At 44.4% G+C, this 142538-nt stretch overlaps 8 protein-coding genes and 2 long non-coding RNA genes across 13 annotated transcripts; 5 read left to right on the plus strand and 5 right to left on the minus strand.

The window, feature by feature from the left end:
• Positions 1-11996: 11996 nt before the first annotated feature.
• Positions 11997-14319, plus strand: LOC109778506 (uncharacterized). The gene is made up of 3 exons (XM_045232701.1): positions 11997-13104; positions 13920-13961; positions 14069-14319. The coding sequence occupies exons 1-3, from the start codon at positions 11997-11999 to the stop codon at positions 14212-14214; spliced, it is 1296 nt and encodes a 431-aa protein (XP_045088636.1). The 3' UTR covers positions 14215-14319.
• LOC123493385 (uncharacterized) lies at positions 14315-15730 on the plus strand. Its single transcript, XM_045232702.1, has one exon. The coding sequence runs from the start codon at positions 14315-14317 to the stop codon at positions 15728-15730; it is 1416 nt and encodes a 471-aa protein (XP_045088637.1).
• Positions 15731-35172: 19442 nt separating this feature from the next.
• On the plus strand, positions 35173-41031 carry LOC109778529 (mitochondrial ATP-independent inner membrane protease subunit 2). Its single transcript, XM_020337093.4, has 5 exons — positions 35173-35532; positions 35755-35930; positions 39786-39969; positions 40524-40630; positions 40736-41031. Exons 1-5 carry the CDS (start codon positions 35461-35463, stop codon positions 40815-40817), a joined length of 621 nt encoding a protein of 206 aa, XP_020192682.1. The 5' UTR covers positions 35173-35460; the 3' UTR covers positions 40818-41031.
• Positions 41032-43884: 2853 nt separating this feature from the next.
• On the minus strand, positions 43885-46294 carry LOC109778507 (L-type lectin-domain containing receptor kinase IX.1-like). Its single transcript, XM_020337072.3, has 2 exons — positions 44836-46294; positions 43885-44723 (listed from the first exon to the last, which is right to left on the minus strand). Exons 1-2 carry the CDS (start codon positions 46218-46220, stop codon positions 44132-44134), a joined length of 1977 nt encoding a protein of 658 aa, XP_020192661.1. The 5' UTR covers positions 46221-46294; the 3' UTR covers positions 43885-44131.
• A 121-nt stretch (positions 46295-46415) lies between these two features.
• LOC109778530 (phosphoglycerate mutase-like protein 1) lies at positions 46416-51614 on the minus strand. 3 transcript variants are annotated; one of them, XM_020337094.4, is made up of 10 exons: positions 51418-51614; positions 50752-50813; positions 50516-50623; positions 49359-49438; positions 49101-49263; positions 48650-48724; positions 48470-48558; positions 47147-47266; positions 46894-46938; positions 46416-46802 (listed from the first exon to the last, which is right to left on the minus strand). In XM_020337094.4, the coding sequence occupies exons 2-10, from the start codon at positions 50809-50811 to the stop codon at positions 46688-46690; spliced, it is 855 nt and encodes a 284-aa protein (XP_020192683.1). In that variant the 5' UTR covers positions 50812-50813; positions 51418-51614; the 3' UTR covers positions 46416-46687. The 3 variants fall into 3 exon arrangements, with proteins under 3 accessions (XP_020192683.1, XP_040257317.1, XP_020192685.1); XM_040401383.3 differs by lacking the exon at positions 51418-51614 and adding an exon at positions 51086-51313; XM_020337096.4 differs by lacking the exons at positions 50516-50623; positions 50752-50813 and having other exon boundaries at positions 51418-51570.
• A 965-nt stretch (positions 51615-52579) lies between these two features.
• LOC109778531 (phosphoglycerate mutase-like protein 1) lies at positions 52580-59605 on the minus strand. 2 transcript variants are annotated; one of them, XM_073507725.1, is made up of 10 exons: positions 59232-59605; positions 57858-57919; positions 57661-57768; positions 56614-56693; positions 55639-55801; positions 55316-55390; positions 55135-55223; positions 54440-54559; positions 52989-53033; positions 52580-52899 (listed from the first exon to the last, which is right to left on the minus strand). In XM_073507725.1, the coding sequence occupies exons 1-10, from the start codon at positions 59428-59430 to the stop codon at positions 52785-52787; spliced, it is 1056 nt and encodes a 351-aa protein (XP_073363826.1). In that variant the 5' UTR covers positions 59431-59605; the 3' UTR covers positions 52580-52784. The 2 variants fall into 2 exon arrangements, with proteins under 2 accessions (XP_073363826.1, XP_073363825.1); XM_073507724.1 differs by having other exon boundaries at positions 57858-57940; positions 59232-59481.
• Positions 59606-61833: 2228 nt separating this feature from the next.
• Positions 61834-63016, plus strand: LOC120974857 (uncharacterized). Its single transcript, XR_006669148.2, has 3 exons — positions 61834-61946; positions 62055-62115; positions 62902-63016. It is a non-coding gene; the product is annotated as an uncharacterized lncRNA (long non-coding RNA).
• Positions 63017-68558: 5542 nt separating this feature from the next.
• On the minus strand, positions 68559-72456 carry LOC109778532 (phosphoglycerate mutase-like protein 1). Its single transcript, XM_020337099.4, has 10 exons — positions 72172-72456; positions 70995-71056; positions 70799-70906; positions 70601-70680; positions 70339-70501; positions 70162-70236; positions 69981-70069; positions 69302-69421; positions 69123-69167; positions 68559-69040 (listed from the first exon to the last, which is right to left on the minus strand). Exons 1-10 carry the CDS (start codon positions 72413-72415, stop codon positions 68860-68862), a joined length of 1167 nt encoding a protein of 388 aa, XP_020192688.1. The 5' UTR covers positions 72416-72456; the 3' UTR covers positions 68559-68859.
• An 18979-nt stretch (positions 72457-91435) lies between these two features.
• LOC109778533 (phosphoglycerate mutase-like protein 1) lies at positions 91436-96373 on the minus strand. The gene is made up of 7 exons (XM_073506736.1): positions 96314-96373; positions 96118-96225; positions 94597-94676; positions 94103-94268; positions 93551-93639; positions 92908-93027; positions 91436-92536 (listed from the first exon to the last, which is right to left on the minus strand). Exons 1-7 carry the CDS (start codon positions 96371-96373, stop codon positions 92467-92469), a joined length of 693 nt encoding a protein of 230 aa, XP_073362837.1. The 3' UTR covers positions 91436-92466.
• Positions 96374-127630: 31257 nt separating this feature from the next.
• Positions 127631-128762, plus strand: LOC109778535 (uncharacterized). Its single transcript, XR_012203699.1, has 3 exons — positions 127631-128058; positions 128170-128360; positions 128446-128762. It is a non-coding gene; the product is annotated as an uncharacterized lncRNA (long non-coding RNA).
• Positions 128763-142538: the final 13776 nt, after the last annotated feature.

Consider the following 142538-nt stretch of genomic DNA (forward strand, 5'->3'; position numbering starts at 1 on the left):
ACAAAAGAGAATGGGCACAAGAGAGAAACACTCACCCAAAATGGTAAGGAAATAAAATATGACTTTTGAGTTGATGCTTTCTAAGAAACTTGTACAAGTCTTTCTCCACGTCTTCGGGGTGATTTTGTAACACATGTTCATTAACGATATGTGGGTCAATGAACCCAACATCATGGATGTTTCTTATTTTGCATTCCCAAATCTTCAATCTGCATAATAGCGTACGCAACAATATAGTTAGGACTATATATATATATATATATATATATATATATATATATATATATATATATATATATATATATATAGTGCAGGCAATGAAGAACGAGATGAGGTAGAAATAAATCACTTACAGAACGTAGCAACTCAGCATAGATTTGTCGAGGTCGCGCAGATTGAACAGCTGGAACAATTCACTCATATGAACTTGTACAGAGTACCGTTTGGTGTGATGCTCCTCTGTAACATCTGCATAAACATATTCTTTGTCGGCCCATGTTATGAATTGCTTGTACCAACGTAGCTGATTTCGCATTTGTGGTGGTAGACTCTTTTCCCGCGCAGGCTCGACGAGAGGCCCATTCCGCACATATTGTAATGCTATCTCACATACTGGCGCATCCTGGCGCATCCTCAAGGCCTAAGAAGGCACGAAGAGTCAAACCCATTTCGGACGCTTGTTTCATGGCACTCGCTACAGTCAATCCAAGTGCTGCCGCAGCTGCTATGATCTCGGGGTCCTCTTCCGGACCGGCTTTCACTATGAGCGGGGGGATCGATTGTTTATTCTGCATCCCGAGCTGGTCAACTTGTTTCCCGCTTTTTTTACTTTCTTCTTTCTCCTCCTTCAATATTTTTGCTTGCCTACGAAGTTCATGTCCATAGTCGTCAGGCATATTCAGCTCGGCTTGGGATGGTGTCGTCAAAAAATCCTTAGTCCACTTCTTTTGCTTCTCAGTGAATACTTGCTTGGGCTCAGGCTCTTTTATCGCCTTCATATCCGCCTTCCATTTCTCATAATGAGCAGACGCGGCCAATTTGGTTTCAGCTTCACTAAGTTCCCAAGGCCTTGGGAGGAGAGGCTTCAGTGATGGCTCCGGTACCCTTGTGGTCTTAGGTACATAAGGGTCCGGGTTAATAGTCCAGGAGCGGGTTTTCTTGCTGTCCGCCTGCTTCTGCTTCTTCGCCGGAGGTGGATTGGGGGGCGTCGTACCCGCCGGAGGAGGATTGGGGGGCGTCGTACCTGCCGGAGGTTGTGGATCGGGGGACGGCGTCGAATGGCGTGAAGGAGGTGTAGGTGAACCACCACGACCACCGCCACCGCCGCCACCACCACCACCACCACCATCGGAGGGGGGTGGACTTGTTAGCCTTGGCGCCTCGCCTGGAAACACTATGTACTTCTTTTTCCATAGAATGATCTGGCGCTTGACATCTCCAAGTCTTCTCTCCCCTTCGGGTGTAGCTTTGTCAATCTCCAGGTCCTCAAACCCTTGGACTATGTCTTCCACCGTGACACGAGCATAGCCATATGCAATGGGGTTGTTGTGGTGGAGTGCTCCAGGTGTACAGGGTAAAGCACTGCCGCTAGCTACCTTCGTGGAAACGTTCCCCACGAGATAATGCAGATCACATTCTTTCATCTCCTTTACATCATCCACGGGGTAGTGAGGCTCCGGTGCACGAATCTCGATCATCGGTGCACTAGCACCAGGCGGGGCATCCGTGGAAGCCACGCTGCTTCTCCGCTGCTGGCTTCCGCGATCCGCTTCATGATCTTCATGCGGCCCTGCAGCCGATTTTTCTTTTACTAGTTCATGCACGGTCTGCTTCAACTCATGGAGTTCCGATGCAAACTTCGCCATAAGATCTGCATCCCGGTCCGTCTTTCTCTTACGGCTTCTGTAACAGTACGGGTCATTGTCCTGGGAAAACCCTACTTTCCACGGAACTTTGCCTTTGCCTCGTACACGTCCTCCGTGTTCATCATTCCCGAAGGCTGTTGTCAGTGCGTCTTTCTCTCTGTTGAACTTGATCAAGCCCTCTTGAGCTTGGGTCATTGCGTCAATAAGGGCTTGGGTGGGAGCAAACTTTTTCTTCCGGTGAACACACACCCCTGTCTCCGGGTCTAGCGATCCCCCATGCCCGTACCACCAGCTTTTGGCCCTTGGGTCCCATCCCTCTGTACCTAGAGGGATTCCTCGCACCCTCAGGTCCTCCTCCATCTTCTGCCACTTAGGCTCCGAAAGGCGGTATCCTCCTGGCCCCATAATATGATGGAACTTTTTCTTACTCGCATTATCCTTATTTTTTTCGATATTTCCTTGAAATGCTCCGATTGCTTTTGCCTCACAAATTCTGGCCAATCATCTTTCAGTTTCTCATGTTGTCCATTGAAATCCGGAGTCTTGCCCTTGTTGACATAGTCACGGGTTAAATTTTTCTTGAAGTTCCGGAATGCTTCGCCCATCTTCTGAAGAGCGAACTCTTTAACTAGCCTCCTCCTCTCACGTCCACCCGGAACCTCGTTACCGAATTCATCGACTTTGTTGTATTCCGGAGGTAGAATGAAATGTTCCATAAGCTTTCTCCAGCAATCCTTTTTCGTTCTCTTGTCGACAAAAGTGAAACCAAGACGTGCCTTCTTTGGCTCCTTCCATTCCTGTACGGTGATCGGGACGTTGTCTCTAACAACGACTCCGCATTGGTTGATAAACTTTGAGGTGTGCTGTAGGGGCTTGCCGGTTTCACTAACAAACTCAATGGCATATGTTTCTCCTGTTTTCATCGCATTGGATTTGCCACGCTTTGTCGTACTCGATCCGGCCGAGGGCTAAAAAAAGAAAGAGAGTCGCGCGCGTTAATACATATGTATTCACATTTCAGTAAGTTTGTATCACGAGAGGCTCAATGTATATATATACCTCGCCGGAGGTGGTTGCTACTTGCAATTCGAGATCGTCGTTTGTTGACGGTTGACCTCCGTCGACAATGTCCGTTCCTTCACCTTCTTGATCATCTCCACCGTCAAGGTCCAGAAAAGAAGAGACTACATCCTCTTCTTGCTCATATTCTGAGCCCGGCACATAAGGAATCTCGTTGTTGATGATGCCCATTAAATAACGTTCAGCCTCCGGATCCCTAAGCGGCTCGGCTCTATCGTCCGCCATATGTCACTCCTGCATGTAGTAAAAATTCTTTAAGTATAAAGGAATTGAAAAATAAGATTAAGGGGACATAGAGGAGGAGGAATTAAAAAATAAGATTATTGAGCACTAATTTGCATAGAAGTTTTTGTTTAGCACTGCCAAGTATTTTGTTTTTCCTTTTCTTTTTTCTTTTCTTTTTCCTTTTCTTATTTTGTTTTTCCTTTTCTTCTTCCTTTTCTTTTTCCTTTTCTTCTTCCTTTTCTTTTTCCTTTTCTTCTTCCTTTTCTTCTTCCTTTTCTTATTTTGTTTTTCCTTTTCTTCTTCCTTTTCTTCTTCCTTTTCTTTTTTCCTTTTCTAATTTTGTTTTTCCTTTTCTTCTTCCTTTTCTTCTTCCTTTTCTTTTTCCTTTTCTTCTTCCTTTTCTTTTTCCTTTTCTTTTTCCTTTTCTTATTTTGTTTTTCCTTTTCTTTTTCCATTTCTTCTTCCTTTTCTTTTTCCTTTTCTTCTTCCTTTTCTTCTTCCTTTTCTTATTTTGTTTTTCCTTTTCTTCTTCCTTTTCTTCTTCCTTTTCTTTTTCCTTTTCTTATTTTCTTTTTCCTTTTCTTATTCTATTTTTCCTTTTCTTATTTTCTTTTTCCTTTTCTTATTTTCTTTTTCCTTTTCTTATTCTGTTTTTCCTTTTCTTATTTTCTTTTTCCTTTTCTTATTTTCTTTTTCGTTTTCTTCTTCCTTTTGTTCTTCCTTTTCTTTGTTTGAGGAGGACGGCGGCGGGCGGGCGGCGGGAGGCAGGCGGCGGCAGGGGCAGGGGCAGCGGCGGAAGGCAGGCGGCGGCGGCGGCAGGGCCGGGGGCAGCGGCGGGCGTTGGCGACGGCGAGGAGGAGCGGGCGGCGACGGGGCAGGGCACGGCAACGGCGACAGTGCAGGGCGTCGGAGCTCACTGGGGGCAGGGCGAGGTCGGGGAGGCGTTGACGACGGCGAGGTCGGGGAGGCGTTGGCGACGGCGGGGAGGAGCGGCCGGCGACGGGGCAGGGCGCGGCAACGGCGACAACGACGAGGAGCAGCCTGGCGGCGTCGAAGCGCAGGGGCGTTGGCGTCGGGAGAATGTGGAAAAATCGTAAGTGCCACTTATATAGGAAAAGCATTAGTCCTGGTTGGGGAGACCAACCGCGACTAAAGGTACCCTTTAGTCCCGGTTGGGGACACCAACCGCGACTAAAGGTACTTTCGCGCCGCTTTCGTTCCCGCGCGGAAAGAGCCTTTAGTCGCGGTTCGTGTCACGAACCGCGACTAAAGGTCCTTTTTCATATAAAATAAAACTAATTCATTTTAAGATCTTAAAAATACAAATAATATGTCAAAAAAATCAGAAAAATAAAACTAATTCATTTTAAAATCTTAAAAATACAATTATATATCAATAAAATCAGAAAAATAAAACTAATTCATTTTAAAATCTTAAAAATACAAATAATATATCAAAAAAATCAGAAAAATAAAACTAATTCATTTTAAAATCTTAAAACTACAAATAATATATCAAAAAAATCAGAAAAATAAAACTAATTCATTTTAAAATCTTAAAAATACAAATAATATATCAAAAAATCAGAAAAATAAAACTAATTCATTTTAAAATCTTAAAAATACAAATAATATATAAAAAATTTAGAAAAATAAAACTAATTCATTTTAAAATCTTAAAAATACAAATAATATATCAAAAAAATCAGAAAAATAAAACTAATTCATTTTAAAATCTTGAAAATACAAATAATATATCAAAAAAATCAGAAAAATAAAACTAATTCATTTTAAAATCTTAAAAATACAATTATATATCAAAAAAATCAGAAAAATAAAACTAATTTATTTTAAAATCTTAAAAATACAAATAATATATCAAAAAAATCAGAAAAATAAAACTAATTCATTTTAAAATCTTAAAAATACAAATAATATATCAAAATTTCAGTTCATCGATCCTTTGAAGGTTTGATACATCATTCAGTTCATCGACCAAATACAAATCATCCGGATTCGCCATCGTACGTTTTAATTCACATGATCCATTTAACAAAGTTTGGTACAATAAATTATTACACATCAATTCTTCCCTTGTGTCCCTGCTTGCTTACGGTTGTGCCGTATCCATGGACATTCCTCATCATTTAACTTAATGCTTGGGTCAGTGTTCACTTTGAAGGGCGGAATTTCACCAAACATATTATAATCTTCTGACATGTCTGTCTTGTCCTCCACTCCCACGATGTTTCTTTTCCCTGAAAGAACAATGTGGCGCTTTGGATCATCGCATGATGTACTGATCGTTTTCTTATCTTTCCGTTTCCTCGGTTTGCTACTCATGTCCTTCAAATAAAAAACCTGAGCGACATCTTTGGCAAGGACGAATGGTTCGTCAAGGTAACCAAGATTGTTGAAATCCACCATTGTCATTCCATATTGCTCGTCCACCTTTACCCCACCTCCTGTTAGCTTGAACCATTTGCACCGGAACAAAGGGACCTTAAAGGAGGGTCCATAGTCAAGTTCCCATATCTCCTCTATGTAACCATAATATGTGACCTTTTGCCCATTCTCGGTTGCTGCATCAAAGCGGACACCACTGTTTTGGTTGGTGCTCTTTTTATCTTGGGCGATGGTGTAAAATGTATTCCCATTTATCTCGTACCCTTGGAAAATCGTTATAGTCGAAGATGGTTTCTTGGCCAACATGTACAGCTGATCTCCAACATCATTGTCATTCATTAAATGTTTTCGCAACCAGCTGCCGAAAGTCTCCATGTGGGCCTTTCTAATCCAGGATTCAGGCTTCCCCGGGTTGTCCGAGCATAAAATATTCTTGTGTTGCTCGAAGAACGGAGCCACCAAGCTGGAATTTTGCAGAACTGTGTGGTGTGCTTCAGTCATAGAATGACCGTCCATACATATCGTTGATTTCCTTCCGATCCTGCCTTTTCCACTTAGTCTCCCCTCGTGCCGCGATTGAGGAATACCAATCGGCTTAAGGTCAGGAACATAGTCAATACAGAACTCAATTACCTCCTCATTTCCATAGCCCTTGACGATGCTTCCTTCTGGCCTAGCACGGTTACGAACATATTTCTTTAATACTCCCATGAACCTCTCAAAGGGGAACATATTGTGTAGAAATACAGGACCGAGAATGGAAATCTCTTCGACTAGGTGGAGCAGGAGGTGCGTCATAATATCGAAGAAGGATGGTGGGAACACCAACTCGAAACTGACAAGGCATTGGACCACATCGTTCTGTAACCGTGGTAGATCTTCTGGATTGATTACCTTCTGAGAGATTGCATGGAGGAATGCACATAGCTTCATAATGGCTACTCGAACATTTTCCGGTAGGAGCCCCCTCAAAGCAATCGGAAGCAATTGCGTCATAATCACGTGGCAGTCGTGAGACTTTAGGTTTTGGAACTTTTTCTCCGCCATGTTTATTATTTCCTTTATATTCGACGAGAAGCCAGACGGGACCTTCATACTGCTCAGGCATTCAAAAAAAATGACCTTCTCTTCTTTGGTAAGAGCGTAGCTGGCACGACCTTGAAACCATTCCGGATGCCGGTCATCTGGGTCTTTCAAAAGTTGCTGGTCCTGCCGTGCTTCCTTTGTATCATTTGTCTTCCCATACACGCCCAAGAAGCTTACCAGGTTCACGCAAATATTCTTCGTAACATGCATCACGTCGATTGCAGAGCGGACATCTAGGACTTTCCAATATTCTAGCTCCCAAAATATAGATTTCTTCTTCCACATGGGTGCGTGCCCGTCAACTCCCCGCGGAACTGATTGTCCGCCAGGACCCTTTCCAAAGATGACTTTCAAATCCTTGACCATATCAAATATCTCAGCACCAGTACGTTCCGCAGGCTTCGGCCGATGATCTGCCTTGCCGTTGAAATGCTTGCCTTTCTTTCTTACGTTATGATTTCGGGGAAGAAATCGACGATGACCCAGGTACACGTTCTTCTTACAATTAACCAAACGTACACTTTCAGTCTCATGTAAGCAGTGCGTGCATGCATTGTATCCCTTATTTGTCTGTCCCGAAAGGTTACTGAGAGCAGGCCAATCGTTGATGGTTACAAAAAGCAACGCTCGTAGGTCAAATTCCTCTCCTTTGTGCTCATCCCAGACACGTACACCAGGTCTGCCCCGCAACTGTAAAAGTTCATCAACTAATGGCCTTGGGTACACATCGATGTCGTTCCCGGGTTGCTTTGGACCTTGGATGAGCACTGGCATCATAATGAACTTCCGCTTCATGCACAACCAAGGAGGAAGGTTGTAGATGCATAGAGTCACGGGCCAGGTGCTATGGCTGGAGCTCTGCTCGCCAAAAGGATTCATGCCATCAGTACTTAGACCAAATCTTATGTTCCTTGCGTCAGCTGCAAAATCTCTGAACACTCTGTCAATCTTTCTCCATTGCGTTCCATCAGCGGTGTGTCTCAACTCCCCGTCGGACTTACGGTCCTCTTTGTGCCATCGCAACGACTTGGCATGCTTTTTGTTCCTGAACAGACGTTTCAACCGTGGTATTATAGGAGCATACCACATCACCTTGGCGGGAACCCTCTTCCTGGGTTTCTCGCCCTCAACATCGTCACCAGGGTCATCGCCTCTGATCTTATAACGCAATGCAGTGCATACAGGGCATTCATTCAAATTCTCGTATTCACCGCGGTAGAGGATGCAGTCGTTAATGCATGCATGTATCTTCAGAACCTCTAAACCTAGAGGGAAGACAACCTTCTTTGCTTCGTACGTACTGGCGGGCAACTCGTTATTCTTCGGAAACATATTCTTCAACATTTTCAGCAAATTTTCAAATGATGAGTCACCTACACCTTCCTGTGCCTTCCATTTTAGCAAATCCAGTGTGCAGCCCAGCTTTTTCAGACTATTATCGCATCCTGGATACAACGACTTTTTGTGATCCTCTAACATGCGATACAAATTCTCCCTCTCCTTGTCAGTTTCGCAGCGTCTCCGTGCATCAGCAATGGTCCGACCAAGATCATCAGCGGGCTCATCATGTGCCTCTTCTTCACCTTCACCTAACCCTTCCCCACCTTCAGCATCATCCTCCATGAAAGTATCACCGAAATGATCATGATAGTTGTCATCGATATCATCCCCTTCTTCATCTTCTTCCATCCTAACCCCTCTTTCTCCATGCTTGGTCCAACAATTATAGCTTCGCATGAAACCGTGCCGAAGCAGGTGCATGTGAACGTCTCTTGAGGAGGAGTAACCCTTCTGATTCTTACAGACAGCACATGGACAGATAATAAAACCTTGCTGCTTGTTCGCATTTGCCACTACGAGGAAATCTTTCAAACCCGTAGTGAACTCGCCGGAGAGTCGGGGACCGTACATCCATTGCCGATTCATCTGCATTATTATTATATAAAGTATATAATTAACCATCATGCATTTGTTAAACTAACTAGCTAGAAATAATACAAATTAAACAATGAACTACACACATGCATATTTTATCAATGACACATGAAAGGTTCAAGTTGCTAACCGCGATCGCGGAGGAAAAATAAATGAGAAAGCTCAAGTGTGGCTCGGACACTTCATATCATGTTTGTTGCAGGCTCTCGGGCATTTCATCAAACACCTTGTGTGCATAGGAGGAACCAAAAGCAAACCCACCACCCCCTTCTGAATATTGTGAAGTGAGCTGAGTGAAGTGAAGTGAGCTGAGTCCTATATATAGGGATGGGCCTTTAGTCCCGGTTGGCCTGGCCAACCGCGACTAAACGCCTTCGGGGACCTTTAGTCCCGGTTGGCCAGGCCAACCGGGACTGAAGCCCCTCCCGTCCGCCAGCTGTCGACCGAGCGCGCTAGGCCCAGATAGTTGGTCGCGGGTCTCCTCCCGAACCGCGACTAAAGACCCCTTTTGTCGCGGTTCGATTATTTTGGGGACTAATGGGGGCGTATGGAAGCCTCTTTTTCTACTAGTGAGACAAGATTATTTGGCCTGTGAACTGAAATCCAGGCAGGCTTACAGAGTTAACACGAACGCATATTAACAAGACCCAATATAAACAAGCTTCCAAGATAAGTTCAGACGGGAAAATTCTGAAGCCAAGAAAATGTTACGCTGGGATGGAGAAGACTTACCATACATAGTTTATTTTTGGCCTGGAAGTGCGAACATTTATTGAAGAGTTTGAAGATTTTCTTTAAAATGCAAACATTTATTAAAATTTCCATCAACATTTTTGAACATTTTTCTGAATGAAAACAAATTTTGAAAAAATCAACCTTTTTGAAAATTCTGATTCTTGAAAAAACCTGAACTTATTTGAGAATTCCTAAGATTTTCTAAAAATTTATAGAAATTTCAAACATTATCTGAAAATTATAAAAAAATAAAAATTTAAATAAAGTGGACATTTTTTAATATTTTTTAGAATGTAGAAAAAAAAGTAAAGGAAACAACCAAAGAAATGAAACAAGCCAGACTGAAACCTTCTAGAAGGTTCCCAAAACCGGGCCAAGAAACTACCAGATTGTTGAAAATATGGCCTAGGGAGAATAACATTTGTATTATTTATTTCCAAGCTTGTAGTTAATGTTTATATTCCATGTTATCAATGATATGGTTCTTGAATATGCGATTCAGAAGAAAACTCATTTGCACTAGTGTATAAACGGTAAAAACATATTTCTAGTCTTGCCTCTAGGACTAACTCAAGTGTTTATTTGATGATTCTGTTTTCCTGACCATGGGCATATGCCAGTAACATTTGAGAGCACGATGTTGGTAGAACACTCACGTTGAATTGACCCAAGTTGTTTGTTATACTTAGAGATTATATTGTCTGAAGTTTATAGTTCATATGATGATATGACACAAGAGTTAGCATATGTTTGATTCCTTAGACCATGAGAGTATCGAGTCACTCCATACCGGACGTTGCACTTTGGGGTTATTCCAACGTCATCTATAACTGTAACAGGGTGGTTCTCGGCCCGCGGGGCAGCTGCGTGAGGTCAGCGGATGACATAGTGCGCGTTCATGTGGTTCGGGCACGGTATCAAGAATGTAGATGTTGCGACTTTGTTCGGTAGATAGGAGGCTTTGGGTTTTTTATGTATTCATGTTCTCAGACTCTGTTAAATAATAATAAAGATAGCTGCGTGCATCGGTTGATGCAGAGGCCGGGGGTAATCCTCCTTTTCGAAAAAAATATCGAACAATTGATAGTTTAGAGGAGATGTGGATCATTCAAATGACAATTCATTATACATGAGATAAAAGTTGAGATTCATTATACATCACCGATACTGAGCCAAACATTTAACATTTGTCTCAGAAGTCTTAGTAACAAAGAGAAACAACCACTTGCTGGATAGATCATTACTTCATGTGAGAATGCCCACTCTCTCCTCTAATCATTTTAGCATTTTAGTCATGTAAATAGTTGTTGGAAATACCCTTATTTTTTTACTACAAAATAAAATACTACCAGGTACCAACTCATCGATTTATAATTACCTGACAATCGAATAAAAATTCCCAGCACAAGAGATAATGAAGAATATGTCTAATAATTTAGTAGATGAGTGAGGATGATAGTGCATGACAATATACTCAGACAGCAATGAAGCAATAGTAGGTAGACACACGTGACTTCACATTATAATTAGTAAAACTTCACCCAACTGACTAGATGCTATAAGCCTCTTGTACTATCATGGCATAACACTTGAGACATTGAGAAACCCCCGAGTACAGCGTATGAACATCGCCTCTTGTTGAATGGATATTCCTATCCTCCGTTGTGAGATGCATCAAACGTTAAACCTAGAGTTTGATCCTTGGTGGCCTACGATACAGTTATCCTCCTAGCCATCCAACCACACTTTTTTTTGACCAAAATGCAGCATTGCTGCTTTACATAGCGATTAGGAGGAGTGAAGGTTACAAACTTACAATTGAGGAGAAAGAGGGATGGGAAAAATAAAAAATAAATAAAAATACAACTGTGGGTCTTAGTCTGGCTCAAGAGGCTGGTTTTCAAGTAATGGTGCGATTCCAATTGTTATTACCCGTCACTTAATAAAGAGCCCTAGTCCATGAGACTTGCCAAATTGCATCTCATTAATTGCATACTCCAATAATGCAACATGGAGTAATAACCATTTAATAAGTACATTAGATGGTGCATGACCTTGGCCTTTTGCTGAACAGGATATTTTTTCGATAAATGCTGAACAGGATATTGATTGTGATGCTTATTTCTCTTTGCTTTGAACTGCCGTATTCCATTATCTTTGATAATGCAACCCGGAAGTCAGCGTGCTTCGTATGGAAAGCAAAAATGCTAGCGTCTACTAGCTAACAAGCTGACGGAACCACCCGTTGGAGAGATCATTACCTTGCATGAGCTTGGACAACCTTTCTCCTTCTGAAGAAACTTAAGTAAATTTTGTGACGCTCTTATCATCACAAATTTAAATGACTACCGGCCGGCTCATTGATTTATCATTTCCAGGACATGCTACTTGCCAACTTGCATCTCATCAGTTGCCTAATCCAACAAGCCAACCTTGAGTCCTTATAGTCTATCTTAAAGAAGTAGTGTAATCTTAAAGTATAGGTGCATGACTCCGGGCACTGCAGTCTTTAGTCAATCTCAAAGTACTAATCATGCATCATTGTGTAAAATACATATATGTGTATAAAATGGCCAAGTCTTGTGGTCTGGTCACAAAAACAAACTAGCTAGAAGCAATTAAGTTGTTCCAAAGTTGACATTTACATGTATATAACCCAATGCTATGCGACGCAAGGAGCTCCCAGCTAGCAAGATGACAGATATCCCCACCTCCACCTTCACACCGCCACCGCCAAATGAACTGGCGACGTCCAACGACGTAGCTGAAGACCCAGAGCTACTGTACGAGCTGAAAGAGCAGCTTCTGCTGCTGACCACTCTGGTGGCGACGGTGACGTACGTCACCGGGCTCAACCTGCCCGGGGGAGCCTGGCAGACGCAGCAGGCGGACGGGCACGGCCCCCTCGCCGGCGACCCGATCCTCCGGGACATCCACTACCGCCGGTACCTCGCCTTCTACTACTGCAACGGCACCGCGCTCGCCTCGTCGGTCGTGGTCTGCCTCATCCTCGTCATGCTGCAGAAGAAGAGATCCGTCTGGACGATGGTGCTGCGGGTGGTCATGGTGCTCGACCTACTTGGCCTCATGGGTTCCTACGCAGCCGGGACCTGCCATGACACCTTCGCCACCATCTGGGCCGTGGCGCTGGCTTGCCCCGTCTTGGCCTATATCACGTTTGCCTTCGTCACCAGCCGCCGCCTCAGCGGCGACACCACCCCCAGAGCTGCCAGAGACCCAGGGCAGAAAGAGAAGGAGAAAATCGAGGTGCTGATGCTGCTGGCGACCTTCGCCGTCACCATCTCATACGCCGCCGGGCTGAACCCGCCTGGCGGCTTCTGGACCAGCACCCTGCAGCAGAAGGATGGCCGCCTTCTTCACCTCGCCGGCGACCCGATCATGGAAGATAGCGCGCTCCGGAGGTACCGGGCCTTCTTCGTCTGCAACACGACGGCGTTCGTCGCCTCCTTGTTCATCATCCCGCTCCTCCTGGACGAGAAGTTGAGCAGCAAAATCTCAGCGCGGTTTCGGGCGGTCTACGGCTTCATCGCCGTCGCCCTTTTAGGCCTGATGGGGGCCTATGCTGCTGGGAGCTGCAGGAAAACTGACAGTACCGTCAAGGTCATCTTCCTGGCCGCTGCGGTTCCGGCTTGCGTGGGCCTTCAGCTGGCACTTAGTTATGCTGCTCTCCATTTGAAACCAATCAAGGTCATGCGTGCTTCGTTCTCTGAATGGTTCGACCACGTAAGAGGCACTGGTCCTGCGGCTGCAGGTATACAAACTCTACATGTTTATGTGTTGATTTTTTTGTTATTTCAAAATATAGTGCATATGGATTTTGTGCTATATAACTCAAATTTGAAAACTAACTTATAGAAAACAGTTTTGCTAATTCTAAGTTGATTAGAATTTTCTTAAATTGCAATCTATTAAAAAAAGTGGTTAAAAAGTGCAAGTTGCTCATCACAGTCAACCTGGACACAGACAGAACCTATCAGCATCTACAACACCAAATTAATACCATTAGATCCATCGTAAAAATATATTGCAATACTGTATTTATTAGGTACAATAGATATTGATCTCTCTTTTGTCGAACTTTACAAAATTTTAATCGACAAATGCACAGTAGGTCCTTGACTTTTCAGGGGTGTCACACAAGTCCTCTAACTATGAAAATCATCATACAGGTCCTAAAAGTACAATAAATGTGTCATGCTAAGCAAAATATAGGTCCTTGAACTACTTTAGTGTTGAACTGATTTCGGACTGGATGACACACTTACTGCACTTCAAGGATTTGGATGATGATTTGCATAGCTAGGGGAGCTACGTGACGCCCCCGAAATAGTCCAGGGACCTATATGCACTCCACTCTAAAAATGTATATGCTCTATATTCTGAAAAAAGAGAACGGGTATTTCGAAGTCAAATCATTGGGGTTTATGCAACAAGTGCAAAACGATGACGATATCTTAATTGAACGGTTGACTTAGAAATAGCAATTTCTTTGTAGACTGAGCCATAATCACTTTGCTCTTAAGATCTGATTTTGCTAACTCTAAGTCACATGAGACTATTGTGCAGGTGATGAGGAATTGGGGATAAGATGCTTATCTTTATGTCATGGTACGCGCAGTTGATAGAAAAATACAATACATCTAATTAATTATAAATAGGGGTAGGCCAACAATAAAACAATACTTGATTGAATGATTGCCCGATTGATTATGCAGATGCCAGTGCACTCGAGGACCCAGACCTGAAAAACACTCGCTATTTTGTTATGGTACTTGCTAGCTTTGCCGTGAGCATCACTTACCAAGTAGGACGTACTGGATCCACCAGGCGGCCTCTGGCAAGACAAGCTGAATGGCCATAAGATCGGCCAACCAGTGCTACGAACGACGCACCCTACTCGTTACCAGGTGTTCTTCTACAGCAACTCAGCAGCTTTCGTGACATCTCTGGTGGTTGTCATGATGGTCCAGAGCAAGTTTCTGCTCAAGCGCCGCACGTTGGTGGCAGCCATGGTGCTGGACCTGCTTGGCCTCGTCATCGCCTATGCTGCCGGGTGCACCAGGGATACCAGCACATCCATCTATGTCGTTGCGGTGGCTTGCCTTGTCCTCTCCTATGCTGTCGTCCATATCGCGTTAGGAGGAGAGAAGGAGAACATGGTCACTAGACCTGTTCATGACCTTGATCCTGCTACGGTTGATCCTGCTCCTTCTACTCCTGTTACTGCTACTGCTACCGCTACCACTGCTCCTGCTCCTGCTCTTCTTGTAGGAGGAGAAGGAGGACAACGTCAGCAGCGGCGACCACCACGAAGCAAGGAGCAGCTAGATGACAAGCGTCAGGTGTTGCTGCTAATCGCCATCTTAGCCGGGGCACTTACCTACCAAGCCGGGCTGACCCCGCCTGGGGGCTTCTGGCAAGCGGACGATGATAAGCTTGGACACCGCGCGGGCTACCCAGTCCTCCTCGACAACTACCCGCGTCGCTACAAGGCCTTCTTCTACTGCAACGCGGCGAGCTTCATGTCGTCGGTGGCTCTCATCCTCCTCCTCGTGAACCGCAAGTTGTACAGGTTGGGTATTCGGTGCTACGCGCTCCACGTGTGCATGGCCGTGGGCATGTTGGCGCTCATGGGTGCCTACGCTTCAGGGAGCTCCCGCCATCTCAAGACCTCCATCTACGTGCTGACGCTGGTGGTGGTGGTGTCAGCCTCCATACCCCTGCAGGTAGCCATCTTCTGGTACTTCCGCAACCACGCGGACAACCGTCAAGATTCATTAAGAATAAGACGACGACGAGCACGTGGACAAGAAGGCCCTGATAAAGAGAAAGACGAGGAACTTGAGTACCTGATGCTGCTAGCGGTCCTGGCTGCGAGCGTGACGTACCAGAGCGGCCTGAGGCCAGCGGGCGGCATGTGGCAGGAGGACAGTGCCGCCTACTCCGCCGGCAACCCCATCCTACGCGACATCAACAAGCGCCGGTACGACATCTTCCTGTATAGCAACTCCACTTCGTTCATGGCGTCCGTCGTTGCCATCGTCATGCTACTGCCATTGACGCTGAGCGACGACGTCAAATGGCTACAACGCTGCTTGCCATTCCACAAGGTGGACCTCAAGTGGTCGCTCTGGCCGGTCCACACGGCCATTTTGCTGGACATGCTCGGCCTACTTGTGGCCTATGCGGCAGGAAGTACCAAGAAGTGGGAGTCGTCCAGAAATGTGATATTACTCGTCCTCCCCGTCCTAGCCTACATTGCGCTCTACGCAATGGCGGCGGCGATATACATATACATCCGCCGTGGATCCTCCCAGTCACAGTCACCGAGCAGGCAAGCAGGCCAACAAGCAACCAGCGTCGAGTCTTCCTCTTAGATATCTTATTATGTATTACCCATTCCATTTCAGTTTAAAGTTCTAGGTTTATCCTAAGTCAAACTTCTTTAGGTTCGATCGAGTCTATAGGGAAATGTACCGACATCTACAACATCGAATTAGTTTTATTAAATTCATCATAAAGTATATTTTTGTATTATATATATTTGATATTGTGGATATTAGTAAAAAATTCTACATACTCAGTCAAACTTAAGAAAGTTTGACCAAATTTTGACCTAGGATAAATCACTTTCAATATTTTGGAACCGAGGTAGTATTTGCCTAAAATACTTGCATATGACCATGTGGTGGAGCTTTTGTAGTCTTGTTGTGGTCTGCTTCCGTTACTGTCTTTTCTTCTTTTCCATTCCTATATGTAGAGCTAGGTCAGCACTGTTCGTGTTGGCAAACCAAAGTGAAAAAAAAACATCCGTATCATCGTCACCCTATACATGCACGCTTAATTGCCAAATGGATTGAATCCAGACCGGCTTACTGAGTTAACAAGAACCAAACTGTAACCCAATATAAGCATGTTTTTCAAGATAATCCAGGTGGCAAAGGGCATTTTTACACATGCATTTCTACAAATTCTCAAGTCAAGAAATGTTTCTCTCGGATGGAAAAGACTTATTGTACATGGCATGATCATTTGTCACTAAACTGTCTTAACGTGCGTGTAGGCACTTCTCCTTAATAAGCTCCCAATAAGGCAATAACCAACTCATGAAAATGACCAAAACGGTGATTTGACGTTGCAGCATGATCTTTAGATTTCGTTCTCAGAGGACTATGCACACGGAAAAAAAACACTAGAATGATGAGGATGGCGTGGCCTGATATGAATGCATGTGATCATGGCCTTGTGACCATGATATTTCAAAAACCATCCAAATCATGTCCTGTGTAGCAGCATATGAAAACAACCAAAATGGCTAGATTTCATAATTTGCCAAAAGCAGACCATTACTATGAATTGTGGCTCGCATCGACGACAAAAATGTCAGAGATTCCCAAAACCCAATGGTAAAAAAGCCCCGAACAAAAGAATTTTTTATCAATTATCATAGTAGGCTCGTCAACATGACCCATCCACCTAGGAGTATTCCCTACAAAAACATTATGGGGTCCCTAAAAGCCACTTGCAAAAAATCGACCAGAACAGTAGAGAATGTGCGAGGCTCCAGGATAAACTAGTGAGCCTCACATAGAAAAGAAGAACGTGGAGACCCCAATGACTATCTCGCCAGAGACAGAGCCAAAAATTCTCAAACTACCCCTAAATATTAGGTGAAGTTAATAAATTTAATATCCAAATTCTTATATTTGCCCCCTCCAATGCTTTACATGTTTCATTGGCCCCCTTTAATAAAATTCCTAGTTCCATCCCTGTATATCGCAAGAAATTTAATAATTTGCGATGTGAAAAGAAAAACTGAACCTTATAAAAAAAACACGAAACCACATCCCAACAAAAAGTAACAAAAACGAACTCAGCCCAATAGGAATGTTAATTAGGCCCATCCCGTTCGATGACAGTCATCGTGGTACATGGTACGTGGAGTCCAGATCAGGAGGAGGAAGAACCGTAGCCACCCCTTCCCCAAAACCGAACTTTAGGATCGTGGGCTAACCCATTTCGCGGCTGGCTCACGCAAACTGTCGGAGTAATGGGCCACGGGTAGTCTAACCCGAGCCCCCGAACCTTTCAAGACATCGGGGCCGGCTGCGCCCTCAAGACGTCAAGATGGATCCCCGCCTTCTGGCGGCCAGTTGGCCGAACGGACGACTGTCAAAAGGCGGCCGAGTTTCAGAAGACGGCATCACAATAGGCCGACTCCTAGTGGGCGGCCTCCAGAGAGGTCGGGCCCTAGCAGTCGGCCCATGGCGTCCTCAAAGTCTGCGCCCTCATCAAGGGGACAAGACAGGGTGGGTCGGGCGTGGCCACAGTGCCCCGTACAGGCGGAGATCTCCGCACGATGCGGCACTGTTGCCTCTCCCTTTTAAACGTCACTCCTGACAGGCGGAGCCCTGTTCCCACGACAGCCTGTCGGTACGGCTTGCAGGCGGCGGGCCCTACCAGGCAGTGAGAGCCCTGAAGACCGAGGAAGCCAGGGCAGCCGGACCTGAGGGAAGCCGGCTTCCAGCAGGCGGCTTATCCCTCCCTCGGGCCCCGTGTGCCATCAACCAGATGAGACGCGGTGTGGCTACAGTAATCGCCCGCCAGGCGGTGGGACTGTAGCCACGCTCCCCCGACCAAGTCTGCGTCATTAGCATCACGGCTACAATGATCAGCAGCTGGCAAGACCCGCGAGCGGCGGGAGCGGCCTGTCGGCTCCGTACCAGACCAGGCGGCGGGCCCCAGCAGCCGGCGGCCAGAGACACTGACAGCCGGGTCCTACACCCGGCAGATTACCAATGTACCCCTGGGGGGTAGGCCTATATAAACCCCCCAGGGCACCCATGCAAAGGGTTCCAACCTGTTAGAACTAGACTCATACCTAGAGGGGGAGAGAGCGTGCCTGCCTTCTTCCACCTCTAGCAAACAGCTCAAGGAACACCATTGTACCACTAGTGCCTTAGTGAACATGCGGAGACCCCGCAGAGCAGGACTAGGGGTGTTATCTCCACGGAGAGCCCCGAACCTGGGTAAAGCTCGCCGGCGTACGTGTCTACGCCTCATCCCGCTTCCAGGCACCGGCGACGTTCTACTCGCTCCCACCATGATAAGCCATCCTTTGGCATATGTCGCACCCAACCCCCGACATTTGGCGCCCACCGTGGGGCGAGGTGCACCGTCTCCCGGAGACCTGCTCTGGACGGGAACCTTGTTCCTTCCTGGCGAGCGCAGCCAGCCCGGCACGCCAGACGGCATCTGCACCGACGCGCTGCGTGGCGCGGAGGTCGCCTGCGCGGCGAGCTGCCTCGCCGATCTTGTTGGTGAGATTCGCCTCTCCGACGAGCCCGCGTCTGACGCGGGCACCGATGGCCTTGAGAGCCGCCTCGTGAGCCTCCTCGATCAGCTCCACGTCGCCAGCGAGCCTGCTGCTGACTTGGAGTCGGTTGGCTCCACCGACCCGATGTTGGTCGACTCCGTCACGGCGTCGCTCGACGCGTTCCCCTCCAACGTGGTGGTCTACGATGAGCCGCTTCCTCGCGTGGACAGCGGCGGCAGCACCATCACGGAGGTGCTCGTCATCAGCCTTGGCGAGCACTCTGGCGGAGGTGACCAGGACCCGTTGCAGGCGGCAATGCAAGACCTGGCTGCGCCTATCCCGGAAGACGCCGAGGCCGAGACGCTGAAAGCGCGCCGCGTCCAGCTCGTCGAGAGCGCCAACCGGCTGGCCAGCATGCGACACCTTTCGGAGGCCTACCAGCGGAAAATGGACCGTGCCGTCGGCGGCACGCCGGCTCCTGGTGGGCCTAGCCGCATTGGCTTGATCCGGCGGCGTGGAGCGACCATCGCCAGCATGTTCGGGACAGATAGTCCCGTCTATGCCACACCTGCGGAGAACATACGAGCTGCCCAGGCGGCAGCAGACGAGTTAGACAAGCTCAAGGGTGAGGAGCGTCGCCACATGACGGAGCGAGTTTAGCAACTCCTCGACGCGGCTGCTGAGCAGCAAGATGCCGGGTGCCGGACTGAAGCGCCCAACCGGCGAAACGACGATCCGCCTCCTCAACGAGACCAAGGTGCGACATCCCGGACGCCGACTGGCGGCGTCCGCGATAGAAGAGACAAGGAGCCGGCTGCCAGCCGCAGCCGGACTCACATCACCATCGAGCGCGACCAAGACGGTCGCCCAAGAGCAGTATGGCGGCGAGACGACTGTCCGCCTCCTCCTCCCCGCAGGGAGAGGCGCATTTCCCCGCCGCCTGTTGATCACCCATCACTCGGCGACCGCCTTGGCCGCCGAGAAGGAATCGGAGAAAACGATGCCCGCCACCGGATCGATCGCCTCAATCGATCCCTGGCGCTAGAAGAGGAAGATGAGCTGGGTCCGCCTTGTTTTGGCCCCCGCATCCGAGATGAGCCCTTCCCCAAAGGATTCACTCTCCCGAGAGACACACCCAAGTACACCGGCTCCGTGAAGCCGGAGGACTGGCTCGTCGACTGCTCCACAGCTGTCAGCATCGCCGACGGCAACAAGTGCATTGCCGTGAAGTACGTCCCGCTCATGCTCCAGGACACGGCCCGGACGTGGTTGAACAGACTGAAGCCCCGCAGCATCAACAGCTGGGTTGATTTCACCGAAGCATTCATCCGCAACTTCACCAGCACGTACAAGCGGCCGCCCAAGCCCCGCCAACTCTCTTTATGCGTCCAAGGCCCAAATGAGTCGACTCGCGACTATCTTACGCGCTGGGCCGAGTTGCGCAACTCGTGCAAGGGTGTGCACGAGGTGCAGGCCATCGAGTACTTCACTGCCGGGTGCCGAGAGGGCACCCTCCTCAAGCACAAGCTTCTCTGTGACGAGCCGGCGACCCTCGACGAACTGCTAATCATAGCAGCCAAGTACGCCACGGCCGACTCCTCCATGAAGGCGGAGATTCAAGTCAACGTGTCGGGCAAGGTGGCCCCTCAAGCTCCTCGGACCCCGGCTAGTGACTCTAGTCGGCGACAGCAACCGAACGACAACAAGAGCAAGGCCATGCAGCCGGCTTCCACGAGCCGGCAGGTGGCGACAGTTGAAGATCAGTAGCCAGAAGGGCCGCCTCCTCCAAAGCGCCAGAAGGGCGGCAAGCCCAACTGGCTGCCCGCTTTCTCGTACGAGCAGACTCTTGATGCACCTTGCAAGTTCCATAGCGGTGCGAAGCCGTCCAACCACACTACTCGGAAGTGCCACTGGCTCACCATGATCGCCAAGGGCGACGGACTCCAGCCTCCTCCGCCAGGCCCGCCGCCTCCTCCTCCTCAGCAGCCGGCAGCCCGGCCAGTCGGTGCCATACAAGATGATTATCCCGAGGAGCATGGGGCCTATGTCGTGTTCACCAGCGTGGCCGATGACAGGCGCAGCAGACAGCAGCAGCAACTAGAAGTGAATGCAGTAGCATCAGAGACCCCCGAGTTCATGCATTGGTCGGAGAGGCCCATCAGCTGGAGCAAAGCTAACCACCCGGAGGTGATGCCAAATCCCGGCTCTTATGCCTTGGTGTTGGATGCCACGTTTGCCACCGAGAGGAGAGCTGCTCGCTTCTCCCGAATCCTGATAGATGGCGGCAGCAGCATCAACATTCTGTACAAAGATACCATGGAGAAGTTGGGGATCAAGCAGAGACATCTTCAGCCCAGCCGGACTATTTTTCATGGCATAGTCCCTGGCCTTTCCTGCTCACCAATCGGCAAGACTCGGATAGATGTCCTCTTCGGGGACAAAAATCATTTCCGCCGAGAGCCAGTCTGGTTTGAAGTGGTGGACCTTGAGAGCCCTTATCATGCATTACTTGGCCAGCCTGCCCTGGCCAAGTTCATAGCAGTTCCCCACTATGCTTACCTAAAGATGAAGATGTCGAGCTCCAAGCGGATCCTGACCATAGCAGGAGACTATAAGAAGTCGTCTGTCTGCGCTGCAGAGAGCAGCCGGTTGGCCGAGTCCCTCGTGAACGCAGCGGAGAAGCGGCTCCTTGACCGGGTTGTGGCAATGGCAGGCAAGCAGCCGGAAATGTCACCCAACCCCAAGGAGTCGGAAGTCGAGGGCTCGTTCAAGCCGGCCAAAGAAACAAAGAAGATACCCTTGGACCCGGAGCACCAGGAGAGGTACGCTGTCATAGGTGCGAACCTTGACAGCAAATAGGAAGGCGAGCTCGTCGATTTCCTCCGTGAGAATCGGGACATCTTCGCATGGTCCCCCAAGGACATGCCGGGTGTTCCGAAGGATTTCGCCGAGCACAAGCTACACGTCCGACCTGATGCCAAGCTAGTCCGGCAGCCCTTGCGCCGCCTGTCAGAAGAGAAAAGAAGAGTTGTTCGAGAAGAGATACCCGGCTTCTGGCAGCCGGCTTCATCATGGAGGTGTTCTTTCCAGAGTGGTTAGCCAACCCGGTCCTAGTGCTGAAGAAGAACAAGCAGTGGCGCATGTGTATTGATTATACCAGCCTCAACAAAGCATGCCCCAAAGACCCATTTGCTCTGCCAAGAATCGACCAAGTGATTGACTCTACAGCCGGATGCGAGATGTTGAGTTTTTTGGATGCATACTCCGGGTATCACCAGATCAAGCTGAACCCGACCGACAGGCTGAAGACCGCCTTCATCATGCCATTCGGAGCCTTTTGTTACCTGACCATGACGTTCGGCTTGAGAAACGCCGGCTTCATGTTTCAACGGTGCATGTAGAAGTGTCTCCTCAAGCAACTCGGCAGAAACGCCCATGTCTATGTGGACGATGTGGTGGTGAAGACGGAGAAGCGTGGGATGCTACTAGAAGATCTCAAGGAGACCTTTGAGAATTTGCGCCGATTTCAGATCAAACTCAACCCGGAGAAATGCGTCTTTGGAGTACCAGCCGGCCAGCTTCTTGGCTTCTTGGTCTCAGAGCGCAGCATAGAGTGCAACCCTGTGAAGATCAAGGCCATCGAGAGGATGGAGGTGCCCACCCGACTGTTGGACGTGCAAAAATTCACCGGCTGCTTGGCATCCATCAGCCGTTTCATCAGTCGGCTGGGCGAGAAGGCTCTTCCCATGTATCAGCTCATGAAGAAGACCACTTTTTTCGAGTGGAACGATAAGGCGGATGAAGCTTTTCTCCAGCTCAAGAAAATGTTGACCACTCCGCCTGTCCTGGCGGCCCCGACTCCTAAGGAGCCCATGCTCCTCTACATCGCTGCTACCAGCCGGGTGGTCAACACATGAAGGAAATATGCCCTAGAGGCAATAATAAAGTATTATTTATTTCCTTATATCATGATAAATGTTTATTATTCATGCTAGAATTGTATTAACCGGAAACATAATACATGTGTGAATACATAGACAAACAGAGTGTCACTAGTATGCCTCTACTTGACTAGCTCGTTAATCAAAGATGGTTATGTTTCCTAGCCATAGACATGAGTTGTCATTTGATTAACGGGATCACCTCATTAGGAGAATGACGTGATTGACTTGACCCATTCCGTTAGCTTAGCACCCGATCGTTTAGTATGTTGCTATTGCTTTCTTCATGACTTATACATGTTCCTCTGACTATGAGATTATGCAACTCCCGTTTACCGGAGGAACACTTTGTGTGCTACCAAACGTCACAACGTAAATGGGTGATTATAAAGGTGCTCTACAGGCGTCTCCAAAGGTACTTGTTGGGTTGGCGTATTTCGAGATTAGGATTTGTCACTCCGATTGTCGGAGAGGTATCTCTGGGCCCACTCGGTAGTGACTAATGAGTTAGTTGCGGGATGATGTATTACGGAACGAGTAAAGAGACTTGCCAGTAACGAGATTGAACTAGGTATCGAGATACCGACGATCGAATCTCGGGCAAGTAACATACCGATGACAAAGGGAACAACGTATGTTGTTATGCGGTCTGACCGATAAAGATCTTCGTAGAATATGTGGGAGCCAATATGGGCATCCAGGTCCCGCTGTTGGTTATTGACCGGAGAGGTGTCTCGGTCATGTCTACATAGTTCTCGAACCCGAAGGGTCCGCACCCTTAACGTTACGATGACAGTTTTATTGAGTTTTTGATGTACCGAAGGAGTTCGGAGTCCCGGATGAGATCGGGGACATGACGAGGAGTCTCGAAATGGCCAAGACGTAAAGATCGATATATTGGACGACTATATTCGGACTTCGGAAAGGTTCCGAGTGATTCGGGTATTTTTCGGAGTACCGGAGAGTTACGGGAATACGTATTGGGCCTTAATGGGCCATACGGGAAAGGAGGGAAAGACCTCAAAGGGTGGCCGCACCCCTCCCCATGGGCTAGTCCGAATTGGACTAGGGAGGGGGGCGCCCCCTTCCTTCTCTTTTTCCCTTCCTCTTTTCCTATTCCATATGGGAGGTGGAATCCTACTAGGACTAGGGAGTCCTAGTAGGACTCCACACTTGGTGCACCCCCTCCTAGGGCCGGCCTCCTCCCCCTTGCTCCTTTATATACGGGGGCAGGGGGCACCCCAGAGACACAACAATTGATCCTTGAGATCTCTTAGCCGTGTGCGGTGCCCCCCCCTCCACCATATTACACCTCGATAATACCGTTGCGGAGCTTAGGCGAAGCCCCGGTGGAACATCATCATCGTCACCACGCCGTCGTGCTGACGAAACTCTCCCTCAACACTCGGCTGGATCGGAGTTCGAGGGACGTCATCGAGCTGAACGTGTGTAGAACTCGGAGGTGCCGTACGTTCGGTACTTGATCGGTCGGATCGTGAAGACGTACGACTACATCAACCGCGTTGTGATAACGCTTCCGTTGTCGGTCTACGAGGGTACGTGGACAACACTCTCCCCTCTTGTTGCTATGCATCACCATGATCTTGCGTGTGCGTAGGAAATTTTTTGAAATTACTACGTTCCCCAACAGTGTAGACCGCCACGAACCGACCCGCGATGGTCCTGCTCAATTTCTTGTCCAGGAGCACCAGGATGATGAACAAGGAGGCGACAAACGCCGTCGTGTTGCAGACGAAAAAGGCCCGGTACCTCCGGAGCTCGCTGTCCTGCATGATCGGATCGCCGGCGAGGTGAAGAAGGAGGTCGTCCTCCTGCTGGGTGCTGCTCCAGAAGCCCCCAGGCGGGTTCAGCCTGGCTGTGTATGAGATGGTGACGACAAAGGCCGCCAGCGGCATCAGCACCGTGATCTTCTCATTCTCTTGGTGCCCAGTGTTTGTGTTTGTTTTTTAGAGAAAAGGCACAAAGGCCCGACTTCAAATTAATGAAGCCATCAACCGGCTAGGATACAATGGTGCTGAATTACAAAGGCCAAGACTTGACCAAAAACTGAAAAATCCATGCCAAATTCCCTACAACCAAGAGCAGCAGAGAATAAGGCAGCAAGAAATACTATGATCAAGCCACCGGAGATCTTGCACAGCTAGAACGGCAGGGCTGAAGCCTCCCGGCGACAGCAAAAGCCGTGAACATGAAGATCCAGACCGCGTGAAGGAAACCATCGACTCCACCGCCCGCCGCCTCGGGCCACAGCCGGAGGAGAGACCACTATCTCCCCTTCGTCCAGACCGTGTCGAACACGCGGACGCCCACTGCCGGCCGGCGACCAACCAGCAAACAAAGCGAGGAGCCGCTGAAGGATGCGGAAGAACCCACACGCCACCACCAACGCCGGCAACCAAGGGAACCGAGCACCACCACCGCCACCCACCACCACGCACCAGGTCCACAACCCCCAACCACCCCTTGAACGACGCCTCCAGGAAGGGCCGAGACGCCAGAGCGCCTCCACCGTCTGGCCAAAAAGGCCAAGGCTTTCGCCCGGGGAAGGGAGGAGGAGGAGGGGGACAGATCTGGAAGCTCGACCCGCCCTCAAGAGGGAGAACGGCACCGGAGCGCCGCCGGCGTCGAGGTCGATGCGAAATCGACCAGGGGTTTCCCCCGTTCCAAGTCTCCACCGCCCCATCCTCGAAGCCCAGATCTGACGAACCAGCCACCAGATCAGCGAGAGGAGACCACCGCAGGGGGAAGGGGCTGGGAGGAAGAAGAGCCGCCCACCGCTGCAGCAAGACCTCGCCGCCCTCACGCCACCCACGCGGCCGGGAGGGAAGGCCAGCACCCGCGCACGTCATCCACCGGAGAAATCGACGCCGCCATCTCCACCCAGGGCCGCCGCCCTGGCTTCCAAAGCTCCTCACGCTGGCGCGAGGCAGCAGATCCTCGCCGCCACCTTCACCGGAAGATGCGCGGCAGCCGGCAGGCTCCTCTGGTGGCGGCGGGGAGGGGGCAGGAGGGAGGAGAGGAGGCGGCGGCTAGGGTTTGGGGGCCGCTCCCGAGTCGCCCGAGAGGGGCGACGCGAGAGGGGGGGGGGGCCTTGGGTGCAGTGTTTGTGTTTGTGTGTGTGGTGCAGCGGCGGAACAGACCGAGGTAGCTGAGGAAAGCATATATGATGTGGACCAGGACGGGGCAGGCGAGTGCCACAGCCCAGATGGTTGTGAAGGTGTCGTCGCAAGCGCCGGCTGTGTAGGAACCCATAAGTCCAAGAAGGTCGAGCACCATGACCACCCGCAGCAACACCGACCAGACTGGGCTATTCCTGCCCAGCATGATGAGGATGAGGCAGACCACGACTGATGGGGCGAGCGCAGTGGCGTTGCTGTAGTAGAAGACGAGGTACCGGCGGTAGTGGACGCCCCGGAGGATCGGGTCGCCAGCGAGGTGCCCCCTGCTCCTGCTCGGGCTGCCAGGCTCCCCCCGGGAGGTTGAGCCCGGAGACGTACGTCACCGTCGCCACTAGAGTGGTCAGCAGCAGAAGCTGCTCTTTGAGCTCATACAATAGCTCTGAGTCTGGAACTGCGTTGGACACAGCTTGGTTGGACGTCGACGTTCCATTGGAGATGGAGATGGAGATGTCTTTCATCTTGCTAGCTGGGAGTCTGGGAGCTCCTTGCATTGCATAGCACTGGGTTATATACACATGCAGCTATGGATGTGAACAAATTGCCTTTAGTTTGTGTGTGTGATTAGACCACACGTCTTGTGATTTTATACCCCTGTGTCTTTTTCCCTTGATGCATGAGCCGACGACAACTGCGCTTGGATTGTAGCTTTTCAGTTTTCACACATCACATTCATCTTCTTGTCTCGATTCACTGTATTTTGCACACAATGATGAGCACGTACTTATTTAAGATTGACTAAAACTTGCAGTGCATGCGGTCATGCACCTACCCCTTCAGGATTATACTTCTTTAAGACTGATTAACAATTGTTGCTCAAGCTTGGGTAGTTGGATTAGGCAACTAATGAGATGCAAGTTGGCAAGTCTCGTGTGCTCTGGGAATTTCGGTTCACAGTGACAGATAGTTATAAAGCAATGAGTTGGAAGTCTTTATGTATCTATTTACATACTGATATTTCTATTACAAAGGAAATAGAGATGTGCTAGAAGTTTCTCATTAGAAAAGCAAAGCATCTGTTTTTTTTATCTCATGGCTAGTACTCCCTCCGTCCCAAAATAAGTGACTCAACTTTACACTAATTTTAGTACAAAGTTAGTACAAAGTCGAGTCACTTATTTTGGGACGGAGGGAGTATTAAATAAACAGAAAACAACCGTTGGATCTTCATAATGTAAGCAGCAAAGCATGAAGATTATCTACATAACCATAAGTAAGCAAATCACAACATTTTTTTGAGAGAACTACATATCCTCTGCATTTGGGAGCTCCTTGCATTGCATAGCATTGGGTTCTATATACATATTGTCTCATGCGCTTCACTGTATTTGGGAACTACATATTATCTACATAACCATACATAAAGATTGCTGTGCCAAAGGTCATGCACCTATCCCTTTAAGATTATACTTCTGTGAGATTTCTTAAGAATTGTTGCTCAAGGTTGGGTAGTTGGATTAGGCAACTAATGAGATGCAAGTTGGAAAGTCTCATGTGCTCGGAATCTTCATTCAGAATGAAAGGTAATTATAAATCAAGTAGTTGGTATTCTTTTAACTATCTATTTACTATATACTAGCTAAAAGCACGTTATGAAGAAAAATAGAGAGTTGTGCTTGAAATTCTTGTAAAAAACATGTAGCTTTTGATGTTATGGCTAGTTTAGTCAAATAGATTACCACAATTATATATCTTCATCACCATAGCTAAGCAGAACACAATGGTTATCTACACAGCCATTAGAGTTACATATCTCACGCGCTTGGGAGCTCCTTGCAATGCATATTCTCTCATGTGCTTCGCTGTATTTTAGACAATGGTGGTTATACTTTATGATTGACTAAGAATTGCAGTGCTCGAGGTTCACGCACCTACTCTTAAAGATCATACCTCTTTAAGATAGAATAAAGTTCTTGCTCAAGGTTGGGTTGTTGGAGTACGCAACTAATGAGATGCAAGTTGGCTAGTCTCATGTGGTCGGATTTCTTATTCGAGTGATTAACATGTAATGTGTACCATGTGAAGCTGTCGGAGCAGGATGTTCTCGCGTCCGCACCATGTTTTACACGGGAGTCATGTTTCCTAAGAAACTTTTACAAGGAGTCACTAGCATTGTTACTAATAGAATAGACAATGGAAAATCTCATGCAAAGTAATGGCCTCTCCAGCATGCTCGTGTTATTTTTCTCAATCAAATGGAAGAGACCCAGTTCAGTTCCAAGAATGAAACTGACAATACAGATAGGATCTCACACCCTTCTTCACTGGGACATGCACAATTGTCACGCCCTACGACAAACTGAACTTGGAAAATCTAAACAAGAACACCTGGAGACAGATGCAGTTGTACTGTAGTGGGCAATCACAAGCGACATGTACGACTACTAGGCGTGTTGTTTAAAGAGATAAGAGTAGTGATGCAATCGGCATTCCAATCTTGTAAAACTTGCCCATGGATCTGCAATATTTTTTCAGGTTGTTTAGATGCTCATGCACGGTGTATGTATGGGGCAGAGAAGCTATCAGATTTGGCTTGATCAATTTCCAAACGATGTGATAAAACTTGTAGCCGGCAAAGTCCAGCTTGCCTTGTTATTGGAATGCTCTGTGTTTGTTTACAAAAAAAAACACCACAAACTCCAAGCCTCCAAAACGAAATAAGGCAACGACATGTACAATTTTTTTGGCAACGCTGGCTTCTCTCGGCTATCTCTTTCATAATGGTGGCATATATGGGCGAAAGCCATCTTCTGTTTGCGAGCTCATTTGAGCTCATGATGAATAGTCCGAAACAAATGAATTAACATTAAAAAATTCTGAACCTTTTTTGTGGCGAGCTTTGACAAATGGTTCAGTTCATGCAAGTTTTCATGATGAAATAACATTGTTTTAAAATGATTATGAATTAAAAAATGATTTATAGAAAAAAAAAGAATTTTCAAAAATCTTCACCATCGTGAAATAATGCTCGTCATGTATTTAAAAATGTTTACCGTGTATTTGAGAAATAATCCTCATGTATTGAAAATTGTCCACTGTGAAAGACAAAAGTTCATCATGTTGTCAAAACAAAACATGTCAATTATTTGAACATGATCACTATTTATTTTAAAAGAGGTTTTTTTAGAAGAATATGTTTATAGATGAAAAAGCAAAGAAAACAAGAAATGAAGAAAAATATGCACGCAATCTTGTCTAGATGGGAACACGAGTGAGAGATATGCTAAAACGATTTATAAAGAAAACATCTAATTGTCTTTCTTCCAGTAACTTCATTTTTCAGTATTACAAAAGTGATATTTACTATCTCTAAAGTTACGCTAACCAAACAAAGTTGTAGTTAGTTAATTACAACCATGACAGTGTTTAGACAAAACTGATTTAGTAAATGCTCCATATCCAAACAACTCCTAAGGTTCATTGCCAATGTTAAGGTATTTATTAAGTAACCTGTTATAATAAATCAATGAACTAGCCCATCTTGTATAATTTGTAGTAAATAGCATGGTAGTCCATTATCCTTAGTGGGATAGACGTGTTGAGTATTAATTTATGTTTATCTCATGTATGATATATGTTCTAGAAGGTCCGTGCTCGATTTTGTCTCTTTTTTTGTTTTTTGGTTGTTTTCTCTGCTGGTTTTCTTTTTGCTGTTTATTTCTTTTTTTATTTCTTCCCGGTTTCTACGTTATTTTTCTTATGATCTCATTTTCACATTTATTTTTAAAAATGTTCACTGCTTTTAAACATGTTCGCATAATTCAAAAAATATTCACAGTTTTTGAAAATGTTCATAAATATTTCCGATCCTATACTCTTTTTATAACTAAAAATTTCATAATTTTCGAAATTTATTCACAATTTTTTAAAAATATTCACAATTATATAAATATTGTAAATTTTAAAAAAATGTTCACAAAAGTTTTACAAAATGCTCACGTCTTAAAACATGTTCCCTATTTTAGAAAAAAGATCACATTGAAAAAATGGTTTAATTTTAAACTTGAGTGAAAGTTTCAGGTATTTTCAAAAATCGAATGACAACCAAAAAATATTAGAAACTGAAATAGGAAAATATATATATGTTAGCTTTTCTTAAGCTATTTTAAGGGAATTAGCTCTCATGGTACCGGTGATATTCTATATCTAGCTAGCCTCCACTAAGACATTTCTCTCAACATACTAGCATGCCACCTCAACATACCAGCATGCATGCGAAAAGACCCACCAAAACATGCAACCATGCATTTTCATTATGTTATGCTATTTGTATTTACTATATACTAGCTAAAAGCACGTTATGAAGAAAAACATAGAGTTGTGTTTGAAATTCTTCTAAAAACATGTAGCTTTTGATCGATCTTATGGCTAGTTTAGTCAAATAGAGTACCACTGTTATATATCTTCATCACCATAGCTAAGCAGAACACAATGGTTATCTACACAACCGTAGCTAAGCAAATCACAACCATTAGATTTACATATCTCACGCGCTTGGGAGCTCCTTGCAATACATAGCATTGGGTTCTATATACATATTCTCTCATGCGCTTCACTGTATTTTAGACAATGGTGGTTATTCTTCTTTATGATTGACTAAGAATTGCAATGCTCGAGGTTCATGCACCTACTCTTAAAGATCATACCTCTTTAAGATTGAATAAAGTTCTTGCTCAAGGTTGGGTTGTTGGAGTACGCAACTAATGAGATGCAAGTTGGCTAGTCTCATGTGGTCGGATTTCTTATGTGAGTGACATTGTAATTAACATGTAGTGTGTACCATGTGAAGCTGTCGGAGCAGGATGTTTGCGCGTCCGCTCCATGTTTTGCACGAGAGTCCTGTTTCCCAAGAAACGTTTACAAGGAGTCGCTAAGATTGTTACTAATAGAATAGACAGTGGAAAATCTCATGCAAAGTAATGGCCTCTCCAGCATGCTTATGTTTTTTTTGTCAATCAAATGGAAGAGACCCAGTTCAATTGCAAGAATGAAACTGAAAATACAGATAGGATCTCACACCCTTCTTCACTGGCACATGCACAATAGCCACGCTGTACGATAAACTGAACTTGGAAAACCTAAACAAGAACACCTGGAGACAGATGCAGCTGTACTGTAGCAGGCAATCACAAGCGACATGTACGACTACTCAAAGTGTAGGCGTGTTGTCTAAAGAGATAAGAGCAGTAATGAAATCGGCATTCCAATCTTGTAAAACTTGCCTATGGATCTGCAATATTTTTGCACGTTGTTTAGATGCTCATGCACGGTGTATGGAGAAGCTATCAGATTTGGCTTGATCAGTTTCCAAACGATGTGAAAAAACTTGTAGCTGGCAAAGTCCAGCCCGCCTTGTTATTAGAATGCTCTGTGTTTGTTTACAAAAAAACACCAGAAACTTCAAGCCTTCAAAACGAAATAAGGCAACGACAAGTACAAGTTTTTGGGCAAGGCTGGCTTCTCTCAGCTATCTCTTTCATAATGGTGGCATATATGGGCGAAAGCCATCTTCTGTTCGCGAGCTCATTTGAGCTCGTGATGATTAGTAAAATCCGAGACAAGTGAAATAACGTTCAAAAAAATCCGAACCTTTTTTATGGCGAGCTTTGACAAATGATTCAGTTCTTGTAATTTTTCATGATGAAATAACATTCGTGGAAGTCGTGGCAAAAAACAAAAATTAGCACTCCAAAACACTTTTGAAAATAACATTTTTAGAGCATTGATTTTGTCTTTTTTGCCATGACTTTCACAAATGTCATTTCAAGATAATGCGCTCCAAACATTTGTCAATGTTTGCACGCAAAAAAATTCAGATTTTTTTTCAAATTTATTTTCAAATTTTGGATTTTACAATGTTAGTGACTAATGCGCTCCAAGCTCTGGAACACCACATCCGCATAGCCATACCCAATATTGTGAACAACGCCGAGGCAATTCGAGCTCACACCTTTGATCCTCATGAGTGCCTAGGCGTTGAGGCTGCGTTCGGTTTGTAGGATTTTCGCAGGAATCTGGAAGGAATACTGTTCACGGAGGTTTATTTTCCTGTATGGTGTTCGGAATGCAGGAATCTCCTACAGTAATTAGGAAATCTGTCCTTCCGATGCTGATTCCAGAGGAAATGGAACATCTGCGTGGAGCTCATTTTTTTCGCGGAAGACCGAGGCGAGATGCTATGAGCCTTGACAGTTAGCATACACAGCTCATTAAAATAAGCTGATGTGTGACGCAATGAGCTGAGAAACAGAGATAAAGCTGCCCTTGTTCACCACTGTTGCCAATTTTAACTCATGTGCTTTCCCATCGTTTTTCTATAGCCACTCAAGCGTGAATGCTTGATCCGAACAGCCTACTTTTCTAGATTCCCATGTTCCTAGACCCTGTAGGTTCTCTGGTAACCTTCAGCCCTATTCCCGTGGAGTATTTTTTTTTCTTTTGTTTTTTCTCCCTGCGTACCGAACACAGCCTGAAGAGGTAGACAAACTGCCACGCATGAGCTTTTCTTCAAAAAAAAAGTAAAAACAAAAGGTAAATTCGAAAATCATTTTTTTAATATTGTTAAACAAGTTTAAGAATTAAAAAATGATTTCTGTGGAAAAAACCATTTTTTGGAAATCTTCACCGTTGCGTATTTTCAAAATGTTCACCATGTATTTAAAAAATAATCATTGTGTATTAAAAATGCCACCGTGTTTTTTAAAAACAAAGTTCATTGTGTTGTCAAAACAAAACATGTCAAGTATTTGAACATGCTCACTACTTATCTATATACCAATATAAAAAGACCCAAAGGGCATATTCAACTAATCTCTGTCATCGAACCATGTCAATCAAATGATCTAAATTGCTTCAATGGTTTGTATCCAAACAACCCCTATGGTTCTCTGCCAATGCTAGGGTTTTTATTAAGTAACATGTAAAAAAAAAGAACTCGCCCATCTTGTGTAATTTGTAGTAAATAACACGGTGGCTAATTATCCTTTCTGGGTTCGAAGTGTTGAGGATAAATTTATGTGTATCCCGTTTATGATATAAGTTCTAGAAGGTTCTCGCTCGGTTTTCTCTTTTTTTGTTTTTCGGTTAATTTCTCTGATGGTTTTCTTTTGGGTTTTAATTTCCTTTTTATATATTTTTCTGGTTTCTTTATTATTTTCTCTTTTTCCTTTTTATTTTGAAAAACGATCACCTATTTTAAAACATGTTTGCATAATTTTAAATATGTTCCTGCAATTTAAAAATTGTTCACGAAATTTCAAAAATCTACATGATTGTTTACGAATAAAGTTTTCAAAATTTATTCAAAATTATAGAAAATATTCTAAATTTTCACAAAGGATCACAAAAGTTTTGCAAAATGTTCGCATCCTAAGAAACATGTTCTTAATTCGAAGAAAATGTTCACATTGTAAAAAAAATGGTTTAATATTTGGAATAAATAAACGTTTCAGGTATTTTTAAAAATTAAATGAAAACCAAAAATGCTAGAAACTTTTTTCGATAAAGGGTGGATTTTATTGGCTCAAAGAGGAGCATCAAGAGAATACAAACCCAAAGAGCACACACCCGGCCTCTGCATAGCTACGATGCACACAGCCAACACCAACACACGCACACACAAAAACACGCCAGATAGCAAAGTCATATATATAAGACCAAAGCTATGTGCAGGCGAGTAAAAGAAAAACCCGAAGCGACCAGATCCGCGATCGGCAAACTATATCAACGACCATATCCGCACCAACCATCTCATGACATCACACAGACGACGAGGTTCTTCAACAGTAACGCCTTCAAGGAGGGAGCGAAGTGTTGCCGTCACCGGATCCAATCACCAAGGCCTGAATCTAGGTTTTCATCCTGAAGAATCAGTGCAAGCATATCCGAGCAATGCCTTCAACAAGGTAATGACGTAAAAAAAACATCGCCATTGCCGGGTATAACCAGCTCAGGTCAACCTAGGCTATCACCCCGGATCTCGCGACCGGGTGCTCATAGCACCACCTTCGAAGTCACTCAAGTGTTTTCGCCACCACTTTTCCGTAATCCCAGCAGCTACATACGATGCGACCGCCGCCACTGCACAACCATTCCTCTGCGTCAAGCCAACGTTTATAGTTTGCATCTCACCATCGAAGTCAACCATTGGACATAGATAGATGAACCCTCCTGAAGATCCCTCGGTGACCACCGTCACCATGGAGCCGCAAGAGGTCACTGCAACACAGTCTGCAGTCACCCCACTCGACCGATCGAATCTGGATCACCACCACCAAGCCGTCCAGTTCTGAATTGAGCAACCACACCGGGTCGGTCATGAACAGACCACGATCCAGAGTCGCCGGAGCCCGCGACCTCGTTGCCTCCACGCCTTGTAGCAAGCCGGAGCCAAGCCACAAGAAGAGACAAGCCGGCGTCGCACGAAGGCGCCCATCCAGCAGAGGGCAGTTTTGCCGTCGCGGGAGAGCTGTGCCGCCCGACCATCAAGTCGCCGTCGCAGGACGCCCATGCAGCAAGTGGAGCTGCATCGTTGCCCTATGCAGCCATGAACCGAGGAGCTTTCCCCATGCAGCCGCCGCCACACGCAGATCCAGAGCGCCGAGGAGCCGCCCGCCGCCAGAGAGAAATCCCACCGCCACCGGCACCGCGCGGGCCTTGCCCGGCGGCACACGCCGACGGCAGCGGGGGAGAAGGGAGGTGGTGGGGAGCCGAGGCGTGCTAGGGTTGGGGCGCCCTGGTGCCGCTCGGGAGCGGCACGGGAGCGAGATCCGTTTCGTTCGACGGAATAAAATGCTAGAAACTTAATAGGGAAAAATGGCACGCCGCAGTAGTTTTTTTAAAATGACATGTACTTTTATTCAAACTTGAGAAACATTACATGTACTATGCTTTGAACTAAAACCACGACAATAATTATGGAACGGAGGGGGTAATTCTCATCACTTAGAACTTTAAATAAATTTCTTGGCACATCTTCTCATGGTATTACTCTTTGCAACAAAAAATACTGCCAAGACTTGAGTGAAGAGAGAGCAATTAGATAAGAGCAGCAATATCACTGCTCGTAAACCTGCACAAACTTGATTAACTGGGAATTCGACGCACTTTGAGAATTCCTATTTTTCCCAAACGAGTGTAGAATAGGGAATGAATTCCTATTTTTCCCAGAAAAATAGGGAATTAGAAAAATAGGAATTCATTCCTCGCATTTTTTAAAGGGGATTAGCTCGCATTTTTTCAAAACAGAACCCCGCAATGTTAGCTCTCATTGAACACGAACCCACACAGCCCAACAGAAAAGAACATGAACGAGCCCAGCCCAATAGGAATGTAAATTAGGCCCATCCCGCAACCAGATGACAGTCATCGTCGAGTCCAAATCAGGGGGAGGAAGAACCCTAGCTACCCCGCCCCCACCTCGTCGCATCCCCTCTCTCCCCCACTATCTTCGCCGTCGCCGCCACCTCCCCCTCCGGCCTCCGTCCGCGAGGCAGCCCCCCTCCCTCCCCCCTCCGCGCTCCAGTATTTCTTGCCGGGAGCAGCGACGGTAGCCGCCGCCCCAATCGAGCGGGAGAGAGGGGATCAGGACAGCGGGCGGGGGAGGAAGAGCGAGGTCCTCGAGCGGAGCACTGCAGAGGGCGAGGAGGAGCAGGATGGTTTCGCTGTCGACGTGGTTCCGCTACGCCGCCCACAAGTTCGAGTACTCCATCTCCCTCTCCTGGAAGGTACCCCCTTTCCCACCTACCTCCCCCCTCCCGATCCGCGCATGCCATACAATCCCTCGAGTTCGTTCAGAGCCAATTCATCCAATCCAATACCCAAATCCCGTGCAAGAAGGACCTCACTCAAAATCATATGTATCTTGTCTTGCTCACTCTGGCCGAATCATGTACTAGATGTATTCTTCTCTTGGGTTTACATTGTGATTTCTGTTCATTTCAATGCAGAAGTACACCGTCGGGCAGATCAACAGCACTGAGATGACTGACGCCATATGGAAGAGCTTCTTCCAGGGCAAGCTCACCTTCCCGCAGTGGATCAAAGGGGGCGAAGCCATGGCCCCTGTCGTGGCTCCGACCGGAGGAACCGTCCTCGTCAGAAAGCTCGCCACTTTGTCCCCAAAGTAATCTCCTTTTTGCCAATCTATAACATGCCATTGTGTAGGAGCAGCACTCTCTGTTTTGCTTTAAGATTTATATTTCTGTTCAATGCACTTCTGTAAGCTAGTTCTACGTAAATGGTTCAAACGAACATAGATCAAAATCTCAATGTTTGAAAAAGCGGAAAGTGTAAGCGAAGCGGAAGGCCTGCCCTTAAGTGTTCTTTTTTTAAAAAAATTGCCAGAATTTGACTGTTTTAAATGATATGCACAGGAAAATAGAAAATATAGCACATAGGTAAGTGAAATATTCCCTCCGTTCACAAATATAAGATGTTTTCGATATTTCAATATGTACTACATATGGACTGAAATGAGTGAACAAACACACTAAAATGTGCCTATATACATCTGATTCACAAAAAAGTTAGAACATCTTATATTTGTGAGCAGAGGGAGTAGCACCTAAAATGCAGTTCACACCATAGCAAATACACATCAGGTTCACACAACAAGCAAAATAACAACTAAAATGCACTTCAGTTCAAATTGAGGTGCAGTTCACACCATAGCAAATACACATCAGGTTCACACAACAAGCAAAATAACAACTAAAATGCACTTCAGTTCAAATTGACATAGCCTAATAGAGATCATGTAGCCAGAATTTGGCCAGAATCTGAAGGGGATAGTTTGCTGAACAGACCCTAATAACAAGATAAATGGCATATTGCCATTATTGCGCAATCAGCCAAGCTGAAGTAGTTCAAAAACAGCCAATTTTTTAAAAGTTTAATCTACTGTTTAGGGCCAAAGTGAAGTATTTTTCCATCGCTCAGCGCTTAAGCGTCCCTTAAAAACACTTTCTTGAACACTGCAAAATCTAGGTATTATCAGTGTTTGGCAATGTTTTCATGGCGTCCGTATATCGTCGCTATATCGACGATATAGCGGTATGGCGCGGTCGTAGCCTGGGCCGTCCAGGCCCGCGATAGGTTTGGCCTGTGGCGTCCGCCATAGGCCCGTGGCGTCCGTAGGTCGTCCACATGACGCGTTTTCATCGCCATACCAGAAATCGAACGCCTTCGACTCGGTGAGCTCGTGCGCGCGGGAATAGCAGCCAGCGGCAGGAGAAATTGGCGCGCGCGCGGGAAGCATCAGGCAGCGGCGGGAAGGAAAGAGCTCTCCAGAGGTAGAGAGAGGGAGAGGGAGAGAGAGAGAGGGAGGCCATGGGAGATTGAGATCGTACCTGGAGTCCTCGACCTCGTCCTCTCCGGCGAACGGCCAACGGCAGCCAGCTCCAGCTCCGCCTCCAGCCTCCGCACCACCTCCCCACCACCCCTGCGGCCCCTTTCCCTACCTCCCGCCAGCCCCCTCTTCCCTCCTCCCGCCACCCCCTGTCGCTCTCCTTCCGCCAGCCCCTTTCCCCTCCAGATCCAGCTGCAGGGAAGCGCCTTTGCTCCAATCGAGCACAGCTGCTCATCTCCTATGTGCATCAGGTGACCATCATGGTATTTCCCTGGCTCCCCCCTCGCCCTCTCCTTCTCCTTGCTCTTCCTCCCCATGCTAGTGCTCTGTTTCTTCTGTATCTGTCCTCTCTGTGCTAATTTCTGAATATATGTACATGTACTGCCTGTTGCGCTGCTGCTATATGTAGTGTTCAGTCATGTACAACTCACTTGGGCAACTCATTTGGTACAACATATTACAGCAAGATTATGAAGTTGTGATTTAATTTGCTATCATTCGCCATAAGGTTGTGTCTATGATGTCGCCACGCCATACGCCATAAGCGTTATAATGTTATGAAGGGGGTCAGTCGCCATAAAATGCGTTACGCCATGAAAACATTGGTGTTTGGATGCTTGATCTTTTCTTTTTTTACCTTTTAGCCTTGTCAAATCCTTTATTCTGCACTGTATGGTAAGAAGTGTATGCTGCCCGGAATCAAAATTAAGACTTTCCTGGTAATGGCATTCAACCTCTATCTAAAGAGTTAACTTACATTACTACATATAATTTGCTACTGGCTGTTCCTCAAACAAATCAAGAACTATCCCAGAGGAACAATTTTAGCTTGAGAAATAATTTACTAGAGTTAGCGAAGATACTCATATCTTAACAAACTACTAGCAAAAATACAAGCATGTGCAGAGAACATTTTGCCGATATATAAACCATGTTTTCAATAATAAAATGCCACCAGGTGTGGAACTCCCCTCTGAATTTTGTTTTTGCAGCTATATGACTATAGTAATAGTAAAAGAATAATATGGCAGCAATAACATTTCACAACAATGCATCATATGGGGAGAAAAATCAGCAATCATGACGTCATGAGTATTTGCTATTTCTCATATAGTGAAAAATGGGATCGCTAATGGTAATTGATATGTTGTTATTACGAGATTAAATGTGCAGTTGAGATATATTTTTAGCTATTCAACTTAATTTTTGAGCTGTTAGATTAGATTGGATGGCTGAGATGATGTGCATGAATCCCTAACACCCTAAAGTAGTGATCTAAATGCTCTACATTTCTTTACAGAGGGAGTACCTTTTATGTTGGTACAGATATTGCAGATTTACAAAATGATAAAGTGGTACTTACTGTGGTACTAATTATTTTTTCTATGTAGAAACCTCTTTAAAGGAAGGTCCAGACAAGATAAAAATAATAATCATGTGAATTAACTTATCTGAGCATAACTCTAACTAGGCTGAAATTTATCTGCGAAAATCACTTTTTTCTTTCATGTTACCTCCGTCCCATATTAGTTGTCTTAAATTTGTCTAGATATGGCTGAGGGAATATTTATAGAGGTGGCTGCCTGTGGTAAATTTTCTATAAATGAACCAGTGTTCACAAATACTCCCTCCGTCCGGAATTACTCGTCACGGAAATGGATAAAAATAGATGTATCTAGAACTAAATAACGTATAGATACATCCATTTCTTCGACAAGTAATTTCGGACGGAGAGTAGTTAATAGTAGTGTATTTTCTTGTTTGCCTTGCTGTTGGCTGCAGCAATACATGTGGTGAATTTATTCAGTACGTGAACTTTGAATCAGGCTGGTGCTGTACACAGCTCGTTCATTGGCGACAAAAAGGACTCGAATCAGGAATGGATATGATATAGGCTTAGCCTTGGACCATATATGTACAGAATTTGGCTCCATTTCTGTGCAGTCCTAATATTTATTAACCTGTAAAATATCTGAATGATCGATAGAATAGTTTAACTGCAAGATATACTTGGGTCCTGTACAGAACTGATAACTGGTCTGCCTACTTAACTGATCTCATAAAAATGTTCCATGCTAGTAATAGTAACAGCAATTCTTATCAATCTTGTAACTCTGGTGTTTTAAAGGGGTACAGCATTAACTTTTTGGGAATTGCCACTTGAAGGTTTTTACCATCAATATTCATCAGCCGTTTTTTCTGATGTGATACCTTCACTTTCCTTGTTATTCAGATGTATCATAATTCTCTGATCTTCCATTTTTATGATTATTGCGTTTAGATTCACTATGAGCAGATAATTTTGGATACTATCTTTTGTTATTGATCTTGTCTTCTGTTCGGTTAGAAAATGTGATAGTTTTCTAATTGTATTAAGCTAATTACCATGCAAATTTGTGTCATGATGTGACATGTGTTGATCTGAGTAGCTGACTGAAACCTGATCTTTAAATCAACGGATTGATCTCAAGAGTAGCACTATCGTGTATTTGTGTCAAGTTTGGCATCTTCTATTGCTTAAACCCTTGCCTTAATACAAAGAATGAAAGAGAATATATATTGGGTCGGTATTGAGCCTTTAATAATGTCTTGATATATTGGTGTTATTTATGCATTAAATTGTGTCAACAGAGAACTCTTTGTTGGGGACATCGTCTTGTTGAAGGACCCAGAGAAATCCGATGATTTAATTGTCCGACGACTGGCTGCAGTGCAAGGCTATGAGATGGTCTCTACTGATGAGAAGGATGAGCCCTTTGTACTTGACAAGGACGAATGCTGGGTCATGGCAGATAACCAAGAACTAAAGGCAAAGGTACAGTACATCAATCCGAATTATAAGATGTTCTAACTTTTTTCTGAATCGGATGTATATAGACGCGTTTTAGTGTGTTTGTTCACTCATTTCAGTCCGTATGTAGTTCATATTGAAATATCCAAAACATCGTATAATTCAGATTGGAGGTAGTGGTAAATAATTATATTCGATTGTTTCAACCAGAATATATTTATATTTTAGTGGCGTAAGCATGCGATAAGTGGACATCCTCATTGTAGATACATAAAGCATAGAGCATGACTGAGTGAATGAGTATATAAGTGGACATCCTCATTGTAGATGCATAAAGCATAAAGCATAGAGCGTAGCCAATCGCTAAAGGAACAGTGTGGTACATCAATCAGTAATAGTAAATAATTATGTTGGCTTGCTTCGACAAGGTTGTATTTATATTTTAGTTATGGAAACGTGAGATAGGGAGAGACATCCTCATCGTAGATACAGTGTGTTCATAATGACCGAGTGAATGAGTAATATTGGATTTCAGCAGAGTCTTCTCATAATTGTTTGTTATTTTATTTTGGTGACAGGAAGCTAGGGACAGCCGCCTATTTGGGCCGGTCCCTATGACTGATATTGTTGGCAGAGTTATATACTCTTTAAGAACTGCTGTTGATCATGGCCCAGTGGACAACAGGTAGGAGGACCCCTACTCCCTTTGTTTAATTCAGCGCCAAATCAAGTCATATACCTGTACTTTAGACATGAGCTGAAATGTTTGTTCCTACTTTGTTTGCCACAGCCGTGTAGCCATGTTCCAGGATTCGCCGGTTTTGGCGGTAGAGCTCGACGTGGAAGAGATGGTGAAGAACAATAAAATGTAGATAATGACATCCTGTGGTGTATCATTTCCCTTGCGCGGATTTTTTAAAATTTGTCGCTTCAAGTAGAAACTGCACGTGGATGATTGTTATTCGATGTTCGCTTGTGATGTGGTGAAGTCAATAATATCTCATCATAAGAAATAAGCACACATGTTTGCTGAATTCTGATCATCCCTGGGTCTGGGTTATTATTACTCCATCTTTGTTTGCACTATTCGATGTGTGTGTGCTTATGTTGCTATTGATGTTTATCACAGTTTTACGTGACATCTTAGGATTAAGTTAGATATGTTTGTACAAATTGTACCAGTCTCATCACAGGCCTGAGGTCACTTTTTAAAAGAAAACAACTATAAACCCAGGGATCCAGATCTTCATAACTACTCCGTGCCATCATCACACTCCAAACACGCAAGATGATTGAAGTTCTTCTATACCTAATAATAAGGGTGTTATTGCATGGTACATTATAAAAATTGTCCCCAAAGTTGCAAAATATTACCATAAGTTTTTTTTTTAGAAAAATTATCACATATCAAAGTCATAAAAAATGTTTCACATAGGTGAATCCCCAGCCTGGGCCGGCCCATGCAGTAGGACCTCTATACTGAGCTGGGAGAAGACGCTGCGTGCCCATGTCAGGGCGGCCTGTTTTCTAAATTTCGATTTTTTAATTTTTATTTTTATTTTCCGAAAATTAAAATAAAATGTTTGTGCATTCAAAAAATGTTTGTGATTTTGTAAAAAACTGTTTTCTTATTCAAAAAATGTTTGAAATTTTGAAAAAAAATGTTTGGGAAAAATGTTCATGATTTAAAAAAAATGTGTATTAAAAAATATTAATGAAATTAACAAATTTTGCCAATTCAAAATAAATTATGAATAAAAAATATCCTAAAAATTCAAAAATGTTTGTGACTTACAAAATAGTTTATTCATTCATAAAATGTACGCTGATTCAAAAATGATCATGCATTTCAAAAAATGTTCGTAAATTTCAAAAAAAATTCAACTATAATTCCAAAAAGAATGTTTGTAATTCTAGAAATGTTCGCTGATTCAAGAAAATTGTTTCAACAAATGTAAAAAATTATATAAAAAGTTTGAAAATAGTATAAAATGTTCACGAATTCAAAAAATGTTCTTGATGTTAGAAAATATTTGAAAATTTGTAAAAGTGTTCATGAATTTGAAAAAAGTTCACAATTTCAAATATGTGCACAAGTTTTAAAAAATGTTCATGAAATTTCAAAAATTGTTCATGATTCCATGAAAAGAGTTATATTGTATCTCGGTGATGCAGCAAAGTGTGGTCATGGCCATTGAAGATTATGAAATTTTTTTTCCTGTTGCAACGCAAGGGCCTTTGGCTAGTAACTACAAAACGATAAAGTTGTAGAGCAAAATACCAGACCGAACAAAGAATCTCGGAAGTGCATCAAGTTTTCGGGGGGTCGAACCTCAACGTCTCGCACACACATCCTGTGTACCAGCCGGAATAAACAACAAGCTTCATATTGGCTCTGTTCGAACATGTACGAAGACTAAACCGACCATCATCAGCCAGATCGAGGATGAATACTTCTTCCTTGGCTATGTTAATGAATACTTCTTCCGTCCCACAATATAAGACGCTTTTGCAAGTTAACATAGCTTGCAAAAAAGTCTTATATTATGGGACGGATGAAGTATAGTGTTTGAGAACTGATGATGTTTATAATATATATATCTCTTTAAGAGACACATCAACCGACACATCATTTCTGAGGGGCTGGAGTGGAAGGATGCGACGGTTAGCAGAACCACATATACATTACAATGTGGAGATTAATTACACTCCTCCGTCTCAAAATGTAAGACGCTTTTATAGGCTGCTTTTTTGCGAAGAATTAAAAAAGATACTTGACTTATCCAACGATTGTATTAAACATAATAGGTGATAAAGGATCCCCTTGAAGTAGCCCTTCCCTAGATTGAACAATTGCTTAACATCATTGTTTACTTCAATGGAGACACTACCTTCGTAAACAACGTTATCAACCCAAGCTCTCCAAATCGAAGAGAAACTCTTCACCCGCCGGGCTTGTTGTAGAAATGACCAGAACGTCTTGTCGTGGGCTTTCTCAAATTGATCTTTAAAGCCTCCATATCAAAATCAAAGAGAATCATCATTTACTCCATCCAACTTATTATTATATAATTTGTGGGTGGTTTCATGCAAACAAAATAACAAAGCCTCCATAATATACTGGCTAGGCAAAAAAAGCCGTTTGTATTGGCCATATGATATTTAAGAGCCACATCGATAACCCAGTTAGAACTCCATATAGAGTACATACAAAGCAGAATTTCATAATATACTTGAATCAGTTGTCCGTGCCATAGAATCATCTAGATGCATCGCATTCCACTAAAAGAATAAAATGATTGCAATACAACCAATGATGAAGCGGGTCAATAAATAGGACATAAGATTTATATATCAATCACCAGTATTGATATTTGATATCTGTGTGAAGATCCTCCAAATAAAAGAGAAATATATGAGGTGTTCCTTCTTTGATGTCTAACTATCAACGATGAATCGTAGAAGCAAGCCATGGTTAGAGGCAAATGAGCCATGTAAATGCAAAAAACAACATGATTGGTAGATTCATTTCTAAATGATGCTAACTCAAGGTGTAACTAAGTTTTCTTTTTTCAATTTTACAGAAATACTATGCTGATTGATTCATGCATTATACTGTATGGCTTGATATGGGGGCCGGCAGATAAAGAGGTGGCACAATATATGTACAAGCAAAGTATATTCATGTTTATAATTAAATTAGTCAACTAACGTATTGTTATTATACCTGTTGCGTATTTTCTTGTGATATTACCATTTACAGTTTCATACAAGCATATCAATATAAAAAATGGATAAAATATGTATTGGAAATCATATAAAACTAAAAAACAACACGTGTACTAGCATCGAAGAAATCTAGCCACTTCTCAAATGTGCGGGGTCATCAGTTGACGCACACATCCAACTTTCTAGTACATGATTCCTATTCCTGATACATCCCGGCCGGCTCAAGCATATCAATATAAAAAATGGGTAAAATATGTATTGAAAATCATATAAAAACTAAAAACGACACTTGCACTAGCATCAAAGAAATCTAGCCACTTCTCAAGTGTGTGGGGTCATCATTTGACGAACAAATCCAACTTTCTAGTACATGATTCCTGTCCCCGATACATCCCGGCTCAATTTGTATCCCTTGAATACATGTATGGTATTTCTTTGTGGTTTTGGACTACAAAGGCTATGGTAGGGATAGTGTCACCGGTGCCAAGGGAGTGATGTCCAGTTTTAGCTCCTCTGATCGCAGGGAATCCATGGCGTGCGTGATGGACGGCCGGCTGCTCGGGTCCTGATGCACACACAAGAGCCCGACAAGTAGCACACGCTCCATTTGTTGTCGCTCAGTACTAGACTCGCCGCCTATCAAGCTGTCATTTGCAGCCTCAAGGATCGCATCGTCGTGGTACAAACTCCTTACCCATGACGACAACGGAGGCATACCATTGAGACTCGCCGTTGGGTCCCTTCCAGAGACCATCTCTAGTAGGACAATGCCAAAACTGTAGATGTCTGACTGCCTGTTCCGCTGGCTCGTGTTGAGGAACACAGGGTCTATATATCCCCAAGTGCCCTGCAAAAGGTCTGTGGTCTTTGACCCAGTTTCTTGGTGAACAAATCTTGTCAATCCAAAGTCACCTAACTTGGCACCACTTGAAGACCCAAGCAACACGTTGCTGGACTTGATATCACCGTGTACAATACACTGTTGGTGTTGCTCGCAATCTACATGGAGGTATTGCAGTGCAGAGCCTAGGTCGAGGATGATCTTGTACCTGTTTGTGAAAGCATGTAACCACGTGTTATGTTATGTATGTAAGAGAAAAAAACTGAGTTGAATGAAGCGAATTAAATGTTGTCTGAGCTGGAATTACAATGCATATATACCTCTTGGACCATGGTAACCAACTCTTGCCCTCGTGTAGGTGTTGATCGAGGCTACCTTGTGGCACAAGCTCATACACAAGGAAGAGACGTGTGTACCTGTCGTCCCGCCACCAACATATAAACTCAACCAGGCTCCTCTGGCCATCGCAGCACCAGCCTATCAATTCCACAAGGTTCCGGTGCCTGAGCCGACTCGCAATCTTGAGCTCGTCCTCGAACGCCTTCCTCCCCTCGCGTGATGATGTTTGCTTGAATATCTTTATCGCCACCGGTCTACTTGGACTTGCCAGTTGGCCCTCATAAACAGAGGCAGAACCTCCTTGCCCAAGCTTGTTTTCCTCTGCGAATTCGTTGGTTGCACCTGCCAACCTATGATAACCAATAGGCCCAAGGCCCCTGGCAAGAGCTCTGTAACGCCTCTTTCTCGTGAATAGCTGCCATCGACGGATGCCAACAAAGATGCACGCAATTGCAATGACTCCAATGACTGGTCCAGTTATTATCTCTACTGGCAACAGGGTCTTCGGTGCAGGAGGGCGACTCCCAGGGCTCTCCCGTGGCGGATCCAAGGTGGATTCAAATGACCAGGAAACTATTTGGTGTAGTTCGAGCGCCACGCCAGTGGCACCGGAGAAGCCGATGGCCACTAGATTAGGCAAGAACTGCCTGAGGTCAACAGTCGTGTCGACGCGGTACGTCGTGTCGCCGATCTGAAGAAGAGCTGTCAGGATTTTTGTGTCGTTACCGTAGGTGATGTTGCAAGTCATTGTGAGGCCGGACGTTAGGTTCCTGCCAGGCACGGTGGCGTTGGTGTAGGCCCGTGAGACGATGGAGTTGACATCAATGCCCATGTGGCTGCCGCTGGGGTCGAAGCCATCATTCAAGTGCGTGTCAAACTCAACGGCCACGGCTCGTTCGTCGCCAGTAGCGACTGTGCCGACGCTCTTGTTGAAGAGGCCGAGGTTCCCGCCGCCCATCTCACGCTCGAACTTGGGAATGTCGGCCGGAGGGTAATGCCCGAGGAAAAATGCCAAGCCGTCGCCGGCATTTGCATTGTTCACCTTGATTTGGAAGGTGAAGGAGGTGGTGAAGCGGGCGAGCTCGCCGGTGACGGCATCCCACAGCGGCACGGGCGCCGCGAGGAACGCCCGGCCTACGCTGTTCCCGATGCTCGGGGTCAGCTGGATCGTCTGAGACCGGGAGTCGTAGTAGGCGTCGCCCTGGAAGATGAGGTCCCGGCCGTCGTAGTCGGGATGGGAGAAGTTGGAGGTGAAAGAAATGGAGGAGGTGGCACGAGGCAGGTGTGGAGACCATATGGAGCAGCAGCAGAGGAGCATGAAGATGTGTATTACTATTTGGTAGGAAAGGCTCACGGCAGCGGCCATTTGCTGCGGCGTCTTGTTTGGAATTGGAAGCTCGGCCTATATACTCTATAGCTTGTGATCTCGACGATGAAATGGCCCCTAGCAATGTCCGTCAAACAGAGAGGGTTAATAAGCAAAATGACAACACTATTATAGGTGAGGAAAACTATGTGCCATCTATCTGTGTAGTTTCCATCAGACCAAGTCTCCGAAGCATATAGGACAAGTATATATTGCCCTCGTTCTCCAAAGAGGGGTACGTGTATAGACCATCCTTATTCCCATGAATTTTTGGGTGCGTGTTCAGACAACGAATCAGATGAGATAACAAACATACGAATCATGTAGATCATACACTCCGGAGACAGATGGTGAGTCCTATCCGCTTGTCTATTCTTCGATTTCAGGCATGCAATTTAAACTTGGCCATTGTCAGCCAGAACCATGGTTTGATAAAAGAATCAAAGACATACATCTGCTCGGTAGTCTCAATTCTTGCTAGCTTCTTCAGCCTGCTTCTTGTCTGCGACATCGCTTGGCATATCGAGCCCGGCCGGTATCTTCCCAGCGAAATTGTATCTAGAGGTATCCGATCCAAGCTTACTGCAGCGTTGCAAAACAAATCCACATTATAAAAGAAGAAGCAAAGCGTCAATCGCAACATATTCGTTGAGGCAATAAATTAAGGACTGACCTTCTGTCGACCAACACCATCGACCGGAGCTCACAGTTGGCGAAGCTGTATATAACCAAGTACTAGTTAGATTACTGAGATTGCAAGACAAAAGTTCTCTGAACAAGTAACTCTATCAGGTCATGGTATCCCAAGACAAAGAATACAAAAGAATTTTTTTTTCCTTTTTCCGGAAAGAAAAACACCATCTGGCAAATGCTGTGCTCTCTTGAGTTGATTGCTCAGTTGCAAGGGGAATGAATGCATTACTTACACCTTGCCCAGTTCCTCTGCTACGGTTGGATGACACCCTTTACCATACGTGTTCAGGGTGTGATACAAGAAACCACAATGGGTGACAATAGCTATCTCTTTCTCCTCCCTTGTCCATAACCTGCAAGCACATCCGACGAATAGTTTAATTTAATCTAGCTACCAAAAATAAAGTTACTGGTCAACCCAACGGGTCACCTAATCCGAGGTTTGTCTTTCTCGATACATGCTACACATAAATAATCTCCAGCATCTAGAACTTCCTAATTTCAAATTAAATGCAGTTCACAATCCTTCACCACCAGTTTCAATTTGTCTCTAAATCACGCAACAAGAGTTGACGGAGATAAAGTAACATATATGGTCAGCTTCTGCCTTCCAGTCCATACATGAAAGTGGGGCAAATAACTGGCTAACCAATGCTGCGGCAAATGAAATGGTTGCTTTGTTGATGTCGTTGCAGGGTTTTAGGTTCTCCAATGACCAAGACCAAAGGGCGCTCATACATGGCAAAAAAATCCTCAAAAGCTCCAAGGGTATTATTATGCATGAGGAAGATGAGCGTGACCATGCGGATCTTATTTGGCGCAGCCGCTGTCCAAACAAGCTGAAGATCTTTGCTTGGCTCTTGTTTAGAGGTCGGCTAAACACCAGGGACAGCCTCTTTCATAAGCACATTGCAGTCGCCACAGCTTGCCCACGATGTAATGCCACTTCAGAGGGCACACAACATTTGTTCATTGCTTGCCCCAAGGGTTGCGTCCATATGGCTGCGCCTAAGCATTGTGCTCCCTGCTCAGTTCCAAGATCTTTGGGCTACCTCGACGTCGGCTGACCTTTGAAACTTGCATTTGGCCAGAGATTCTTCTACCGATTCTATGGAAGATATGGGACTCTTGACCGTCTTCAGGAATAAAAATCATAGCAAGTCAACGACTGTTCGAAGTATTTGTAGTGACTTTGAACTTTGGACTCATCGGTTTAAAGAACCGAGTGATAAGATGGCCGCCCAGTCGCAACTATCCCACCTCACAGATATACGTGGCCTTGTAACTTCTCTCTAACACCAAGCCCCTTGGGTCACTTTGAGTAATATATATATATATACAGGTGGGGACCCTCCCACCGGCGGTGATTCCTCAAAAAAAAAGTGAGGCAAATAACATGATTCTTTAGGAACATGGGACTCCTGTAAAAGTGATATAGGGCGCGCAGATGAATTATCAAGGTACTTGTGTTTCATGTTCATAAAAGCAGAGCATCAGGCTCATATTTTCAAGACATTAATGAAAAGAAACTAATCAATCTTATAAAGGAAAATTACCAGTCAAACAAATTCATGCCCCTGGCAACAACAGACTCATCTGTTTCTATGACATCGGGTCCCCAAAGAACATCTTCATCATTCTTTATCTGTAAAGAGTGTGAGCACACGTATATTAAAAACACCATCAAGCACTGTGTCATGAACTGTTCTTGTGAATTAGCAACAGTAGGTACTTGCCAAGGAAAAATCAATGGCAGGAAAGAGAGTACGGTATCTTGTTATGCTGCTCCTCTTGTCAGAAGTAAGAACACTCTGCATTTTATAATCAAATACAAAATCAAATATTGAGAATATTTGTCAAACAGAGCATTGCTGATACGGGAGAAGCAGACACAAACAGAGGCTTCTGTTCCATTATGCATATAATGGAACCCGGCTCCCAGTTAGGGATGCATATGGAATAAAAAAGACACAAAGAGGCACGCAAAATTCTCAAATGTGAGTATTCGACTTAGAAGTTAAAATAAAGGTGAAATCGGCTGAAAATAGCCTATTCTCATATGGAAAAGTTATTCTAGCAACTGCGAAAATAGCCTATTCTAGTTAATATTTAACACAAACCAACATAAATGAGGCACTAAATGACGAGAGATTTTTATTTATTTTGTAACAAATGATAGGGAAATACCAACTTCTCCCTGCAGGCCTCAACTGCAAGAAACGGTGGGCAGTTCAAACTTGAAATCGGCTGACGTCCACTGTTTTCTGCACCTTCTACCATTAAAGGGGGTGCACTTACTCCATCAGTATAGTTCCCACCACCAAAGACCCCCACTGCAGTTTGCATAGTCCTGTGAGATTGGTTCAAGTGAACATAAAAAGCTTAGAAGAAGATCCAGAACACTGAAAATGTACAAGAAGGCCAGAAGGTCAAGGAAAACTATACCTCATTAGAGGGGAAACAATAACCAACTCAATCTTTTTTGCTAGTCCAGATTTCGTCACATGCTCTCGCAGGCAATCAACCTACAAATGCATTTTAATCAACATCCATGGAACTTGAAAATGCCACATGAAAAAAAAAAGTTGAGTGGTATTTCGATCGACATTATACGTCAGGGCCAGAAAAGAACTCAACTAATTACACAACTGCAGACAAAAGACTTTCAAATGAACATGCCTAAAAAATTGGCTCGCAGCCTTAACGGAATCAGCTGAAGGCATCGCAATGTCATCCAAAACAAGGTGGTGTCATTGTGTTCTGATACAACTAGGGTTAGGGCTGATATCTCTAGTCAGAGGTTGATGCTAACACAAGGGACTTAATTTTTCTAAGGCGGCAATAAGAACCATGTGAACTACTAACAACCTAAGGTTTTGCATATGAAACAGCTGCTACGCTGTGAGGATTTCATTAGTAAGGAGAAAGTATTCTCTAGGATTTCAGCCATGAAAGCTTGACAGAATAACCATAGACAAAAGTATTGGACATTTCCACAATACTGCTAACTGCCACACATGCATTTGACAGAAGATGCCATCATCCAAATAAAGGTTGAACATCATCAATGTTACTATGTGAGGTGAATGAATTGAGTATCCAACACTTGAATTACAGAAATGAACTTGTATCACTAAAGCATCATGACATGATGCCAAATTTACAAATTTCGATATAAACAATCTTAATGTTTAATAATATTGTACTCCCTCCGTCCGGAAATACTTGTCGGAGAAATGGATGTATCTAGACGTATTTTAGTTCTAGATACATTCATTTTTATGCATTTCTGCGACAAGTATTTCCGGACGGAGGCCATGGATGGCCTGATATCATGAGCACAACACATGATAGTGAGATACAGGCTACTATCCAATCCTGTGGCGCTGAAACACAAAGGCAAAATGAATGGAGAAGGGCTTTTCTAATGTGCTTCGAGAGCATTGGTGCTTCCATTTCTAGTGCTCGTGTCAACATCACAGACGCATTTTCGCCTTAAATATCTGATTAAAAGCACCACCTTAGTTGGGCATATAACCGATTATGCTAAGAGCTGTGGCTGAAACGCATGGGGATAATGTAAAGGAAACAAGAAACCTTACTTGGCTCCAGCCCAAAGGGGTAAGTTGAGCATCAAGCAGCGCAGGTGAAGTGTGGTCTATAATATCCGACTCTTCTGCCGCGTTGTGGAAACCCTGGGCATGCCTCACCTGCGCACATTGGTTACACCGAAACAGATTGAACATTGTTCACACTTCTCTTGCGGGTTTGTCACCGACAATTGATGCTACATCCTTGGGTAAAAGGTAGACTCAAACAGCAGCTCAAAGTGTGGTACCAGGTATACGGTTTTGCATCGGTGCGCGGGATACAGAGCTGCCACGGTGCTCGCCTCCATTTCTGCCCAGCATAAACGGATAATTATGTTATCATCCATCGACGAACTAGACGGGTAAAGATAACGTAATCAGACCATAGTTGTATTCTTGTTATATGCGACAAAGGAAAATCATTCCGGCTGCGACGCGGCAGATGTCTGATCCTCCGGCTTTATATATAAGCGTGTTTGGTTGGGGTGAATTGGTAGCTGGGAATGGGAGTTTTAGAGGTATGATGAGACATATAAACCATTGTTTGGCTGCTGGGCAAGGGAGTTGAGGAGGGAAACTTACCCGGTCTCCCCCCTGTTAGTTGAGGTGGGATGAAACTTGCTCTCAAATTCCCACTAGTAACTCTCGCCGCACACCAAACATGGGTGTAAGACTAAAAGCCAACCACCTCCATGCCTAATCCCCTAGCAAACTCCATTCCCTTTCTCTAATATTGCCAGAACACGCGGTCGAGATCTGGCGCTGCGCTGCGGCGGAATGGTGGAGGAGAAGGTCAAGTGCTGCCGGGAAGAGGAGGGGGTGGGAGCCCGGGGGGACGTGGGGCTACAACCAACCCTCCGCCAGAAACAGGACAGGGGATCGATCTTTCAATGGAGGGAGGGGTGCGGTCGTACCTGAGGAGGAGCTAAACGAAGTGCGGCGGCGGCGGCGGTGGTGGTGGAGCAAGCCGTCAACGGTGTCCTCTTCGGCTGCTTGATTTTTCCTTGGCAAAGCCGGAACCACGCGCACGGCCCCGTCGCCATCGTCTCTCCTCCGCTTGGATATTTTAATTAAGGATTAATAAAGAGGCATCTGATTGATTGGGTTTCTCTTTCTCCTATTCAGATGTGGATTGTCTTTGTGTTTGTCTTACTATGGAGCGACCATGTGTGTCCACCCTGTAACAGAAAATGCCGCTTTATTTGTTGAATGAACATGTGGTGGTTCCTCTAAAAGAAACCCTAAAAAAAATGTCTCTTTAAACATCTGAGCTGTGTGTCATTTCTCGTGCTCATCTCATATACGAGGGCATTATGAGGGGTTGCGGACGTGTTCGGGCAGTTTCACCTTTTGCATAAAATCTCCTGTTGTTTTTTGAAATCAACCCGCTGTCCAGTTTTAAATGAGTCCAAAAAAATATTTTTCTATTTGCAAAAAAAAAATTTAGGGTCAATCGACCCACAATCTATATCAAATGCTTAAAAAATATCCGTTTATACCCTAACTTCAATTTTAATTCTTATATATGCAATTTGATTAGAAAATGCTTAGAATCTAAATATGATGTTATTTTACAAAAATGATGTTTTGGCTCTCGGCCTCCATGGAAAAACTCAAGAATAAAAGAATACGGTATCAAAAAAATCTGAAGAAATTTATACAAGCAAACAAGGATGTGAGGCGTATGTGTGTAAATTTTTAGGTTGAAATACGATGAAATGGAACCTGTAAAAAGACAAATTCATTTTAGGTTGAAATACGATGAAATGGAACCTGTAGAAAAGACAAATTCATGGTTTAGGAAGATGAATATCATGTGTTAAAAACTTTGCACAGCCCTCACTTCAACTTCAACGTATTTCGACCTGAAAATTTATACACTTGTGCACTATGCCATCATCTATGTTTTTTTAGAATTTTTTGAAATGTAAAATATAAATTTTCACAAATTTTAAATTTTGCATTTGAAAGCCTCCATTCAGCTCGGCCTCCAAAAGCAATTTTCGGTTGTTTTACCTACTATTAAAATGCAATTTAGGGTTCAACGTATTGTCCTCGTTCTCAAAATGAGGGGTATGCGTGTAAGTCCTTATTTCCCATGAATTTGGGTATCTTCTGTTCAAACAACAAATCAGATAAACATAACCAATCGTGCCGATCATACACCAGAGCAACAGACGGCAGTTCCTATCCGTAGATGTCGCCTGTCTATTCTCAGTTCATTGTGAGCCAGAACCAAGGTTTGATAAAAGAATCAAAGACATCCATGCGCCCGGCAGTTTCAGTTCTTGCTAGCTTCTTCAGCCTCCTTCTCGTCTGCGACATCGCTGGGCATATCAAGCCCGGTCGGTATCTTCCCAGCGAAGTTGTATTTAGAGGCATCCGATCCAAGGTTACTGCAGCGAGCGTTGCAAAGCAAATCCACGTTATAAAAAAGCAAAGCGTCAACTATCAACGTAACCGCTGAGGCGAAACAAGAACTGACCTTCTGTCGACCAAGACCATTGACCGGAGCTCACAGTTGGCGAAGCTGTATATAACCAAGTCAAAAGTTAGCAACATGCTCATCATTTAACGGTTGAACATTTTAGGGTCTAGCACAAGAATCATCATACTGAGATTGCAATTTGCTTATACTTTCTAATGGTTTGAAGTTCCAATGGTTACATCCGGCAAATATTGTGCTCTCCCGGCATACCTAAATTTTACCCCAAGACCTAAAAACAGAAATTTTGGGGGTTTTTTTGCCCAAAAAATGGCTCAAACAACATACCTATATGTGCATGGGGATTAAAAAATTTGGGTAGCCACCAAAATTTTGCTACCAAGGACCCATATTTGGGCCCAACCTACCACGCTACCCAAACCACCAAAAACGTCTGCCCTGTTAAACCTCGCCGCCGCCATTTCCGCTCTATACCCAAGCCGCCGCCACTGAATCCCACCGCTACGGGCCGGCCATCGCGATCCTCCCTGCCCGGGCCCCACGATTCAAGTCGTCCCACAGCTCCCTGCCACCCGTCGCCGAGCTCAGCACCACCATTTTTTAGTTCGAGCTCGGCCGCCGCCGCCGCCGTCCCCGAGCACAGCGCCACCAAGCATGTTGAAGCCACTACCATGGACCCCGAAGCACCGCAGCGTGAGGCTTCGGACATGCTGTAAGTTTGCGGCTGAGATCCATAACCCGGACACGAAAGCACGTGTGCGGCTTCACACGTTCGCCACCACAGAGAAGGCGCTGCGCGCCTACAACGCTTCGCTTCTTCGGGAGCCTGGCGAGGCTCAACTTTCACGCCGACGCCGTCGCCGTGCCCATGATCGCAGCTCCCATTAGGGTCGTCTCCCGGGCCGAGGAGAAGGAACACCGCAAGGCCGAGGCACAACTCGGGGCCAAGCGCGCCAATGCCGCCTTCATGGCAGCTCTCATCGAGGAGAACCGAGAACCGCACGTTCTTTGAGATGAAGGAATTGTGCAAGATCAATCACGAGCGTGAGCGGATCGCCCGACTCAACGCCGAGTGTGAGGGGATGTTCGAGGAGCTCGACGAGCTCACCGAGGAGATGTTCGACGACGACGACGCCGGCCCCTCCGGCACCTAGTTTTAATCGCAATATAGCTAGTTTTAGTCTCAATGTAGTGGTAGGGATGATTAATTATGATGGTAGTAGTGTCAATTTAGCTGTGTTTATTGTGCAACTGATGCTTAATTATGAGATGAACTATGTGTTATCTCTTGTTTTATTTGGTTTTGAAAATATGGGTATCCAATTTTAGTACGTTGTAAGAGGAGATTTTTTTTGGCTACCCAAATCTTCTCTCTCCTCTGCCTAAAATGGATTTGGGTAGCCAAACTTTAGGTATGCTATTGGAGATGCTCTAAGTTTGCAGAATATGGTGAGTTGATTGCTCAGTTGCAAGGGGAATAAATTACTTACTGCTTGCCCAGCTCCTCTGCTATGGTTGGATGACACTCTTTACCGTACATGTTTAGGGTGTGATACAAGAAACCGCTATGGCTGACAATAGCAATCTCTTTCTCTTCTCTTGTCCATAACCTGCAAGCACATCCGAGGAATAGTTTAATTTAATCCAGCTACCAAAAATAACGTTACTGGTCGACTCAAGGGGTCATCTAATCTGAGGTTTGTCTTTCCCACTACATGCTACACATAAATCTCCAGCATCTAGAACTTTTTAATGTCAAATAAGTCACTCAGTGGTAACACACTGGTGTATGAGAAACAAGCATCCGAGGAAGCATTGTGTGGGGGCACAATCCTTCATCACCAGTTCCAGTTTATCTCTAAATCATGCAACAAGTGTTAACGTAGATAAAGTAACATATATAGTCCGCTTCTGCCTTCCAGTCCATGCATGAAAGTGAGGCCAATAACATGATTTGCTAGGAACGTGGGACCCTGTCAGGTCGGAAGTGGTCAATAAATTGCTTGTTTGGGTGAACAAATTATTTTGAATGACGCAGAAAAAATAACCAAAAGTGATATAGGGGATGCAGATGAATATTTATTGAGGTACTAGTGTTTCATGTTCATAAAACTAGAGCATCGGGCTTTTATATCTTCAAGACATTAATGAAAAGAAACTAACTAATCTTAGCAAGGAAAATTACCAGTCAAAGAACTTCATGCCCCTGAGAGCAACAGACTCATTTGTTTCTCTGACATCGGGTTCCCAGAGAACATCTTCATCATTCTCTATCTGTAAAGAGCACGAGCACACATATATTAAAAACACCATTGAGATACTGTCTCATGAAATGTTCTTGTGAATTAGCAGCAGCAAGTACTTGCCAAGGAAAAATCAATGGCAGGAAAGAGTGTACGGTATTTTGTTATGCTGCTCCTCTTGTCACAGGGATGAACACCCTGCATTTTATAATCAAATACAAAATGAAATATTAAGAATATTTGTCAACAGAGCATTACTGATACGAAAGAAGCAGAGACAAACAGAGGCATAAAATTTCTCAAATGAGGGTATTCGACTTAGAAGTCAAAACAAAGATGAACAAGTTATTCTAGTTAATATTTAGTACAAACCAACATAAATGAGGCACTAAAGACTAAATGACAAGAATTTTTTATTTATTTTGCAACAAACGATAGGGAAATACCAAGTGCTCCCTGCAGGCCTCAACTGCAAGAAACGGTGGGCAGTTCAAACTTGAAATTGGCTGACGTCCACTGTTTCCAGCACCTTCTACCATTAATGGTGATGCACTTGCTCCATCAGTATAGTTCCCACCACCAAAGACCCCTACTGCAGTTTGCATAGTCCTGTGAGATTAGTTGAAATGAAATACTGTGAGGCTCATTTAGTATTAGTAGTCACATACTAAGGCAATGCACTGTCATATTATATCATGCCTTAGCACAGGAGTCCTGATAGATAAACAGATTGAGTAGCTATTGACATGAGACGAATGACTAAGGGTGTAAAAGATGCTCAAACTGATTTTGTAGTACTAGATTTTATGCACATGGGTCATGTAAGGCATGTGACAAGAATTGCAGACAACAAGGATATTTGTTCATGTAAAACAAAACCAATCTAAACTCTGTTTGACCGGTGCGAAAGACAAGATTCTGTGCAACCCCATAATGGCATAATTTGACGAACCGTGAAGCCACTGCTGAACAGTTCTGACTCTAACCCCAAACAAGCCAGCCTAGTTGAGTGCTCCTCTGACTGAATTCATGTTTTGGTATGCACTACCAATAACTGAATGTGCATAATAAAAACTATAATTCCAAAGTAAAACTGATAAGACTCGTGGCCCAAGCAATAACTGATACATGGAGATGCTTAACTGACATAATTTATAGGCCTTTCAAATAACATGTTTTTTTTTTCTAAAGACAATTAACACGTTCAGTCCAGGAAAATATTGTTAGAAGATCGACCTAGTCTAGGTTTAAGCAGTGCTACAATTTATACTAGTAGCTGAAAGCCTGAGATGATGCATCCTCGAAAGAACATTAACGCAATGCCAACTCTGGGAGAAGACCATTTCTCAAACATAAAAAACTTAGAAGATCTAGAGGACTGAAATTACATACAAAAAGATCAAGGTCAAGGAAAACTATACCTCAGTAGAGGGGAAACAATAACCAACTCAATCTTTTTTGCCAGTCCAGATTTTGTCACATGCTCTCGCAGGGTATCAACCTACAAATGCGTGTATATCAACATCGATGGAACTTGAAAATGCAACATGAAAAATAAGTTGACTGATATTTTAATCAACATTATGTGTCAAGGCCAGAAAGAAACTCAACTAATGACACAACTGCAGCCAAAAGACTTTGAATAATTTTGGCTTGCAACCATAAAGGAGTCAACTAAAGGCATCTGACTGTCATCTAAAACAAGGTGGTGTCATTGTGTTTTGATACAACTACGGTCCGGGTTAATATCTTTAGTCAGCGTTGATGGTAACACAGGGGACTTCATTTTTTTAAGGTGAAAGTAAGGACCATGTGAACTACTAACAACCAATGGTTTTGGATATAAAATGGCTGCTAAGTTGTGAAGATTTCATTTGTAAGGAAAAGGTATTCTCCAGGATTTCAGCTATGGAAGCTTGACAGAATAACCATAGACAAAAGTACTGAACATTGCCATAATACTGCTAACTGCCACAAATGCATTTGACAGAAGATGCCATCATCCAAATAGAGGTTGAAGATCATCAATGAGGATTTGTCAGTACGTGAGGTGAATGAATTGAGTATCAAACACATGAATTATAGAATTGAACTTCCATCACTAAAGCATCATGACTGATGTCATATATACACATTTTTTAATATAAACAATCTTAATGCCTGATAATATTGTACCATGGATGGCTTGATACCCTGAGCACAACACATGATAGTGGGATACAGGCTACCATCTAATCCTGTTGCAGTGAAAGACAAAGGCAAAATGAATGGAAAAAGGGCTTTTCTAACGTGCTTAGAGAGCATTTGTGCTTCCGTCAGTAACATTCATGTCAACATCACAGACATATTTTCGCCTTAAATATTTGACAAAAAGCATCACCTTAGTTGGCCATAGAACTGATAATGCTAAGAGCAGTGTTTGAAACTGAAATGCATGGAGATAACGAAAGGGAAACGAGTAATCTTACTTGGCTCCAGCCCAAAGGGGTAAGTTGAGCATCAAGCAGCGCATGTGACTTGTATGCTGCAAAATCCTTCTCGCCCTCCACGTTGTGAATACCCTGGGCATGCCTCACCTGCGCACATTGGTTACAGCGAATCATGTTGATTTTTTTTCGCATTTGTCTTACAGGTTTGTCGCCGATTGATTGATGAAGTGTGGTACCAGGTATATGGTTTTGCATCGGTGCGCGGGGTACAGAGCTGTCCCAGCGCCGGCCTCCATTTCTGCCCCAAAGAAACAAATTACTACTGTATGTTATTACTATCCATGGCGAGTTAGACAGATAAAGTCAACCTGAAGAGACAGTTGCAGCCACATGGAGTTAGCTAAAATCGCAACTTCCTGGGAGTACCTCATGCTTTACAGAATGGCACGTATGCTGATTCGTCAAAACGGAAAATTTTCACATGGTAGGAACGTTCATGCATTGGTGCGTGCCCAAAGAATCACATCACATGGTAGTAAAAGGCGTCGATTCTCCATCCATTGGTCAGTGAGCATGTGCACCGTACTGGCAGTGTCTATATTATGAGCTAAACTCGGTGATTCCCATCGGACCAAGAAAAAAAAAACAAGGCACTGAATTGCCAAGGCTGAAAGCATATGGGTGGATCAATTTTATGTAGGATCAAACTAATAAACTTGTAAACACGAACCTTATCTGCAAAAAAAAAAAAAAAACATGAACCTGCTCCAACTACTCTGGTTTGTTTTCTTCTTGTTGTGTGACGAAGGAGATCATTTCGGCGGTGCAGTGCGGCGGGTGTTTAATCTAGTGTACGACGAGGAGGTCATTTCAGCGGTGCGATGCGGCGGATATTTCGGCGGAGCAAACTGCATATGTCGGATTAGTATAGGATGATAAGGTGGCGAGGGACGTCGGCAACTAGTACTAAGCATCATATGTCGGATTAGTATGGGATGATAAGGTGGCGAGGGACGTCGGCAACTAGTACTAAGCATCGGTAAGCAAGGGGAGGGGATCCAACTAACGCTCGCCAACAAAATCTGCTTAAATAACAAATACTCCCTCCGTTCCTAAATATAAGTCTTTGTAGAGATTTCACTAGGTGGACTACATACGGAGTAAAATGAATGAATCTACACTTAAAATGCATCTATAATACATCCGTATGTGGTTCATAGTGGAAGCTCTACAAAGATATTTAGGATCGGAGGGAGTAGTAGATAAATAAGTGGTCGTGTATGAAAAAGTCTTGAGGGGGAGGAGCATAAATAAGCGCATATTCGGGAGCATCTGCGTGGCGGAGGCAGATCTGGCGCTGCGGCGGGACGGTGGAGGAGAAGCGGAAGCGCCTGGAAGAAGACGGGCGAGCTATTGGACGGAGGGCGGAGGCATTGAGATTGCAGAGCCCGGCGGGGCGGGGCCCTGCGATTAATCAATCGAAGAGGAAGAAGACAGTCGAGCTTTCTTTCCGGTGAGGGATGGGGGAAGAGAGAGGGCGCCGGTCGGTTGGATTAATTAACGGGGGGAAGCAGAGGAGAAGGAAGGAGGATGTTGGAGCGCGGCCGTACCTGAGTGGGAGGACGAGGAGCAGCGGCAGCCGCTGAAGGAAGCGCGGCGGCGACGGCGACGGCGACGGCGGAGGGAAACTCGTCCGACGGCGAAGGAGGGGGGCGACGACGAGGCTGCTGCGGCCGGGGGCGAGATAGGGAGGCAGAGGCGGAGGGCCGGGGCGGTGGTGGTACTAAAAGCAGGAGGATTCGGCAGCATCGCGCCTCGTGTCGGCTCGCTTTTAATTTATTCAATTGTCAATTAGGCAGTAGCACGAGTGAATGAGTCAGCTGCAAATCGCATCTTGTCCTCGATGGGTCGCGTCGAGGGCAACAGCAGTTTGGCCATCGGCTTGCGGTTCCTCCCCTCTTCCTCCACCGCTTCCATCGCTTTCTCCTCTCTTTCTTTCTGCCGACCTCCTTTCGGGTCCATCCCCTTCTACCGCCGCTTGTTTCGTTCCTTCCTTCAATTACCGTCCACCGTTCGTGTGGCGCCATCAAGGAACAATTTTGGCGGCCTAAAAATCTCTACTCTTAATGGAGCAGTTGGTAGTCTCCGTCGGTCAATTTTCGTCCCATCAGAGATGGTTAATTTTCGTCCTCAATCCCACCTCCCGCAACCCAGCCATTCCCCCCTTCCGCCCTCGAGAGCGACAAAAAAAAATCGGTATGCTACCACGATGCCAGTTGTGAAACACTACGATTCATCGACAGAAAATCGTCCTAAAAAAACCTACGACGGTTAACCTACGAAAATTAGCAAGACGTTGCCCGTGCGTTGCGAACGAGCGAGCCAAGCCTTTGCCCTCGAGCGACGCCACACCAGCTCCTTTGCCCACGCAGCCGCCGCCGATCCCCTCCCTCAAACGCCGCCGCCCGTCGCTGCCGCCCCCGCCACCTCCCGTCGCGGGCAGGCGGGAGGAGCCCTGCCCGGCCATGGCGACACCGCCGGCGGCCTCCTCCTCCCCCTCACCTTCTCTCCCTCTCCCAAGGGAGGGAAGGGAATGGAAGGGATCTGATTGGAGCGGTGGATCTGCGCCCTTGCCGTCTCTTCTTTTCTTCACCGATTCCAGGAGGAGATCGAAGTGGGAGGTAGACGAGCAGGAGCGCCGCGTCCGCGACAGCGATGAACGATGACCCAGGTAACGCTATCTCCCTGCCCTCGCCCCGACCCATCTTCTCCCCGTAGCCTGTACTCACGCGCCCCCAGGTTCTCCTCTCCCATGGCAGGGACACCAACTGGTGGCGCAACGGACAGCGGGAGATCGGCTGGTGGCAACGGATGGCAGGAGGCCGCAGGACCGTGCGAGGAGCAGGTAGCCGGAGGATGTCGCCGGTGGAAATCTGGCAAGTGGCGGCGGCATAGAGGGCTTTATGGTTTGATGTTGGTCTTTTTATCTATAGCACTGAATTTCATGTATAGGTTGTGCTGATCCTAAGATTGCCAAAAACTGCTTTGTAAAAATCACCCAGGTCTGCTTTTTATTGTGATTATGCAAATTGCTCGAAACCTGAGTTGTCCTATTTTGTTGATGAAGGAATTGAAATCTGAAGACATGGTGATTTTTACCCAATGTGTTATGCCCTTGAGCACGAAGAGCTTTTGAACTCTGAGGTAATCTTTTGTAATGTGAGCCACGATTTTGTTGCTTCTCCAATAGTAGGTGTGGTTTGTCAACCACTATTTTACACACATTTGTCCAGTTCAACTTTTTTACCATTTGCAATGCCCGGTGCGAGTGAACATGTATCACGCTATGTTTTATTCCATTAAATCATGTAGGGAAAATGCATTGTAAGTTTGGATAATTTCATTGTAGCAAAATTGGTTGAGCCCACCCCAAAATATTCATGTTTGCATCAGATACAATTTTCAGTAGATAAAATGATTCGTAAAGAATGATGGGGCATGGTATTTGGCGTGTACGACAATACTGTTACAGTCAGTTTTATTTTTAGAAATGTATGATGATAGGTTTCCATGTTTTATTTCCAGGTTCAGGACCACGCGTGCTTCTCACATTTATTGAGACAGAGAGTATTAATCAAAAGCGGTTCAAGTTTCCACAATGAGCTATACATCATCTAAACTCACATGGATATACCAGGTCTGCCTTTCCCTACAATTTAAGCCTTTGTTTTGGCAGGTATCAATCACCTGGTGCTAAACTTGGTGCTTAATGATCAACTAGAACAAAGTTTCATAGCCTTCCAGATTTGTCAAATCTACAATAACAGGATAATTCCTGTTAGACATGTTATTCTACTGGTACATGTCATATAACGAAATTCTTGTATTTTGGAAGGAGAAAACATTGAGTGGAGCAATTATGCAATTCAAGTGGCATGGTCATCAAAGCTTTTGTTTTTTCTTAATCGTGACATGTGTTAATATTGTGCAAATCATAATATCATTTTTTAGGTTTGCAAATAAAATTAACCTGAATAAAGTATTTTAAACTTAGTGAGCATAATAGTGTTTTGTAGTGTGAGGATAATAAGGTGAAGTGAGGCTGCTGCTCGCCGGTGGCTCGCCGGCCATCCGAGAGCCGGAATTGCGGCCCCACGCGAGGGAAAGATCAGCGTTGCTGCAACCACGGCAGGACACCCACCATGCGCGTACCATACAGGCAGCATCAGCCTCACTTCACCTTGGATGACATTGCGATTATGAAATATTCAGTCATTCTCCTTGGGTCTACCTGTTGGACACTTGGACCTACTCATGTGTTTGAGGTAATGCTTGAATAAAAGAGCTATGCAAATTTTTATTTCTTTTCAGATGAATGAGGAGATTTGGTAATGCTTAAAGAAAAGATCTACTCTATGGTTGTTTCTCTGCAGATGATTGTGCAGAAAAGCTGAAAAAGGGGATAAAATTCTATGTGAGAGATGACCGCTAAAGGTACTCAATTTTGGTAGCTAATGTTGTGTGCAGATTTCTTTCTACAAGATGTGGGTGTAAATTCTTATTGTTGCAATGTTGCAGTAGCAGTGGCGCAAGGTCGACAATTTTTTACTTCCATATATTCAGTCCTTGCATGCATTTTCTGAGTATGTTCACGATTAGTATGCAGGTTATTTGTTTCCCCAGTATGGACCGCGACATAGGGAAAGATTAGCATTGCTGCAACCATGGCAAGACACCCACCATTGCACCTTACAAGTTGCAGCAGCTTCACTTGGTTGTCAATGACATATCGAGTATAAAATAGATAGCTAGCTGCAAGCATTGCTCCTCCCCGCCCGACAGAACAAACTTTTGCAACATGCCCTTTTCTCCTCTGCCCCATTCCAGCCATCCCTCCATCTACCTGTTGGACTTGCTCACCTTGTGTTTAGGGTAATGCCTAATGAAAATAGATAGCGATGATTATTTCTTTTCACATGATTGTGGTGATTTAAAATCTAAGAACATATCCTTTGGTGCTGAATTTAGGATACAGTGCATGCCATATTATTAAATCCCGTACAGCAGAGTCTTAGGTATTTTATTTTCTGACCAAATTATGATTTTTACTGCAAAATCAAATTATGAATGCTTAATCTAAGGTATTTCTTACTTTGTTTGATCTAGGTTTCTATCAATTATTACCTGCCTTTTGAATTTTATTTTGTGGGGATTTTTCTTCTGAGTTATGTTGAGGTGAATGTAGCTGCTGGTCATACTTTAACCACATGTCAATTACAGGAGTGCGACGCCACCATCCTGTGCCACAAACCATACCAAGAATGGCGGGTTATGGATAGAGTTCATTTGATCCATCTGATAAAAATACCAATTGGGGAATAAGCATGAAAAGTAATCAACCACTCTTTCCGCAGTGGAGTTCGGGTATGCCTGCTCCTCTATTTATTTGACTATTGTTAGATTGGTTCATCCTGGTATGACATGTTAATGAAGGTGTTGTTTCATTCCTCATACGATCTGGATACCTTTCAATTGATTAGTTCTTCTTTTGGATTACTCTATATTAATTCCCTATGTGTATCTTTATTATGTTCCTCAAGACTGAGTAAGAAAATTATTTTGTTGATATTAATTTCAAGGGAACATGGTACCCTACGACACAGGAAGATTACTGAAAATCAGTTCAAAATCTAATCTTCTCTGTTGTCTGTACTGCAGCCGTGATGATCAGAAGTTTAGGACCACACTGTAGTAAAAAAAAAGGAATGATCTTCGTAAGCTACACCCTTTTGATCCCAATCTTACCTTTTTTAAATTAGTTTTGTTAGTGCTTCCATTACTTTCTGTTAAAATATGCTTAATGGGCTAGAGACTGTATATTTTCAGAAAGTTATAGTGTGTGGTATGTTTGCTGAACTTGTGATGACGGTTCTTCAGGCAGGACTTTCGTCCCTATATTTTAACTTTGAACATCATTATATTTAGACAAATGATGTGTTTACTGAATTATCGTTGTTTAATTTTTGAAGTTATGCCTTTCGTAATATTGCATTGTAGATAGACAAAAAGATATAGGTATTAAATTTTGTGGCTCTAGCATAAATGTTTATCACCACGGTGACATTTGTTTTTCAATTTAGATAAGAAAAAAGAGATAAGTACTGAACAGAGAGTAGAGAGGATAAGAGCATTGTAGTTCAGCGTGGTTCATGCCAAAGACTGTGATACATATAATTTCTTAGGATAGTGCAAATTCATTGATGATGCAGCGGAAGTAACACAAGTTCTGCTAGAATTTCTCTCACATAACATGCATAGAGGTGAGTTTTGCATAATCCATCTCAGTAACAAGCTTGCATTGAGTTATTCTTTTCAAGAAGCTTACCATGCACAACTACAGGATACTTGTAGTTCTCAGTGGCAATTGATAGCTACATTCTTCAATGGGAGACCTAGCATGCCTTGAGTACAACAATACATGATCTTCTGGCAACAAACTGTTCATGATTGACGCATAATATGTCCTCTGTCCGCATTTTAATTATTTATATTAATATTTCTGGTTATCACTGAAGAGTTGAAATGGATTTGATGAGGGAAGTCTGCAATGCAGACTGTGTTAAGTGTACCCGCTCCAGATTTCATCAACAGTAAATGGTCCACTCCTATTGGCAAGTGCCTTCTTGTACTCTTCTGACCCAGATTTGGCATGTTTTTCATTTTCTACTATCATCGCGTAGTTGCACAAAAATACGTAAGAGCATGGCTCAAAACCCACAGAGAGGCACAACTTTGAAATGGTTTTATTTAAACAATGAAACAATGTTATTTGACTGAAAATCTGTAGTATATTTTGATTATGGGGACACAGCTGAAATGTATACACCAAGAAAACATAACTCTCTTCAGTTGAATTTTAAATTCATGTTGTGGAAATCAAATCCATTTCAAATTCCATGATTTCGGCTAGAATGATTTCGGTTATGTCCCGTACAAGGAGATTATCTTATAGGACAGGCATATCAGCCCCCATTCAGACATAGCAGATATTCAACAGAAGAAGTTCCTCCACTGCTACTGGCCAAACTCTAAGCAAAAAGACCTTCCACTTTCCTTGCTGATGGTGAGCAACTCAAAGATGGCTACAAGGTTACACTTAATATTTACTCTCTGAATAACATATTATTTATGTGACCAATACATGTATAAATGCCTTGAGAGAACATGTATAAATGCCTTGAGAGAACATGTATATATAGCTGCATATATGTTATATCTGAACAATGGCAGATTTGACCATTAATTACATGTATATACTTGCTAGGAGAGAACGTGTATAGCTTTCAGTTAAGCTTTTCGATCATTAAGCTGTTACTTTCTCATCTTATTTCTAGGTAGAAACATTATTGGTGTTCTTTAGCTTAATTTTGAAACATGAACACCATCATGTCTTCATCGCTGAAAGTGACATTCTTTCCCATTAATCTGTGCACTCGAAAATTATTCAAATATATATTTCCACTTGGTAGTTTTCATATGTCCAATGGTCTGACGGGTGTGCATTTTCAGGAGAGTTAGCAAACCTTTTTCCAGTCATCTGGTGCATGTAGATACCAAGTGCTATTTGAAATGAAAATGCAGTTGGCTGCCAATTTTATCTTGCGTGTATGACTGAATTATTTTGTCCTGTTAGTTTTATGTCTATATATGCAGTCTAGTCAGTATATGGATATTTTATTAAGTGGAGAAGTTTGGTATTCTGAGTAAGCACTCGATTTCTTGTTAGGTCCTGCTAGATTGATCTTTAAGGGATCATTTTAGTCCGTTCTCCGACCAAACACATTACAAACGGGCAGGAAATGATTCTTTTCCGATCCACCTCGATCTCCTTCCGGATCCATTCCTGATTCTCCACTCCTAATGTATGACTTGGTAGCCTCGCCTCCATGTTTTTTTCGTCTGTTTTTTTGTCTCACCTCTCATTGGTTTTTATCTCTTTATTTACAAAAAATATGGGAGCCCATACATAGTTCGTTCGCTCGACCCTCTCGCTCACACCGATTTCTTGCCAACTTTCAAAAAAAGTATGTCAAGCATCAACCACACCGATTTGTATCCAAAGAAAGCACACCTTTCGGATCTGGTTTTTATTACCGATTTTTCTTGCCATACGGTAGGAGGCTATATCCCACCTAATCAATATCTTCCGACAAAAATTTCTTGCGCCCATACATCGATTCCAGAAATCTCGGATGTCACTTATTTTATTGATCTGATTCTGAAGCCCACCTCTTTCTTGCGGCGGAGAGGCGCCATACTTAACGCAGGTGATGGCAAAGTATCTCAAGTTTGCATGCCAATGATATTTATCGGACTCGAAAGACGATGCATCCATTCAAATTGGGTATCGCTTCTACATGGCATTCGGTGTAACCTGCCAAATATTTCTCAGGCATAACTGATTATTATTTTTAAGTATGGACCCAAATAATTCACCCATGACATGTTCTTGAAATTAATTTATTCTACTGATTATTCAGAACATGAGTGTTAGATTTTGTAGTCCAAAAAGATGATAATGAAGTTGAGAGAAGAGAGTATGCCTACGATCTATGAACATGATGTGTGACAATAGATGGTATGACTTCTTCAGAGAACCATCTTGATCCTTCTTTTATCTTCATATATGGCCAAGCATTGATATATTGTGGTGCGGAAGGTCACGATCGCTAGAGATTGTGGCACTGTTTAGAGGGTTGGGCGGCGGTAGAGGCGGCAACTTGGGTAGAGGGAGGTAGTAGTGTGTGACAACATTTGCTGACTGTTGATGGCGGTGGCAAGTGGTTTCGTAGGTAGAGGTGGGCGGGTCAATAGAGTCGACGGAGAAAAAAGTATGAAGAGGGAGGAAGAAGAGTAGTAGAAGCAGTGGGTGTTGGCGGCGGAGGAGAGGCAAGGGGTTAGCGGTCTCGAGTGCAGGGAGCGGGAGGTCGTGGGCACTAAAGATGGTGGTAGATTTTAGAGGGACGACTGGCGTCAGCGTTGACAGAGGTGGTGACTTGAGCAAGTGGCGACGTGTGGCAACACTCGCTGGCTGTAGGGTGGCGGTGGCATGTGCTTAGACAGGGAGAGGCGGGCGGATCGACAGAGTGTCTAATAAAAAAATCTGCGACTACGGGACGAAGACGAAGAACTAAAGGCGGGTCATCGTTGGATGAGAAGGGGCAGGGGATTAACGGATTTGAAGGTAGGGTACAGGATATCTCAGGTGGCGGAGATGGTGGTAGTGTTTAGAGGGATGCCGACACATCATGTTACAACATTTCGTTTGCACCATCCATCCGGAGCAATCACGAAAAATAGAAGAAATTGGTGGAACTATGTTAGAAAGATCTATTTGGGTGAAGAGATGAGGAATAATGTAGTTCATGACGGTCACTTTCATCGTCTACGTATTGTCAGCCTTGTCGGCATAGGAACACATAGAGTGAGGGGTGCATGGGGTGAGAGAGTGAGAGGGCTGGTTGTGGTGAGAGAGTAGCCAAGCTGCTGAGGTCAGAATAAGGCTGGGCAAGTAAGCTAAAAAAACTGGATAGACAACATTCCTGATTATGAGATAATTTCTTAAGTGCATCAAGTAAATTTTAATTTGTAACGTATTTTTAGTTAGATAATTGCTCTATATGTATACATCGTCAAATTACTATTTTAATCAATTTACATTGCCAGTGAAGTGGACTTCAATTATTACCCAATTATGCCCAGCTATCTTTTCTCTAAATGTGAAATTTAACATGCATTATGTTTATATAACTTTGGCAAAATATTTCAAAAGCCCGTGGCAACGCACGAGCATTCTACTAGTACTTATAGGGCAAGAGAGACAATTTTCGGACACTAGTCTGACCTTTTTTTTTGCTTTAACAGATGATATAAAACGAGTGCCCTGAAGGAGGAGTCGCCGATGTGCCGGGTGGGGCAGCGGAGTTCGCGGTGGCCGGTAGAGTGGAATCAGCGGCCTGTCATAGAGGTTGCGGTCCCGCCACAACTACTCCCCCCGCTAAACATAAGCCATTTTAGAGATTTTGATGTGGATTAGGTACGAAGTAAAATGAGTGAATCCACACTCTAAAATATGTCCATATACATCCATATATCCATATGTAGTCCTTATTAAGATTTATAAAATGACTTATATTTACAAACGGAAGGAATACTTTTTATAATGGGTTGGGCAGTGTAGTAAACGCTCGCAGGCCGAGGCTGCTGATCAAGTGATGAGTGAGTACGACTGGCCTGGAACGGCATCCTCGCCGAATATCCATATTCCGTGCTCCATATCCCTCCTCCCTCCCACCACATTACTTAGATTCCTTCCATCTTTTTCAGTGGATTTGATATCCGTCCACATCAAGGCATTCCAGTGGCCTGCCTGCCTGCCCACAGCCACAGGAGAGAATCGAATCAGAGTCAACCAATCCGCCTGCTCCAATTTCAAACCGACCAATCACATAAATATTTTTTTTTTAACACAATCACATAATATGCGGCAGCAAGGGAAAATATAGCTCCGTTCTGTAAGACACAGTACTACCTCAGTTTCTAAATGTAAGACATTATAAATTTTTTTTTTGAATCGAATGTATATAGACATGTTTTACTGTGTTTGTTTACTAATTCAGTCCACACGTGGCCCATATTGAAATACTCAAAACATCTTATATTTATGAACGAAGGGAGTTGATGGCATCATGGAACCAAAGGGCATATGAATGTGTTCCACAAGAATTTGGTGGGCCCTGATCCTATGATCCAAATAACTTGCATAGGAAAAAGAATCCTGTGCGATTCGAATCTCGAGAATTCCTATAAATTGCTTCAATCCAAAGAGGCTCCAAGCCGCAGAGAAAAATGTGACAAGAAACAAGAGTCGGAAACTATTAACTAACATAATGTCCTTGATCAAAAAAAGGGGTACACGTATATATAATCATCCTTATTCCCATGAATTTGGGTATGTTTTCCGACAACAAATGAAATAACGATCATAATGAACTGTTCTAATCATACTCCAGAGTGACAGATGATAAAATCATATCCATAGGTGTCGCCTACCTTCGCTTCAACATCAATCATGCAACTGATACTCGACCATTGTGAGGTCAAGAGTCTCAGTTCTTGCTAGATTCTTCAAAGGAAATGTGATTAAGGGGGGAAGTTCCCTCCCTCGACTCTACGTTGTTAGATAGAAATGAGGCGAGTGGGCGAGCTCATGTGCGTGTGCTCTAGACAACCAGCCGCTCCCCGGTTCCCATTGCTAGCTTCTTCAATGTGCTTCTTGTCTGCGACATCACTAGGCAGATCAAGTCCGGCCGGTATCTTCCCAGGGAAATCACATGTAGGGGTATCTGATCCAAGATTACTGCAGCGTCACAAAGCAATTCCAAATTATTAAAAAAAGCCGTCGATTGCAACATAATCATTGAAGCAAAACAAGAACTGACCTTCTGTCGACCAACACCATCGACCGGAGCTCGCAGTTTGCAAAGCTGTATGTAACCAAGTCAGAGTTAGCAACATGCCCTTGTGATGATAAAATCAACCATGGTCTCAATATTTTACAGCCCTTGAAGAATATTGTGGGTTGATTGGTTGACAATTACCAAGGAAAGAAAACACTTACCGCTTGCGCATATCCTCTGCTATGGTTGGATGACACTCTTTACTGTACATGTTTAAAGTGAAATCCAAGAAACTACTATGGGTGACAATAGCTATCTCATTTTCTTCTCTTGTCCATAACCTGCAAGCGCATCAACAGATTGGTTTTAATTTAATCCGACCGCCAAAATGAAGTTACTGGTTGACTCAACATGTCAACTAAAATCTGAGGTTTGTCAAATAAGTCTACAGCATGTAGGACATTCTAATGTCAAATAAGTCACTCAGTGGTAACTCACTGGTATAATCAACAAGCAATCAAAGGAAGCATTGCGTAGTGGCAGAGGGTATTACCCAAGGAAGTGCACAAGCCTTCACCACCAGTTCTAGTTTTTATCTAAAACACGCAGCAAGTGTTACACAGATAAAGTAAGATATATGTCCAATTGTCCATACATGAAAGTGCAGAGGCAAAAAACATGGGGCTCTTGTCAGGCCGGGAGAGTGGTGAATAAATCGCTTGTTTGAGTGAACAAATTGTTTGGAATGATACAGAAAAATAACCAAGAGTGGTAGAGGACGTGCAGATTAATATTATTGAGTTACTTCTGTTTCATCTTCATACAACAGATCACTAGGCTTGTACTATTTTTCAAGACATTAGTGAAAAGAAACTAATCAATCTTAGAAAGGAAAATTACCAGTCAAGGAACTTCATGCCCCTGGCAGCAACAACGTCAATTGCTTCTCTGACATCGGGTTCCCAAAGAACATCTTCATCATTCTCTATCTGTAAAAAGCGCGAGAAGACATATATTAAAAAACTATCCGAGACACCGTCTCTGAAACTGAACCCGTGAACTAGCAACACTAGGTACTTGCCAGGGAGAAATCAATGGCAGGAAAGAGAGTACGGTATCTTGTTATGCTGCTCCTCTTGTCACAGGGATGAACACCCTGCATTTTAAATTAAAATTAAAATGAGGCACTCAATGAAGATTATTTCGGAACAGAATGATTGCTCATGATTTATTTGTGTTCTTCAGGAGAGGGAATTACCAAGCGCTCTCTGCAGGCCTCAACCGCGAGAAACGGCGCGCAGTCCAAACTTGAAATCGCCTGACGTCCACTGTGTTCAGCACCCTTCACCATTAATGGTGGTGCACTTTCTCCATCGGTACAGTTTCCACTGCCAAAGACCCCCACTGCAGTCTGCAGAGTCCTGCCAGATTAATTCAAGTGGAAATAAAAAGCTTAGAAGAATATCCAGAACACTGAAATCATGTACAAGAAGGTCAAAAGGTCAAGGAAAACTATATACCTCATTAGAGGGGAAACAACAACCAACTCGATCTTTTTCGCCAGTCCACATTTTGTCACATGGTCTCGCAGGCAATCAACCTACAAAGGCATCTAATTTAACATCCATGGAACTTGACAATGCGGCATGAAAAAAACTTGAGCGATGACAGCATTATTTGCCAGGGCCAGAAAGGAAAAAGGAAACAAGAAACCTTACTTGGCTCCAGCCCAAAGGGGTGATGTGAGCATCGACCAGCGCAGGCGACTTGTAGGCGCTATGATCCTTGTCGCCTTCCACGTTATGGATACCCTGAGCATGCCTCACCTATAGCACGTTGGTTACAGTTAATCAGATGGAACATTCTTTGCATCTCTGCGCGCAGGTCCACATATAATCGAGGAGGTGGCAGTACCAGGTAGATGTTTTTGCAGCGGCGCTGAGGATAGAGAGCAGTGCTAGAACTGGCCTCCATTTCTGCCCAACAGAAATCAATCACAACTAGCATCATAATGATATTATGTGCTGAGGAGTTAGGCAGATAACAAGACTTGAAAGAGACAGTTGCATTGGTTCCGGATGTAGTTGGACAAGCTCGCAACTTTCCCACATGTACTGAACTGTTTGCCGAAAGGATTCAGCCAACAAAGCGGAACATTCAGAAGGTAGGAATGGTATGTATGGGTGCCGGTTTTGGGAGCTGCCAAAGAATGTCATGTGTTGATGAATGATGGTTCTCCGTCACTTGGTTCTGTGCCGAATGGTAGCAGTATGCTAGTGTCAACTACAGGATGTAGTTCGAATTGGATCCAGAGAAGAAGAAGAAGAAGAAAAAGGTGGTGATTTGCCAAGACCAAACTTGTGGCTAGAACAAGTTAATGTTCTGAAGGGGCAAAAGTGCTGTTGGGATGCAGAGTATTTATGGAGCTTTTTGTTGATCCCGCGGTTTTTATGAATGAAGAAAATGAAAGGCTGGCCTAGGCAGATGGTGTGGATAATACGTACTGTACTAGCATGAAAACACGCAGCCCATTCATTTGGTGTGCTGCTGAAACATCATCCGAAGTGTCATAAAACGAACAGTGGGACTGGTACTCTGTTTTTACACCAGGACTAGTACTCTGCACCCTGCATCCAAGCACGCCCCTGAAAGGCTGAAACCTGTTGCGGTTGCTCCGTTTTCTTGTCCGTTTGGTGAGGGACGGAGGGGACCCTTCCGGCGAGGCGGCGGAGTATTGACATATTATTCCATCGGGTTAATGGTGTAGGACAAGGAAGGATGTCAACATCGGACCCAGAAAGTAGTACAAGGAGAGGGGATCTAACTAACGCTCGCCAACAAGAACAAGAACAAGAACAAGATCCCCTTGTTAATAATAATAAACAGATACTGGTAGGTAGATCAATCAATAGAAAAGGAGGCCAAAGCGAAGCGAGGAGAGAGGCATCAGGGGAAGCAGAAAGCGCATATTCGGAACCGGAAGCATCTACTCCATCTGCGTGGCGGCGGCATGGCATGGCATGCAGTGACGCAGAGGCCATTTGGTCAGGCGTAGGGTTAGGAGGAGGAGGAGACTGGAGCGCGGTCGTACCTGAGGCTGAGGAGGAGCGGCGCGCGGCGGCGGACGTTGAGGAGGACAAAGAGGCGGCGGGCGGGGGCGAGACCGGGAAGGGACGACGGCTGCGGTGGTAAAAGAAGCAGCGGGTCCGACTGCGGGAGGGAGGGAAGAGTATGCGTCCCGTGTCTGCCCTGCTGTATTTATGGGCTCGCTCGTATCGTATGCGCTTGGTAGAGGACGACGCGGCGACAGATGGGAATTGGATCTTGTGCTCCATCTGCCCGGGCTGGCTTGCCGTTGCCGGTTCCAACTTGCCCTTCTCCCTAGACTAGCCCGACCTTGATCGCTTTCTTCCTTTCTGCCGACCTCCTTTTACTTCGGAACGGTCCGGGACACGCGCGCGTCTCTGTCGTTCGCTCGCTCGCTCGCCGGCGGCTTCTCGATCCTTCTCCCCGCCGTTTCCCGGTTCGGATATTTCCCGGCTTGCCGGTTCCAGGTTCCAACTTCTTCTCCTCTGTTGATTGTTTTCTCCCTGCTGTTCCTTCGTTTGGATACTTGGCGTGAGCCTTTCCGCCGCTACGCTGCTGCTGTTCTCATAGTACAACTGGTATGTTGGGTTTCATCGGCATGGCATCCTTCCGATCGATCGACCGAATATCCGTGTTTCTGTACTAAACAATCAGTGCTGCGGTACAATGTTAATAGTAGCTTCTTTTCCTTGTTAATAACTTTTGATTTCCCTTTCTTGGAGGCTGCCCAATGATCCAATCCACACTTGGCATTCATCATGTGGCCCACGGCCACATGAGAGAATCTAATTGCAGCCAGCCAACCAACCATCCAAACGGTCTGTTCAAACGTATCGGCGACACCAGACTGAATCATGTCATCAAAAAAACAAAAACAAAAAACACACCAGCCTGCAACCCTTCATCCCAGCACCGCCTGTAATTCCTGTTGTGTCTTCGCTAGAGCCATGCATACTTCTGTAGATGCAAACAAATGGAACTACCAGTACTCTGTTTTGGCAATACTACTACTAGAGTAGTCTGCATCCAGCCGCACCGTGAAACCTGTTCCGTTTACTCTGTTTTTTGGGTCCGTTTTTGGTGACGGAGGGGACCATTTTAGGGCGGCGCGATGCGGTGGATCGGATTATTTGTACTAGTAGTATATGACGAGAAGGTGGGGAAGAAGGTCAACAATGGGGATCTAAGCTAAGCGCTTGCCAACAAGACAGACCCTCTTATCTTAGTAATACTCCCTCCGTTAGTACAAAGTTGGATTAATAGGGGACGAGAAGGCTGTGGGAAAGGGACGGGAAGGAAGCATCTGTGGCGGCATGCCATGCAGGAGGAAGACGATGGATCTTCCCTTCCCTTCCCTCCCTCGTTCCATCCAGGGAGGGGGAGGAGGTGGAGCAAGTAAACGCTCGCGGGCCGAGGCTGGTGAGCGTGCGGCGTCCCAAAAGAGAGAATCACATGAACCTTGTCCGTAAGAGAGAATCAACAGCCCGGCTGGGACGCAAAGAATTCCTAGAGTTTTATCTTGACACCGCGGTATCTGTAAACAAATTAAGGTTTCTCTAATTGAATTGCTCTGGTTTTACAGCAGTGTACTCTGCATCCAACCTTCAGCCTGCCCATGCTGCTCTGTTTTGTTCTCTCCCTTCCTCGGCGGAGGGGGCCAGTCCGGCGGCGGAGTGCTCTAGTATTATATCCCATCGGCGACTGCGAGTATAGGACGAGCCAGAAGGTGGTGAAGACGTCAGCATCTATCGGCCCTTAAAAAGTAGTGTAGGTACGTACGTTCAAGTGGCGGGGATCTATCGCTCGCTCGGCAACAAGATTACGATCCCCTTGTAAATACTAGAATAAAACAGAGAGCCGAGAAGAAAGGCATAACGTCAGCAGAAAGCGCATATTCGGAATCGGAAGCATCCATCTGCTCTGCGCGGCGGAGATAGATAGATAGATACGCACGCCGACGACAGGTGGAGGTCGCGGCGATGTCTGGCGCCGGCGGCATGCAATGCAGAGGCCATTTGGTAATTCCTTTCACCTCTCCTTGAACGTACCCCCTCTGTTTATTTATTACTAGTTGATGATGGACGGGTCAGGGCCAACCAACAGAGTTGTCTGTTCCAACGGGCCAAAGCAAACCAGCCTAAACCCCAGCCAGAAGCTTCCTTACTAATAATTCTCCCCGGTACACTGCACCTGCACCTGCATTGCTCAACTCTTCTTCTCCATCGGTGCTTTTCTTACTCACTCTCTAGCTAGGCCGTCCATGTGCACACATGCTACTACACAGCCAGCACATCAAAATATCATCATCATGCTACTACTCTACTTCTTATATTTTACTAATATTTCCTCATGGGAGGCATGCATGGGACCGTTTGGCTTTTCAATCCATATTAGATTCATATTTTGGATCATCATGCGATGAGATTGTAATGTGGCCAAGCACGTCGACATCAGATCTAACCATTAGTTGCCAACAAGCTAGCTAGATCCCCTTATTATACAAATAATAAATAGATATATGTTTTCTTCTTCTTGGACGAAAATGCTGTTCATTGATCAAAGGGAACAGATAGTAGCCGGCCACACAGAGCAAAACAGCGGTTATATACTACGTGTGCAAGAAGATTGGAATCTTAAACAGCTGGCGCTGGTTCAAGCGGTATGTGGATCACATGCAGTGTGAATCCTGCTCCTCGAGGTGCATGCATGCATGGAAAGCCAAAAGCGAAGATAGAAAGAGACGGTCGAGAAGCAAGCATAAAGCGCTTAGTCGGAAGCATCTATATATGCCTGTGCGCGGCGGCGAAAAGGCCGAGGATCAACACAAGCGCTGGCCGGCGGCACGTACGGCATCTATCCGGGACAGTCCCTAGCCACACATGGCGGCCCACGTCAAGAGTAGACGCGGCCTTAGCTAATCTATGAGCCTCACTAATAGATTCCCTTGGTTCATGACGAAAGACAACATGCTCAAAATTCCTTCTGCGAATAGCTATCTCATGCAGAATTGGCGCATAAACAGCAGCTGTGTCTCGGCTCTTGGTGATTACTTCGGCACAATCAGAGGTGATTAGAAGTTGCTGAACATGCAAGTCCTGGCCCAAAGCCAAAGCCTCATTGCATGCCCACGCTTCCAAACTGGCTGGATCAGAGAGTCCATCGAACACAACAGCTGAGGCTCCAAGGAAGGTTCCATTGCAGTCTCTGTAAATAGCTGCTGCTGCACCTTTGTTTCCACTGCGAGATAAACCTCCATCCACATTTATTTTCACTTCTGTTTCTGCCGGTGGAAGCCACCCCCGACGCATCCGGCGCGGCAGCGCTCCTGCGTAAGCTTTCGGTAAAGAAGCAGCGGTGATCTCCAGGTCCTGCAGGTAGCGATTGATGAAACTCATTGTAGTTAAGGGACTCCGAAACTCATTATCATGGATGGCTTTCCTCCTAGCCCACCAGATAGACCACATTGTGATTAGCACACGGGCTAGGTCATGTCGGGGTAGCGTGTCAAACAACCAAAAAAGCCACTGTCTTGCGTCTTCAGATATATTTGATATCACATGCTCAAGAATTCCTTCATCTCCCAACGACGAGACACACCGAGCCATCCGGCAATTGAGAAGAGAATGACGCCATGTATCTTCGGTCGCCGAGCATATCGCGCATACTGGAGATGTAACCATCTTCCGCTCGTGTCTGGTCGATCCCGTCGGCAGAGACGTGTGGGCCAAACGCCACACAAAAACCCGGACCTTTGATGGCACCTCTGTTTTCCACAGTCTTGACCAGTCATTCTTCGTCGCCGTTTGGTTCGAGTTGCTTGTTCGATTTTCCAACCAGTCTTCCCGCTGAAATTTAATTCCGGAGATCATTCTGTAAGTAGAACGTACTGAGAATAAGCCCCTACGATCATAGTGCCACGCCCAGAAATCTTCATGCACTCGCGTACTAAGAGGAATATTCAGAATGACATCTATGTTGGGTGCAATGAAGTGATCTTCTAATGCTTGCCTATTCCATGTCCTAGTTGACTGATTAATCAGCTCAGACACCAACAGGGGCGGGTTAGCTGATCGAGAGCAGATCGGTCTCAGCTTGAAATCCCTCGGTAGCCAGTTGTGCTGCCAAATTTGAGTGTCCTCCCCCATACCTATACGCTTAATCAAGCCCAGGGCCATAACTTCTCTTCCTTCCCAGATTGAGCGCCACACCTGAGATGGGTTTGGTCCAAGTGGCGCATCCAAGAACTCTCCCTCCGGGAAGTACCTTGATTTCAAGACACGGGCACTCAATGAACTCGGATCTTGTAATATCCTCCAAGCTTGTCTGGCTAATAAAGCTAAGTTAAAAAGCTCAATATCACGGAAGCCCATTCCACCCATATACTTTGGCTTTGTCATAGTATTCCAGGAGACCCAGGCTGTCTTCCTTTCACCCCTCTTACCCCCCCACCAAAATTTCCTCAGAAGCCCATTGATATGGTTGCAAAGACCACGAGGCAGCTTAAAACATGACATCGAATATGTTGGTATTGATTGGGCAACTGATTTAATTAAGACCTCCTTTCCTCCTGCAGAGAGGCACTTCTCCATCCACCCTTGCACATGTTTCCAAATCCTATCCTTCAAATATCGAAAGCATCCCTCCTTGGTTTGCCAACATCGGTTGGAAGACCCAAGTATTTCTCCGAAAGAGATTCAGTTTGAACTGCTAGGGTCTCCTTGATTTCACCTCTCAAGCTGTCCGAAACTCCCTTACTGAAATAAATAGAGCTCTTGTCAGCATTGATTCTTTGGCCGGAGGCGTTGCAATAAACCTGCAGCAAGTCGCGGACTCTCCTTGCTTCGTCGTTTGATGCCTCAAAAAACAATAAACTGTCCTCTGCGAACAGAAGATGATTGAACTCCGGGGCCGTCGGTGCCACCTTGATACCGCGGATGCCATTTTTCAGCAAACAAGATAAACCCTTTGCTGCAATGACGAACAGATAGGGGGATATTGGATCCCCTTGCCTAACTCCACAAGAAGGCCTGAAATCATCCAACACACCTCCATTAAAAAGCACCGAAAAGGACACGGACGGCACGCACCTCATGATAGTATCAATGAACCTCGGGCTAATACCCAACTTCGTCATGACCGCCTTCAAGTATGGCCATTCCACTCGATCATACGCTTTCATCATGTCCGGTTTTAGCGCACAAAACCGGTTACTCTTTACTCTTCTCGTTTTCATATAGTGTAGACTCTCATAAGCAGTGATAAAATTATCCGTGATGAGACGTCCAGGAACGAACGCTGACTGCTCTTCTAAAATCACCTCTGGAAGAATCTTCAGCCTATTGGCTAAGACCTTTGATGCAATCTTATAGATTACATTACAAAGGCTTATTGGCCGAAATTGTCCAAAGATTTTTGGACTAGCAACTTTCGGAATCATAACAATGAACGTACGATTGATATCCTCCGGTGAGTCAACTCCATCAAGCACTCTTAGGATCATACCCGTAATCTCTTCTCCACACAAATCCCAGTGCCTCTGAAAGAAGTGCGCCGGGAATCCATCAGGTCCCGGAGCTTTTGTTGGGAACATTTGGAATAGCGCTTCTTTGACCTCCTCTTTGCTATACTGCTTATTCAAGCGTGCATTCATCTCAGCATCTACCCTTGATGGTATATGGGAGAGCACTTCCTCCATACCAATTGTACCTTCCGAAGTATAGAGATTAGAGAAAAACTCAGTGGCCATGCGTGCCAGCTCCTCCGGATCAGTGCTGATTGTACCATCGTTTTTTTGTAGCTGAGTTATCTTGTTTTTTGCCCTGCGGGCACTTGCTTTTTTCTGAAAAAATTCAGTATTCTTGTCCCCTTCAGCGAGCCATTTTATTCGTGATCTCTGCCTCATCATGATCTCCTCCGCCAGAGAAACTTCAATCATACGATCTTGGACTCGCTTCTCCTCCTCACTTGGGCCTACCCGTCCCGGGACTGCCCGTAGGGTAGCTAGCTGATGTCGCAACGAACGAAGCTCCTGCCGGACTGATCCAAAGGACCTGCGTCCCCACTGAGCCAGCGCTACAGAAACTGAACTGAGCTTGGCAGCTAGGTCCGACACTGAAAGAGAAGGTTGATTACGGTTCCAGACTTCCTCCACTACTTGATGAAAATCTTCCTTTGTTTCCCACATACACTCATATCGAAAGGGTTTTTTAGAGCGTGCCTCATACTTGTTGTCTCTAGCTCTGTATTCAGCAGAATGGGGAGTGATCTGACTTGGCGGCGGTTAGGTGCTCAAGAGATGCAAAAGGGAACAACGCCGACCAACTGGGACTAGCCAGCGCACGGTCCAGTCGCACCCTACAGAACTCGCCTCCCCCGACTCTCTTTTCCCACGTCCAATCAAGACCTTTGTAGCCTAAATCAGCAAGCTCACACACATCCACAGCCTCTCTGAAGCCTGCGATCTGACCACTGTCTCGAGTGTTAATACCCATGTGCTCCTCCGGACGCAACACCTCGTTAAAGTCTCCAATGCATAACCAAGGAAGTGTACTCTCCCCTCGTAATCTCTTCATCGTCTCCCATGTGTTATGCCTCAGACTTCTGTTGGCTTCACCATAAAAGCATGATAAACGCCAATCATCAGCACCTGGTTGTGAAATCCATGAGTCTATGTGATACTGCGAAAAGTTCTTTATTGCGAGATTAACATGATCTTTCCAAAAAATACATAAACCACCACTACGACCGTTACTTGGAACTGCAAAACATCCTGAAAAACCTAAAGAAACAGCCAATCCCTCCACTCGGGCCTTCGCAATTTGAGTTTCAACAATGCAAAGGATCGACGGCGCACACGCCTCCACGAGATCGCGGAGCTCCCTAACTGTCGCGGGGTCGCCAATCCCGCGGCAGTTCCAGCACAGTGTCTTCATCAGGCCCGGTGGCCCTCCTCGAGGGAGGCCGCCTCTCTTGTTTGATCCACTAAAACACCTTCTTCTCCATCCTGACGCCTTCTCTTCACAATTGGGTCCTTCTCCGGGGTGGAGATCACAGCACTTGTGTTTGCCACTTGAGGTCATCCTTCGATCATCATGACAGTACCAGCTACCCGTCCAGCCAAATGATTGAGCTGTTGCCCCCGGACGTTAAGGGTTCCATCCGCCTCAACCAGCCTTTTCCTTGCTCCCCTTTCCCCTAAACCTCCTACACCGTCTCCCAGGCCCTCCACATCCATATGCTGCGTTCCAGCTTGCTGCACCCCTGCTCCAGGATCCCCTCTCCCCCTTCCGCCCATCGGGCCTCTCCCTCCTCTACCTCCTCGGTCTCCCCTACCTGCATCCCAACCTCTTCCCCTACTACCTCCATTTCCTCTACCTCGGCCTCCTGCACCTTGGGCTGTAGGCAATTCAGGCTCCCACAGCAGCCACTCACCCCACTCAAAGGAGTTTGGGTCATGAATCCCATCACCACACTCATCTGCAACATGACCCATCTTACCACACGCAAAGCAAAAGTCCGGTAGCTTCTCATAATAAACACTGTATCTTTTATACTCCTTCAAGGTTATTGGAACAAAACGGACAAGTGGACTATTGACATCCACATAAACCCTCACCCAGAGGGTACTAGCTGGGTTGATTCTCCCCTCATTCATTATCACGGTGAAAGGTGGGTCACCTACTTTAGCTGTAACTTTCTCCGCTAACTCTTTCCTTCTTGTGAGGCCATCCGGCAACCCCTTCACCCTCGCCCATACCGGAATTTTATTGAGTCTATAACCTTTGACATCTGAAAAACCATCATACTCTTGGATCACCACCGGTGCCCTCCTAAACAGCCATGGCCCTCCATCCATAATCCTCCTCCAATCACCTAGACAATGGCATTGCACCAGAAACAAGTTGGGTCCCTTGATGTTGAACGTCACCCCTTGAGCCGCCGACCATGCATTACGCATCTGAGACAAGTGCGCAGCGTGGCTAAAGGGTTTCGTAGTATGGACACGGAACAAGGCAAGCCAACGTACATCCTTAATCAAATTGTCAACTTCCGTGAAAAATCTAGCTCTTCCTCCTCCCTTCCATGGAGCTTCATCCCTGCAAATTGGTCCTCCAAATCAGGTTCAGGCCCATGATAATCTACAAACTTCTCTTCCTCTCCTTCGAATTGGTTCCGCACGTCCCGCGAGCTGCGAACAAACCCATCCCTACTCCTATTCTCATCCGTAACCCCTTCCTTCATTCCTCCCGATCCGCTCGGCCTTCCTGCTGCCGCCAAGGCTTCCACCACCGCGATCTCTTCCTCCTTGCCCCCTTGCACCTGTTGCGTTGGATCCGCCATGCACACGACTGCGCGTGACAGGAGAAGTAGACAGGAGAAGTAGATCTCACTCGCGGCCGGGTTAGTCCAGTCCTCCGGTGAGATTTTACGTGGACTCCGGTGCGGCGGCGCCGGAGGATAGGCGGAACCCTAGGAACCCTAGGGGAACATGCTTACTTGCTCCGCTGTTTTTCTGTAGTCGGAAGCATCTATATATGCCTGTGCGGCGGCGGCGAAAAGGCCGAGGATCAACACAAGCGCTGGCCGGCGGCACGTACGGCATCTATCCATGCAGAAGAGAATCGGTTCCTTCCCCCTTTCAGTTTCAGGGAGGGGCCGGGGAGAGAGACGGCATTCATGCATCAGTTCATACCTGAGGTGGGGACGAGCAGCGAAGCGTAGCGCGATGGCGGAGGCCGGGGAAGAGGACGAGGCGGCGGCGGTGGTGAGGAAAAAAGGAGCGGGAGGGAGGAGTTTGGGGCATGGCGCCGTCCCGCGTATTTATCAACTCGCTGAGATGCAAATTGATTGGATCTTGTCCTCGATCGTCTGTCTCTCTGTCGTCCATGTGTGCGGGCCGGGGTGGCTTGTCCTACTCGATCGCTTTCTCTCGCTCTGCCTCCCCGCCGTCGCATCACGGTGTGCCGCCGGTGGTGATGACGCTCGAAGCGGGAGGACGAGCATGCATGCGCGGGTCCATCATAGATCGTTCGTTCGTTCGTTTGCTGTCAACCTCTCCTCCTTTTCCCGTTCCTCCGTCTGGATGCTTGGCGTGAGCCTTTCCGCAGCTGCTTTTCTCATAGTGTAGTGCAACTGGTGGTGGTATGTTAGGGTTGGGCAGGGGCATGGCATCCTTCCGATCGATCGAACATCCATGTTGCCGTACTAGTACATAATCAGTGGTGCAGTACAACGTTAGTATACTACTCCCTCCGTTTGGAATTACTTGTCGTAGAAATGGATGTATCTAGACATTTTTTAGTTCTAGATACATTCATTTTTGCGACAAGTAATTCGGAACGGAGGGAGTAGCTTCTTTTTCTTGTTAATAACTTTCGATTTCCCTTTCTTGAGGCTGACAGGCTGCCCAATGATCCAGTCCACACTAGCTAGGCGTTCATCATGTGGCCTGCCTGCCTGCCTGCAGCCACAGGAGAGAATCTAATTGCAGCCAGCCAGCCAACCAACCATCCAAACCGTCTGTTCGAACGTATCGATCGACACCAGACTGAATCATGTCATCAGGAAACCAAGAAAAGACACCAGCCTGCATCCCAGCACCTCGCTTCTCAGCGCCTGTAGTAAATCCTCTTGTCTCCCCGCGAAAAGAAAAGTAAATCCTCTTGTCTCTTCGCTGCAGCCACGCATACTTCAGTCAGGCTTTCTGATTTCACCCGTCCTGCTTTGTAAATAATAGCCAATCAGGTGAAACTGAATATAGGTGGGTGTGCATGCATCGGCAGCTTTGAAAGAGATGACATGTGAATTTGATGGACTATCGTTGGGTAGAGACGTATAGTGTTAGGTACAAATTGTTCTACTGAATATTCTATATCATATTCCTATGACACAGCTATCTACTTCTAGATGGTTAGGAAACGAGTACATTTTGATCGTCTAGAGAAACTTCGTGAGAAGATATATACAACCTCGTTGTTGTTTTGCAACCCCTCGACGTTGAGCCAGTTTATGGGAACTAGGAGGGATGGCGCAGAGGAGCGTAGTGATATATTCCCTCCGTCCCAAAATGTGATAGTGTCAAAAAACATTTTATATTTTGGGACGGAGGGAGTATCTTTTATTGAAGAGCCATAAATCGCGCTCCCCTTTGATCGCATTGTGTATGATGGTCCAACAGCGGGCACTTTTCTTGTCTATTCTTTGATTCCGTTCTTTGCGGTTTTCCTTTGGTTTATTTGGGAACCTGGTTTGTCTTTTTTTTTGTTATTTTTTTGGTTTCCTTTTTGTTTACTTTGTGTTGTTTCTTTTTCATAACATAAACTCATTTCATCTTAAATAGTTTTCAATTTTATTTTCTTGTTTCTTGTTTTTCTTTTCTACTTTATTTTCCTGTTCATCACTTATATAATCTATTTTTATCTTTTGGGGCAATATTTTTTCTTATTTCCAATATACATGGCTCTTATTTTTTGCTGGGTTAAAAAAATTATTTATCGGGTATTTGAAGGATGTTCACTGTGTTTAAAAGAATGGTCATCGCATATTTCAAAAGATGTTCTAGGCTTATTCAAAAAATGTTTATCATTTAAAAGAATGTTCATTATGTATTTAAAATAATGTTAATCATGTATGCAAATGAGTTCATCGCGCACTAATAAATGATCATCAAGTATTAAAAATATTCATTGTGTTTTTTAAAACATTCATTGTGTATTTTAAAATCCTCACTATGTATTACAAAATGTTTATCTTGTATCTTAAAATGTCCGTTGCGTAATAAAAACACATTCATTGTGTAGTTAAAAAGTGTTCATCATGTAATACAAAAAATGTTATTGTGTATTAAAAAGTTGTTTGTTACGTATCTTAAAAATCTTTGCGTAATTTAAAAGAAGTTCATATGTTAAAAAATATTACGCAATTTAAAGAAAACAAGTCGCATTTTACGTAATTTCAAAAGTGTCCGTGAAAAAAATTGTAGTCGCTCGTGCTCGTGCCATGCTACACATTGCGTCGCTGTTGCATGCATTTCGGTGTATATCGAATGCTGTATGCCATGCCGCTATGTTGCTCCCGGCCCATGTGTTTCCTCATGTCGACGATCACTTGGTCCGGCTTGAATGCTGTTGGCGACGCTTGTGTGCGTTTCGTTAAAGACGAGAAAGAGACGCGCCGTCAAGATCAGCCGCATGCTGATTTTGTTGGTAGTTTTGGACAGCTTGATCTAATTTTGTACTTTAGCTAGCATTAACCAATTGCCATGGGGAACTTGATGACAAATGTGATGACTATCAAAGGGCGCTGCTCTGTGTCGGCTATAGCAAACTGGAGTTTAAGGATGCCTCATGTCTATGTGTGCTTGAACCCTATCTTTTACTACCAGCAGTCACAAAAGGTCTTTCCGCTCTAGAGCATCTCGACCTGTCCCATAGCACATTTCTTTTTGATCTGCATGAGAGTCTAGGTGACCTCAGCAGACTACATATACTGAACCTCTCGGGCTGTATTAGACATTTAGACTGCGGAGGGTAGGTGAACTGAAGTCTCTCAAGTTTATACTCCCTCTGTTTTAAAATAGATGACTCAACTTTATACTAATTTTAGTATAAAGCTAGTATAAAGTTGGGTCATCTATTTTGGAACGGGGGAGTAGCTCTGAGGAAGTGCTGGGGTCTAGAGAGTTGCAACTTTGTGGTTTGCGTTGTCTATGATGACGATCCATGTAGCAGCAGCAACATCGCAGCCGGAGGGTGTTTTTTTTTTAGAAATGGAGGAGGACACCCGGCCTCTGCATCTGGACGATGCATGCAGTCACTTTATTAATTATTCATACAAAACCTTATAAAATCATGCAAAAGTAAGACTAAAGCCACCGTCTGGGCAACATCTATCGCTACTCCTATCCAGTTGATGAAGGGATGCTGATAGTCTGGGCCTAATACCAAACAGACCTCGCAGCCAAACCTAACATTTAAGACCTGAGGTCCCAACCAGGACGCCTGCCAGGTATGGGGCACCCACCAGTCCGGCATACTCCTCAACCAGGACGCCTGCCGGGTATGAGGCCGCCGCAGCCACCTGCCACCAATCCATCTTTAGTGTTGTACTGCTGCATGTACCTTGACCGGTCTAGCTGCCGTCGACGCCACCACGACGCCAGCCAACGCCACCATCCTGCGCTCGTTCCTCATCACACGCCCACCGGCGAGACCCCACTGCTCCATGCCGGTGAGACCCGCCGTTGTCGACGTGTCAGATACCACGCCGCTCCTCCTCTTGTCCCCTCCAGCCAACACTTGCTCCAAAACGATGCCCCAGGAGGAAGAACGACATCGAAACGTTGCCATCGTCCGATCCGGTAGACCCAGATCTAGGGTTTCCCCCGGAACCTACCGATCAGGTTGACGTGACCTGCAATGACGATGCCTCGAGAAGGGAACGATGTCCGAGACGCCGCCATCGTCTGCCATGACCGCAGTCAGGCGCGATTTTCATCGAAAGCCACGACGTCCCGATCTCACGGTTGGCTAGAACCGAGCGGAGTCTCGCCACGAAGACGAACGCCGCCGTCGGTAAACCGGCGGAGATCTGACATCTCGTCACCGGTCCCTCCACGTGCCGCCGGTCGGCAGAAGGCCACCCCGTGGCGGATCCGATCAGGGCGTTGGATCTGCAATCTCCGCCGCCACCATCTCCGCGCAGATCAGGCGCCCCGTCGGATGGGGTGCTGCCACCGTCGCCGTCCATCTCAGGGCCATCGCTCCGCCGGCTTATGGCACTTCGGCCACCGCCGCACGGCAAGGGATCGCCGCCCCAGCCGCCGCCTTCGGATCCCACGAGAAGGGCCGCCCCTGCCGCCTCAGATGAGATCTCGCCGCATCCACCCACCTAGGTGCCTTCGGCGCCGGGCCCGCCACCACCGCGGCCCTTGCCGGCGGCAGCAGCGGCAGAGGGAGGCGCGAGAGGAGGCCTGCGACGCTAGGGTTCGGGGGCCCCTGTCGTCGCCTAGGGGGAGGCGACGCGAGGGGGAGGGGGCCGTCGCAGCTGGAGGGTGTAAATTGCCAAGAGCTTCTGATAAGCTGCCTGGAAAATGTCAGGTCTAGGGAGGAAGCACAAAGAATCAAATTGGCGGAGAAACAAAAGCTTGAAGAGTTGAAGCTTTCTTGGACAGTGGACTAACCTCAACGGTATGTGGAGGACAAGGCCTTGTTAGGGGAATTAGTTCCAGCACAGCACATACTGTGCAGTGCCTTGAGTTACATGGTTACAATGGCATGTGTCTCCCGGAGTACTTGGGTGAGCTCATCTCTCTCCAGGAACTCAAGATAGCTCAACTTGTTGCCAGATAGCATACGGAAACTCACCAACCTCAAGGATCTGTACATTTGTGAGTGCCCAGAACTGGAGAAGTGGTGTCGGCTAGATGAGAACAAGCAAATGCTTGGCGCATCCGCAACAAAAATTATTGGTACGTACCATATTGCTTGCCGTTTTACTACTATTCTGTTTTACATTCCTTGCGTTGGTTAGTGTATTGTTGCTGAGAGAGCTGCTTATGTAGAAAATTGATGTACCCATCGCTGGTCTCATGTCTCAACTGGTCTCAAAGTGTTGACCCTGTTCGTTTTGCAGAGAACGTGGAAGTACTAGCTAGCAGGCTGGTAGATCAATCATCAGTGAGGTAGAGGCGGTGTAGGGAGAGGCCGCATCGAGTGATTGTGTTTGTTGTGATGAACAAATTTCTTTGCAGTATGGAATGCCATTTGATAATCAGCTTTTTTTTTACAACACTAGGTGACCTGTTGCATCATGGCACAAATTAACCGACTATAACCAAAACTTATATGCTTATTGAAACAATATGTTTTTTCTACTCCCGGCCGGGTGTACTCACACCCGGGTGAACAACACACTGAAAAACATACTATGAAACAAAATCCAAAATTTCTGAAACGAAAAGGTGCGGTAGCACCCGGGACTCCTGGCACCCCATTATCACCCTCGTCCAATCCCACTAGTTTCGTTTTGAGGCCTGACTAAAATCATACGTATCATTTGCAGCACCTGCCAGCTTTGTCAGGCATTTCACTTTTCTAACAATGATGCAGGCAGACGCGTACTGCCTAGCCTCTCTTCTAAAGCATGCTAGGACGGTCACTGACTCACTGTTCTATGATGCTGTGTGACATGTGAAGGAGCCTTGTCCTCCATGGATGGTGTGTTCTGCAGTATTCGAGAGTATTAGAGCATCTCTAACCGAAAATGCCGAACGGTGGACGAGCACTCTGCGGACCATATCCTCGCCCTCCGTTATCCTTACCGATCAGATCGCGCCCGGTATTTGCGCTCGCTGTCCCCCGTAGAGCCGCCTTTGTCAGCGCTTGTATCCTGGCAGGCTGGCACCCATCGCTAGCTTTTTATCAAATGGCCGTACCGTGCGACGTGACGCGACCGTGTGACCAACGACAGTTGATGTGGTTAGCCTTTTTCACAGTCTGAAGTGACGCGGCTGTTTACCAGATTCACTCCCCCACTCACGTGACCACGTTGAATAATAATCCGCCATTTAAGACCAGGTTATTAGTCAGCGTGGTGTACAGAGAGTATCATCTTAACAGCCTTTAAGTCAAAATGCATTTTCGTAGACTTTTTGAAAAATATATTTCCACAGCGCAAAAAGAATTGTACATACAAAACTGCAGACATAACACGTTTAAGAAAAAAAATTCATAACAATATAATTTCATACGTGACGTAGACAAAAAACACGTAAATGAAAATGGATCAAAAGAAATTATTGTTGGGCCGGCATTTCTTTTTGTATAGTTTGCAAACCGTAATATTTTTGAACGAAATCTAACCGATCCGCCGTGGATATGTATAAGTTTTCACATTTTTGGAAAAATATTAAAACAAAAATTGAGGGAGAAAGAGAGTTTTATTCCATATTCATAGAGTTACAATCCTGAGGTAAAACTTGAAATTTGATTTTTTTTAATCATTTGAGAAAGGGGATCGAATGCACTCGCCCACCAGAAAGTAATGTTTTTAGATTTTACCAATCTGCTTTTTAACCGGCACATTATTATTTTTTAGTGGGACCGGCACATTACACTAATCAAGTAGATTTGATTAGTGACCCTGGACTAATTTTCCTGTTTAGATGAAGAGACGCGCACTGTGCATTATGGAACAATGGCAGGGTCTCCTTTTGTCACGTCCCGATGTGCAAAAAGCTCTGCGTTGTGGCCCACCACCCATAAGCTACATTGTCAGGTCAAATCACCAACTGCTCCTCTCGTGCGGCATGTGTACTAGCTCGGGCTGCTCGCACGCCCAGATCCACGAGAGGAAAGCGAAACATGCGTGCCATTCCTGTACACCTACTGCCCCTAGTATCTATTGCTAAGAAACGAGCAGGGGGAACAACGAAGTGATGTTTGCACATCCCCAGGTGTTTGGTTCTAGGCCTAGGAATGCCATATTTTGCCACATAAATTTTGCCACACTTGCCTAAGATTAGTTCTTCAAAATGAGAGCCACAAGTTGGCAAATTTAAGGGAATCTTGCCACACTTTTTGAGTGTATGTCATGTGGGGCCCTAGTGTGACAAAAAGTATATTTCCTAAGGTAAGGCTTGAACCAAACACCCTTCTAGGTTGGTCAAAGTTGCCTAACCTTAGGTGCGGCAACATGTGGCAACCATAGTCACAAACCAAACAGCCCCTAAGTCCACACGAGCCGCCGTCCACCGAAAAGTTGCTTCCCATCTCTAACTCCTTATATCGCGCCGAACTGCAAAATAACCGCCAGTTTACAGTTTTACGCATAAAAAGCGGCCCGAGTAGACACCTTAAACGCCCCAACCCTTAATTTTTTTGAGGGGCGCGGTAAATCACCCCCTCCCCTTCCCGACCCGCGAAAACACATGCCCCCCCACCCCGTCGGTGCCTTGTATCGTGGAAAAGCAGTTGGCGGGAGGGACATTTCAGCCCGCGCATGTTCCCCTCCCGCATTCCGCAGCCACCCGCCGCCTTCGATTCCGGCCATATCCGCCAGCAGAAACACACCGCCGGGCTGCTGCATACCCGGGTCCAACGCGCCGCTTCGCCGGCTCCCCGAATCCGCCGCGCCCAGCCGCCCCCGGGTCACCGCCGCCGAGTCACCGCTCGCCTTGTATCCGGCGGTGAGTCTTTTTCTGCACCTTCAAGTTAGATTTAGCGAACGATTTCCGTTCATGCGAGCTCCATTGTGATTTGTAGATGGATTTGAGCCATTGTGAGGATTTTTTGCTCGAGAATTCGTCCTCGTCCGACGACCCGGACATAGAGACGCTGCTTGAGAACAATCGGTAGCAGATGGTGGTCGTGGTCCTCACTGTGAAGGAGCTCGAGGATAGGAACAGAAAGAGACGGCGAGGATCGGCCATCGGTCGTCTTTGCATCCCTCACAACCGCCATCAGATATTCATTCAGACATACCGGAAAATTGAAGACTCAAACACCCACCACCAGCTTCAACACGATCTCATTGAGCACAATTGGCAAAGGCATGGGCAGTAATAAAACCTGTCATTTTTACATTCACTTAATTTAACTCATGTGTGATTTGTATCATTGTTGTATTCGGAACAATTCTTGTATTGAATTACAAGTTTAATTCTTAGATTTGAATAATTATTGTAATTTGGATGATTGTCGTATTGTAATATTCAAATTTTAATTTATATTGATTTCATATTTCTATGTAATATGACCCATGTGTCAAATTGAGAAAAAACCACGTGTTTTGAGGGCTGGTGCGGCCTGCAGCCGAACAGACTACACAAGGCTACATTGCGTTGTCTGTTGCCGTAGCCCGCGCCAGCCCTCAAAACACGTTTTCTGCGGCCCTTATACTCACTTTAAAGGTTTGCGCGATAAGAGGTCTACTAGAGATGCTCTTACTATTCACCTAGACTGCTAATCCAAATTGAGGTGCATGACCCTGCACATATCCCAACAGGAGGGTACTTACTGGACGGTGGATAACCAGGTGTCTAGACACCGGGTGTTGAAAAGCCGGTCTCATTCTAAAATTTTGCATCATCAAACATGATCAAATGTTTTAGGTGCTTGCAAAATTTCATGAACAAATAACATTCGAGGAGCTCTCAACAAAAACAAAATCACAGCTCAATGTTTTGTGCACTGCATTACACGCGATATCCCTCACCGTACAGGGATGGATACCCCTGCTGATAGCGAGATACAAGGGAGGGGAGCACTCATGAGCTCCTATACAAGTCACACATATTGCATGTGTAATTAATTGACGACGTGTCAATGCCGAAGGTAGCATACATGTTCACATAGAAAACTGCACAACTCTATATGGACTCTTGTTAACATCGGTACAAATAGGCACATAGGCCATTGCTAACACATGGTCATGCATGCCAACCAATCAAAGCACATATACATGTTTGTATGGATCTTCTAAAAAGCAAATAATATGGATCGATCCATTATTGACTTCAGGTAATCTCCAAATCCACTTCTTCTTGTGTGCCTTTATATATCTCTTCTAGCTTCACTTGCGCTTTAGGCACTTTAAAGGCCATTCCAATATTGTTACAAACTATTCTTCCCTTCCAAAAGAAAAACTAGTGAAGCCATAGTTTAATGAAAATTAGCGTCAATCAATTGAAATTGTTCGTAATATGTCTTGCATGGAAATTAGCACTTGGATTTACAAAATTAAATTAAATTAGAACTAAATTGTGCAATAAATGAATAAATTGGAAATATGATATAAAATAGGTAAAATCCAATATTTAGAAATATAGGTATCGACAAGCATGGGTTGCTTCTCATTATGGAAAAAATGAAATGGTAATTATTTCCTACAAGAATAGGTTTTAATAGTATAAAATCCCTCCTTTCCGTTTTATTGGGATCATCTCATTTTCTTGTTTTTTCCATTTTATAAGTCTTATTTTCACTTATTTCCACCACATGTTCACATTCCGAGGCATATTGAATTGATGCATGCAAGGATTAAAAGAAAAGTGACCAATGCATGTAACCGTTCCTACTCATTTAGTGGACATCCATGCATACACTCTAGTTAATGCAGATTAAACTTTGAGTAACTATGAGATATATTCTTCCAGTCATCCTTTACGTTGGTTGATGAGATTTCAGACTTGAGCCCTATAAACCGGAAAGGGGGGAGTATAACAAAACATTTTCATAGAAATAAAGTGGAGACGAGTGAAAGCATTCATGAATTGGTTTCCATCGATGGCCAATGATAGTTGGATTTAATTCTTGACAGAAAGTAGTCCAAGACATTTAAGGTAAGTGTCATACTGAAGGGTTCCTTTCCTGGTGCCTAAATACCTTTCAATTATGAAGGACCAAATCAGGACATAGTTGAGGGAGAATTAGCCATGTGAATAGATAAAATTTGAATGATATGATGAGCATACTATTTAAAGAATGTGCTTAATTCTAGATGTATTCGGGTATTATGTTTTTAATGTATTCATAACTAGTAAAACAACTGAATAATAAAACTGCATGCCTTCAATGATGTGACATATGGAAGAAGAAAACACAAGAATTATAAGAGTCATCTGCATTTATAGTTATTAAGAAAATGCTATAAATATTGGTGGAAGAATAGACATTGAGTACTAAGAACGATTTAATGAGGAAAACCTAGATACCATGATGACTTCTATGATTTTAATGGTGAATCTAGACATGTTTGAGATCTTTACCCGCAATAATACATCAAATTCATTAGAAAAATACAATCAAATCATCAACACATAGTCATTTTTCTACAATATTTCCTATATTTTAAGTATATTAAAGCTAATATACGAGTGAAGTAATCGGATAATATTAGGCAGGACGGGCAAATTTGTCGGGAAACAAAAACTAGGACTCCTCTTATTAAGCAATAGAATGCACCATATGATGATACAATCAAACTTTCTATTGTGGGTTATTCATATACAAACTGCTACTCCTTCCGATCCATATTACTTGTCGCTCAAGTGGATGTATCTAGACCTATTTCAGTGCTCGATACATCTGTTTGAGTAACAAGTAACATGGATCAGAGGGAGTATTTTATTTGGTCAAGTATTTTATTCATCATGTCCTTTTCTTATACTACTATTATTTATAATTCTATACAAGCATGTTAGTTGGTCATAATTATGCATGAAAGACATTTTAAATTCAGAAACAACAATATAATAACATATAGCGCAAATGCCTCGTTCACGGTGCTTTTTTTAAAACAACAACAATAAACCCAAGATCCACATTTTGATGACCACTATGTGCACCGTGATTACTTGTCACTCCTTCCGATCCATATTACTTGTCGCTCAAGCGGATGTATCTAGACCTATTTCAGTCCTAGATACATCTGTTTGAGTAACAAGTAACATGGATCAGAGGGAGTATTTTATTTGGTCAAGTATTTTATTTATCATGTCCTTTTCCTATACTACTATTATTTATAATTATATACAAGCATGTTAGTTGGTCATAATTATGCATGAAAGACATTTTAAATTCAGAAACAACAATATAATAACATATAGCGCAAATGCCTCGTTCACGGTGCTTGTTTTTTTAAACAACAACAATAAACCCAAGATCCACATTTTGATGACCACTATGTGCACCGTGATCCTAGCGCATCATATAATCAAAGTATCATGAACCAAAAAAGATAAAAGCTGCAAAGAAAATGTGAGAAGGAATACGAGTAAAAAATGTATCAACATAATGTCCTTGATAAAAAAAGAAGGTTTCATGCATAATTTGGGTATGTATCCAGAAAACAAATGGGATAACAAACATAGGAATTGTGCCAATCACACTCCAGAGTCACATCTGTCAAATCCTATCCATAGGTTTCCCTTATCTTGGCATCAATTTCAGTCATTCAGTTCATACTTATTTGCCAACCAGAAGTGGGGTTCGTTTAAAGAATCAAAGATAATCATGCGGTCAATAGTCTTAGTTATTTTGTAGCTTCTTAAAAAACATGGTTAAGGGGGAAGTTAGATCCCTTAGATGTATGGTTTTAGGTAGAAATGAGTCACCTTGAGGAGACCGCCTTGAATGCAGGTGGGTGCTCTAGCTCACTTCTTGTCCACGACATCACTAGGCATATCAAGTCCGGATGGTATCTTCCCAGAGAAATTGCATGTATGGGTTCCTGATCCAATCTTACTGCAACATTGCAAAGCAAATCCACGCTATAAAACATCAATCATCTGCACTAATAATCATTGAAGCAAAACAAGAGCTAACCTTACGTCGACCAACACCATTGAGCGAAGCTCACAATTGGCAAAGCTGTATATAACCAGGTCAAAGTTAGCAACATGCACCCCCCCTCTCAAAAGGAAAAGTGAGCGACATGCACTTGTGATGATACAATCAACCATGGTCTGAACATTTTAGGATCTAGCACAAGAATAATTATACTGATATTGCAAGACAAAAGTTCTCTGAAGAACTAGCTCTATCTAGTCATGTTATCCTAAGCCGAAGAATACAATACTTCTTTCCATGTACATATAGAAAAAAATAGTCCAATTTGCTTGTACTTGTGGGTTTAAAGTTGTTGTAGGTATATAATGCAAATATTGTGCTCCACAACAACACAAGATTGCAGATATGGTGGGTTGATTATATGACAATTACCAAGGGAAACAATTACTTACCGCTTGCTTAGATCCTCTGCTATGGCTGGATGACACTCTTTGCCGTACATGTTTAAAGTGAAATCCAAGAAACTACTGTGGGTGACAATAGCTATGTCTTTTTCTTCTCTTGTCCATAACCTGCGATCACATCCAGTGATCATTTTTAATAAGGTTACCAAAATAAATTTACATGTAGAGTGAATGTGTCATCTAAGGTTTGTCTTTCTCAATGCATGCTACCCATGAATCTCTGGCACTAGGACTCTCTAGTGTCAAATAGTCACTTAGTGATAACTCGCTAGTATATGAGAAACAAGAAATCAGAGGAAGCATTGTGTGGAGCGGAGGGTATTATCCAAGGCAGTGCACAAACCTTTGCCATTAGTTCTAGATTTTCTCTAAAACATGTAACGAGGTTTTGTGTTGACACACACAAAGTAACATATATGTCCATACATGTGTAAAGGCAAATAGCCTTATTCGTCGGAAACATTGGAACAAATTGTTTTAAAGGACACGGGAAAATAACCAAAAGTGATATAGGACGTGTACATGAGTACTATTGAGGTACTTGGGTTTTATTTTCATATGAAGATCAATAGAATTTTGTTTTCAAGGAACTAAAGAAAAGAAACTAATCAGTCGTAAAAAGAAAAATTACCAGTCAATAAACTTCATGCCCCTGGCAGCAACAGATTCAATTGTTTCTCTGACTTCTGGTTCCCAAAGAACATCTTCATCATTTTCTATCTGTAAAGAACACAAGAACACATATATTAAAACACCATCAAAACACCGTCACATGAACTCGTCTTGTGAACTAGCAATATTAGGTACTTGCCAAGGAAAAATCAATGGCAGGAAAGAGAGCACGATATTTTGTTATGCTGCTCCTCCGGTCACAGGGATGAACACCCTGCATTTTTTTATCAAATTTAAAATGAAATATCAAAATATTTGTTGACAAAGCATGACTGATGTGGGAGAAGAAAAGACAAATAGAGGTGTCCAGTTTCTCAAATGACGGTAGTTAACTTAGAAGAGAACGAACTAAGCTGAATAAGTTATTCTAGCAACTGCAGAAAAATCCTATTCTAGTTAATATTTAAGGGAGGTCAATGTAAATAAGACACTCAATGTTGACAACACTATATAGATATGTAAAAAATGACTGCTCAGGTTTTAATTGTATTTCTTCATGAGAGAGAAATACCAAGCGCTCCCTGCAGGCCTCAACTGCAAGAAATGGTGGGCAGTTCAAACTTGAAATAGCCTTATGTCCACTGTGTCCAGCACCTTCTACCATTAATAATGGTGATGCACTTGCTTCATCAGTATTGCTCCCATGACCAAAGACCCCCACTGCAGTTTGCATAGTCCTGTGAGATTAGTTCAATGAAATATTGTGAGGCTCATTGAGAAAAAACATACTACTGGAATGCACCATCATATTATATCATACCTCAACATAGGAGTTCTCATAATAATGTATACTAGACAAGCATGGTTAAGTATGTAAAAGAAGAGCTCAAACTAAATTTCATTTTTACTAAATTATGTGCACATGGGTCATGTAAGACATGTAGCAAGGATTACACACAACAATGATATTCATTAGTGTACAAAACCCAAACTACAAAGTTTGGAACAGGATGCAAAATAATGAAATTATGTACAAGAAGATCAAAAGGTCAAGGAAAACTATACCTCAGTAGAGGGGAAACAATGACCAGCTCAATCTTTTTGTCTAGTCCACATTTTGTCACATGTTCTCGCAGGCAATCAACCTACAAATGCATGCAAATTAACATCCATGCAATTGGGAATGCTAAATGATTTTTTTGATATTTCAATCAACTTTATGTGTATAAAGACTTCAAAATGAACATTTCAAATGGGCTCACGACCATAAATGAATCAATAAAGGAATCTCGATGTCATCCAAAAAGACGGTGTCATTGTGTTTTGATGCAACTAGGATTATGACTAACTTGATGCTATCCCACAACTTTCTGCGAAAATGTTTTTCAATATAATTCAATGAGATTTGGTTGTATGGGACATAAATATTTGGAGTAATAATGTCAGAACTACAAAATAAAATACATATAACTTACTGTGTTTAGTTATTTTATAGTTGTAAAATATTTATTAAATATAAATAGCATGATACAGTGGAAATTCTCATGCATGTTTGCATGTTGAAGTGGACTTTGTCCTATGCATGATTACATGTCTAGGTGATCCTATTTCCATGCATGTTGCATGATAAGGTGGCATGCTCACATGTTGAGATAAATGGGTTAGTGGGAGCAAGCTATTTAGGTATAGAAGATAAACTGAAAATACATATAACTTATTGTGTTTGATTATTTTATATTTGTAAAATATTTATTACCAGTAAATAGCATAATATAAATTTGGATGCATATTTGCATGTCAAAGGTTTTTTTTCCTATGTATGGGTGCATGTTGTGGTGGACCTATTCCCATGCATATGTTGCATGATGAGGATGTGTGCTTGCCTGATGATATAATATTTAGAAATCGAACATATCATTCGTCCGAGGTTCATGCTAACACATGTTACTTCATTTCTTTTAAGGCGGCAATAAGAACCATGTGAACTACCAATTGGCAACATCAACATATGATTTTGCATGAAGATTACAGTAGTAAAGAAATAGTATTCTCCAGGATGTCAGCAATAGAAGCTTGACAGAACAAAGACATTGAATATTGCAATAACACTACTAATCGCCGCCAGCATTTGCATTTGACTGGAGATGTCACAATCTAAATAAAGGTTGAACATTATAAGTGAGGATCTATTAGTATGTGAAGTGAATGAATCTTGGACCCAACACTTAAATTGTCAGAATAAATGTCTGCTACCACTAGAGCATCATGATTTGATGCTAATTTTACACATTTTTATATTAACAATCTTAATGTTGGATAATATTGTACCATTGATGGCTTGATACCCTGAGCAGAACACATGATAGTGACATACAAGCTACCATCCAATCCTATGGCGGTGAAAGATAACGACAAAAGCATGTGTGCTTCCATTTGTAATGCTCTTGTCAACATCACTGTGGCATTGTTGCCTTAAATATTTGACAAAAGCACCACCTTGGTTGCCCACAACATAATGTCTACCTTTGTTATTAGATATGACAACAGATGGTAATTAACTAACAGAAAAGAAACAAGGGATTTTACTTGGCTCCAGCCCAAAGGGGTAATGTGAGCATCAAGCAGCGCAAGCGACATGTAGGCACTATGATCCTTTTCGCCTTCCACATTATGAATACCTTGAGCATGCCTCACCTACACACGTTTGCTACAGTTAATCAGATGGGACATTCTTTACATATTTCATACAAGTTGGTTGCCTAAAACTGAGGAGGTGTAGTACCAGGTATATGTTTTTGCAGCGGTGCTGAGGATACATAGCAGTGCGAGCACTGGCCTCCATTTCTGCCCAATAGAAATCAACAATCATATATTATTATCCAAAGAGGAGTTAGAAAGATAACAACAATGGAAAGAGATAGTTGTATCATTGCGAGATGGAGTTGGGCAGGTTCTTAACTTTCCTATCAGTACTTAATTCTTTACTAAAAGACACACATGTGATTCTGCAAAATGGAATAGTTGTATTGAAAACTGACTTTGAAAAATCTTATGACAAAGTCAAATGGCCTTTTATTTAGCAAACATTAGAGCGAAGGGCTTCTCCGAGAAATGGGTTGTGTGGGTTGATTAATCTCCTAGTGATAGTGTGGTCACAAAAGGGAATGGATATATTGGGCATTACTTCCGAACGAAAAAAGTGTATTAGGATGATCCACTTTCTCTAATAGTATTTAACATTGATGTTGATATGTTGGCCATACTGATTGAGTGTGCTAAACAAGACGACGAAGTTGCATGAATAGTGCCACATGTAATTGAGGAGGGGCTCTCAATTCTGCCATATGCAAGGATACGATTCTCTTTATGGAATATGACATGGAAAAGGCAAAAAATCTTAAATCCTTGCTCTCAGCATTTGAGAAGATGTTGGGTCTCAAAATTAATTTTTAGAAAATAGAATTGTTCTGTTTTGGAGAAGCTAAAAAGGCACCTGCACAATATGCCAGAGTTGTTGGGTTGCGAGCAATGTTACTTACCAATTAAGTACTTGGGAATTTCGAACCCATTATTGGCGCTTTCAAGTGTGTAGTGGAAATATGTCGAGGATCGATTAAAGAAATGCCGAAGTAGTTGGAAAGGCAAGTTGCTTTGGGGGGGGGGCTTTTTTGATCAACTCAGTACTCACAAATATGTTATCATTTTTCCAACTACCAAAGGGTGTTCTACAAAGGCTGGATTACTTTAGGTCCAAATTTTTCTCGCAAAGTGACATCGAAAAGAACAAGTATAGGCTAGCTAAATGGAACGTGTTTTGCCAACCTAAATATTAAGGGGTCTTGGCATACATCATATCCAGGTAAAAAACAATGCCCTAATTGGTAAATGTCTATATAAGCTTCTAGCTGAGGAAGGCGTTTGAAAATATCTTGCACAATAAGTGTCTAGGCCTAAAAGACGTGTCCCACGCATACTGGAAACCTGTGGACTCACATTTTTATACAGGTCTGATGGCTGCAAAGAAACACCTATTCAACTTTGGATCCTTCGCAATTGGAGAGGCTCATAGATTTGCTTCTGAGAGGATAAGTTATTGGGAAACACTTCTATCCAAAGACAATATACAACCCATGTATCTCATAGTTCGCGATAAGAATGATACACTTGCACAAGTTTCAAGCACCTCCCCACCTAGTGTATCTTTTAGGCGAGATTTGTTCGGTCCCCAACTTGTGTCATGGTAGGACCTTCTAGCCACTTAGATTCCATTTAACTGACGTAAGTTCAAGACAAATTCCACTGAAACTTGATGCAGAGTGGGTTTCATGGTAGACTCATATACCGTGACACACACTTTGAGGTGTCAGTAGACAATGATTAAAATAATATGGAAGTCAGAGATACCATTCAAAGTTAGAAAAAATATGTCCTATATTCATTGAGGCATGGTCCTGACAATGGATAACCTTGCTCGCTGCAATTGGCAAGGAATCAAGAAGTGTAGTTTTGTCATATTGATGAGATAATTAAACACCTTTTCTTTCATTGCTCTTTTGCATGTGCTACATGGTCAATCATCCAAGTAGCGTCAAACGTATATCCGCCATGCAGTGTTTCCAACATGTATGATCACTTGCTAGATGCTATTCCATGCAAGTTTAGTATGCTTATTAGGGTGAGAGTGTCTGTCTTATTGTTGTCGCTTTAGCTGTGTAGAAATGAAATGAACTTTTAAAGTAAAAGTTCATCTCAATTGTAGATTATCTACCAGTGTACACATTGGCACCATTTGTGGTCTACACTACAATGACGAGAGCATCGATCGTTGTTTACAACAGTGTGTACGTGATCAAAACAAGCGAAAACAAATGGTTTTACCCCCACATGGGTGGCATCATAGTCTACGAATAGGTCATTCACCTCCCCTCGCATGATGCATGGTTCCAACATTTTATGATTTTGTTGTGTCGATGTTTATTTGGCACTAGTAGAGAAATGGCTAGCCTCAACTTTAGCTGGTGGCACGCTAATTTCAACCAATCCAACACTATTTTTTTCAAATAGTGGTGGTGTTGGCATATTGGTACGCCATCGTTATGGGCTTATTGCTGGTGTTGTATTTTTTTCACGTCGTATATGTTTCATGATTTTTTCCTGTGGGCTGCACATTATTATGGTGTGGCCTATTAGGCCAACGCCAGCACTAGTCCACTATCTACCCCCTCAGTAAAAAAACTAACTCATTCTGATCCGATTCACCCATATCTTTTTCACCCCACCTTTCGACCAACACTGCCGCCGCCACTCCCGGCCTCGCCGCTCGCCACCACCGGACCAGCAGGTTAGATCCCTCCCCTCGCGCATCTTCTCTTCCCCCTCAGGGCCTCACTGCTTGTTGCCGCTCGCTTCCGCCGTATTATAATTTGATTGGAATCCATGAACGTTCATGTAGAATTAGATTAGTAGTAGTATAATTTGATTTTGTACTTAGGGTTGAAACCATGGACTTCCATGAACCAATTTTGTCTTAGGGTTGAATTTCGATTGGTAGAATTAGATTAGTAGTAGTATAATTTGATTTGGTACTTAAGGTTGAATCCATGGACGTCCATGAACCAATTTTGTACTTAGATTAGTTGTAGTATAATTTGATTATGTACTTAGTGTTTAATCCGATTATACTTAGTATAATTTGATTTATTAGTATAGAAACCGATTTTGTACTTAGGATTGAATTTTTTGTAGTGTTGTATATGTTTTAGTGTAGAATCGAATGCTAGTCTTTTGTGTTGATTTAGTAGTAGAATCCGATGAATTAATGCTTTTTTGATGAATGCTTTTGTAGAGTGGCACCACCATCACCACCATGCCAACTTTGCAAGTCAACACAAAATCATCGTTTTAGTGTAGAATTTTAGTAGTGTAATTTCTTTTAGTGTAGAATCCATGATTGGTAGAAATTTAGTAGTGTGTAGAATCCATGGAATGATTATGTGTAGAATCCGATTTTGATAGTCAATTTAGTGTACAAATTTAGCAGTCTACTTAGCCATCAATTATCTTCACTAATAGGAAAATGGTGTCATCACCACCATGTCGACTGTGCAAGTCAAGGTTCGCCAGCAGCCTTGCAACTGGCATGTTGTTGGGTATCTATTTCCAGCCGAGTTTTGTTCTTGCGGCGTTAACAAATTATATAAACCTTCTAGCAATTATTTATTTTTCTTTTATTGCTATTATCATTAATGCATTATGTGTGTTTTTTTTCTTACATAGATCGTCTCATGCAATGTGAGGCTGGAATTCAATGAGCTGACGGGAGACACTATGATCTTCGAGGCTCCTGGGGACCCTACACTTTGGAGGTCCAAAAGGGACGAAAGATGTCCTAGACAAGAGGAGATGGTTTTTTTCTTACATTCATCGTCCACATGTGTCTCACTAGGGGTGAATTGATCAGCTTCTCCTTCAGAGGACAAAGACCTAGGCTGGCTGTTATCTATCTTAACATGGATGAAGATAATGAGGACCCACTTGATGAAGCCCTCCATGCCCAAAGAATGAGGCTGAGCGAGGAGGAGACGGGTAACCTCTGGTACATACTTCCACCACGTGATGCCTATATATGTTGGGATGCCATTCATGACCCGTCTGACAAGGACGAATGTTACCCGCCATGTCATGGTATGTTATTTAGTGTAGTAATTTGATGATATGCTTAGTGTGGTAATTTGATGATATGCTCATTGTAGAAATTCTGTGATATGCTTATATTAGTGTAGAATCAGATGGTATGTTTAGTGTAGAATCCAATGATATGCTTGGTGTAGAATCCGATGATATATGTGAATTGAAGTGTATGCTTTTTTGATAATTATCCATGACTTGCTCATTTATCACAATGTAGGGAAATTTGTATGATATGCTTGCGAGAGTATGTGCGAGGCTACATAATTGATATGTTTTTTCTTCAAAAACTGCCTAGGAGGCTATCTTTGAGTTGTGGCTCTGTCCCCACCTGTGCGTAGGCAGTGACACGTACGGTCACACTATCTTATGCTTAGTGGGGTGGACAGGTTCCTTGTTGGCAAGAATCTCCATGTTGAACAGACCGTCTTAATCACTATCAGGAACACATTGCGCGATGACTTAAGGATGATGATCATCATCAACCTCATTTAAAATTATGTGTGTGGCTGGGCCATCGATGCTACTTAGTCTCTTAAGTAAATTGCTTATTAACTATTAGCTCGCCATGAGATGTATGCATGCATGTTTGACTATGCCTACCTAGCTAGTGTTTTGTGAGATTGTCATTTATTAACTGGTATTGTTCTATATAATTACTTATGTTTTTTCCATCGGTTAAATTATTGTTGTTCTACTGTGTATTGTTTCATATGTGCTGCTTCATTGTGAGATGCAAAATGTTATATCCCGAGGCAAAAAAAAATTGCCTGCACAAAATGTTGGTGACGTGCAAAATACATTATACGTCCCTATGTGAGAAATTATAGTGGTGGCGTCGGCCACGTGGCATGCCATCAACATGTCAAATATTGATGAGTGGGCTCCAACGTCACCACTATTTTTTAACAGTGACACCATATTAGTGGCGTTTGGCTCCCACGCCAGCAAGGCATTTTTTGCCATGCCATAGTTAGGCATTTTTGCACCAGTGTGAGGTTGACCGTGTGCATCCTAGTCATGCAGAGGCGGATGTTTACTCATTTTTCTCAATATCCTAACAATGTTACATTACAAATTAATAAATGTGCCCTTTATTGAAAAAAAGAGTGGTCCTGCTGGTTCCAGGCTGCGAAAGAATAGTATGGTAATAACAATTGTTGATGATTCTCCCTTGGTTAGAAACCATATATATCTGTGTGTGTATGTGCTGATTTTTTTGATAGAGAAAAATATATTAATATCAAGACGACATCAATTACGCACGGTCTAGCTATAAATGGTAGTGTTCTAGTATCAATTACGCCAATAATTCCAATAGGATTGAGGGAAAGAAGTGGTGATTTATCTAGGTGGAGCAGTTTTCTATGGGACTAAGCCTTAAACCCCTTCGCCCTGTTTTGATATTTTTCCTAGGTTTTTTCCACCGTTATCCACTAAAGACCGCCTCAACTGCCCTACATCTTATTGGCTTTCCAAATAAAATCTTTGGTAAGGCAACAAGTGTTGACTCGATTAGCAGATAAAGTCCATTTTTTGCTAGGAAATAATATGAACTCAGTGGAATATTTGTAGCCCCCCCCCTTCCCCCCCGGCAAATGTCTGTTAAACTTAGAAACATGAACCTCTTATGAAGGAAAAAGAATAGGCGGGTTCGGATGCAAGGTATATCTAGAGTTTTCTGTTGATACTATGCATAGACACACCATTTGGTTGTAGCATCAAACCATCATAAGAACTGTAAAGAGTCTCCTCCCTCCTTCCCCAAGCTCGCATCGCTCTTGAGGGCAGCTCAGGCGGAACCCTTGTGCCACCGTCCCGCCCCTACCTTCTCCTCCCTCACTGTCCTCAAAGGACGTCAGGGGGCTAAGCCTGTTCGGCAGACAGCGGCGGGGGCAGGGTGGGGGTGCTTGTTCGCGCATCACTCTCGGGACATACTCGCGGAGAAGGAGGCTCCACCATTGTGTGATCTAGTTAGCATCTTGCCAACAGCTCCTTTGGCACCATCTCTAGCAGGATGGTGTTTCCGGTGCCCGCCTCTGCGGTTGGATCAGCGTGCATGTGTGCTTCGGCCTCCAACCCCCAGCTGGTAGTGGAGCAATCGGGTGGCCGACAATGCTCCTATCTTAGTTTGTGTTATTCGGCTATTGGCTGCTCTTTCATTCGCATGTATGTTTGGCATGGTGGGGTCATCCTTGCTCGGGGTGGCCTCGGGCCATTGGTGTGACGATGGTAGGGCAACATATCTGACTTGTTATCTTATTGGCGGTGAGGTAGTGGCGCCGACATGGTGCTGGCAAAGCCAACGTGTTGGGGGTCTGCGGATCGGCTTCCCTAATTTAGTCAGTCGCATGTCTGTGAGGAGGTCGGTTGTTCCGGGTAAAGGTCGTGGGTGTCATTCTTCCTCTTTGGGGGCCGTTGTGGAGCTCTCCGATATTGTCCACCCATGGTACGTCTTTGGCACCATGGAAAAAGTCGTTGATGGATCAATTTTGTAGGTGGGACTCAAGTCGGATTGAGACATTTGTATTTGCCGATGAACAGTACCGCCTTGAGGGGTAGGGGTTGTACGGGAAAACAACCTTTTCGAGTTACGAGGAGTCCTATCGAGCTACTCAATTAGAAAAAGAAAAGTAAAAACAAGAATCTACCGACCTAGTGCAGTGCCTATGAAGATTATCGAATGTAGACTAGATAGGTATATGACTCATTTAGGCTTTTTTTTAGACTTTTCTTCTTCAAAACAAGAAACTACGGACCTAGCACAATGCCTATGAAGAAGTTAGTGTAGACTAGATAGGAATATGACTCTTTAGGCGATAGCCTTTAGAAGGTCAACAAACATTTACTTTTGATTGTTTACAAAGACCCAATTTGAGCTACTTACGATGAAAGGGGCAGAGAGACTATGCTATTACCATGGTGAAAGCTTAAGGCCATGTTGCGGAGTCAAGCAACGGCGTTGTTCCCGTATGGCTTCCCTCCTTGGGACATCGTCTTGAAGAATTGGTCCCCTTCGGTCATATTATCCTAAAGCCAGACATGCACTGCATCATAGTTGGCGGGTGCTCGAATAGTGATGCGAGTGGTTGGTGTTGCGACTCATGTGGCAATGATGATGTTTACAAGAAGAGATGGGGTCATGACATGTTCTACTTTGTCACCCGCCTGTCGTTTCCCTGGGTTCGTCTTTGTGTCTGCTTGTTGTGTGGTTGTGAAGTGGGAGCTGCAAGTGAATCACAGTGAAGACTCTTGGTTGGTCATCTGTGGTGAAGTAAGAGTTACTTGATCGGGGAGAAGTGACTATGGTGTCAGTTGCTAGCAACCTGGACGAAGTTTCTCTCTTCAGTGATATGTGGGTCTTTGCGGGTAGCCAGATCGGTTGGGTGCCATGTGTTTTGTTGGCGTGATGTACCGGTTTCACCTGATTTTCTGCTAATTAACTGGATAATTATCTTCTTCTTAATTAGCGAATAGAGCAAAAGCGTCTTCTTACTATGCCCTTGTATGATATTATCTCTTTGAACTGTTAAAACGTCTTATATTTTATTACATAAGAGGTAGTAAATAAGTAGATAGATACTCGCGTACGGAAAGGCAAAGCAAATAAAGAAGGAGACAAGATCACGAGAAGGACGCGTAAAGAAATTCCTACTCCCACTTATATGGAAATAATAAAAATACATACGCAGTTCAAAGAGATTCCTATTGTTTCACGCAAAGTGAAGGGAGTAGGGAAGCGCTCCGTAGGAAGAAGGCAATTGATCCTTCCATTCTTGCAACCTTCCAGGGAGAGGAGAGGGAGCCATTCCATTTGGTAGAGAAGGTTAGGAGGAGAAGGAGGGTGGACCGCGGCCGTACCTGAGGGAGGAGGAGGAGGAGGAGCAGCGAAGCGGTGGCGGAGGCGGTAGGCCGAGGCAAAAATAGATGGAGTATGTGTGGGGCATCGCGTAGTTTGTATTTATCTATACTCGCCGAGGTAGGTGCCTGCCTGTCTAGGCTTGCGGCTCCACCTCCTCTGCCCCATGATCGATCGCTCTCCGTGTCGAGTACTCAATGCGGGATGAAGACGACGGGCACACGCGCGTCCACATCGTTCGCTTCGCGTCAATCAATTCCTCATGGTATGCCCGCTTGAGTCTTCCATTGTCCCGTTCAGACAATTTTTTTTTGTTGTTGAGAGAAATAATTTGAATTGCTTATCACATGTGTCACATGATAACAAAAAGTTTCTCCACTGCCTCCGTCAATTCGCCACTGCTCTTCCTGTACGGTTAGGCAGCTGGCTATGCGGTTGGGCAGCAGGCCGAACGCTGACAGGCGACGCCGACTGCCCAACTGCCGACCGAATCTCTTTTCTCTGATTTCCTTCCTTCTTTCTTCCTCGGAGGCTGATGAATGCCAATCCACGTCAAGTTTTGAATGCCAAAATGCCAATCCACGTCAAGTTTTGAATGCCAAAATGCCAATCCATATCAGACATCACACCTGGCTTGCCCGCCCGCCCGAGTGGATATCGATCCACATCACGTATCCATATTTCCGTGTTGCATATTCTTTTCCTTTTTCCGTATGAATAAAAGTAGGTGAGCTACACGCTTTCATATATTTTCTTCTTCTTTCTTCGCGGAAGATCGGCCGAGTCGCAATCCGTCTGATATGCTCATTGTGTGATTTGATTATTGCAACAGAATCGTCATTGAAAAAGCATCCCGCAACAAGACCCTTGTTGAAAAAAAGAGCACATCTTCGCTCTCCTGGCCACCACCTATGATTCCGGCGAGTACCGGCGGCAATCGATGGCACGCACCCGGGGTCGCCTCGCTCCACTCCTTCCTACCCTCTAGCCGGACATGTCGGAGCAGTCGCTGAGCATCCGCTTTGTTATGTTATGCTCCAAATTAAAGTATAAAGAGAAGGGCTAACTTCTGCCGAGTGAGCGGAGCGAGGCCCGTCGCCGGTAGCCTTGGGCCAAAGCGGAGCGTATTGACTTAGGTCAGTACGGATCCGCTTTGGTACGGGTCAGTATTGACCTAGGTCACCTGTGTTATATATACCTCCTGTAAGCCGCCACACGGGATAAGTCGAGTTGTAAATCCTCGTTTGTAACCTCTCCCGATATAGTGAAGTTTGGCTGGCTGATGCTCGTGGTTTTTTTTCCCTTCGTGTTGGAGGGGTTTTGCACGTTAAATCTTGTGCCCCCTGCTTGTTTTCGTTCTTCGTCGAGTTGATTTGCCTGTCGTATCTCTAACACGCTTCAGCGCTGCCCGTCCCAACCCTCTGCCTCGTCCAGATCCGCATCCCTTCACCGAAGCCGGTGAGCCTGCTTCGCCTCACCGCCGCCCGCTCTCCTTCACTCTCGAGCCAGCTCCGTCCTTTGGCTCGACAATGGTGCCGCACCGAGCTCCCAAATCCATGGTGTCACCGGCTCCCCAGGACAACCGCCCCTCCTCCACCTAGACGGCCCTTCCCTCAACTCCGGCCTCCGATTCCTGCTCTCGACGGATCGAGACCCTCCCGTTCGTCGGTTTGTAACAGACCAGTTCTTGTGGTGGGGAAGACTGCAACAAAGGCGGAGGACGCGCATGGTGTTATCGGTCGGGTTATGCCAAGCATTTCCTTTTTTTTTCTCTCCTACAAAAAAAAAAGATGAGGCTGCCATGCTACCCAATGAATATCCAATCACTAGGCACAGTACCCAGCCAAGCTGTCTGTTCGAACGGACTGACACTAGCCTGAGTCAACTCGAGCGGACGGACATGGCACTGCTAAACTCTCCCGGTGCTAGCTTAGCCTGCATCGGTTTGTCTCCAGTTGTTTAGTCTCTCACCATTTCTCTAGAGTTTTAGACCGGAGAATATCCCAATGGAACAGTCGGCACCAATGACCACATATGGATCCAGATGCTTCACAAGATTAATTCCTTGCAACAACATTCCTCACAGATTTGTTCCCCTCCACTGCCGCTTCACAAAATACAGAAACCATGGACAAATAATTCTCTCATATCTTCGTTAGATTAGAACATGTTGAACAATTTAACGATTCTGGTATAAGATGTCCAGAGATGAGTACACATAAAGACATGTCCATCGTCTTGAATGAAATTTACAACGACATTTGCGTCAAAGAGAACTACAAGATCTCGGTAACTGATTATCAAACTTGGCAGTGCGCACGCACACACAAACACGACGGAGAGAACATTTAGGTATTCAACACAACTGTCATACAACGTACCTGGATGAAGCATCATCCTTCTTTTCACAGTATCAGCCTTCCTTCTTCAAGAGAGTAAAGCAGCAGTAGCATGAAAATATCTGAGAACAGGCAAGAATTAATACGATGATTTCAAACTTACAGACTTGCAAAGAACCACAGTCGGGCTCTCACTTTGGATCGGTCACTGATCGAGGATTATCTTGGGTGCCTTGCCATCGGTCCTGCTCTTCACTGCTGTCTCCACCTCGCGCTGCACCTCTTTCGTCATATGTTCACCTTCTTTGTCCTCCAATTAGGGCTGCAAGAAAGCTCGAGACTTGTGAGCCGCTCGAGATCGACTCGAAAAGAAATAAGCTGAGTTTGAACAGTTTATGTAGTTCGACCAAGAAACATGCTGATCTTGAGCCAATACTGTCTCACTCGATTTTAGCTCGATAGCTCGACATAATACCATTATTTTAAATTATCACGATATGTATTAAATGGAAATAAGATAATTTGTTACTACCATATATGATGTGTGTTATTTTTCTCCATTTTATTTACCAGCAAACATGGGAGCTTAATTAAGTGCAGAGAAGATTTAGATTTAATTATGGTACATGGTCGACTACGTCTTAAATATCCTCTTGTTTTGGACAAAAATTTCCCAGCATATGCACCTTTGTTTTCTTGTTTTTGTCCACGAAGACCACCATCTATTGCTAGTTCGCCCAAGAGACCAAGATAAGCTCTTGCCCTACAAAGTTGTGTCGTGTTGTGTCCTTATCTTGTTGGAATAATCACCATAGATTTATAATTTTTACCATCTCATTTAGCTCGAAACTAGCTCGAGATCGACTCAAGATTGTTACAAGCTGAGCACGAGTCATGTTCTCGAGCTCGATCTTGAGCTTCACTCGGTTTGAGCTTGCTCGAATTTTAATATAAGTTGGCTGAGCCAACTCCAACTCGCTCGAACTCGACTCGTTTACAGCCCTACCTCCAATGTCAGATGCACCCGAACAATCTGTTTACTGAAGGACCCACTAACTTCTCTCTCCCCCGTGCCACTCTAGCGAGCGGCCCGGGAGGAACCCTAATCGCGCCGCCGCCAGTCCTCCCACCCCGCCTCCCCACCCCCTCGCCGCCGCCAAAGGGACGACGCCGGGCAAAGCCCGGGCGTGTCGGCTACGGCAGGGTTCTCCCCACCTCTCCAGGCTCCAGGCGGCGCGGGACGCCCAGATCTGTCGCGGAGGTCCTCTCGCCGGCGTGGTCGTTGCGTGCCGGCGGCGGGCGGGGGTGGCTCTGGCGAGGCGCGGCGTGCACGTGGTTCTCGTCTGGGTGGCGTGGCGTGGCCTTGCTCCGGGTGGCGCTGGGCGAGCCGGCGGCGTCTGGGGTCGGCGGTGCCCTGCTCCGGGCGGCGCGGCGTGGCCCTGCTCGGCTAGGTGCGACCTCGTCTGGCCTGTGGCGCCCTTGGTCGGCGTCGGGTAGGCAGGCCGGCAGCCCTCCCTTGCGCGGATCCGAGGTTCTCGGGCCAGATCTCGCGCATCGGACGGCTCCCGGTCGGGTGCAGCGGGAGGCTGGTTCACAGCGGGATGCACGACGGCAGTCCCCTGGATCTGCACGAGGGGTGCAGCGGGAGAGTGGATGTGGGTGGTGCGCTGAATTCGTCGGAGGCGGCAGCGCATGCGCAACCATGGAGGTGGCGGCGCTGCGAGGCTCGGCTAGGCAGGGCCCTGGCGAGCAGCGGGCGCCCGACCACCTTTGTGTGAGGTGCCGGCGGTGATGCCTCGGTGAAGTTGGCGTTGAAGTGTGGTTGATGGTGCGGGTCAGATCCACCTGTGTGGCAGTCCCTAGGTGCAGGTGAAGGCCATCGTGACGGATCTGGTCCCCGCATCGTTTGGTGGTTGCTGCGGTTCCAAGTGTGTTGAAGGTGGTGGCTTGAGGCGTGCTTCCTCGGCAGTGATGTGTGGCTCCGACTGCAAGTGGCTGCGGTGTTGGCAGTGCGAGACATCTTTCGGGGCTGGCCGGAATCTTGGAGGCGTGGAAATGTGCAATGCTACATATGAAAATTCTGTTCGGCCTTGGTCGGACCGGCGTCGATGGCACCCGTGGGTGTCATTCCCCTTTCTGGAGGCGTCGCCGAGTGTAGCGCCATTTACCACGTTGCCTTGTATCGGCAAACATCTCCGGGGTGAAAGCCTTGATTCGTAGGATCGGCATGATGGCGGCGTCTTTTGACGTTGTTTCTCTGTTGGGAGCATCGCGCTGGGAGATAAGAGGCCCTATGTTACGCTCCTCCGGCGTGCGCCGCTGCTCGGATCGTTCTTCTCTGGCGCTATGTACAGTCGTCGCTGGCTCTACCAAGGAAGCTGGAGTTGCTGTTCTTCGGTGATCATCGGTGTCGGTCGAGACGCGGCGAGGCTATCGGTTTTGGGTAGGCTCTTGTATGTCGTAGTTGTGTAGTCGTGTGTGGTTGTCTTTGTATGTGTCGGGTGTGGAATTGTGCTACGTTCGGTATTCGCAGTGAGAGGTAGTTGTGGTTGTATGGCTGTATTTCTCTTTTTCTATAAAGCTAAGGTACGCTCGAAAAAAATGTCAGATGCACCACCTTCAGTCCCGCAAGGTTTTCCACGCCATAAAGTCCCTCCAGCATGCTGAACCGTAGCTCAAGCCTCTCCAGCTCTGGCATGGCCTTCTTCGAAAAGGTCAGTACTGGCAAAAGAGGAGCAAAGAAGCGAAGAAGCTTAAGACTCTTAAAACCAGCATCTGGAATTGTGATCTCCCCATCAGAGGACAGCTTGTTTTCTGCCAGAATGGCCAGTGTCTCCGAATCCTGCTTTTCTGCCCTGAATGAGAAGGTGAGGGAGAACGGTGCCTCTAGATTTCTAAGGAGCAATACCCTGCAAAAAAAAAAAAAAGATTTCTAAGGAGCAACAAGTTGTCTGTCCAGAGAGTTGTTACTGAAAGGGTCAGCTTGGTGAAAGCACAAAATTGTGTGATCCAGCCGGGGAGCCGAACCATCTTGCTAGTGGCAGATAACATTTTCACTGGTTTTTCTATTTTTCTTTGTTTTCAAGTGGTTTTCTTTGTTTCTTTCTCGATTTTCTTCCATTTTCTTTGGTTTTCTTTTGTTTCAAAGTCGGCGTCCATTAGGTTTTCTTCATTTTTCTTTGTTTCTTTTTCCCTTTTTTTGGTCTTCACAATTATTCTAATGTTTGGCATCAATTTCTTCTAGTTTTTCTTTTTTTTGTTTCTTTTGCTCTAGTTTTACTTGTTTCTTTCTTGGTTTTCTTTTTTTCTTTTCGTTTTCACTACGTCCCACTCTTTTACATCGCCTTTTTCTATATTCTTTTTCTTTTTCTCTTCAGTTTGCTTTGTTTCTTTCCAGGTTTCTCTGTTCTTTTACCTTTTTCATACACATTGTATATTTTACGTATATAGCAGGTACATTTTTTATACACGTTTAACTTTTTTAAATACATGATTAACATTTTAAAAAATATGTTCTGAAGTCTACTTTATTCATATCGGTTGTACATTTTCCGTATACAGAAGGTTGATTATTTTATACCCATTTAACATTTTCTCAAATACATGATTAACATTCTTTCACATACTTGTTTTTATGCCTACTTTTTTTTCATACAAATTGTACTTTTTTCGGGTACATAAGAATATTTTTTTATTATACACTTTTACCATTTTTCAAATACATGATTATGAATTTGTTGGATATAAATTTTCATATCTACTTTTTTCATAAAGATTGTATATTTTCTTTTATACATAAGAAACATTTTTCTTATACATGTTTAACATTTTTGAAGTACATGATTAACATTTTCTTCAAAATATATGTTTTGATGTCAACATTTTGTATACATATTGTAGATTTCTGTATACATTGGAAATATTTTCTTGTACACGTTTAACATTTTCTAATACATAATTACCATTTTTCAAGAAGACAGGTTTTTGAAAAACATACTTAAATATGTGTCGAATTTTTTTTAAGTTGTACCGACATTTTTTAACACTACTTTTTTTTCAAACTGAAGTAATTCTTTGTGAAATAAATTTATTTTATAATTTTTTAAAACATTTCTAAAAGTTGAACGAACACATTTCTTACATTTACATTAATATTTTCTAAATGCACAATGAACACAATTTAAAAATTTAAGTAACGTAATGTCTAAATATATGTATATTTTATTATTTCAAAACATAAACAAGAATACAATGAAATAAAAAATAATTTTTTTGGAAGAAAATACAGTTTTTTTTAGAATCAGAAAATATAGTTGCATAGGTGATGTATACACGTCTTGATTTAGATTTAGCTACGCACTAGGGGCTGCTGACGTGTTTGGGCCCATGTGCCGAACGGTTCAGGCGAGCGCCTCGGCGATCCTATTGGCGAGAACAACTAATCAAGCAGTACCTTCAGGAGCCCTCGCAAGGGTCACTTTTGGCACGCTCTCAGCCGCAGCCACAAGTCACGGACTTGGCGCTCCCTCCAGATTTTGTTTTAATTTTTTTACACGTTTTGGGCTTTTTGATGATTTTTCCTGTTTTTTTGTTTTGCTTTTTGGTTTTTCATCGGTTTTTCTTAGGATTTGGTAAATTGATTTTTTTTGCAAAAACGTGTTTTTCCGTCCTCGAGAGGCGCAGATTTACTTCTCGTGCAGGCACAGATTTGCTTCAGCGAGAAGCACGGTCATATATATCGTAAAGGAAAAAATATGTTTTTTTTGTTTTGCAAGAGGCACGGCTTTATTTCTCGTGGAGGCACAAATTTGCTTCCGCGAGAGGCACAGTCGTGTCTCTCGGAAAAGAAAAAAATGCTTTTTAATTTTTTCGTTCGGCGAGAGGCACGGATTTACATCTCGTGGAGGCACAGATTTGTTTCCGCGAGAGGCACACTCTTTCTCTCGGAAAAGAAAGAAAAACACGTTTCTTTTGTTTTATTTTGCGAGACACACGGATTTGTTTTCGCGAGTGGCACGGTAGTGCCTCCCGGAAAAGAATAAAAATGCGTTTTTTCGTTCCACGAGAGGCACATATTTACTTCTAATGTAGGCACGGATTTGCTTTCGCGGGATTCACTGTCGTGCCTTCTGGAAAAGGAAAAACGTAATTTTTTTATTCTGCAAGAGGCATTGATTTACTTGTTGTGGAGGCACGGATTAGCTTCCACTATAGGCACGGTCGTGCCTACCAGAAAAGAAAAAGAAGCGTGCCCCTTCAGGAAGGAAGCAAAACATGCTTTTGGTTCGGTTATAATTGTCGGGTTTTTTTTTGTAAAAAAATTCATCGAAATATATCAACATGAGTTGTAGTTTTGAAGATCTCAACGTGAAAAATCCAACGATGAAAATGGTTCGAGATTTGGACGTACGGTTTAAAAGATAGAACGTTTTGAATAAACAAATATAAAAAAAGAAAACTCTTAGTTTGCGACAAGTGGCGCATATGCAGCACACCACTTATTGCATGCTGACAAGCTGAGAGTGATCTGTGTAAGCCCGTTCTTACCGGTTCTGTAAACGGGCGCTCACAGATGCGTTTGGGCTCGACCCATCTTCCGTTTTTTTTCATGTGATTCTCAAAAAATAAGGCCGACACAAATCAGCCCAACCACAACAAGAGGCCAGGAACAAGCGAGCGGCCGAATCATGGCAGCCTGTACGTATTTCCTATTCGGCGTCTATTGCACCGGTTAGCGGATATTCATTAATTAAGGGTATCCCTTGCATCACTTGTTATAACTGAGAAGTTTTGTGCCTTTTTTGTCAATTCATTTTTTTCCAAAACGTTTTACCTTTAAAATGCGTGTTCAAATCATGACCTATTTTCATCGTTGCAATTCTCGTGTCGAGAATGTCAAAACTAGATCCCATGTTCTTCATGAAGCACAACTGTGTTTTTTTCTTCTAGGAAAAACAAATGAGAACTCAAAAAAATTGAAAAATAAAAAAAAACACGTAGAAAAACAAAGTTGAGCTCCCGTTGGTGTGTCCAACGAATGACATATGGCTGAGATTGGGCACACCATTCAGCAGCGGCCTGTGCGCTCCCGAGCACCCGCTCACAGCTCAAACCAAACGCTGCCCTCTAGTTTGTTGCTCCACGGTTAATGGCTTAATAGTATGTAGCGCGCACACACATCAACACATGTATGTCCATAGTAGGCCCGCCCATATAGTTTTTCCCCTCTGTTTTTGGGATGGTTTTCTAGCCTGGTTTCTCTGGGTTTTTCAGCGCCGGTTATTTTTCTGTTCTGGTTTTGGTTTTTCTTTTTCTCCTATTTGTTTTCATTTTTCATGATGTTTTCAAATTCGTGATAGTTTTTCAAATGCGAGAGCTTTTCAGAAATTCATTAATATTTTTTCAAGCCCTTAAGCTTTACGTAGATCCGTGAATTGTTTTTTCGATCAGCAAAATCAACGAACATTTTTCAAATTCATGATTTTTTTAGAACAGAGAACTTTTTTCCTTTTCGAAATGCACGTACTTTTTTTAAATTCATGATTTTTTCTTCAATTCTTTGAACCTTTTTAATAATCCCGCATCAGAGAACGTCAAAACTAGATCCCATGTTCTCCATGTAGCACAACAGTGCTTTTCACCCGGTGTGCCACATTCAAGCCAAAGAAAAAACAATTTCTTTCTTCTAGGAAAAAGAAATGAAAACTCAAAAAAATTGAAAGAAAAACACACGTAGAAAAACAAAACTGTGCTCCCGCTGGTGTGTCCAACGAATGACATATAGCCGAGGTTGGGCACACCATTCGGCAGCGGCCTGTGCGCTCCTGAGCACCCGCTCGCAGCTCAAACCAAAGGGTGCCCTCTAGTTTGTAGCTCCACGGTTAATGGCTTAACAGTATGTAGCGCCCACACACATCAACTCATGTATGTCCATAGTAGGCCCGCCCATATAGTTTTTCCCCTCTGTTTTCGGGATGGTTTTCTAGCCTGGTTTTCTCTGGGTTTTTCAGCATGAGTTATTTTTCTGTTCTGGTTTGGTTTTTCTTTTTCTCCTGTTTGTTTTCATTTTTCATGATGTTTTCTAATTCGTGGTAGTTTTTAAAATGCGAGAGCTTTTCAGAAATTCATTAACAATTTTTCAAACCCTTAAGCTTTATGCAGTTCCGTGAACTGTTTTTTGGATCAGCAAAATCAACGATCATTTTTCAAATTCATTATTTTTTTAGAACAAAGAACTTTTTTCCTTTTCGAAATGCACGTTCTTTTTTTAAATTCATGATTTTTCTTCAATTCTTTGAACCTTTTTAAAAATCTCTTATCAGAGAACGTGAAAACTACATTCCATGTTCTCCATGAAATACAACTGTGCTTTCCACACGGTGTGCCTCATGCGAAGAAAAGAAAAAAAACAATTTTTTTCTTGTAGGAAAACTAATCAAAACCCCCCAAAAAAATGAAAAATGAGAAAATACACGTAGGAAAACAAAACCGTGCTACCGCAGGTGTGTCCAACGAGTGACATATGGCTGAGGCTGGGCACACCATTCGACAGCGCCCTGTGCGTGCCCGAGCACCCGCTCGTAGCTCAAACCAAAGGGTGCCCTCTAGTTTGTTGCTCCACGGATAATGGCTTAACATTATGTAGCGCCCACACACATCAACTCATGTATGTTCATAGTAGGCCCACCCATATAGTTTTTCCCCTCTGTTTTTGGGATGGTTTTCTAGCCTGGTTTTCTCTGGGTTTTTCAGCACGGGTTATTTTTCTGTTCTCGTTTTGGTTTTTCTTTTTCTCCTGTTTGTTTTCATTTTTCATGATGTTTTCCAATTCGTGATAGTTTTTCAAATGCGAGAGCTTTTCAGAAATTAATTAATATTTTTTCAAACCCTTAAGCTTTACGCAGATCTGTGAATTGTTTTTTGGATCAGCAAAATCAACAAACATTTTTCAAATTCATGATTTTTTAGAACAGAGAACTTTTTTCCTTTTCGAAATGCACGTACTTTTTTTAAATTCATGTTTTTTCTTCAATGCTTTGAACCTTTTTAATAATCCCGCATCAGAGAACGTCAAAACTAGATCCCATGTTCTCCATGTAGCACAACAGTGCTTTTCACACGGTGTGCCACATTCAAGCAAAAGAAAAAACAATTTCTTTCTTCTAGGAAAAACAAATGAAAACTCAAAAAAATTGAAAAAAAAACACACGTAGAAAAACAAAACTGTGCTCCCGCTGGTGTGTCCAACGAATGACATATGGCTGAGGTTGGGCACACCATTCAGCAGCGGCCTGTGCGCTCCCGAGCACCCGCTCGCAGCTCAAACCAAAGGGTGCCCTCTAGTTTGTAGCTCCACGGTTAATGGCTTAACAGTATGTAGCGCCCACACACATCAACTCATGTATGTCCATAGTAGGTACGCCCATATAGTTTTTCCCCTCTGTTTTCGGGATGGTTTTCTAGCCTGGTATTCTCTGGGTTTTTCAGCATGAGTTATTTTTCTGTTCTGGTTTTGGTTTTTCTTTTTCTCCTGTTTGTTTTCATTTTTCATGATGTTTTCTAATTCGTGGTAGTTTTTAAAATGCGAGAGTTTTTCAGAAATTCATTAACAATTTTTCAAACCCTTAAGCTTTATGCAGTTTCGTGAACTGTTTTTTGGATCAACAAAATCAACGATCATTTTTCAAATTCATTATTTTTTTAGAACAGAGAACTTTTTTCCTTTTCGAAATGCACGTTCTTTTTTTTAATTCATGATTTTTCTTCAATTCTTTGAACCTTTTTAAAAATCCCTTATCAGAGAACATGAAAACTACATTCCATGTTCTCCATGAAACACAACTGTGCTTTCCACACGGTGTGCCTCATGCGAGGAAAAGAAAAAAAACAATTTTTTCTTGTAGGAAAACTAATCAAAACCCCCCCAAAAAATGAAAAATGAGAAAACACATGTTGGAAAACAAAACCGTGCTACCGCAGGTGTGTCCAACGAGTGACATATGGCTGAGGCTGGGCACACCATTCGACAGCGCCCTGTGCGTGCCCGAGCACCCGCTCGTAGCTCAAACCAAAGGGTGCCCTCTAGTTTGTTGCTCCACGGATAATGGCTTAACATTATGTAGCGCCCACACACATCAACTCATGTATGTTCATAGTAGGCCCGCCCAAATAGTTTTTCCCCTCTGTTTTTGGGATGGTTTTCTAGCCTGGTTTTCTCTGGGTTTTTCAGCACGGGTTATTTTTCTGTTTTGGTTTTGGTTTTTCTTTTTCTCCTGTTTGTTTTCATTTTTCATGATGTTTTCAAATTCGTGATAGTTTTTCAAATGCGAGAGCTTTTCAGAAATTCATTAATATTTTTTCAAACCCTTAAGCTTTACGCAGATCCGTGAATTGTTTTTTGGATCAGCATAATCAACGAGCATTTTTCAAATTCATGATTTTTTTAGAATAGAGAACTTTTTTCCTTTTCGAAATGCACGTACTTTTTTTAAATTCATGATTTTTCTTCAATTCTTTGAACCTTTTTAATAATCCCGCATCAGAGAACATCAAAACTAGATCCCATGTTCTCCATGTAGCACAACAGTGCTTTTCACACGGTGTGCCACATTCAAGCAAAAGAAAAAACAATTTCTGTCTTCTAGGAAAAACAAATGAAAACTCAAAAAAATTGAAAAAAAAACTCATGTAGAAAAACAAAACTGTGCTCCCGCTGGTGTGTCCAACGAATGACATATGGCTGAGGTTGGGCACACCATTCGGCAGCGGCCTGTGCGCTCCCGAGCACCCGCTGGCAGCTCAAACCAAAGGGTGCCCTCTAGTTTGTAGCTCCACGGTTAATGGCTTAACAGTATGTAGCGCCCACACACATCAACTCATGTATGTCCATAGTAGGCCCGCCCATATAGTTTTTTCCCTCTGTTTTCGGGATGGTTTTCTAGCCTGGTTTTCCCTGGGTTTTTAGCATGAGTTGTTTTTCCGTTCTGGTTTTGGTTTTTCTTTTTCTCCTGTTTGTTTTCATTTTTCATGATGTTTTCTAATTCGTGGTAGTTTTTAAAATGCGAGAGCTTTTCAGAAATTCATTAACAATTTTTCAAACCCTTAAGCTTTATGCAGTTCCGTGAACTGTTTTTTGGATCAGCAAAATCAACGATCATTTTTCAAATTCATTATTTTTTTAGAAGAGAGAAATTTTTTCCTTTTTGAAATGCACGTTCTTTTTTTAAATTCATGATTTTCTTCAATTCTTTGAACCTTTTTAAAAATCGCTTATCAGAGAACGTGAAAACTACATTCCATGTTCTCCATGAAAAACAACTGTGCTTTCCACACGGTGTGCCTCATGCGAGGAAAAGAAAAAAACAATTTTTTTCTTGCAGGAAAAACTAATCAAAACCCCGCCAAAAAATGAAAAATGAGAAAACACACGTAGGAAAACAAAACCGTGCTACCGCATGTGTGTCCAACGAGTGACATATGGTTGAGGCTGGGCACACCATTCGACAGCGCCCTGTGCGTGCCCGAGCACCCGCTCGCAGCTCAAACCAAAGGGTGCCCTCTAGTTTGTTGCTCCACGGATAATGGCTTAACATTATGTAGCGCCCACACACATCAACTCATGTATGTCCATAGTAGGCCCGCCCATATAGTTTTTCCCCTCTGTTTTTGGGATGGTTTTCTAGCCTGGTTTTCTCTGGGTTTTTCAGCACGGGTTATTTTTCTGTTCTCGTTTTGGTTTTTCTTTTTCTCCTGTTTGTTTTCATTTTTCATGATGTTTTCAAATTCGTGATAGTTTTTCAAATGCGAGAGCTTTTCAGAAATTCATTAATATTTTTTCAAACCTTTAAGCTTTACGCAGATCCGTGAAATTTTTTTTGGATCAGCAAAATTAACGAACATTTTTCAAATTCATGATTTTTTTAGAACAGAGAACTTTTTTCCTTTTCGAAATGCACGTAATTTTTTTAAATTCATGATTTTTCTTCAATTCTTTGAACCTTTTTAATAATCCCGCATCAGAGAACGTCAAAACTAGATCCCATGTTCTCCATGTAGCACAACAGTGCTTTTCACACAGTGTGCCACATTCAAGCAAAAGAAAAAACAATTTCTTTCTTCTAGGAAAAACAAATGAAAACTCAAAACAATTGAAGAAAAAACACACGTAGAAAAACAAAACTGTGATCCCACTGGTGTGTCCAACGAATGACATATGGCTGAGGTTGGGCACACCATTCGGCAGCGGCCTGTGCACTCCCGAGCACCCGCTCGCAGCTCAAACCAAAGGGTGCCCTCTAGTTTGTAGCTCCACGGTTAATGGCTTAGCAGTATGTAGCGCCCACACACATCAAGTCATGTATGTCCATACTAGGCCCGCCCATATAGTTTTCCCCCTCTGTTTTCGGGATGGTTTTCTAGCCTGGTTTTCTCTGGGTTTTTCAGCATGAGTTATTTTTCTGTTCTGGTTTTGGTTTTTCTTTTTCTCCTGTTTGTTTTCATTTTTCATGATGTTTTCTAATTCGTGGTAGTTTTTAAAATGCGAAAGCTTTTCAGAATTTCATTAACAATTTTTCAAACCCTTAAGCTTTATGCAGTTCCGTGAACTGTTTTTTGGATCAGCAAAATCAACGATCATTTTTCAAATTCATTATTTTTTTAGAACAGAGAACTTTTTTCCTTTTCGAAATGCACGTACTTTTTTAAAATTCATGATTTTTCTTCAATTCTTTGAAACTTTTTAAAAATCCCTTATCGGAGAACGTGAAAACTACATTCCATGTTCTCCATGAAATACAACTGTGCTTTCCACACTGTGTGCCTCATGCGAGGAAAAGAAAAAAACAATTTTTTTCTTGTAGGAAAAACTAATCAACCCCCCCCCCCCCCCCCCCCCCAAAATGAAAAATAAGAAAACACACGTAGGAAAACAAAACCGTGCTATCACAGGTGTGTCCAACGAGTGACATATGGCTGAGGCTGGGCACACCATTCGACAGCGCCCTATGCGTGCCCGAGCACCCGCTCACAGCTCAAACCAAAGGGTGCCCTCTAGTTTGTTGCTCCACGGATAATGGCTTAACATTATGTTGCACCCACACACATCAACTCATGTTTGTCCATAGTAGGTCGGCCCATTTAGTTTTTCTCCTCTGTTTTGGGATGATTTTCTAGCCTGGTTTTGTCTGGGTTTTTCAGGACGAGTTATTTTTCTGTTTTGGGTTTGGGTTTGGGTTTGGTTTTTCTTTTTCTTTTTTCCTTTTTAGTTTTTCTATTTCTCCTGATTGTTTTCATTTTTTATGATGTTTTCAAATTCGTGATAGTTTTTCAAATGCGAGAGGTTTTCAGAAATACATTAACATTTTTTCAAACCCTTATGCTTTATTCAATTCCACGAACTCTTTTCTGGATCAGCAAAATCAACAAACATTTTACAAATTCATGCATTTTTTTGCAGAACAGAGAACTTTTTTTCTTTTCGAAATGCCCTTACTTTTTACAATTCATGATTGTTCTTCAATTCTTTGAACCTTTTTAAGAATCCCGCATCAGAGAACGTCAAAACTAGATCCCATGTTCTCCATGAAGCACAACAGTGCTTTTCACACGGTGTGCCTCATGCAAGGAAAAGAAAACACATTTTTTTCTTCTAGAAAAAACAAATGAAAACTAAAAAAAATAAAAAATAAAAAAACACACGTAGAAAAACAAAACTGTGTCCCGCAGGTGTGTCCAACGAATGACATATGACTAAGGTTGGGCATACCATTCGGCAGCGGCCTGTGCGCTCCCGAGCACTCGCTCGCAGCTCAAACCAAATGGTGCCATCTAGTTTGTTGCTCCACGGTTAATGGCTTAATAGTATGTAGGCCGCACACACATGAACTCATGTTTGTCTATAGTAGGCCGGCCATATAGTTTTCCCCTCTATTTTGGCATGGTTTTCTAGCCTGGTTTTCTCTGGGTTTTTAGGACGGGTTATTTTTCTGTTTTGGTTTTGGTTTTCCTTTTTCTTTTTTCCTTTTTCTTTTTTCTATTTCTCCTATTTGTTTTCATTTTTCATGGTGTTTTCAAATTCGTGATAGTTTGTCAAATGCGAGAGCTTTTCAAAAATTCATTAACCTTTTTTCAAACCCTTGAACTTTATTCAATTCCGCGAACTGTTTTTGAATCAGCAAAATCATCGAACATTTTTCAAATTCATGACCTTTTTAAAACAGAAAACTTTTTTCTTTTTCGAATGCGTGAACTTTTTTAAATTCATGATTTTTCTTCAATTCTTTGAACCTTTCTCGAAATCCCGCATCATCTAAAAATAAGAGCTCGCCAGCTATCCCTAGAAAAAGGACCTCACTACAAATCTTTTTTAGGGGACTTCGCTACAAATCTGACATCAGATTTGTGAGCATGACAATCAAATATTTTTCATGGCAATTTATGTCTGCTGAGGATGGCAAGTTTATTTGGCGAGCACAAGAATTTGTTGGCAAGAATATTTTTTTTTTGAAATGAAAGGGGTTCCCCCCGCCCCAACTTTTTATTGAAAGCCAAGGCAAACCAACACACACAGACTGTTAAACAACGCTTGGCAACAGCCAAAGAGTAGCTGTCACAGACGGGAACATAAGCAGGGTTCAAACAACTACCCTATTACAGTTGGTTTTAAAACAAGTCTATGAACGGATGCATAGCCAGTAAAAACACACATGCTAGCCCTCGGGAAGATCAAAGAAAGAGCAGCCAACTAGCAATACATGCCCCAGCTATGGATCCAGAGTTCTCCTTTTTTATCCCTTCAGCTCCAGGCGATTCTAAGCAATTCCCCTCTTCGGTAGTCCAGCAGCTTTAAGCACCGGAGAAGAAGAACACCCTGAGCTTCTGAGCATAGGATTTTCCATTGCCTGATCGTTGCCCCCAACAGATTCAAAACACAGTGTATACTTCGCCATCTTCGCTCTGGAAAACAAAATCATTTCGCAAACGCCATAAGCTCCGCAAGGCAGCAGCAGATATATTCAAAGCTTCACAATGTTTTCGTTTCCTCCAGAAGGAGGATAACACAATAAAAGAGTCAGGTACAGTAATCTTAAAGCATTCAGCTAACAGTTCCCAGACCTGCCTGGCAACAATGCAGTCAAAGAACAGATGTTGAATAGTTTCTAATTCATCACAAAAGACACATGTCTTGTCCTCTACATGTATACGTTTGGCCAAGTTATCTCTGGTCAGGCTCTTATTGTAGTAAATCAACCAAAGAAAAACATGAATATTAGGGGGAACTTTAATTTTCCATATATCATCTTTGATCTCAGAAGTGATCCCTCCAAAGTTAATCAGTTTGTAAAAAGACTTGACTGAATATTTACCAGATGAGTCCAGCCTCCAAACAGGCTGATCTGGTGAATCAGATAATACCACTTGTTTCACTATATTAACGAGATCACTCCATCTGGATAGAGTCTCTCCATTCACACATCTCCTAAAGGTTAGTTGGAGTTCACCCCTAGCCCACACTTGTGCCAGTGTAGCTTCTTGTTGTTGACAGATTTCAAACAAATCCCAAAAAGCAGTTTCTAGGGAACAATCCCCAGTCCATGTGTCATGCCAGAAGGCAATACTTTTACCATCCCCAGGGATCCACCTATAGAAGTTTTTAGCTGCTGTCAACGCCCAGGCTAAGCTTTTCATAAAAGGGGATCCCAAGGTAGTTCTAGTGCTAAAAAGGTTTGGATTATCAACATTATATTTGTAAGCCAAAATCTTTTTCCAATCACTAGCTCTATCATCAAAAAATCTTTTCCCCCAAGAAGCCAGGAGGGCCATGTTGAAATCCCTAAGGTTGGGAACCCCCAAACCACCATACTCTTTCCTCCTGGAGATCAGGCCCCAACTAGCAAGGTGATACTTATGATTATCTCCCACATTTCCCCAGAAGAAATGAGACATCTGAGAAGTGATCATGTGAATGACCCATTTAGGAAATTTAACAATAGACATCAAGTAGGTAGGGATACTGGCAATGCAGGTAGTAAGCAGAATCAATTTGCCTCTATATGAGAGAAATCTCCCCAACCACCCAGCTATGTTCTTAATAATCCTGTCTATAATGGGTTGCAAGTCTTCTTTCCTAAGTTTTTTAAAGTGCAGAGGAACACTTAAATATTTAAAGAGGAAATCCCCAAGCTGACAACAAAACACCTGAGCAAATTCTTTAGCCATTTGATCAGGTACATTGATAGTATGCAGATCACTTTTGTGAAGTGAATTTTCAAACCAGAAAGTTTCTCAAAGCAGGTTAAGATCCACTTCAGGTTCTTGGCACATTCTACAGAATTGTCAAGGAAAAGGATAGTATCGTCAGCATATTGCAGGCTGACCACTCCCCCAGGGATTGCATTGGGCAGAAGCCCACATATCAAGTTATTATTAACAGCTTTATGTAGCATTTTAGAAAAGACATCAGCCATCAAATTAAATAGCAGGGGTGAATGGGGGTCGCCTTGTTTTAAACCTTTACCACCAGCAAATTAAGGGCCATTGGTGTCATTAATTCTGACCTGGAATGTCCCCTGGTGAATAGTAGACATCACCCAGCCCACCCATTTACTGCTAAAGCCTCTAGAAAGAAGCATTTCCTTCAGGAAATCCCAACTTACTCTATCATATGCTTTCTCATAGTCTAGTTTAAGGATTAAACCACTAGAACCAGATCTATGAATCTCATGAATAACCTCATGAGCCATAACCACACTTTCCAAATTGAACCTGCCTTTAATAAAGGCAGTTTGATTAGATGAAATAAGTTTGTCACACAAAGGGGAAACCCTAGTGGTCATGGCCTTGGAGAAAATTTTAACAGCACAATTACTTAAACTAATAGGTCTAAAGTTTTTCATATCTCTAGCCATAGGGACTTTAGGTATGAGGGTAATGATGGCATAGTTCAGCTTATAGATATCTAGAGCACCATTCTCAAAATCTCTAACCATCCACATAAAATCATCTTTAATCAGATCCCAGAAGGTTTGGTAGAATAAAAAGGAGAGGCCATCAGGGCTAGGAGCACCACTAGCATAAGAACTCATTATAGCTTGTTTGATTTCATCTTCAGAAAAAGATTTCTCTAGGGATTCTCTTTCCTCATCACTAACCATTTCATCAACAGCCCAGAAATCAGCATCTAGATGAATGTCAGGTCTAGGTTCAAAAGCAAACAACTCCTTATAAAAGGAAGTAGCCACATCAAGCATATCTTTGGTGGAAGTAACCACCCCAATTGGGCTATTCAGTTCAGTAATATGGTTTTTTTCTATGTCTATGGTTAGCAAGAGCCTGAAAATAGGCATTGTTTCTATCTCCCTCTAAGATTTTTCTGTCCCTAGATCTCTGCCATAAGGCAGTCTCTTCTTTTTTCCAAATATCATCAAGCTCCTTTTTGACATTTTTCATCCTCTCGAAATCATCCGCAGAAAGCTGTTGAGATTCAGAGAGGACATCAAGGGCATCAAACTCCATAAGGAGTGCCTTTTACTTTTTTTTCAAAGCAGCTTCTCTGTTAATGCTCCAACCCTTGATCTTTTTCCTAAACACCTTAGCCTTAATCATCCAATTGTCAGCAGATGAATTAGAGGAGGCCACAGAGTTCCAAGCTTCTGTAACCACCTGGTGGAACCCAGGTTGAGATAACCACCATTTTTCAAACCTGAATGGTTTGGGGTTAGTTGGAGCCCTAGCACCAGTGTCAAGGACTAAAGGTGTGTGATCACTCCCAACCCTGGGAAGAGTAGTCAAGGTTGAAAAGGGAAAATGAGCATCCCAGTCCACAGAAGTGAACACTCTATCAAGAACAGCAAAAATCGGAGAGCTCTGATTATTAGACCCGGTGAAGACTCTATTGGAAATAGAAATTTCCATCAGGGCCCATCTATTGACCCAATCATTAAAGAGGAAGGTAGTTTGTTGGTTAATTTGTCCACTGCTTTTCTCAGCTTCATTTCTAACTAAATTGAAATCCCCACAAACCATAATAGGATAAGAAGCAATATTCAAAGTGTCATGAAGTTCAGCTATAAAATCCATTTTGAATTCTAAATAAGCAAAACCATAAACCAACACCATCTGCCAAATAAAGCCATCAATCTTATTTTTGATAGTAGCCACAATAGAAAATCTTTGGTTAATAAAGCCAATAATCTCAAAAACATTTTCCTTAAAACCCAAAAGAATCCCACCAGCAGTATTATCAGCGGGCAAGAAGTGCCAAACATAATCATTAAATCTGTCAATAGTTTTGAGGAAACCCTCAGAAATAACCTCTCTTTTAGTTTCTTGGAACCCAATAAAGTCAGGGTTAGCTTTGGCAATAGTATCACATAGGCACTGAATTTTCCCAGGTTGTCCAAGGCCCCTAATATTCCAAATAATACCTATCATAACTAAGCAATTTTAAAAGGATGAGATAAGCCACAAGGCTTGGCCTTAGTTAGAACAATGGGTGTTCTTCTGCAAGCATCAACAGTGCCAACTGGCTTACAGAAAGAAGCACTCAAAGGTGTGCTAACTAGATCATTAACTTCAAAATCAAGATTCTCAGGGAGTACTATTTCAGGATTATTACTGGCAAAAACCAGGCATCTCTCTCTTTCTTCAACTACCATATCATCAATAACATTATGCTTGTGAGATTCATCACCACCAATAACTAAGTTCATTTGTCCCAATTGGTCAGCAAGAATAGATTTATCAACAGTGGAAAAAGATTTACCTTTAAAGGTTTCAGGAATCTCCAAATTCTTCTTCCTTTTGTATGCAGCAGCTTTCTCCATAATGTTGATGTTCCCATGCCCCCTAGTGGTAGGCTTTTGAGCAAGAACAGGTCCCCATTTAGATCCTCTCTCTGGGATAACTCCCTCCTTCTGAACTTGGTTAAGTGAATCAAGCAAAGATCTCTTCAGTGTCTCACTCTACAGGATATGAATGGCCTCAGGGGGGAGAACCCCCAACTCCTTCTCTTTAGGTTCCTCATTTTCAGAATCAGATAAGTCTACAGATCTAAGTAGATCCTCACAATAGTCCATACTACCAGATCTCTCCCCATCTGTTATTGCATTCCTTTTTTTCCAAACAGTGGCAGGAGTTTTTTGGATCAGATTCTCTCCCACAACTGTATCATCCTCACCTTCATACAGATCATCACTGTTTTGTTTCACCAGTAGTTGTTTCACCAGAAGATGTAGTAATTTTGTCAGCTTTAGATAAAGCACATGCCAGGACAAAGTTCTCCTGGTCATAGTCAAGGAAAGGTTCCATTGGTGAGAACACCAAACCTTGTGCTACATGTTTGTTGGCAGAACCATGTTTGGATGAGAAGTTAGCTTTGTCCAGCTCATCAATGGCTAAACCCCCATCCTCTAATCCATCAGAATTAGGTTCTTCATGAGTTTTTCTGCCCTCTTCTGTTTGATCCTCTTCAGCTTTTCCTTCTTCCTCATCACCATCCTCATCATCCTCAATATCAATGACAGAGTCTATTCCACCCACTTGTTCAAATCCCTCAACAGTAAAGCCTAGCAGGAAGAGTTTCTTCTTCATCTCAATCAGCCTCTCAAATGGTATCTTAGTTGGATCTCTGCAAGCAATCTTAATCCTGACATTTTCAAAGAAATTCCTAAACATACCATTCCAATCAACATCAGTTAACACCCCAAAGAGTGAAGCAATTTGAGCAAAAACTTTCCATGTACACCACTTGGGAGGGATGCCCTCAATTAGCACCCAGGCTTCAATCAATTCCCCAAAAGGCTCACATCCACCCTTCCATTCAGTCAGGGTGACATTTACATCTTGAGGCAGGGAGAACCCAGGCAACTCAATGAGATCTTCCACTTTCTTACAAGGGGGGAACCTAACCAAAAAGGTCTTGCTGGATAATCCTCATATTTGCCATGGCCACTGCCTAGTTTTGCAAAATGTTGCAGTCAAGAGTTCCATCAACTTGGGGCAATCCACATCTCCTTTTAGTATGTTCACCACAGCATAGTTTTGGAAATTCAACCACTTCGACTCATTAGCTATGGGTACATCAACATGGTAGAAACCAAGCCCTCGAGCTCCACTGCCAAAGAAAGCAGCAGTGGGTTGAACCTTTGACCAGGCTGCACAGTTGTTAACGTTGTGATTTTGCTGGCAAATAAAACAGGCCTTTGGCTTCACACAATTCCCCACATAGTGACCCGGACCCCCACAGTTGAAACAGATCATATCTTTGTACCTCGGATCAAGGACTTGCTCCACTTCTACTTCACCAGATTGAGACGACTGTACCTGAGCTGAACCCGCAGTCAAAGTCATAGATCTGGCAGGTTTTGGTGCAGGGACCTACTCCTTTGCTGGCGGAGCAGATGGCTGCTTGCGCCCCGCAAACGAGGTAGCCTTCTGCACAGGCACCTTGGGCTGACCAGCGCCAAGGTTGCCGCTGCTCCCAGCCCGGCGATCAGCCATCTTTGCACCACGCTTCACTACCTCTGCAAACGAAAGAGAACCTGGGCCAATCCCCTCTCTCGCAACCTTGATATTCTTTGGTGGTGGATCAAAAGGCCGAATCGAAGCAAGAAAGCAGTCGGCGGCTGTAAACGAGTTGTTATCAATTAGGTCTTTCCGGATCCAACAGATGAATCCGATTTGGCTTCGGATCGAGGCTGGGAGGAGTGGTTTTATAGTTGCGGCGGCGGGGGGGGGGGGGGGGGGTATGAGCCATAGCTGGCCAAAGTACTCCTCCACACTTTCTAGGTTTTCCACTTTACGTAATCTACCTTCACTCCCCGCTTTCTCACCGCGGAGACACACTCTGAAGGTGGGCCCTGACACCGCTGGATTTGAAAGGGGGGAACGACAGAGAGTCGCCGCCCCAAGCACAATACCCATGTCATTTTCACGATTGAGCACCTCGTCGGAGCCCAACTCCGGCGAGGCCTCACCAGCTGCACAAACAACGACTCGTTCCTTAGGATTTACAGATCGACGAGGGAGAACCCCCAAATTTACTATCGATTCCTTATCCAATGACTTATCAACAGAACCACAATGGAACGCGCCCCTCCTCTGACTCAAACGGAAATCCCTCAATCGAGTTTTCAACGATAAATCAACACGAATAAAATGCATACCTATCTCACCTGGCCAAGGTGGGGGCTCGATGGGTCGTCGCTGAGCTTGAATCGGTCGGGGCAGACGATCTACTGGCGGCGCTGCGGCCAAACGATGCCCGGCGACAGGAATTCCGGCGGGATGTTGGCGATGCCCTCCCACGATGGCGGCCTGATGTTGAGCCTGGATGGGTTCGCCGTCCTGAAGTTCTCCCACCGTGCAGCCTGATGCGGATCCGATGACTCCGCCTCCTGGATCGCCCAGAAGAGGAGCTCCAGATCCTCGCAGTCGTCGTCTCCGATGAAGCGCGCGCGCTCGACGAAGTTCGCATGGCGGAGGGTGTGGAGGTGGATCTCCCCCCACTCGTCCCGGTCGGGGAAGCGCTCCATCACCACCCGACGCATCTCGCGGCGAGCCTCCGGCGAGTGCGGGTCGATCTCGGGCAGCGGCGCCGCCGCAGGCGGTGGAAGCGCCCGCGGTTCCGCTACCCTCGCCACCGGTGCTAGCTGGCGAACCCGCACGCCGCGGGGACGCGCTCCAGCCATGCGGGATCTGAGATGGGGATTCGGGGCGGGGAGAGCTCGACGAGATGTGAGGGTGGGTGGGAAGCTGGGGGTTGGGGCGCTTTAATGGCGTCGAAGTTGCTTCGCCCGAGGGGGAGGGGAAGGGAGGGGAAGGAGAGCGAGCCATCCGCCCTCCGTCACGATCCAATCCAATCACCAAACTGCGATTCTGATTTTATTTTCTCCATTCCCACTCTGTTCTTATGGTCGAGTTGTTTGGTACAGGTTCTGATTCTGATCTGGCAAGAAAATGAAAAGGAATTTCCGTGCTCGCCAACTAAATTGGCCATCCTCTTGTCAAACATATAGAAATTGCCATGAAAAACATTTGATTTGCCATGCCTATAAATCTGCATTTCCCAGCAGTCACATCGGCAACCCAGCCGAGCTACGCGTGACAGTGCGAGTCAACGACGCCTTCCAGCCGCCTCCTATATTGTACACCCTATGGCCACCGCCACACCACATGGATGCATGTGACTGTGCCAAGTTTCTACAGTGTTAATTAGTCTTCTTCGTTTGGTGCCCTAGTGCTTCTTCTATTTGTTAGTCTACCACACATGACAGAACACGCGGCTGGAGTAGTATTAAGCAGCCTAACTTCTCTCCATCCAGTTCTAGCCAGAGCTGCAGACTCCTCGCCCATGGCCGACCTCCCCGGATTCCAAATCATTCCTCCTCGTCCAGCCGTGGAGAGACTCGAGTTCAACTTCCCCAACCTGTACCTGCACCGCGGCTTCTCTGGCGAGACTCAGAACCAGCTCGGACTAGGAGATAAAGAGGATCATATTGTCGGCGCGCTGGCCGTCAACAACTGGCCGGTGTACGACCGACCTGGGCCTGGGGATGACGCTACCGTTGTTGCCCGTGTGCAAGGCCTGCACGTCAAGTCCGGTGACTGGCACGGTTCGTTCACCATGGTGTTCCACTCCGGAAGGTACTTTCTTTTGCAGGGAGTGGTAATACTACTCCTCGGTACACCATCTTTGCTCTGTTACTTGATCGGCTGGTTGCTGTGCGCGTGATATTTTCGTCTCTGTGTGTTTAGCTTCAAGGGATCCACGCTTCAGGTCATGGGAATACCGGTCGATAGTGGTAACTGGGCCATTGTTGGCGGGACCGGAGATCTTGCGATGGCAACCGGTGTCATCACAAAACAAGCTCGTAAGCTAGGGAAAACCAACAGTATTTTAAAACTTACTATCCGAGGATTCTGCCCCATCCATTAAAGGGTCAAAGGTGAGAAGAACGTATAACCTGAGCTGGATCAAATTTTCTGACTAACTGCATCTTCTTTGCTAACTGATATTTTTCTCTATCACAGCCGAAGAGCACCTAGTCATTCAAGGCTAGAGATGGATTGGCGGGGCACCAAGCTTCCAGAAAGCATCAAAATTTTCCAACTCGTTACAGAAGTGGCATGGTGAATATATGGCCGTGCAGGCTGAGTATGCATACATGATATGCTGTTGTTCCTACCGACAACCCTAGCAAATTCCTTAGAAGAGGTTTTCGAGCCTCGTGCTGTCTTCTAAAATCATTTCAGAGGTTTATATAAGAGCCTTGTATTATTTCAGATTCCCTAAAATAATCCCCGCCAAAGAAATTCCCCTAAAATAATTGCATCTATATTTTCTTTCCCTTGTATTTTTCCTACGTGTGTTTGTGCATATGAACTCCATTTCAACTCCAATCTGGCATACGTATAATTTGAACTTTTATGTTCAAACCTCACACAATTTAACAACATTTTAAATCAATAACTTAAAAAAATGAAGTTTAAATTCAAACACACATAGGGTCTAAATGCATGAATAAAATATTATAAACATCATCCAAAAGCAAAGATTGACCAAAAGCAAATATCATCCACGTAGCTCCTACACAATGAGCATCACATGCCACCATAGCAACTAGCACTCCACCTCCGAAGTGTATGCCGCCCCACTGCATCTTAGCTGCCAAGATCTCCGCCATCCCATCCTCCAAAAGGCTCTCGCATTCTCAACCATCCCACTTGGGTCCCTCATCATGATCCTTGCTTGCCACCATCTCTTGCCTCAACCGATTCTCTCCAAGAAGCCCATTCTCCTGAAAGTCTGCCTTGCACTTCTCTATGGCCGCCATCCGCTCGTCGTACTCATCCTTTCTCTTGGGCCCTCTCTCCTCATTCTCCTTTATCTCCTACCATCTTATCAACTTATCATGTTTCTTCTGAGCCACCAAATTCAACTTTGCTTTCATAGCTTGAGTAGTCGACACCGCATTTCTTGCATTGATCATCCCATCAACCTTCTTCCTAATGGCAGGAACCTCTCCTTCGCCTTCTGCCTCTCATCAGGTGTCCCCTTGTTTGACAACAGAGTAGGACTCTTAGACCTACTCTCATGTCTGGTCTTCATCATAGTCCTCATCATGATGTTCAAACTCTCGAGAGGACACAATACTTAACTTTGGTCTCTATGGTGGAGCATCATCATTCCTTATCTTTTGTTTCTCATAGTTTGTGAGCAATATCCAACAGTGGCAAGGAGATGTGCGCGTTTGCCTTTTGACTTAGAATTTTCTTGTACCGCTCTCTGAGTATACTTGATCTGTGGCATTTCAAAAGCAAGATAGTTTCATGAGCATAATTAGTTGCAAAATGAGCAAAACATATAGTATTGTAAGATCAAAAGATAGCACCCACATAGTCTTCAATTTGGCTACCACTAGGGGCTTGTGCTAACCTTCTCAACGCGCAATACACGAATGGATTAAAAGGGAAATAAAACAACGAGTGGATAGCTAATTTCGCCCCTTACCGCATGAAGCCCAACTATAACTCCCAATCCCATCTATAGCAGGCCTATGTAGCAGTAGCAATACCTTCCACTGAAAGATAAAGGGACATAATCAATGTTTATTTCATTTTCTTGCTTGCCTTGGGTGCATGTCGTTAAGGTCTAGGGTAGTTCTTGATCTGGTGGCGTGCAAATTCCAATCCAAAACTAGAAATGTTGAAGGGGCAAGCATGATCCACGGCTTGCGTGGACGCACAGCCTGCCGACCAACTACGCAACCAACATGAGCAACAATGAGGCAAGGAAATAGGTTACTCTCGCTTCTCATTATCGTTAGTTAATCCTTGGCTTATATTTCATAATTAGATTAACTTGTTAACCTAGCTAGGCTACCACCTCCGCGTGATTTCTTTCAATCAGTCTCCACACTAGAGGAAAAATCTTGCCCCATATATGTTATAAACCTGGCTTCATCACCGCGTCAACACAACCAACCCACCGGTTGCAACTCTCAAATGATCACACTCCAATGGTATGTGAGTGACTTGAGGTCTCGATTGGATGGTGCCTTCGCATTCAGATTGTAGTGATCCTCAATGCGCTTCCAATAATTTGCACCAGAGAAATCCTTCTTGCTACCTCTTGAGCATGCGTTGGTTTTCCCTTGAAGAGGAAAGGGTAATGCAGCAAAGTAGCATAAGTATTTCCCTCGGTTTTTGAGAACCAAGATATCAATCCAGTAGGAGACTACACGCAAGTCACCTAGTACCTGCACAAACAATCAAGAACCTTGCAACCAACGCGATAATAGGGTTGGCAATCCCTTCACGACCACTTGCAAAAGTGAGATCTGATAAAGATAATAAGATAAATATTTTTGGTATTTTTGTTGTATAGATTGGAAAGTAAAGATTGCAAAACAACATAGATAGTAAACTAGAATTGTAGATCGGAAACTTATATGATGTAAAGTAGACCCGGGGGCCATAGGTTTCACTAGTGGCTTCTCTCATGATAGCATATATTACAGTGGGTGAACAGATTACTGCCGAGAAATTGATAGAAAAGCGCATAGTTATGAGAATATCTAGGCATGATCATGAACATAGGCATCACGTCCGTGTCACGTAGACCGAAACGATTCTGCATCTACTACTATTACTCCACACACCGACCGCTATCCAGCATGCATCTAGAGTATTAAGTTCATATGAACAGAGTAACGCATTAGGCAAGATGACATGATGTAGAGGGATAAACTCAAGAAATATGATATAAACCTCATCTTTTTATCCTCGATGGCAACAATACAATATGTGCCTTGCTGCCCCTACTGTCACTGGGAAAGGACACCGCAAGATTGAACCCAGCTAAGCACTTCTCCCATTGCAAGAAAGATCAATCTAGTAGGCCAAACTAAACCGATAATTCGAAGAGACTTGCAAAGATATCAAATCATGCATATAAGAATTCAGAGAAGAACCAAATATTGTTCATAGATAAACTTGATCATAAACCCACAATTCATCAGATCTCGGCAAACACACCGCAAAAGAATATTACATCGAATAGATCTCTAAGAACATCAAGGAGAACTTTGTATTGAGAACCAAAGAGAGAGAAGAAGCCATCTAGCTAATAACTATGGACCCGAAGGTCTGAGGTAAACTACTCACGCATCATCGGAGAGACTATGGTGTTGATGTAGAAGCCCTCCGTGATCGAATCCCCCTCCGGCAGATCGCCGGAAAAGGCCCCAAGATGGGATCTCACGGGTATAGAAGGTTGCGGTGGTGGAAAAGTGGTTTCGTGGCTCCCCTCAATGTTTTCAGGGTATAAGAGTATATATAGGCGAAAGAAGTACGTCGGTGGAGCTACGAGGGGCCCACGAGGGTGGGGGGCACGCCTACCCCCTGGGCGCGCCCTCCTACCTCGTGGCCGCCTCGTTGCGTCCCTGACTTCCACTCCAAGTCCCCTGGATTGCGTTTGTTCCAAGAAAGATCCTCGCGAAGGTTTCGTTCCGTTTGGATTCCGTTTGATATTCCTTTTCTACGAAACACTGAAATAAACAAAAAACAACAACTGGCACTGGGCCTCCGGTTAATAGGTTAGTCCCAAAAATAATATAAAAGAGCATATTAAGGCCATTAAACATCCAAAATAGATAATATAATAGCATGGAACGATAAAAAATTATAGATACGTTGGAGACGTATCAGCATCCCCAAGCTTAATTCCTGCTCATCCTCGAGTAGGTAAATGATAAAAACAGAATTTTTGATGTGGAATGCTACCTAAGATAATTTTCAATGTAATTTTCTTTATTGGGGCATGAATGTTCAGATCCGAAAGATTCAAGACAAAAGTTTAATATTGACATAAAAATAATAATACTTCAAGCATACTAACCAAGCAATTATGTCTTCTCAAAATAACATAGCCAAAGAAAGCTCATCCCTACAAAATCATATAGTTTGGCCATGCTTCATTTTCGTCACACAAAATGCTCCCATCATGCACAATCCCGATGACAAGCCAAGCAATTGTTTCATACTATAGCATTCTCAAACTTTTTCAACTTTCACGCAATATAAGAGCGCAAGCCATGGACATAGCACTATAGGTGGAATAGAGTATGATGATGGAGGTTGTATGGAGAAGACAAAAAGGAAGAAAGTCTCACATCAACACGGCTAATCAACGGGCTATGGAGATGCCCATCAATTGATGTCAATGCGAGGAGTAGGGATTTCCATGCAACTGATGCACTAGAGCTATAAATGTATGAAAGCTCAACAAAAGAAACTAAGTGGGTGTGCATCCAACTTGCTTGCTCACGAAGACCTAGGGCATTTTGAGGAAGCCCATCGTTGGAATATACAAGCCAAGTTCTATAATGAAATTTCCCACTAGTATATGAAAGTGAATAAATAAGAGACTCTCTATCATGAAGATCATGGTGCTACTTTGAAGCACAAGTGTGGAAAAAGGATAGTAACATTGCCCCTTCTCTCTTTTTCTCTCATTTTTTTTGTTTGGGCCTTCTCTGTTTTTTTGGCCTCTTTTTTTTCGTCCAGAGTCTCATCCCGGCTTGTGGGGGAATCATAGTCTCCATCATCCTTTCCTCACATGGGACAATGCTCTAATAATGAAGATCGTCACACTTTTATTTACTTACAACTCAATAATTACAACTCGATACTAGAACAAAATATGACTCTATGTAGATGCCTCTGGCGGTGTACCGGGATGTGCAATGAATCAAGAGTGACATGTATAAAATTATGAACGGTGGCTTTGCCAAAAATACGATGTCAACTACATGATCATGCAAGGCAATATGACAATGATGAAGCGTGTCATAATAAACGGAACGGTGGAAAGTTGCATGGCAATATATCTCGGAATGGCTATGGAAATGCCATAATAGGTAGGTATGGTGGTTGTTTTGAGGAAGATATAAGGAGGCTTATGTGTGATAGAGCGTATCATATCACGGGGTTTGGATGCACCGGCGAAGTTTGCACCAACTCTCGAGGTGAGAAAGGGCAATGCACGGTACCGAAGAGGCTAGCAATGATGGAAGGGTGAGAGTGCGTATAATCCATGGACTCAACATTAGTCATAAAGAACTCACATACTTATTGAAAAAATCTACAAGTCATCAAAGCCAAGCACTACGCGCATGCTCCTAGGGGGATGGATTGGTAGGAAAAGACCATCGCTCGTCCCCGGCCGCCACTCATAAGGAAGGCAATCAAAGAACACCTCATGGTTCAAATTTGTCACACAACGGTTACCACACGTGCATGCTACGGGACTTGCAAACCTCAACACAAGTATTTCTCAATTTCACAATTACTCAACTAGCACGACTCTAATATCACCATCTTTATATCTCAAAACAATTATCAAGTATCAAACTTCTCATAGTATTTAATGCACTTTATATGAAAGTTTTTCTTATACCTGTCTTGGATGCCTATCATATTAGGACTAATTTTATAGCCAAAGCAAATTACCATGCTGTTCTAAAAGACTCTCAAAATAATATAAGTGAAGCATGAGAGATCAATAATTTCTATAAAATAAAACCACCACCGTGCTCTAAAATGATATAAGTGAAGCACTAGAGCAAAATTATCTAGCTCAAAAGATATAAGTGAAGCACATAGAGTATTCTAATAAATTCCGAATCATGCGTGTCTCTCCCAAAAGGTGTGTACAGCAAGCATGATTGTGGTAAACTAAAAAGTGAAGACTCAAATCATACAAGACGCTCCAAGTGAGGGAGTCCTAGACTAAGGGGTCCTCGGACGTCCAGCCTGTTGGGCATGGGCCGAGCTAGTGGGCTGTGAAGATACAAGACCAAAGACTCTCTCCCGTGTCCGGATGGGACTCTCCTTGGCGTGGAAGACAAGCTTGGCGTCCAAATATGAAGATTCCTTTCTCTGTAACCGACTTTGTACAACCCTAGTCCCCTCTGGTGTCTATATAAACCGGAGGGCTTAGTCCGAAGAAAGATCATAATCATAGTCATACAGGCTAGACTTCTAGGGTTTTAGCCATCACGATCTCGTGGTAGATCAACTCTTGTAATACTCATATTCATCAAGATCAATCAAGCAACAAGTAGGGCATTACCTCCATAGAGAGGGCCCGAACCTGGGTAAACATTGTGTCCCCTGTCTCCTGGACCATCGACCTTAGACGCACAGTTTGGGACCCCGTACCCGAGATCCGCCGGTTTTGACACCGACATTGGTGCTTTCATTGAGAGTTCCACTGTGCCGTCTTCAAAAGGTTTGATGGCCCCTTCAATCATCTACAACAATGCTGGCCAAGGAGAAGTCTTCCTTCCCGGACAAATCCTTGTCTTCGGCGGCTTCGCACTACGGGCCAACTCGCTTAGCCATCTGGAGCAGATCGATAGCTACGCCTCTGGCCATCAGGTCAGATTTGGGAGCTTGAACTACGTCCCGGATATCCGTGGAGACTTGATCTTTGACGGACTTGAGACCACGGCAGTCGCTCCCCGTCACCACGATGAACATGACTTAAATCTGTCATCGGACCATACCCAGGAGATAGCACCTGTAACTGCTCTGGCCTTTGATCCGGAGCAGATCGCGCCATCCGAGGACGGGAAGCTCAACCTCGCCACGGATGCCGCAGTCCCAGCGGCGTAAGAGCCGCACACAGACCCAACCTTGAGTGGAATCTGTGTCACCGGAGCCTCGGACTCATTTCCGGCTACAGGTTCCGAACCATGTGCGTCCACGAGCGTCGAGCTCGATCAGTCATCGACCGTTGAATTCAGCTCCGCGGACATTTTTCGGCACTCGCCTTTGGGAGATGTGTTAAACTCGTTAAGAGCACTATCCTTAGCGGGGGGCTCACAGCCGAATTATATCCGGTTCGAACTGGAGGCTGATGACGGAGAATTTTGCTTCCCACCCACCGCCCACTTCATAGCCACTGTCGAAGACTTAACCGACACGCTCGATTACGGCTCTGAAGACATCGACGGTATGGACGACGATGCCGATGAGGAGCAGAGCCAAAACCCACCGTTTACCGGACGCTGGACGGCCACCTCTTCTTACGACGTGTACATGGTGGATACACCTAAAGAAACTAACAACGATGACAAAGAAAATCCAGTCGAGGATAAACCTCCTGAGACACAGCCAAAGAGCCGGCGTCAGCGGCGCCGCTCTAAGTCACGTCGGGGAAAAGACAGCAATACCGGCATGGGAGAGAACAATACTCCGGACGATGCCGAAGACAACGAAGATCCCGTTTAGGCAACTTCCAAACAGGACAAACGGGAAGACGGGCAAGTCAGCCCTGATGAACAGGCCATACATGTAGACTCGGAGGACATCAATTATCTCCCGCTCTCCGAGGATGAGGTGAGCCTTCCCAATGAGGATTTGATCGTGCCTGAGGAACCTCTCGAGCAGGAGCGCTTTAAGCACCGGCTAATAGCCACTGCAAGGATCCTGAAAAAGAAGCAGCAGCAGCTTCAAGCTGATCAAGACCTGCACAACGATAGATGGACTGAGGTCCTGGCAGTCGAGGAATACGGCCTCAAGCGCCCAGGCAAAAGTTACCCGAAGCGCAAATTGCTAGCTCAGTTCGATGATGAGGCACCGGAGCCCATACCATCATCGCACAATGCGGCTAACCGACCACCACGCGGTCGGGACAAAGCGGCAACTCAACCCGAACACTAGCCCGCCCCACCTCACCGTAAAGGCAGAGACAAAACAGCTCGGGGTTATACATATGACCTTCGGCAGGATCTGGACAGTAGAGCAGGACATACCAGATTGATCTATGGATCGCGAGGACGTGCCCCGACACGCGGCGATGACTATCTACTCAGACGTGACAAGCCTAGTCACGCCCGGGCCAAAAACCACAGACGGACTCCATCGGAGCTACGTCGCAATGTGGCCCGATATAGAGGCTCCGCACACCCTCTTTGCTTCATAGACGAAGTAATGGAGCATGAATTCCCAGAAGGGTTGAAACCCATGAATAGCGAATCATATGATGGAACAACTGATCCCGCAGTATGGATCGAGGATTTCCTTCTCCATATCCATATGGCCCGCGGAGATGACCTTCATGCCATTAAATACCTCGCACTAAAACTCAAAGGGCCAGCTCGGCACTGGTTAAACAGTCTGCCTGAAAACTCTATTGGCAGCTGGGAGGATTTGTAAGACGCCTTCCGCGACAACTTCCAAGGTACATATGTCCGGCCACCAGATGCCGATGACTTAAGTCACATCGTCCAGCAGTCCGGAGAGTCAGCCAGGAAGCTCTGGACTAGGTTCTTAGTTAAAAAGAACCAAATCGTCGACTATCCAGATGCGGAAGCCCTAGCGGCCTTCAAACACAGCGTCCGGGACGAGTGGCTCGCCCGCCACCTCGGTCAAGAAAAACCAAAATCCATGTCAGCCCTTACCGCTCTGATGACCTGCTTTTGCATGGGAGAAGACAGTTGGCTCGCTCGTAGAAGCAACAACGCCAGCAATCCGGGCACTTCCGAAGTCCGAGACGGCAACGGCAAGCCACGACGCAGTAAACACAAACGTCGCAATGATAATGAAGGAACACACGACACAACTGTCAACTCCAGATTCAGCGGCCCCAAATCCGGTCAACGGAAAAAGCCATTCAAGGCAAATAGAGACGGACCATCCAATTTAGACAAGATATTGGATCGGCCCTGCCAGATTCATGGCAACCCCGATAAACCAGCTAATCACACCAACAGAAGCTGTTGGGTCTTCAAACAGGCCGGCAAGCTCAATGCCGAACACAAGGGGAAGAGGCCGCCCGGTGATAGCGACAACGAATAGACTCACCAACCAAATACCGGGGGTCAGAAGCAATTTCCCCCCAAAGTAAAAATAGTGAACATGGTATACTTGACACACACCTCTACATGGGAGCATAAGAAGCGCTCCCTCGAGACAAAGGATCATACTACGGTTACTTCAGCCAAAGTATAAAGCGGTCTTATTAAACCGCATAACTTGTCGGCCATTAAGTCGCCGGTCTCCATTCAACAGGACCGACCAATTTCGGAGCTGGACTAGCAGTTCGTCTTCCGCCATCCGCCTCATATACCTGCGAAATCTATACCGCACATACATAACTATGCACTTAAAATACCCTGGGCATCGGCGGAAGCACAATACGGACGGGCCTACAAGTACTCCCATAACCTCCTTCTTTTTTCTTTTCTAACTACTCTTTCTTTTTCATTATCCTTTACCACAGGTGGCTCAAAGGCCGGTCACCTCACTGACTCTATCGGAGTTCAGGTTCGTACATTCACCCAAAGGCTACTCCTGTTAAGGAGCCCCTTCACTGAGGAAAGGCGGCGCAGACGTGCGACAGGAGGTCCAAAACAACTTTTTGTAGACCGCATTCTCTATCTTGCGAGCCTGTAAAATGCCTTTTTCCTCAGCCGTCGACCCTTGGCATGTCAAATAGCCGGGGTTATGGCGTTATTATCTATAAAATGACGATTGGCATATCACTCAGGTTCCAGTGAACATAATCCGTATCCAGTATTCACTCTTCTCTAAAGAACTGAATTTTGCTCCTTTGGTTGTTTCACACATGCACCCCGACATAACTTGCCAGGGGCTCGATATGGGAACAAAATGAGTTGCCAACAAGTCCGAATAGCTTTATAGCATATTTCGGCGTCGCGAGTTTGGCCTTATATGCATCAGCTCCGAATCATGTCTTGGGTCAATAGTTGGGTTGCCGGCTCCTGTGCTTACTACCTTACGTTCCGCTCTATCGGCTAGGGTAGTAAAGGGAGAACTACTGCGATTGTATTTCCGGTTCATCTGGTCAAACACCTCAGTAGAGAAAGCCAAAAACTGACTGTCATGATGCGGCGACAGCTGGTCAACCACTCGATGACTTATCGGAATCTTTCACGATTCCCTCCGTATTACACGAAGGACCTTTCTTCAGGTCATACATGTAACACACCATATTGGGATAACCGCGTACATACCAGGGTCTATATCGTAGACCCACCGTAAAACTCCTATGGCTAAGTGAAAGTGTTAACACCCTATAATCTGATTGCCTAGTTCGCCGCATTGACACCTCCTTCATGGACCAAGACGTTGGGTTAAGAGTGATCAAGTGTTTTCCGAACACCCCCGTATTTTCTACGAGGGGGCTGAAGCCGACGACTAGAAAACTTTCAGATTATACAAAAAGGGCCGCACATGAGGAACCAAAGCTTTTAGGCGACACTAAAATGAAAAATAGCTTTATTATATCATAATGTTGTCTTTTACAATTTCAATACATTTCACTCGAATATCATATCTTTTGAGCACTGACCCTCTATCAAGCGGGCACCCTCTAAGACATCCTTGAAATAATGCTCTGGTGCGTGGTGGTCCTTGCCCTTGGGTGGACTCTTCGCTGCAACGTCGGTGGCCTTCATCTTCGCCCAGTATGTCTTGACGCGGGCAAAGGCCATCCGTGCACCTTCAATGCACGTTGACCGCTTAACGGCGTCGATACGCGGCACCGCATCAACAAGTCGATGCACCAAACCGAAATAACTATCCGGAATTGGCTCGGTCGGCCACAGCCGGACCACGACGTCCTTCATGGCATATCCGGATATCTTGTGGTGCTTTGCCCACTGGGCCATCTGTTCGTTCAGAACAGCTTTTCTATTGCACGTCCTTCTTGCGCTTGGAAAAACTGCATCGCATCCGAGACACTCTTCGACAAGTCCAACAATGCGTCTGAAGAACTCCACACTTGATTAAGCGGGGCATAATTCGGATCGCCGAACTTATTTTGTAACAAAAAGGGCTAACCAGCCGCGATCTCCCTAGCTTGCCGGATCTCTTCCCGGGCCGCTCTAGACTCGGACCGCTCTTCTTTCGCCTCTTGTAAGGCCTTGTCAAGATCAGCCATTCTCGCTTTATTATCCTTCTCGAGAAATTCGCAGCGGCTAGCGGCATCCTTTAGCTCAAGCGCCATCGTGGATATTCTCTCCTCGTATTGGCGCCGAGCAGCCTGTTCGGCCTTTAACTCGGCAGATGCCTTTTCGGCAGCTGCATTGCTAATCCGGGCCTGGTCCTTGGCCTGGGCTAGCTCAGCCCGAAGGATCTCAACTGCGGCGGCACCATCTGTAGTCATTCATATCTCAGTATACAATTCTTAGCGTCATGCTTATATTATAAGCACGTGCATATAATGACTGCCCCGAAAACATACCTTGCGCCTCGTCAAGCCGCCTGTTGATAAGCGTGATGCCATCATCCGCCTCATCAATCTTCCGCTGCAGATCTGCAACCTCTGTAGTTCGAGCAGTAGCCAGGGAGGTAACAGCCTGTGTTCTAATTAATCAGATTATTTCCTGGGCACATCTTTTTTGATCCTCTGATCGCCTCCCTTGGGAAGCCAATCAGAGTCTCAGGGGCTACTATCTATACACAGGTGCATTTTGTGAATAAAACACAATCGGAAATATTATAGTACAAACCTCGAAGCCTCTTAGCAGGCTCGTGAAGGCTTCATTCAATCCGCTTTTCGCAGACAGAACCTTTACAACCACCGTACCCATCAAGGTACGATGTTCCTCTGAGACGGACGCCTGTCGCAGCATGTTCGTCAATATATCCGGCGCTTCTGGATCTCCGGAAGCTACTGTAGGAGTACGGCCTCCCTTCGAAGGGATCCGTTTATTCGTCCCTAGAGTCATCTCCGGCTGTAAGCCGGACAGTGCGGGGCCTTTATTGTTGGCCCCTGGACCCTGGGCTACCGAAGTATCACCTTCGGGTAGTGTCTTCATCATCCCTCGCACCACTTGTTGATCAGGAGAGACCCTCCGGGACGACACCTCGAAGTATTCCGCCCTATTGGGCGAGGAGGCCGGTGGAGGTGTCTCGCTTTCCATCATCTCCGGAAGAAAATCCCCCGAGGAAGAGGATTGTTGAAGAAGACTGTGTGCCGAGCTGCAAAAACATATATTCTAGATGTTACCCTGGTAACAGGAAAGGAAAGGGATATGTTTAAAACACACTTGTTCACTTACGATTTGGCTAAGGGCTTGTCCTCACTGTGGGACTGTGCGATGATGTCGTCCTCCAAGCCCGAGCCGCCCGACAGGGGCATCTTGCCTCGCTTAGGAGCCTTTTCCTCCCAACCTTCGGAGGCGGCCCTTTTCTTACCATGGGGAGAAGGGATGTTGGCTTCTCCTTCACTTTTGTCTTCGGGCGATGGAATTTTGATCTCCCCAGACACAGTGTCTGATATACCTTCGGGATGGAGGCCACCTTTGGTCCTCCCGCTCTTTGCCTTGTCCTCCTTCACAGGCATCTGGTACGGTGCCGGGGCCAGCATCCTTGTTAGTACGGGATCCGTTGAGTCTTCGGGAAGGGGGGCCGAACACCTAATTCGCTCTGCTTTCTTTATCCAGCCCTGGAAGAAGATAGTTTGCTTAGTATCGTATTACGGCATACATAGCTAAAAATTGTTCGGGAATCGAGCGCTTACCGAGGTATCCGGATGGTTGCAGTCGAGGCCGATGTCCTCGGTGGTGTCCGGCCACTGTTTTCGTTTTCCAAAAACAACTTCCACATTCCTTTGTGCGTAGTGCCGAAGAAGTGTTGGAGGGTCCGTGGTCCTTCCGAATTAAACTTCCACATACGGAGAGGCCGCCGCTAGCACGGCAGGGCCCGGCGGACTAGCATTACTTGAATCACGTTGATAAGATCGATGTCCTTCTCAAGGAGGCTCCGGATGCGGCTCTGTAGAGTATGCACTTTGTCAATTGATCCCCAGTCCAGCCCCTTCTTAATCCATGATGCAAGCTATAACAGAGGGCCAGATCGGAATGCAGGTATAGCTTCCCACTTGGTATCGCGGGGTTCAGTGACGTAAAACCACTCCCGCTGCCATAGGTTGGGAGTTTCGGTGAAGGAGCCTTTTGGCCAGAGAGCATTGGTAAGCTTGCTCACTGTAGCACCGCCGCATTCCGCTTGTTCCCCGTCGACTACCTTCGGCTTCACACTAAAGGTCTTGAGCCATAAGCCGAAGTGTGGGGGAATACGGAGAAAGGCCTCGCACGTGATAATGAACACCGAGATGTGAAGGAAAGAATCTGGGGCTTGATCGTGGAAATCTAGTCCGTAATAAAACATGAGCCCCCAGACGAAGGGATGAAGAGCGAATCCTAGCCCTCGGAGGAAGTGGGAGATGAATACAACCCTATCGCCGTATCTGGGAGTAGGAATAACCTGTCCTCGAGTAGGAAGCCTGTGGGGGATCTCCGCGGTCAGGTATCTGGCCGCACGGAGCTTCGCAATGTCCTCCTCTGTAACAGAGGAAGCCACCCATCGGCCCTGTGGGCTGGGTCCGGACATGATTGGGAAGCTTGAAGCAATGAAGTCGAACCTTGGGTGCTAGAACTCGAAGTTGGAAGGGCTGAGGAAAGGGTCGGCGTAAAAAGAGACGACCCTTGGCTCCTTTATAAAGGCAACGGATATCGAACGCCTCCTCCTAAGCCTGAAAACCTGCCTATTCCTAAGGAATCATCCTAATGGAACGGTTGGGTTACCCACGCTCGTATTGATGAGAATCCCGCAATAAGGGGACACGATTTCTGCTTCGACAAGACGTGCCAATGAAAACCGCGCCTCGAAACGTGGAATGGCAGGACAAGAAATGGTTTGAAATAATGACCGGGCAGACGTGATGTCACATTACAAAAAAGTTGTCAGCAGATTGGACTCGTGAAATAGTATACTCTCTGCGGTTGTGTGTGGTACTTGTGTTGCAGATCCGGACATGTTTGTTGCGTCCGAAGACAATCTTGGAGTATTCGGAAAGGGGAACCCGCCTTGCAATGTCAAAGACAATCTGCGCGCAGGACACCTCGTCATTGAAGCCTGGTTCAGGGGCTACTGAGGGAGTCCTGGACTAAGGGGTCCTCGGACGTCCGGCCTGTTGGGCATGGGCCGGACTAGTGGGCTGTGAAGATACAAGACCAAAGACTCTCTCCCATGTCCGGATGGGACTCTCCTTGGCGTGGAAGGCAAGCTTGGCGTCCAAATATGAAGAT

Source organism: Aegilops tauschii, chromosome 2 (genome assembly GCF_002575655.3).
Source record: "Aegilops tauschii subsp. strangulata cultivar AL8/78 chromosome 2, Aet v6.0, whole genome shotgun sequence".
Taxonomy (NCBI): domain Eukaryota; kingdom Viridiplantae; phylum Streptophyta; class Magnoliopsida; order Poales; family Poaceae; genus Aegilops; species Aegilops tauschii.

Bases quoted from the DNA above. Each gene is read 5' to 3' on its own strand.
- LOC109778529 (XM_020337093.4), top strand. From the start codon at position 35,461: ATGGTTTCGCTGTCGACGTGGTTCCGCTACGCCGCCCACAAGTTCGAG. The intron at 35,533-35,754 runs GTACCCCCTTTC...ATTTCAATGCAG, and splicing joins CCATCTCCCTCTCCTGGAAG to AAGTACACCGTCGGGCAGAT. The intron at 40,631-40,735 runs GTAGGAGGACCC...TGTTTGCCACAG, and splicing joins CATGGCCCAGTGGACAACAG to CCGTGTAGCCATGTTCCAGG.
- LOC109778531 (XM_073507724.1), bottom strand. From the start codon at position 59,430: ATGCTGCCGAATCCTCCTGCTTTTAGTACCACCACCGCCCCGGCCCTC. The intron at 57,941-59,231 runs GTACGGCCGCGC...AACATACAGTAG, and splicing joins CTCCTCGTCCTCCCACTCAG to TAATTTGTTTCTTTGGGGCA. The intron at 55,224-55,315 runs GCAAGTACTTGC...TGCTCTTTACAG, and splicing joins CTGCCATTGATTTTTCCTTG to ATAGAGAATGATGAAGATGT.
- LOC109778533 (XM_073506736.1), bottom strand. From the start codon at position 96,373: ATGGAGGCCAGTGCTCGCACTGCTATGTATCCTCAGCACCGCTGCAAA. The intron at 94,269-94,596 runs GTATAGTTTTCC...CTAATCTCACAG, and splicing joins ATTGTTTCCCCTCTACTGAG to GACTATGCAAACTGCAGTGG. The intron at 93,028-93,550 runs GTAATTTTTCTT...ATGTGATCGCAG, and splicing joins GGCATGAAGTTTATTGACTG to GTTATGGACAAGAGAAGAAA.
- LOC109778532 (XM_020337099.4), bottom strand. From the start codon at position 72,415: ATGGAGCACAAGATCCAATTCCCATCTGTCGCCGCGTCGTCCTCTACC. The intron at 70,681-70,798 runs GTAAGGTTTCTT...ATGCCTTTGTAG, and splicing joins CCCCTTTGGGCTGGAGCCAA to GTTGATTGCCTGCGAGACCA. The intron at 69,168-69,301 runs GTAAGTGTTTTC...GGTTACATACAG, and splicing joins GCAGAGGATATGCGCAAGCG to CTTTGCAAACTGCGAGCTCC.
- LOC109778530 (XM_020337094.4), bottom strand. From the start codon at position 50,811: ATGGAGGCGAGCACCGTGGCAGCTCTGTATCCCGCGCACCGATGCAAA. The intron at 49,264-49,358 runs GTATAGTTTTCC...CCAATCTCACAG, and splicing joins ATTGTTTCCCCTCTAATGAG to GACTATGCAAACTGCAGTGG. The intron at 48,725-49,100 runs GTATTTCCCTAT...TATAAAATGCAG, and splicing joins AGGCCTGCAGGGAGAAGTTG to AGTGTTCTTACTTCTGACAA.
- LOC123493385 (XM_045232702.1), top strand. From the start codon at position 14,315: ATGGTCCAGAGCAAGTTTCTGCTCAAGCGCCGCACGTTGGTGGCAGCC.
- LOC109778506 (XM_045232701.1), top strand. From the start codon at position 11,997: ATGCGACGCAAGGAGCTCCCAGCTAGCAAGATGACAGATATCCCCACC. The intron at 13,105-13,919 runs GTATACAAACTC...ACTATTGTGCAG, and splicing joins CACTGGTCCTGCGGCTGCAG to GTGATGAGGAATTGGGGATA. The intron at 13,962-14,068 runs GTACGCGCAGTT...TTGATTATGCAG, and splicing joins ATGCTTATCTTTATGTCATG to ATGCCAGTGCACTCGAGGAC.
- LOC109778507 (XM_020337072.3), bottom strand. From the start codon at position 46,220: ATGGCCGCTGCCGTGAGCCTTTCCTACCAAATAGTAATACACATCTTC. The intron at 44,724-44,835 runs GTATATATGCAT...TTTCACAAACAG, and splicing joins TGGTTACCATGGTCCAAGAG to GTACAAGATCATCCTCGACC.